We start from the raw sequence: 144,179 nt of genomic DNA, 5'->3' as shown, positions 1-144,179 counted from the left end.
AGCACTTCAGCCTGTATAAGAAGCAGCAGCCACACACCAAGCAAGAGCTGAGAAGGCAGTCAATCAGGAGAGGAAAAACTGGCTGGCTGGCCATGCACTGAGTCTCCTGGATGTTTGTGGGGAGACCAGAGGTTAAGCAAAGAGGACTTGCAGAGTGAAAGAGCCTCCCAAACCTGACTGGGAACCTTTTGCTGGCTATAGGATCTAATAGATCTGACATGTTTTCCCCCTCAAAAGGGGAAATGTTACACTGATAGAAAAAACATTCACATATGTCTCTTTAAATATACTTTCCCCCTCCCCACAGTCCCAGACAAGTGGTTTTGAATTCTTAGCTTATAAGGTAATTAAATTTGTGTTTGACTTCACCCAAAAATAGAGAAACTGGCCTAGACAGAGCAAATAACAAAGCAAGCTTTTACTTTGGGAGGATTGACCAGTGTTCTTTGGATCTTACCCTTTTTTCCTTAGCGTCTCCCCCTCCCACCCCCAACTTCTTTATATTGAGATGACTTCTCCCCATTAATCCCCAGGGTTGGCACTATAGTGCTTTAAACTATAACACAACTGGAGACTTTCCCAGAGCCCTGTGAATGCCAAGTACTAATCCAGCAGTTTGTGCCACCTCAGTGGCATGCAGTCAACTCACTGTCAAATTATTTAGATATTTTTGGACAACAAAAGGACCTGTCCTTTTCTCTTGGTATATTGAGGGAACAATTTTTTTCATGCTAAACACAACAATTGTGTTTGTGATACCTTAGTCCACTTGAAAGTACTGGATCTCAGAGAGATAAGGTAGGTGAGATAATATCTTTTATTGGACCAACTTCTGCTGGTGAGAGAGACAAGCTCTCGAGACTGACACAGCTACAACACCACTGCATACTGGATCTTAACAATTTGCAGAACGTTAACAAATTCACTTCACATCACAGTTTTACTGTGTTGTTTATTTTACTACTGTATTACTCATATATTTACCATGTTATATATATATATCACTGGGCCTAGCAAAGTTTACTTCTGGGCTTATCCTAGCAAAATACGGTTCTTGATTCCTATTGTTCTGTTCCTAAATTATTTCTTCAAAGAAATGTATTTTCTTAGTGCATCATTGGGAAACTCTGGATGCAGCCTTTGTTACGTGCATTTTACAGACAGGGTAACATTTTCAAAAGTGCCTTTGTGATGTAGGCACTAACTTTCCATGGGACTTTAAAAGTGTTTGTTTGAAAGTGTTACCCAAACTGTTCCGCTCTGTTGGATTCATCAGCATTGCCAGTGATTGTTGTGTTAACATTCCCTTTATTGTGAGGTAAAAATAGATCACTTTGGGTTTTCTTGCACTTTCCTCTGAAACATTAGCCACTGTTTGAAACAGGATACCAGACAAGATGGACCACAGGTCTGATCCAGTCTGACAATTCCTGTGTTCTCTCCTATTTTTTATATAGAGACATCTTGGCAAGCAGCAATGATGGAATGAAAAGGTGCATCTAAGTTTAGTGGCATTTGGGTAGATTATGCAATTTCTCAAAGGCACATGAGTGTGGAAGGGGGCTTTAGATATTAAGGGTCCCTTCCTAATGAATTCAGTGGCCACGCTCCTGACTTCAGTGGGAACAAGATCAGGCCCCATATTTGTTCAAGCACTGAGCACCACCCAAACGAGACAAAAGACTTGCCTCCTTAAAATGCTAAATACCATAACCCTTCTGATATTGCCTTTAAAGTATCCATCACACTGTCATATCAGAACTGCAGCACTAGGCTTAAGATATCAGTCGAGCACAAGCTGCTAAAAAGTGTAAAGAGGGCTACGAGGATTCTTCAAATAAGTGTATTGGACATATTCCTGCTTCTGAGTCAGGATTCAATTCCCTCAAGAGAGTACAGTGTGTATATCTACATACTCACCTTCCAATAAACACTCATTTTTCTGGCCATCCAGAAAACATCAACATTTTAAGGATTAAAGCCGTACTTCACATTTTGATCCCAAACACAGTGAACTCTACTCTCCAGTAAATCCATTATCAGCAGCATCAAAAGCAATCAGGAAAAAGAATGATATTCCTTTCCTTCTAAATTAAAACCACACCAAAAGAAAAGGAATCATATTGCTTTCCAGGTTTTGTTTGCCATGCTGGAGAAAGAAGTATTTATGAGACAGCTCTATAACCCACAAAGATCCCAGTTTGGAAAACCTGAAAAGGCGATTTATGAGATTTGGGAGTCTAATATCGTGAAGCAATGCAGGTGTGAAATCCATTAGTCGGGACAGCTTTTGTGAAATACTGAGCAACTGAGTATTTGTGATAGATTAAGTTTAGCAGCTTCTTGGGCTCAAAATATGGAATGTGTAAAAGTTATTGTGCATATTACAAAAGAAGACCTTGAGCTCAGAGCATCAGAATCCATGTCTGACATTACTTCTTGTTTTCCTGCATTACCTAACTACAAAAAAATGTTTTGAGAGCCTGGAGATTTCAGTCTAAAGTAGGTTGGATAGAAAGACATATACAAACAAAACAGGGAGAAGGGGTTGCAGAAAAAACACATTTAACCAAAAATATAAAGAATCCACAAGAATTCTTAAAGGGAGCAGATAGTTAAGAAACATCTTTTGTGGTTTTGCTATAGTCCTATGTTTAAGAAACTGATCAACAAAATGGATTATGAAGTCCTAAGTGCTCACATCGAGAAGGCCAAGGAGCTCTGGCATCTCCTCCAGGAAGCAGAAATAAAAGAAGTAAAAACAAACAGAAGGACTGGAGGATCTGTAAGCATCCACAGTCTGGCAGTTGAATTGGCAGCAGGTGAGTTTTCTTTGGAGGCTACTAATTTTGGAAATCAAAACCCCTGAAATTCCGTTTCCCTTTTAAATGGACAGTACAGAACCAGGGACTCTTGCTCCATCTTCCCCAGAGGCTCCCTTTCACCTCCTTGACACTTCATAGTCTAGCACACAGTCCAATGGGTGTCACTGCTTCTTTACTGGCATGTAATAACAGTCACAAAGAGCAGCAAAACATAAATCTGTGAAAAACTGACTCTCCTTGATGAGTTTATATCCTCCCAAATACATGCACAATATAACATGTTTTTTTGGGTGTTCCAAAAGTGTCAGATATAAATCATATCTGGCGGCTAACAGGAAAAAAATCAAGGTTATCATTCTACTACTGGCCTTTTTGATGGTTCTACTACTGGTCATTTATGCCATTGCTTCTCTGCTAAAAGAATAATCCCACTGTTTCAGTATTGCCAAAGGAATTTTCATTGCAGGAAACACACAAAATAAGGTCAAATGCTTTATCATTGTAGTTTTCCAGCATCTGTGTCAGGTCAGATTTGGGTGTGTTTAGCTAAATCCCTTGCATCTAGGTTGTAAATTCTCTGCATAATCAGCAGCTTCTCCATGACTTCAATCCCAGAGCCAGATTTATTTATTTAACAGCCTACTGGGAAGCTTCATGTTTAGCTAAAACAAAAACTCCTCACACTCTCCACAAAAGGAAATTTGTGTGGCTTGGTAAACAATTACAGTCTTTTTGTTTTAGATGATTAATATTTTCTGCTACATGTCCAGTTCAGCTTCCATCCTGCAGGCTTGTTTCTGTGTCCTACTGACTCATTGTACATTATGATAACCCAGCATTAACTCTTTATAAAACATTATCCAGATCATAGGGCCGTGATTCTCTTTCAGTGAAACATGGAATTTGGGTTATTGCTGATTATGCACTATATGTATCTTATCACTTTTAAAACAAAATTTTTATTTTTGGATAATCTAAGCACTATACCCACATGTACAAACACTCTTTCCTTAATCTGTGTATAATACAATTTTTTTAAACATTAGCTTTAATAAAAAATTTAAAATTGAATGCACGGTAGTGAAATGCTGTTGTCAATGTTGTTGTCTTTATTGTCTGAATAAAGGGAAGCAGAACTGTGCTGTGCCAAATGAGGGGGTCACCCTCAGCTGAAAGGACCTCCTTAAGCCAGGGGCTCGAATGCCAGCCCCCTGTGAAAATGGAGAGGGGTGGGGACAGGTGGCGCATCAAGGAGGTGTGGACTCTCCATAAGGGTCCCCCATCTGGTTTAACCAGTTCCTCTCCACTGTTCAAAGATAGAGCTAAATGGGCTCCATTAGGAGTCTTTTGTTATTTTAAGTGCTTAAAAGAGCTGACAATCACTTGTGGTGGGACAGCATCCCGGCCCAGTCTCAGAGCTGAAAAATCACTAAGATCTGGGTGGAGCCTCAAGAGACTGACCTGCAGAGGTCACAACAGAGAAGCAGATGGCAGAAGGTGACCAGTGGGTGGAACAGCACTGGTGAGGTGGTGAGCAGTGTGGAATGAGCAGCTGGAGGGCAGCCACCGGAGAGGAATGGCAGGTGGCAGGGTGGCCACCAGATAGGAAAGGCGGGTGGCAGGGAGGCCAGCCAGAGCAAGTGCTCAGATGGTGGAGCAAGCCAGGTGCCTTCTTCTCTGAGTGGAAGGTGAACTCACACAGATGCACCTCTGAACCCTAGGTCCTCACTGACCCAGGACAAGCACTGTGAGTGGGGTGTGAGGAGAGAGTAGAGAGGGGCACAGGAAGGGAACTTTTGGCTGTAGAACTCAAGAGCATGAGGCAGAAGACACATTCTGGGGTGGGTGTTCTGCTCACAGTTTTATGAGTATGAATCCTGCTTGTGGCATTGCCATAATTAATGTCAGGTGACTTCTCTCCTTTCATTAAAAGTTTTATTTTCTACACTCAGACTCAGTGCTTGCGAGTGGGGAAGTATTGCCTCTCAGAAGCACCCAGGGATGGTGTGTAATTTTCCCAGGTTACTGGGTGGGGGATCAAGCCAGTTCTGTGTTATACTGTTGAAAAGGAACCCCCCAGATATTGAACCCAGCCCTGGTTGCTACCGGCTCCACCTGGCAGAAGAGTTACATACATGCCTCTCCAACCACAGGCTCTAGGGAGATTTCTCAGGCCTGCAGGGCTGCCATCAGAGCCTCAGCACTTTTGGCAATACCACAGCTGTAGGTTCCACAGCTATGAAACTGCCAATGGAGAGAACAGTCCTATACTGGCAAGCCACAAAGAAGACAATTCTTGGGCCCTCTCATTATACAGATTCACTTAAAATAGAGGATAGACTCATAGATACTAAGGTCAGAAGGGACCATTATGATCATCTAGTCTGACCTCCTGCACAACGCAGGCCACAGAATTTCACCCACCCACTCCTGAGAAAAACCTCTCACCTATGTCTGAGCTATTGAAGTCCTCATATCGTGGTTTAAAGATTTCAAGGAGCAGAGAGTCCTCCAACAAGTGACCCGTGTCCCATGCTGCAGAGGAAGGCGAAAAACATGGATAGATCTCGCTCTGTCCCCAGGTTCCCATACTGGCATCCACCACCACAGTATCTGTGTGAGATCTGGCACCCATTGAAGTCAGTGGGTATTTTGCCATGGACTTCAGTAGGACCAGGATTTCTCCATCTAAGTACTTACCAAAATGGGTGAATGTGTGATGGTACTCTGAAAAGAAAACTTGTGCAACAAAGTAAAGCCACATTTGTAAAGTAATTCTGCATACTAACATATCTTTCTATAGCCCACAGTTTCAAGAGAACAATGAAAAATGCATTCCTGCATCTATGGAGAAAAGCCACTTTTCCAAGTTAACTATTTGCTAGTTGGTACCTAAAGGTGTCAGTCTACATTATGAACAAATATTCTTCTAAACTATTTTTCCCTAAAATCACATCATTTTTAAATTTCAGGAGGCAAAAAGTTTCAAAAAGTGGGAAAATCTTTATAATTATTATTTTCATTCATTTATCTTCAAAATATTGAAGGAAAAACTTGTTTTTAAAAATAAGTTGCTTTCAGGCTGACAAATGCATGTGACTAACACATAGAAATATATAACAGCCAGGTTAGAGGCTTCTGAATATTTTATCTAATGACATATTGCTAGCACATTTCTAATTAAACCATCACCATGGTATCTAGGCCTCACATGCTTATTACCACAGGGCACGCAAACTTTAAATATACTGATACAAATGAATCACAGTAAGAATTGTTGTTACTGTGTCAATCTCCTCTTCAAATAGTCTTCATCTGAAAACACATTATCTTTCTATGTTACCTACTTATATGGGCTAGTTATTGCAGGAGCTGGGCACAGAATTAAATAGTTCTTATTTTGTGAGTTTCAGACTAATCGATAGCTTTTTATTAACAAATATTGTGATAAATATTTTACTATTTATTTTGTACTCATTGGTTATATAGTGCCATTCTCAAGCACCAGAGTGCCATAAAAATCCATATGGGGCCACGTTAATTATCACCAGAGGGCAGCCACTCCTGGGATAGAGGACAGCAAATATTTAACAGTAGACAGCAATGCTACATAACAGTTTGGAGCAGAACGTGAAGAAGAATACCATTTCCAATAAAAATGTCATGGGAATGTAGGTAGACAGAATGGAATTACTTTTATTGGAATCTGGCTATGACATTGAGTCTAACACTTCTCCTTTGAAAAGTACATTCATGAATACCAGAAGTATAATTCCTCCGATTTTCTTTAATAGAAAAACCCTGTGTTTTAATTAAGGGTAGGCAAGTTAGCATCAACAAAGTAAGAACTGACAGAATGTTTTTCAATCTAAATGCAAGCCAATCCTACACCAGAGATTTTTTGAGATTCAGAAAAAGTTCGGTGAACAGTTAGTGTGTGAGGAAAACAATAAGAGAATCAGAAGAATTGAATGTTTTGTTTTCATGTTTGCATATCTTGCTGCTTTCACCCATGACCAAAACTAGAAGGTATCTGAGGTATTTGTGACCCAGGAAATACCAGAAAGCCTATTCTCTTGGGATTTTCACCCAGATTTTGAGAACAATGGTTTGGATAAACTTTGAAAAAAATCAAACCACTGAACATTGTGAGGTTTGTCCCTTACCTTTTGTAACAGATTGCATTAAAACTATTTTCATTGAATTATCATTGGCAATGTCCTGGAGCTCACTTCACTGAATCTCAGCATTACATTTCAGAATAGTCTTTAATCTCTGTGAGACCAGCTCTAATGCGCTGAGCCCCACCTACAATACACTGAACATTCTCAAACCCTCGGCTGTAATGGGAGTTGCAGGCACTCACACTCTTGCTATTAGTGAAGAGTAAACCACACATGTTTCAAAGGTTCAGTGTGGTTGAGATAAGCACTCAAATGTCCAAAGACTGATCTGGAAATCTAGCAGGAAAAGGTTTTCTCTTGTGATTTTACATCCCTCTGACTTCAATGTATAAGTCTTTCCACATAAAATCATTAGCAAAGTCCTTAGCATTGAAGTGAAAAACCTGGCAAGAGCATCCTTTATCATGATACTCTGGTGGATTTTTTGCACATTTGAGCTTCTGGTCTTTTGTAGAAACCAGGAGCAACTTTTACCAACTTTTGCAAATCTCTAAAAGTTGGGTTTGAGTTCTAAACAAAGGTTTGGTGGAGGCTGGGTGTTTTGTTGTGAATGTATTTGTCCATCCCTGTGGCATAATAATAGGAATGGAGCATTTAGGTTCTACCACAAAGCAAATAATAAATACTTGTAGTAAATGTGGTGCCTCAAGAATACGTGTTCCTGTTATCAATGCTCTAACAGATAATTCTACTTCAGGCTTCTGGTTGTGAAATGAAATTGAACATCCCTATTCTATCCTAGATGAGCAGTGGATGTGCTGCCTCAAGACACAGCGCACACCTAAACCAGGGCATTATATAACATAGACTGAAATCAACTTGGGGCAGGGACCCTGTCTCTCTCACAGCATCTAATACATCGGGGCCTCAAACCCGATGGGGTCCTCTGAGTCCCACTGTAACAGCTACCCTGTGCAGAACACTCGGCATCAAAACAAATCTATTACTGATAATGCACCTACCTTAAAAGCACAGGTAGCTGAACAAAGCACAGCAGTGGGGATTGGTAAGCCATTCTGAGACAGCACATTCATTTCCTTGATTAGAGCTATCTGGCAGATGGAGAGAATGGTGTTAGTTGGTTCTGTAAGGGGTTGTATCCAGCTCTTTTCGCCCCCAATAAGGCGGGGTGGGGGGGAGAAGTATTTAAGGTATGATCTGTGAGTGTTAGCAAGGAATAAGACTGGAGAGATTAACCTCAAATATATTATGTTAAATGTTGGGTTTTACTCTCGTAACAATGTCCCTTTAAATTCCATCTGAATGGAGTAATTTACAAGCACAACCCAGAGATTTAATGAAAGTAAGGATCTTTTTTATTCCAGGACATGTAAAGAAGCTTTACACATGCACACATATATACACACACACACACAACCCCTCTGAATATAACATTAAAAGAACTAAAGCTTTAATACAGTTGGATCAGCCAGGACCCCGGCTTTTATGTAAGGGAGGAAAAAGAACAAGAGTGAAAATAAAACCACTGGGTTCAACTCAGCCAAATCCTAAAAATAGACCTGCTTTCTTATGGAAAGAAATACAAAGTAAGAAAGTAAAAATACCCAGAAGATCTGAACTGTTTCTCAAAGTTGTCTGAATTTGGTGCCAAGCACACTGGGCAGCCTAGTATTTAAGAGGCCTCTCATGCCATTTTAGGATCTTTGCAGTTACTAGTGATTGAATACATCAGGCTGAGACGTAACTGTGGTATAAAACCTGATTGGTAATTGCAAGCTGTTCAGTCATTTTAACCTTTGCTTCATTGTTTACCTTTATGTGACTCAGTGTAGACTCCCACTGACTAACTTGTAAGGGGAAGATTCTGCCCTGTGTTCTTCAGGGTGCTAAGCTGGAGCCCCCAGAATTTGACCTCAGCGTTTTCTGAGGGCTCTCAGGGTGCATATGATAGAGCAGTAGCTTTAGCACCTCTGTCTGTAGTTGCCCTCACCCACAACCAACCTTCATCTAAATGTGATTCCCCAGCTGGATTCCCCAATGAGATCCTGGCCAGCTCTGCAGAGAGGTACAAGGTGGAAGGCAATTCCTCAGGCTTTGCAGGGGTTGGACTTACACTTGTAAAAAGTTTATTTTCCTATAATCTTTTGAGCCACTAGATAAAAAGCTCTCTCTCGCTGAAGTGTGCACAGATTAGAGAGAGAGAGAGAGTTTGCATGTGAATAAAAGGATTTTTTTTATTTCTAGGTCCAAAAACAATTTGGAGTGCTTCTTTTTATTGAAATGTCTTTCTCCCAGGGACACCAATTTATTATGGACAGATTCCAGTGTCCACAACTCTGACCCAAGCTTTTCCCCTCTTATGACAATCCATTCAGCAGCCACAAGATGCCTTTATATGTAATATATTTTTTCCCCTCACATCAACAGGGCTGGAGTCTCTGGTCAAACAACGTCATGAGTGAAGATTTTGTACATGCAAAACATGTCTGTCATATTGAAAGTAACAGAATGTTTCAAAGAATAAACAGGAAACCTGCTGAGACAAAACCCCCATAAGATAGCAAATAAAGTACAATCCATCCTTCACAAAGACTCTCTAGCTTGAGATCTACCGTTCTACCCCTGTTCACACTACAATACCTATTCTTGTTTTGATACCTGTCATAATTTCAGTTTCTCATCATCCCATTGAGACAGAATGGATTTGCATTTTCATAACTAATCCTCATAGGAACTATGTTAATGGGATAGTGGAAAGATAAAAATTGTATGTTTTTAAGTGTGTTATTATTAACCATTTAGATTTTTAAGATTAAAGGGTTTGAGAAATCTAACTTGCTCTTCCCTGTCTATGCTGTTTGTTTACCTTTTGAGCAGCTTCATTGTCCAGACTGAGTGAAACACAAGCAGAAAATGAAGGAGCAGAAATGGAAAAAAAAAATTAGATTTTTGCCCCCACCACAATGTTGTGGACTCATGAAAGAACTAGGCAGAAACATGGCCCCCTTACTAATTATTATATAATATTATTTTACATGGGGCACCTTTTTTACCCCAACCTATTCACACATTGTGCCAGTAAAATGCAGCCCCCTCTGGTGTGGAGTGTGGCAACCAACCAGAGCACGGCACTCTGCACAGTAGTAGGGGGAAGGGAAGTTTTGGCTATGGCCCCTATTCTTACAAAAACAGGGTTAAATGTTTAATGTCCATATAGAGACAGGACTTAGGTTTTTAATGAATCATCTGAGAGAGCCTGACACATAAAATTGCCTGGAACTCCACATAGTAACCTCAGAGGGATGAAGAGCTGAATCCACCTGACTAAACATTAAATTTGGGATTCAGAGGAGTCTAGCTATTTAAACCCTGCGCATTAGATTATGTAGTAGGTATAAAATATGTATTAAATTACTCACAAGAGCTAGATTAATTGCTCATCTCTTGGCACATATCCAGTGAAGTTGGAGCTATAGCAGTTTACATGTGATCTGAGGATCTGGCCCAGAGTTTTGTTTCCCAAACTAGTTCTTTTGTCCAGTCCTGAAGAATGAGCCATCTGATTACAGTCCATGCGGTTGTGGTCTGTGTAGAGCAAGGTGAATGGTGGGAGAGGGGGGCAAGGGAAATTTGTGAGGTGGCAAAGCAAGTAGCTTTTTTAACGTAAAATGAGTCTTTCAGTTGCCAGGGTGGTGAGCTTCTAGCTGGACTGATAAATGCCAAAGGAGGGAAAGAAAAGTAGTAACACGATAAAACTCTGAAGGATCCTTTCATTACCAAACATAGGGTGCTTTCGCTTCTGCTGCTTTTTATTTAGTGCTTTTGAAGGGCCACTTTCACTCTTCCTTCTTGCACCTCATTCTATTGAAAAAGAGAGCACTTAAATTAAAGGGCTAGATCTCGCCCTATTACGGAAAAAAATCCACAGGAGTGGGCCAGGTGAGAAAAGTAAATGCCACAAGGTTTCCATCATGGAGTTGGGAAGTACCCTCCTTCCCAAGCCACGTACTTCCTGTAAGAACATTAGTTACTCTGCTGTCCATCCTCTCATGACCAGCTACCATTGGCTGGATCCCTGTACAACAGTAGTGGGCAGCCTGCAGCTCATGGGCCACATGTGGCCCATCAGGGTAATCCACTGGCGGACTGCCAGACAGTTTGTTTACATTTCCACGGCCGCCCACAGCTTCCAGTGACCGTAGTTCGCCGTTCCTGGCCAATGGGAGCTGTGGGAAGCGGTGCGGGCTGCAGGGATGTGCTGGCCGCTGCTTCCCGCAGCTCCCATTGGCTGGGAACAGTGAATCGTGGCCACTGGAAGCTGCGGTCGGACGTAAAAATGTAAACAAACTGTCTGGTGGCCTGCCAGCGGATTACGCTGATGGGCCCCAGGTTGCCCACCACTGTACTAGAGACAGACAACATTTTTAAAAAATTCCACCGAAAAATGGCCTTTTATTTAAAAATATTCACAAAAAAACTTGTGGGTTTTTTTTTTAAATATTCACATTATTAACATTTTGTATCAGAATGATTGGAAACATTATTGAAACCACGGTTTTGATAACATTATAGACTAAAATGTCAATTAAAAACACATTAAAGAAAGTGAGGCCATTTCTAACATTATACAATGGAAAGAATTTTGAAATCATTTGCAACTTTTTTTCCAACCAGCCCTAGGTATTCGCTGTTCATAGTGTATATTTATCAAGTATATTTATTCAAAATGGCCTCAGTAATTAATGCTTTTTCCCTCAGTGGTCAGCCCCTTTAAATTTAACCATTTGTAGAAGTATTTTTAAAGCCTTCTTATGACTTGCCCAACTGAAGAATGCCGTGGAGCTGTGCCAGGCATGGTTCTGATGCTGAGCCTAGGAGACTGAGTAAAGGAGTATTTTTAATTACAGAACTACCCCATCCACTTGTGACTATTAAAGTGCAGTTGACCCCACCAGCTGCCTAATCCTTCCTTTTAATTTCTCCATGGTCTGTTAAACATCCCCACTTCCAAGTCTCTCTGCTGGAGAAAGGCTCTTGCAGTGTCTATCTTTCTAGCTGCCTGAAAAACCCTTTTGCTGGCAATAAGATTGTACAGAAATCCTTTCATATATTACAGTAGGTAGGCTTACTCATGACCTTGCAACAGTATGCTCCTACACTGGGTCAATTTCACTGACAAAGATTAAACTGCTACCTATGGTGTCCCGTGGCTGGATTTTCCGGCAGCCTTGTAGCTTCAAACGGAAGCTGGTATAAGTATTTGGTGTCCTGTAGCACTGTTCTTATGCAAGGACTCTCTTTTTCACAGACTCTGGACCATGGCAAGGAAAACATCTGCTTTTTATTTGAGTTGCTGTGAGAGTACTGTGTGCAGAGAAAACAGTGAGGCCCAAATGAGCTGAAAACCACTGCAATTCAAGCATGCTGTCTTCTGATCTGGTTACTATGACACAACAGGTCCCTCATTGATAGCCTCTGGATATAAAGGGGGTTTTGAAGCTATTTCCCTTTCTGCTGGATTAATTTGTACTAACACCTTAAAACTCACCCCAAATAACAATAGGGAAATTACAGTCTTTATGAACAACCTAGTACAACATGCAGTATATGTCCTCTGCATGGGAAGATAGCCCTATCTTGAACGGCGTAAAACTTATTTCTTTCTACACATCTGTGACTTAAAAAAAACCCCAACAGATAGTTATATTTATAGATTCCTTGGCCAATTCAATATGCCAGGGTTGAATTCCTTTGTGAAGTTCTTTGTCTGTGGCTCTTTCCTCTGCCAGTCTTCTCATTCTGTTTCCAAAGCTTGGTCTGTCTGGTTAGTCTAGTCTGTTCTTACTAAGAACTCAACCATATCACAACCAGAGACTCACACAGTAGGCCACACAAAGAGACAGACACAAAGAGACTCCATCCCCCCTTGGTTCTTTCAAGCTTCTTTTGCTACACCCCTCCTGCCTTCAAGACCACTCTAACTGCTCCAGTGCTACAGAACCTTTCTTGTTTCTAGGCTGGGACCTTTAGAAGGCAACTTCTTCTTCTATAGTCCTCTCTTTCTGTCTTAGCCAAGCCCCATTCCTCTTTCAGGCTCCTTTCTTGCTACCTGACAATGAGCTTGTCACATAAAAGTTCCCAGTGTAATTTCTGTTCAGCTTTGCTTCTTCCCCTCCTCCTTTTCCACACACAACTGCTTGGACTGATTGGTTGGCAGAGGAAGGAAACCATCACATAAATTCTCTTCCCTCAGATAGGTTTAAAGGGATAGTCCTTAAACATAATGTGAACAGGAAAATAAGCAGTTCTGTCAGAAATGTTGAACCCACAATGTCCAAATTCTCAAAATGAACTCCTAGGCACTAAAGCAATGCTCTGTGAAGTTTGAAAGCTTGTCTCCTTGGTACTTAGCAAATGGTTTTTATGTGTGCATTCTGCTTTTTTTTTCTGTCCAGGTTTTCATCTTGGAATTTAGATTAAATAAATTAGATTAATTCAATTACAGGTATTAGTTTAGTACTGTGTTGCTCATTCTATCACTCTCCAAACAAAAATGGTCATCGTATTTTCTGTAGATGTAAGCAAATAATCTGCAAAGACTAATTAAATAATATAGTCATGAAGAAGAATTGAACTCTCAAGACTATTACCTCTTATTCTGTACCATGTTTTGGAAGTTATACTATTTGTGCAAAACATTTTCTGAATACAGAACAAAAGGGATGTCATTTAATAGGTAGCGGATGCAGGCTATTGTGGATGTAGTGGATGCATAACTGATCAGACTTGAGGACATGGCTATTCTGAGACATGGTAATGAAGATGAGAATCTAGATATGATGGAAATTGTCTCTATATATTATAAATATTTCTAAGGTACTAATCACTGTCGTACCTAAGCACCAAGGGTATCCACAAGGGGCAGAATTTTGGGCTCAAAGGTTGTGCTTACGCTAGCAGTTTTTGAGAAACATCTCATTGTTGCACTAGTACCAGTAAGTGTAACACAGTATTGTATAGATTGACTTTGAGCAGACTTAGACAACATGGCGGCAAAAGTACCGGGGCTGGTTTACACTCGTGCTCCCATCATGGCTAGAACAGGTGGAGCTATGCTAATGCAACTGTGGGACAATTCCCCAAAGTTGACCATGGAGAGGAGACTAGCCCCACTGACTTCACTGGGCTACACTGAGTAACTGAGAGGAAAATCTGGTCCTAGATGAGTTAATCTGATACATCCGCAGAAGTGATCTGGAACTCCAACAACCTGACCTTTGAGAAGGAAGGAAAAAGCAAGAGAATTAAGGGCCATGTTTCTACTTATAAATGGTCAATAAAGGATTAATAGAGGCAATAAGTATGTTACAGACATGAGTAATATGTGCTATAGATGCTTATGAGCACATCAGTACCAGTGGTTATATATGGATATAAGCCATTGTTATAAGCAACCTGTTGATCTACTGGACTCTATAACAACCCATAATAATCAAGGCCTTACTTGAATGGCAGGATGATTCTAAAACAAATTGCAGCTGAGTTGTGTACAAGCCATGGAAAATTGTGGAAAAGTAATAATGGACCTTATTATGTGCGGTAATAAAGTCCATTACTTTTCAGCAATTTTCCACTATCGTCCACCCACCTGCACATCCACCAATGTGATATATGCCATCATGTGCCAGCAATGCCCCTCTGCCATTTACATTGGTCAAACTGGACAGTCTCTACGTAAAAGAATAAATGGACACAAATCAGATGTCAAGAATTATAACATTCATAAACCAGTCGGAGAACACTTCAATCTCTCTGGTCACGCAATCACAGACATGAAGGTCGCTATCTTAAAACAAAAAAACTTCAAATCCAGACTCCAGCGAGAAACTGCTGAATTGGAATTCATTTGCAAATTGGATACTATTAATTTAGGCTTAAATAGAGACTGGGAGTGGCTAAGTCATTATGCAAGGTAGCCTATTTCCCCTTGTTTTTTCCTACCCCGCCCCCCCGCCCAGACGTTCTGGTTTAACTTGGATTTAAACTTGGAGAGTGGTCAGTTTGGATGAGCTATTGCCAGCAGGAGAGTGAGTTTGTGTGTGTGTGTGTGTGTGTCCCTGGGGGAAAAAAAAAAGGGGGGGCGGGGGTGAGAAAGCCTGGATTTATGCTGGAAATGGCCCAACCTGATGATCACTTCAGATAAGCTATTATCAGCAGGACAGTGGGGTGGGAGGAGGTATTGTTTCATATTCTCTGTGTGTATATAAAGTCTGCTGCAGTTTCCACGGTATGCATCCGATGAAGTAAGCTGTAGCTCACGAAAGCTCATGCTCAAATAAATTGGTTAGTCTCTAAGGTGCCACAAGTACTCCTTTTCTTCAGGGCAGAGAGTCGGGGAAGCCTGGATCAGACCATAGGCCTGGGGCTGATAGTGGGGGCTACCTCTGTCAGCTGCCTGGAGCTGAAAGCAGCTCAGGACTGACAGTAGGCACTTCTGCTCTTAGCTCTGGGGTAGCCGCAGTTCCCACTTTCAGCCCCACGCACAGCGGGCTCCTTCTGTCAAAATTGCGGTGGAAGCCTAATATTGCAGAATCTTCAATTTCCACAATAACACAAGTTAAGCAGAGCCTCAATAATAACTGATTAGCTCTTTATTAAAAACATCTAGTAAGAATTTATTAACCTTTATAAAAAGGACCTTAATATAAGGATGAACTAATTCAATTTAAGACCAGGCACCACTGACCTTTCCATCTCTAGTTTATGAGACTCCACAAAGTCCTACTGCTCAGTGGTGGCACTCAGCAAGAGGGTCCCTGGTATCACTTTTGTTAATACTATACACATCTGTACATGTAATTCCCTTTCAGAACAAATTGGGACTGGATCTTACGTACATATGTGATGGGGAAAGTGGAAGGGCAAAAGGAGCATGTATCCTAAAGGTGACACACTGTGTCTAAGTGGGCTGTTTAAGGAGGGATTTCACCTCTCAGATCTCCTCTTCAGGTAGAGTTCAGGGTTGTATGTATAGCAAATAATCTGGCCCTTAATGATTGGATAAAATCATTAAAGACATTACCAGCCTTTAGTATCTAAATTCAGAAGAGTAAATTACAACGTTTAGCCCGTCTTCAACTCTAATAGGTTGCATGCTGTGGTCGAACCCTCCAACATCTGGGTTGTGAATATGATACTGCCAAAGTTTTAGTCTGCGGTTGCCAAATTGCTGAGTCCATGTGTGGCTCCACAGTTTGATCTCCATGGATCTCGACAGTCATTCCAGTTCAGAGAAATCACCAGACATATTTCAGCAGCATGAATCAGCAATTTGGAAGGGATCCTTTATATAAAACAATGAAACCTGACCATATATGGAATACAATCTTTAATGAAGTCAGTGAACTCCACTGAACATGACATTATTCTGGTGGTTACTACACAATATAGCTAAGTGGCAACATTTCTACTCTCAGTGACAACAGTGTAAATCCAAACTAAGTCCATTTTCTTCAATGAGCACAGAATTTGTTCCACTGTGACTTTAATGTACATATATATACCAGCTTTTCTGCCTGTTTTTTCTGGAATCATAAAGTGCTCCTTACGGTAGACTTTGGAATTCTCCACACAGCCAGGGAGAACACGTCATAATAAAAGAAAGACTTCACTGGGATTGCAGGAATGTAGCAGAATTTAGTCCCTTATGTTTGAAAAACAAAAATATGTAATTTGACAATGAATTTATAGATCTCAATAGTAAAAAACCAAAATATTGTATTTTTACATATACCCACACACTGTGTAGTTAACGCCGTAATGGACTTTCCCACTCCCCTAAAAATTTATTCAGCAATGTAACCCTTTTTTCTATTTGTGGCTATTCAGTTACCATATCATGATTCCCTTCAATTTATTAATTGTTAAAATTTGTTAGATTCTTTTCTCTATCACGCTGTGACACTCTTTACCCTAAAGCAACACCCCTATATTTACCATGATGATATAATTATGATATGTTTTGTACAAAGTATGCCTTGAAAGGTATCATTCTAAAAGTCTTGATCTATTGAACATTAATATCTCTTGGATGATATGTGCTGTCATTGTATCTGAAGTTCTGAATATTGACTATGTACCAGTATTTCAAATGTGTCTGCTCCTGGGGTGACACCCAGAAGGCAGTTTACATCCAATCTACCTAGCACATTGTGAATGAACCATTCAAGGTGATGGCCAATTAAGAAACACTATAGGCCATAGAAGAAGCTTATACACACCTGATGGGTTTTCCTATGGACATTTCAGCCAGTATATGAATAATAACTGCTATGGCTCATCAAAGCATGCAAGGGCATGTGACTAGATCATGTGATACTGGACTCCATCTTGTGCCAGTACTTTTCCACAAACTGGGCTAGGGACTTTGTTTTGAACAAAAACGTTTCCTTGACATAAAAGAAGCTATAAAAGGGGGAAGTGACATCATCACTTGGCCTCACTTCCCTCACAGCTCAACACCTGGAAACACCTTAGGTACAAAGTCTGAACTGGGGAGGTGATCCCAGGTAGGAAAGGAGGAATCCCAGCTTGTGTATGGAAGACTGGTGAACTGTTTGTGCCATCAGGGTGAGACACTGCTTGATTCAAATCCTGTCTAGTTTATAGAACTTAGATTGCAATTTTGTTTTATTTCTTAGGTAATCTACTTTGATTTATACACTTATTACTTATCATCACTTAAAATCTATCTTTCTGTAGTTAATAAATCTGGTTTCTATTTTTTTACCTCAAATGGTGTGTTGGTTGAAGTGCAAAGGGAAATCTGCTCAGGAACAAGGGCTGGTGCATTGTCCTCTTCACACTGAGGGAGGGGCAGACTGGGTAATAAACTTACGCTGGTCAGGCTTCTGACCAAGGCAAGATGGTACAGCTCTGGGGTCCTAGGCTGGGGAGCTGTGGGGAATGGTTTGAACCCCTCTATTTTTGGTTCATGAATGGCTGGCGAAAGCATTCATGTAACTCAGCTGGGTTTGTCCCTGTCTGTAAATGGCTGTGTAAGCGCAGAACCTGGAGGGGTCTGCAGCTTGTCACAGCATCACAATATGAGAGGGAGCCAAGGCTGGTAAGACAGAGGGTTCAGCGGTACCCCAGTTCCAGGTTGCACCCTGGGGAAGTACATAACACACACTCTATAGAGTAAAACATTGGAACATTGGAACTTCCAGCTGTGTTTCTTAGTTCTGATTGGTGAGATAGAAACAACATCATCTGACCTATTCCCTGGTTGGCTGAGCAGAGGGTGGGAGTACCAGAGAAGATATAATATTCTGCTTACAGGAAGAATGAGTCTGATACAGATCAATGGATGATAAAGAACAAACCAAGGCAGAATAATTGCTGTTGCAGTTCAAGTTGAGCAGTTCACACAGCACCACAAAATAATGTTTTAGGAAAAGCTTCCTTTTTAATATAGGATGAGAGATAAACAGTCCTGTTCCCCATTCCCTCCTCCACACTGGTGATTGAATGAAGTGGAGATAGTGAGCTAAAAATCAAGCACATCTAGGTCAATTAGCATGGAAAGTCAATTCACTGAAGCCTGATGGATGTCTCTGGGAATCACACACTTCACAGCAAGCATCTGGCTGCAGTGCCACACTCTCAGCAACTCAAAGCAATTAAGCCATTATGTGGATCTTTAAGCTAATGATCATGGGGATTTGGTTAATTGTCTGCTTGTCATGGGTCCTCCTTAGGGAGCATGTCAACTTTTTTATTTCTCCTATGGATTTTCTGTGCACTTAAGAACAATCCATTTTAGCTGTCATATTCAAAGCTTGAGAGTCTCATGGGAAAATTAATTTTCCTCTTTAAATATTTTAATATTAAATATTCTGCAGAAAAACTAAAATCTCCAGTGTAAAGAGTTAATTATGTTTATGCGGACCTAATTTTCAAAATCAAACTTAACCAATGTTCCCCCCAGACCAAAGCAGTTTAATATAATTAAGACTTAAATGTAGTTTCCATTTCAACATCCTACTATCTCCACCTTTTTCAAATAAATTCCTTTTGGTTTGATGTGGTTTCAGTGCTGTCTATAGCTATAGCTAGCTAGCTCTGTGACATATGCTGATTAATCGAACAGGCCATCAAATCACACACTTGGGCCCTGATCTTGCATTGTACGAGGTTGGGGGATGGACCGCTATACCTGCATGCTGCCCGGCAGAGTGAGCACCATTCAGTGGGACTCCGTGCATGTGCAGAAGTTTGCTTTGCACTTCTAGGGCCTCATTTTCCAAAGTGTTGAACACCCAGTGGCTCTCACTGACCTCATTAGGAGCTAGCAGTTGAGGGTTCAGTGCTTTGGAAAAGTCAGGCCACCTATTTAGGTGACTACATGTGGATTTAGGAGCCTCACTTCAGAATTCTATTTTTAAAACCATGCCCCTGTACCATAATTCATCTGTGAGGAAGGTGAATATTTTACAGCTAGCCAGACAAAAGCCTCATTGACACTTGCAGTGGCATTTAGGATACGTGTAGCTACACACCGCAGTGAAAGGCAGGCTGCGACCACACTTGTCACTGTGGTGTGTAGCTACATGTGGCTTTGGAAGGAGGAGGCAGCAGGGAAAGGCTCCGGCAGCATGACACTACACTGCTAAAAGCAGCAATGCCAACATGAGGGGCACTCCTTGGGTGTGTAAAGAGCCGTGTAGGCCACATATTCTAGGGGTTCAGGTGCGCAGGGCACTCTACACTCCTAAGCCATGCCTCACCATCTACACTGCTATTTATGCCTGTGCTAGCTGGGCTGAGGGAGTCAGGTGTGTTAAAGAACATGCTGAATTGCTGTTTGAAGTCAGTAAGGGAGCTACCATTAAGGGCAGGCACCTTCACCTGCCCACCTGGGTACAGCCACAGCAAAAGAGCTCATAGAAAGAGGGTAGGGGGCAGAGCCAAGGAAGAATTTTTAAGAAGGAAACTAAGATCAGGGAGCAGCGGTAACATTTTCTAAAGCACCTAAGTGTTTGAGGAGCCAAAGTCCCAGTAGGCCCCTAAGTCACTTTTGAAAATGGGACTTTGGCACCTTTGGGTGCATGGGCATAACATCATTGATTTCCACTGTCACACAGTTTATACTAGCTGAAGGATCTGACCCCAGAAGTTAAATTGTTTTGCAATCTGAATTAGTAACTTTAAAAGTGTGGTTTGCTTAAAAGAAAAACACTTACCTGATGAATGTCTCATGACCTTGGCAATCCCAGAGTACAGGCAGCAGCTTTCAGATAACAAGATTTCAGAGACATGATCCCAGGCATCTTTCCCACTGTAGTGAAATGGCCTGAAATTATTATTTTATACCTCAGCTAAGGAAGAGGTTACAAAGGCACAGTGCAACATACTGGTTAGGAGGACGGAGAAAGAAAGGAACTATTTTATTAACTTTCCTCCAGTGACCAGTGCAGGGGGAGGAGAGAGAGTGTTGTGTTATTGTTAGGATTCTAGTTTCACCACGTCTATGTGCATGTGGTGATAGGGGCTCAGGGCCAAATTGTTAAAGGCATTTAAGTGCCTAAAGATGCCGAGAGGTGCTTACGGTGATTTTGAAAATCCTGCTAGAATTAAGGCTAGAGGAGAAGCATCGATCCACCAGAACTTCCGTGTTCCTCCAAATACCTTCCTCCTTCCCCCCAGCTTTTCCTCCCAGCTCCTCATATTCCTTGCCTCAGAGTGGCAGGGAGAAGAATAGAATGATACTCTCCCTTAGCCCAAGGCCTGAGGTGGGCTTTCTTAACCCCAGCACAACCCCTTTCTGGAAGTGTGTGGGGAGGGCCCGGCAACTTATTCTCGCCTGCTTGTGCTCTATAGCACCTTCCTGCAATTTTACATGGGAAGGAGGAGCCAAAGCAGCTCATAATTCCACCAGGTCTATGTGTTGATCTCAGTAATTAGTGCCAGCTCCTTCCACCAGCTTTCATGCAGAGAGTGTTATATACTGGCTAATTCACTCAGGCCACATCTATACTATAAACTTTCATTAACACAAGTTATGCCATCATACAGATACTAAAGTGTGTACATCGTTTGTACACATGAATACTTGGCTGCTTGTATCTGCGCTGCAGGTACCCACCAGGAGTGCTCGTGTCAATGCAAAGTGTGGTGCACCACGGGGCTGTATCCCCATGTGCCACATGCCACCATTTGCTGCAATGCCTTTTGGTAAAGTTTCACTATGTGCTGGTGGGGGTAGAACTGAGTTACTCAGGGATCTCTGTGAGCTAGGGTGTCAAGTCCCCAACATGCAATTGTCTCCATCCCATAATGCCATCCATAGCCCATAATTTTCACACTTATGCTTTTAAATGCCACAACCGACATGGCACTTTTTGGTGTGTGCCATCTCTGACAGAAGCATGGAGCCTGTAGAGTTCTGCACTATTCTCATGAACTTTACAAATAAAGGATGCAAAATATTTCTGTACTTGCAGGCCCGCAGGAGGAACCGCAACAATGATGGAACATGACAATTTCTTTGATGACAGATTGCTGAAGGATATAGCAAAAAACAATTCAAGGTTTAGGTGGTGGCATTCATGGAGCAGTTGCAGACTGGATGCAAAAGGCCACATTCATGGATCTGTGTGCACAGCTCAGCCCAGCCCTCCTGCGTAGGGGCACCAGAATGAAAGCTTCACTGACAGTGGAGAAGTGTGTGTTGATTGCCCTCCGGGAGATCATAGAATCATAGAATCATAGAATATCAGGGTTGAAAGGGATCCAAGGAGGTCATCTAGTTCAACCCCCTGCTCAAAGCAGGACCGATCCCAAATTAAATCATCCCAGCCAGGGCTTTGTCAAGCCTGACCTTAAAAACTTCTAAGGAAGGAGATTCCAACACCAGATGGCTACCAGTCACTGGGAAATCACTTTGGAGTTGGACAAGCCACAGTGGGGGGCATTGTCACGCAAATATGTAGGGCCATTAAGCATCTCCTGCTATGCAGGCCTGTGACGTTTGGTAATGCAAGACATAGTGGATAGATTTGCAACAACGGAGTTCCTGAACTGCAGTGGAGTGATAGATTGCGCACACATTCCTATTTGGGCACCAGCCCACCTTGCCATTGGTACATCAACAGAAAGGGTACTTTTCTATGGTTATGCAAGCATTGATTGGTCACCAGGGATGCTTCATTGACATGAGTGTAGGCTGGTGAGGGAAGGTACATGACACTAACCTCTCTAAGAACACAGGACTATTCAGAAAGCTGCAAGCAGGGACATTTGTTCCTGATGGGCAGATTACCACTGGTGATATTGAAATGCCAGGAGTGATTCTGGACCCAGCCTATCCCTTGCTTCTCTGCCAGTCATACACTGTCCTCTTGACAGCACCAAGGAAAGATTCAACTACCGACTCAGCAGGTGTGGAATGACAGTTAAATGTGCTTTTGGTAGAATGAAGGGGCACTGGTATTTAGTCACTACACTAGATCTCAGTGAGAAAACGGTCCCAGTGGTTATCGCTGCCTGCTGGGTCTTGACTTCTGCATCACGTCTGTGAGGCAGAGTGGGAAAAGTTGCCACCAGAGTGGAGGTGGAGTGGCTGTTTGCTGAGTTTGAACAGCCAGACACAAGGGCCATTACAAGAGCCCAGTGTAGAGCTATGTGGTTGAGGGAGGCTTGGGAAGAGCACTTTAACAGGCCATCACTGTAGTGTTCTTGGCCTGGAGCTTTGGGTGTTGGTGGGAATTGTGTAGTGCTTGCTCTACATGTATAACTGGGACCGTGTATTTTACTGAAGCTAGGAATCATGCAGTGTTTACTATACATTCATAAATATGACCAGGTGTTTTCTTGAACCTATGAGTTCTGTGATGCTCTACACTGGATGCTGAGGACCATTAGGCATTCTGCAATATGTGTTGTGAATTAATAAAGGTGATTTTATTTTCAAAAAATAGAAATGTATTGAGTGACAAAAACAGTGCAAAAAAACAACAGACAACGCAACGCAATCTATAAAGGTAAATTAACATGATGGAACTTTAAAACTGGAGAGGCAGCAAACATTTCTATCCATTTCAGTGCACAAAGAGTCTGTGGTGGTTTCACATACACCAATTGTGATTCTCACAGGTCTGTGTGTGTGAAGCTGTGGTTTTCCTGGCTGTCCCTGGGCATGGAGTGGTGAGGGTATGGATGTGGCCTGTGAAGCCACATGGAATGTTGAGGGGTGTAGGGAGCTGCTGGTATGGAATTCTCCAAGGACTGCAAAGGATGGGGATGCTAAGATTTTTGGACCTGTAGGTCAAGCAGCATTTTTTGCAGCATTGGTATTTGCTGCCTGAAAAAGCCCACTATGTCCTGGTGCATCTCCCTCTCCTTTTCCTAGTCTTTTTCCCTCTCTGTTCTCTCCTTCTCCATTCTGTCTGCGATGTTGGCCCTCCAAGCCCTTTGTTTGCAATCCAACACATCATTGGCTTGCAGGATTTTGCTGAACACGTTCTCCCTCATCCTCTTCTTTCTCCTCATCAGGGTCAGGCATTCTGTTGGTGTGGAGGGGTTACCTCTCAAGTCTACAATGGCAGATAAAACAGACAGATGTATCATTGGGTTTACAATCACAACAGAAAGGGAAAGATAAATTTCAAAACTCCCTTCTCTTATTCCCATAACTTTCAGTAAGACATGTTTATTGAGACTCCAGCTTTAAAGCACTTCTTCACAGCCCGACTCTCCAGCCCCAAGCATGATAAGTATGGCCCAGCAGGAATGTTAGATGGGGAGGAATGCTGGTTGCGCAAGACAATAATATTTGGGTCCTTATTCCACGGATACAGCTTTAGGGCAATGGAACTGAATATAGGCAGTATTTTCCACATGTGGTGGTGATTTTAGCCGATATCTCACTCCTGAGGGTTAACAAAGACAGAGAAATCCCAGAGGCTACTGGCATCCTGAAACTGCTCAGGCCCTTATGCCACTAGCCTGTGTACTGCAATGGTGCCTGTGAGCTTGTTGTGGAGTAGCATGGGAAAGTGTCCTTCTGTGGAGGAAGAAATAAGGCAGCCATCCCTAGAAACCTTCAGGAATGGATTGGAGAATATCTCAATGAAAGTTTCATCGAGATCTCAGGAGGATACAAGGGATAGCCCTAGTACAGAAACAGCCTAACCCTAGAGGGGAATGAAAAGCAGATAACCCTACCTCTGTTTGTTGTATTGCTACCTCTTCTTGTACAAGTAAAACAATGAAATGTCAATACCTGTGTCCTGATACCTTGGGGATGGGCCAGGCACCATCTTTAAACATTGCAAGACAAAATACCTGCACACCATTACCTGAGATCCCTTCCCTTTCATTGGGCTTGTCCATACTCAACTGCTGAGACTGGCTAGAGTGTGGTGGTGTCTTGAACAGGTCCTGGCTTGTGGCATGGCTGGACCCTGTCAGCCGCATCTCCCCCCCCTCTTCCTCCTCCTCCTCTCTGTCACAGCAGGGGTCCTCTGTCTCAGGCTCCTCCAAGGAATCCAGAGTGGTCTGCAGGATGCTGCAGGATTTCTGCCAGCTATGGCATGCAGCTCATTCTAAGAGTAGTCTGAAGCTCAGCACCAGATCAATTGTTGGCCTCCCTGATCCTGTGGTATGTCTGCCACAGTTCCTTCTCTTTCCCATGGCACTGCTGCTGATCCCTATAGTGCCCTTTGCCCGCAATCTTTTTGTAAATGTCCACATTTCTACAGCTGGTCTGTAGCTCTGCCTGCACACCCTTTTCTCCCCACAGGCTCAGGAGATCCAATACCTCCTGTTTATCAAGGCAGGAGTCTGTCTAGTGCGTGGAGCCAGCATGGCTGGTTGGGCAGTTGCACATAACAAGAGAATGCTGCTAGGTGTGTTTGTCAAGGTGGGCAATCAGGAAAAGGCATTGCAAAAATATGTGAGAGGTTTTAAGGGGGTAAGGAGATGCTTCCAGTCTCTGTGGTGTATGGGCAGTGAAGTTCACAACTGTGACCAGAGCAGTCACTGTCACAGGGAATGGGGCATTGTGGGACAGCTGCTAGAGCACTGTTAGGGTTAATACATGTGCAGTTATCGACATGAGGACTGCATCGACTTCAGTAGGTCGACCATGATTCCACAGCTTTTTGGGAGATGGTTTTACAGCGTCACCATAACAGGGCACTTATGTCAGCAGAAGACAAATTTGAGTGTAGACACAGGCACAAATAGGTCGACACTAGGCAATTTATTTTGACCTAACATCATAGCGTAGATCAGGCTCAATGATGAAGGAAACAGACATATAGGAGAGAGTCACAGTTGAGCCCTGCTTCTTTTTGCCATTCTGCTGGTATAAAGGGGCCTTAAAGGGAATGCACTGGCTTGCACAGAGCTGTCAAAGTAGTTTTTTGCTCCTCCCAGTCCCCAGTGTAGCAGGTATGAGACGGTGGGCTGGGAGAGGAAATGTGCATAGCCAAAACTCAGTGCTCCAGCTCTTCTCTGCTTCCCATGTCCCAGGAGGCCTGGAAGCCCCCAGATGAGTCCAAAATATAGTGAGCACAAAGGTGACTTAAATGATAGATTTCATGATTGTAAGAAAAGGAAGGAATAAGAGTAGCAGAGTAAGAACAATGATTTTCAAAAAAGCAGATTTTAACAAACTCAGAGAACAGGTAAGTAAGGTCCCGTGGAAAAAAAACATCCTAAGGAGTTCAGGAAAGCTGGCAGTTTCTCAATGAGACAATATTAAAGGCACAACTACAAACTATCCCAATGCAAAAGAGAGATAGGAAGAATAGTAGGAAGCCAATATGCTCCTTCAGGAGTTCTTTAATGATCTGAAAAGTCAGAAAGGAACCCTACAAAAAGTGGAAACATGAACACATTGCTAAAGAAGAGTACAAAAGAATAGCACAAGCATGTAGGAACAAAATCAGAAAGGCTAAAGTACAAAATGAGTTACACCTAACAAGGGCAATAAAAGGCAATAAGAAGCAAGAGATAGATGAAAGAAAGTGCAGATCCTCTATTTAGGGGGAAGGAGAGCTAATAACTGATGACATAAGAAGACTGAGGTGTTTAATGCCTATTTTGCTTCACTCTTCACTAAAAAGATTAATGGTGACCAGATACTCAACACATTTAATATTAACAACAAGGGGGAAGGAACACAAGCCAAAATAGGGAAAGAACAGGTTAAAGAATATTGAGATATGTTAGATATATTCAAGTTGGCAGGGCTTTATGAAATTCATCCTAGAGTACTTGAGGAACTAGCTGAAAGCAATCTCAGAACCATTAGCAATTATCTTCAAGGTGTCATGGAAGAAAGGTGAGGTCCCAGAGTACTGGAGAAGGGCAAACATAGTACCTGTCTTTAAAGGGAAGCACAAATAGGACCCAGAGAATTATAGACCCGTCAGCCTAACTTTGATATCTGGAAAGATACTAGAACAAATTGTTAAATGATCAAATTTTTAAGCACCTAGAGCAGTGGTCTCCAAACTTTTTGGCTCACGCACCCTGACCTGCCGCAGGCGTGCCACCGACAAAAGAAGACTGGAAGACCTGCTGCAGGCGCGCCGCCGAAGGGGAACACCAGCCATGGACGTGCAGAGCTGCCGCCGAAGAAAAAAAATGGTGGAGTGCTGTCCAGTGGCGCTACTGTGGCCGCGGACCCCCTGGGATCATCTCGGTGCGCGCACCCCAGTTTGTAGACCACTGACCTAGAGGATAATAGGGGTTATAAGAAATAGCCAGCACAGATTTGTCGAAAACAAATAATGCCTGACCAACCTCATTTCCTTCTGTTACAGTTTTACTGGCCTAGTGAATGAGGGGAAAGAAGTCGATGTGACATATCTTGATTTTAGTAAGGCTTTTGACCCAGTCTGACCTGACAGTCTTGTAGACAAACTAGGGAAATGTGGTCTAGATGAAATTACTATAAGTTGGGTGCACAACTGGTTGAAAGACGGTACTCAGAGAGGGGTTATCAATGGTTTGCTGTTAAAATGGAGGGAGTAGTTAGTGGGGTCCCACAGGAGTCAGTCCTGGGTTCAGTACTATTCAATATTTTCATTAATTACCTGGATAACAGAGAGTATGCTTATAAAATTAGAGGATGACACCCCGCAGGGAGGGGTTGCTACCACTTTGGTGTGTATTAGCATGAGTGTTGTACACAAGGAACGGGCGGTAATTGTCCTGCTCTATTCGGCACTGGTGAGGCCTCAGCTGAAGTATGGTGTCCAATACTGGGTGCCACACTTTAGGAAAGATGTGAACAAATTGGAGAGAGAGAGATTCCAGAAGTGAGCAACAAAAATGATAAATGGTTTAGAAAAGTTGACCTGGGAGGATGTTTAAAAAATATCAGGAATATTTAGTCTTGAGAAAAGAGGACTGAGAAGGCACCTGGTAACAGTCTTCAAATATGTTAAGGGCTGTTCTAAAGAGGATGGTGATCAATTGTTCTCCATGTCAGTTGAAGGTAGGGCAGGAAATAATGGGCTGAATCTGCAGCAAGGTTAGATGTTAGGAAAATCTTTCTAACTACAAGGGAATAGGTTTCCATAGGAGGCCATGGAATCCCCATTATTGGAAGTTTTTAAGAACAGATTAGAAAAACACCTGTCAGGAATGGTGTAGGTCTACCTGGTCCTGCCTCAGCATAGGGGGCTGGATTTGATAATTCCTCAAGGTCCCTTCCTGCCCTACATTTCTATGATACTATAATTCTCTCCTAATCCTCTTATCCTTATGCTGAGGAGGGGAAGAGTGTAACAAAGAATCAAGGCCATGGTGTGAGCAGCTGCTTCTACACTGCTGATGGCAATTCCTTGGACCTCAGTGCTCAATGGTCCCAAATATGACGTCTACCTTTATACTCAGAGCCCAGAGCCCCATGCTAAAAAGGAGTTTACCTTAATCTGCCACTGGTGGCCAGAGTAGAACTAGGTCTGTTCTCTCTGGAGATTGTGGTGATCTTTATTTACATGCATTTGGACCAACCATCAACCTGCTTGAGAGACTCAGGTATTTCCATCCTCTGTTTAAAAGAGCTAGCACTGTACAATTTATAAGAGATAGGATAGGTCTCCTTCAGCTCTTTCATTGCTTGGGAAATGCCAGGATGGCATCAAATTAACAATGGCCAATAAAAGAGAGACAGGGGCTGGGTCAGGAGTGATGGGGAACTGGGTGACAGAACTCATTGGAATAGGGAGCCTTTCATAAGACTTTCTAAGATTATGTCTACACTGCAATTGGACACCCGTGGCTGGCCCATGCCAGCTGACTCAGGCTCATGAGCCTGAGGCTAAGGGGCTACTTAATTGTGGTGCAAACATTCAGGCTCAGGCTGGAGCCATGGCTCTAGGACTCTGCAAGGAGGAAGGGTCCTAGAGTCCGGGCTCCAGCCTGAACCTGAATGCCTACACTGCAATTAAACAGCTCTTTAGCCTGAGCCCTGCGAGCCAAGTCAGCTGGCAGAGGCCAGCCACAGGTGTCTAACTGCAGTGTAGACATACCCTAAGTTTACTGCTTCAAATTCATCCCCAGTCAGTAGTGACTAAAGCTTTTCTATTTGATCACACTTTTGGTGACCTTGGCATGGTAGCTTCAGTCCAGCTCCTAATCAAGAAGCGTCCACATCCCTGAACCATCACCACTGGGGTTTGTAACCTGGTTTGCAGGACTGGCAGAAACCAGTGATGGAAAGGGCCTGGAAACTGGATCACTGTCTAACTCCTAGAGGTGGCCTGTAAAGTCAAGAATATGATAGATTGCAGGGAGGGTTGATGGGGTAGGGCAGCCTGCACTGTACCTGTTCTGGGCCTAATTTGCCATTGCTCTGCATCTTATGGAATCACTCTAATTCAAACAGTGAGTGTAAAAATGTTGCTACCGAGTTAGAAAGGTAATATTTTACACTCATTTTGCACTGGTGTGAGTGACTCGGCACGGTGCGGGAAACCATGAATAAAGAGAGGCCTTCAACCAGAGCTGTCAATCCAGCACCTTTCACAGGCTGTAAATTCACTTACAAGGTTTTTTTAGTTCCTTTTTTTTTTTATTACCCCAGAAACAGCTCTAGTCGCCTCAGACTGAGTAGCAAACAAAACACTCTGTTTGTCTTGGCAGCAAACACACACATATAAAACCTCCTCCCCACACACAAAACAAGGAATTTGTCTGTCTCTTTTCAAGTGTATACCAGCAGGAATGTACATTGTAAAAAATGGAGCAAGACAACATTAACAGTAACATTTTCCATACATTTGGTTTTATTCTGCTCACAACAATTCCTTCTACTGTTAGCAGGGGTAAAAAAATTACAGTTGCAGGCAACACTGGAGTTAGCTGTGCAATCGCCAGTCGAGGCACCATGCAAATGAGACCACACCTTCCAAACATCCTCCTAACAGTAAGGAAAGAACTAGCTGTAAATAAAAATACCACCCCTTCCTTGAACCAGCCTCCTCTCATCGTGTAAAACAGGAGTTTCCATGTAAATAAGGCCGCTCCTTCTGAGGGCCTGCCCGCTCTCATTTGTGAAGACAGGCTCTTAAGTACGTTGGTCTGTCCTTTTTCCAAACTATCAAGCAGAACTAAGGGGTGTAAATAGCATTTACATTCTTTTTACTCAGGGAAAATCTAGTTCCTTCTTTTGGAAAACTAAGTCCTTAGGTTCCATCTGTGTATTAGATTCCATGAGTCAATCCAAGTCTTTCCTCAGTGTTCCTCTAAGGGAGATTGCTTTATGCACAAATTACTTTCCAATAGAATATGGAAATATGTTTTAATATGGAAAAGTTACCTTACACAGTCAAGCCTTCTCAGGCTTTTACAATTATATTATATTGGTCCCTTAGCTCCAACTTATGTTTTATGGACTCTGCTAACAATAGAAACAATGACGTTTTAAATACATCCTCATTTTCCACACACACATATTCCAAATAAAGTGCAAAGTTTATTTGGGGTATTCCACCTCCGTACAAATTCAGGATGCATTTCTAATAGGTAAAGAACTAAACTGCAGCCAGTAGTCAACATAAGCTTTTCCAGATGCCACAATGGTTTTCAAGGCCAACTGAACCGGCTCTAAATCAGCTCTGTTTGGGGACAATAAACAGCATAGATACCAGTAAAACATTATCATTGGACAGTACATGAATTATCTGGAAACACTTACGATTTCTAGGTTGAAAAGGGAATCAACTTGAAGGCATTATCAAAGCAAAAACACAGGTCTGAAGTATGCTCCTCACTTACAGTAACATTTGAGAAATGAAATATGTGGACTCCTGGTTCCCTAAACTAGATATATGGGACATAATGAAAGTGCTTGTAATGGCCTGCACCGTAGCCAAGAAGGTGGTTTTTATAAAACTGGGAAAGGGTGGATTGCATTCCCACAGAAATTATGGAAACACAGATGTTGTCTAAGCTTAAAAAAGTAAAATTGCCCATGTTTTTGATGTTTGCACCAAAGGAGGAACTACTTCTTGGACCATTTGATGGAAAAGTATTAAAGAAAACCATTAATGATAGTTATTGGGCTCCCACTAGCACTAGAAGAGTCCAGAGTTTGCCAGCATTTTCATTATAGATCTATTTTTCAGAAGAATATCTTTTGACTAGATGTATTAAGTTGGGGCTGAAATATGGAATGTATGCTTTCAATTTAGAACTGAAAGCCAACTTGGCCATTTACAAAATAATAGTCTGCAAAAAAACAATAGAATCTGTATTAGTTTTAGTCATTTTGTTATTGTTGTGTTACAGTGGTCATCAGTGATGAGCAACCTCAAGAGGTTTGAAATCAGTTCAGATAAGCATCCAAATTTTGTGTGCTCACTTAAACGATCCACAACAATCAAACCTGAAAAATTCAGCTGGAAATCATGAAACAGTTCAAAAATAATTCTCAAAGTCCCACAAATAAAACCCATTATCACAACACAAAGATTCACACTCAGTTCTGGCTCTTCTGCCAGACATGGAACTTTTCTTCTGTCCCAGTCTGCTCTTCCTGGAGCCAACATTCCCAGCACTTTCTATCTGGAGCTCAACTTTCTGGCTCAGGCTTCCTTCTCTTTTTGGCATCTCTCCTGTTCTGAAGTAGACGGCAGCGTATATACTGCCCTCCTTCAGAGAGCTCATCCTGATTGGCTGGGAGAGAGGTGACCCGTGTCCATTCTATACAAAAGGACCCTTAAAAGGACAGTGTCCTGGGTTTTTCCCATCCAACTACTAATTCTCTGGGATCCCTTTCTCTTTTCCAGATTCCACCATTTCCTGCACTTTTATTCATTCCAATATTTCTGGAACAAGGTCTTCTGGCTGTGTAAAGAGGTTAGCTGGGGCTCGTCTCTATCCAGGGCGGCGGGGAACCACACCGCCTCACTAGACTCGGGAAGCTATCTTGTGGGGAATTAGTTCGGTCGTGGAAGTCTTCCTCTGTGGCCTTCGTGAGGACAGAAATAAACACGGTAAGCCCAGGCCCTAGGTCAGGGTGGGGCAATGGTGAGTCGGGTGCTCAGGCCCTCAGGCAGGGGCTGAGCCTTAACAGTGTATAATCACAAGCCCAGGCCCTAAGTTTCAAAGGGCCTGGGAGAGGGGGAGACTGCCACCCACGAGTTGGGTGGCAGGGGGGATGCAGGCCCTCCCACTCCACTGCGTCCCAGCCCGGGGCCCTAGCAGAGGCAGAAGACACGCTGCTGTGTCAGTGGGGAACCTGGCCGCAACACACTGACTTGGGTTCTGGCAGTGCTGCAGCCAGATTAGGGTCAGCTGCCCCTGGGCTACTTCCAGACTCCCCCTCCTGAGGTACCTGGGTCGGTACATCACAGACAGCAGCAGCTCCACCAGGGCCATGCATGCTCTCTACCCCATAGCCTTCCTGACATTATTACAATCACTGACCTTTAAAACTTGAAAGCTATTGACCAGACTTTACAAAAGCTTACTAAGTCCAGCTACTTACTCCACACACTAAGTCACAAGTGTCACAACAGGAGTTGCTGGGTATAGTGTTCATTTGAAAATCTGGCCTTATGTTCCACCATTGTGGATGTTCCTCTTCTCAGCATTCCCCTCTCTACTACCACCACTACTCCTTAGTTCCCCAACTGTATAAATATAGACCTACATTAGACCAGAGTGAACTATGATTTTAAATTAAGTTTGGATGTTAGTATGTGTGATAGGCCAAAAGTATGTGACTAAAAAGAATGGGTGCATGAGAAAGAAAAGATGTTTGTGTTAAATTTGTAGTGATCTTGGAAATACCAGTGTAATCTTATTGAAGGTCTGGGCTGCAGTAATGGAAATAAAGTAAACATGGTTAACTGGGGACCAGGTGCAGTGTTTAGCCCTAAGACTTTGTGTGTGTGTGTGTGTGTGTCTCTCTCTCTCTTTGGCTAAAGTCCAATAACACCACTTGTTTTTTATGGCATATAAAAAGCAAGGTCTTCTAGGGGTTCGTTGTCAGAGCTTTTCCTCACCCCTCTGGAGTCACACCATGGAGGGAAGATGTATCCCAGGCCTGAACCTCTTGTAAGTATGTTGGCCAATGCTTATAACTATATTGTTACTAGGATAGAAAATATGAGGATGTATGTGCATACCCTGATATTTTGGATGTAATCAGTACCAAGTGGCCTTTGAACTAACAAAGGAATGCTTGTGTGGAAATTAAGTCATGGTAAACCTTAATAAATTTATTAGGGACATTATTTACTACACCAACCGTCTTCACCCATGTTCTCCTTTTCTCCCTTGCAGCCACCCCTCCAATAATTCTCTCCTCTCCCTCCCTTTACTGTTAGCTTCCTCCTACAATCTTCGACCCTATCCACCCATTCTCCTGCTCCATTTCGACTTCAGTTTCTCCCCTAAACTCAAAATAACTGACCTGTGATGTTAAAATTGTTATTGTTGAATTACCATATCCCCTATGAGCCCTAGTCACAGACCAAGACCACACTGTGCTAGGTGCTGTACAAACATAGAACAAAAAGACTGTCCCTATCTCAAACAGTTTACAGTGTAAGAATATGACAAGAAACAACAGCTGGATACGGACAGACCTGGGAGTACGTGGAAACAATGAGACAACACTGACGATAGGCAGAAGTCACAGCACACCAGCAGCCCAACCATTGTCAGGTTTGTTGTAGGAATCGAGGCAAAGGAGAGTGTTGAAGAGGGATTTGAAAGTGGATAATGAGGAACCTCATGTTTCAGTATATGACTAATACCTAGTAACCATGGCACCTTCTTGTTCACCCTGCCCCTCCTTCTCCTGCCATGCTGTGTCTTAGATCCCTTCATCTGTGCAGAACAACCTGCAGGATCAGAGCCTTTGACTGTAAGCTCTTCAGTTCAGGGACAGTATCTTACTATGTGCTTTTTGCAGCAACTTACACAACCCAATCCTGATCCTGAGGTTCTAGGCACTAGCCTAATATAGATAAATCACACACACCCTGAAAGTATGGCCTAGGATCACAATCCTTCCCTAGCTCAATAAATGGTGTAAAATACCTTATTTTAATTGTTTGACTATTTAGATATATTGGAAAGATTTAACAATGTCACTAATTCCTCCACTAACCCTCCCTCCCTCACCCCCCCCCCCCCCCATTTGTCTGTGAACAACATCTACATATTAGTGCCTGGAAAGTATCTCGGAAACAAAACAAAAAACAACCAGTTGGTGAAAGACCAATAAACACACCCTAAATCACGAAGGTTTGAACAAGGAACACTGATCCCTGCATGGCTGTTCCAGAAATGGAAAATGAGAGAGATTCTTAACATACAAATAGGGTGAGAAGACAGCGTTCCAACAACAGATTAAAAAAAATGTCTTTTCAGATCCAAATGGTTTTGAAAATGAAAACTGGGATAAAAAAAAAAAAGAATTAAAAAATGGAAAGCTGAAACATATTCCCATGATTTTTTTTTTTTATTGTTTCACTTTAAAAAAAATACTAAATACAAAACAGGTCCTGCTGTCACGCAGCACCCTGTGTATTTTCTGTGGCTTGCAGATAAGGTCCTTTTGACAAAGATGGGATTTAAGACAAGTACAAATAGCCAAAGCTTCATTTAAAAACATAAATGGAAAAGGTGGGGGGGGGGGGAAATCAATAATTTATAAACCACTAGGAAGATTCTAGGCAGATCAGGTGCCATGGGTTGCTCCCACTTCAACTTTTCTTGGTGGGAATCTGTCATGGTGATTCTGAAACAGCAGCTGATCTGAACTCTTATCCTGTCCATGCTTCACAGGCCTTCCCTTGTGGGATTCTATTGCCCTTTGTTCTCAATAGGCGGGAAAGCATGGGTAGTGTGATGTGTTTGATAGCAGCTCTCTTATCTCAAGATAATATTTTGCATTATACAGAGCACTTGTCCATCCAAAGGTTTCAAAGTGATTTCAAAGGCTGGGTAAGCATTAATATCCCCATTTCACAGATGGGATCACTGAGGCACAGAGGATCATATTCATCCGTACTCCCAAGCAGAGTCTGACACAGGGGCAGGGAGTGAACAAGAATGGTTCACCTGTGAGCTGCCCTATCTTGCACCTGGCTATCAACACCTTTTATGGGCTGTACTGGTAGCTGTGAGGAAATGACGTGTTAGAACCTTTAGCCACACTCCCACTTCCCTGGAAATGCCACTGCTATGTCCCCTGTGCTTGGGGCTCCTGAGGAGGCATGACATATAGCCAGCTCAGACTACTGGGAATGCTTCCTATGACGAGTAAGTTCCACAGGGCCAGTTAGGTCAGCTTTATATTGATATTTTGGAGATGGTGAATCAGGCCCAGGCAGGTTAATGCCAACTCTGCAAGATGTAAAGCCCCTCCTGAGAAATGCAGAGCACTCCCAGCCTCTCATTGTGAGATCCTGTAGGACTGGGTCCTAAGCTCTCTTTACCTCAGTAAACTCATCTGTAAACCTAAGGAAGAAAAAGTGCTACATATAATGCAAAGTATTATCTAGGGATGTGGAAGCTTCAGCAAAAAAATTTTAAAAAATGCATTACACTTTCAAATGTCACTCTCCTCCAGTTGATATGAAGAGCAATGGAATCCTGTAGGTGGAGTCTGGGAAACTTGTACTAAGTTGAGGTAACAGTCAATGGGAGCTGAAGGTAGGTAGCACCTCACAGTATTGGCCACTCAGTCATTTGCTCAAAGTCGCCAAATATGTTAGTGGCAGAGTCAGTAATAGATAATATTAGATAATCTAGATAGTCTAGATAATACTTAGTCCTGCCATGAGTGCAGGGGACTGGACTAGATGACCTCTCAAGGTCCCTTTTAGTCCTATGATTCTATTAATACAAGCCCAGATTTCTGGACTCCCAGCCCTTGTATCCAGGAATTGGATTTTTACACTACTTAACCCACCCAGGCTTCACAGAGTAAATCATTCATAATAATAAGCTTAGGGTTGCAAACACCCACAGTAATGGAAAGCAATAAAAATGTTTTTCCAAGTATGTTTTTACATAACAGCCTTTACTGGCTCAGAACAAATTATTAATCTAGGGGTATAACCTGTAAAAGAAATGTTAACTTGACAGACCATAATGGCTTCTATAGGCCTGCTTCTGTCAGTGAGAAAAATCATGTTTATATGATCCCTAAATTCAATTTTTAAAAAGATTATTGTGAGCGGGAGATGTTCAGATACACAAAGGGCATTTAGGCACCCAACTCCTTATTGGCTATCAGTGAGAGCTGGGCAATTAATGGCCCTTTGTGCCTTTGAAAATCTCCCCTCATAATTTTCAGTTCTGTTTTAAGATATCACTACTTTGTCCAACTGACAGACCACAAGAGTCTCCAAAGATTATTAATAAAAAAAAGAAGAAGAAGAATTGCTATTCCCATCCTGGTTCTCCTGCTTGGCAAGCACAGTTTCCTCAGTTACTGTACCTTCCTGTGACAGGAGGAACAGGTCTGCAGTGCTTCAAGGAGGTGGACCCAGAGCCCTGCTGCACCCCGCCCCAGTGGCGTCCTTTGGAAGTAGCTGCACAGGGCCAAAAAATTACCTGGAATTTCAGGAATTAATTGTCAGCCAGGGATCAGAGACAGCCCGGGGGGGCATCTCTTTAGGTTTAATACCTTGAAAGAAAGGGATGCTGCTCCGGAGACTAAAAAGGAGACTCATCAGAAACCAGGGTGACCGAACGCTGGGGAACATCTGCTATTTTTACCTGTCTGCGTGGTGAGAAAGGTGCAACTCTTTCCTTCCTTCCTTTCCTTAAATGCAGATGTATCTGTTATAACCACAAGGAACGGCAGGAGCAGCTTAGAGGAACCTCAGGAAGGTACTGGGGAGGGGGAAGCACAGTGTGTGGAGAGATACTGGCCCAGAAGGCTGGTTGTGGTGGCAGGGGTAAAAAATTAATAGAGAAGAGTTTGTAAAATTAATGGGGGTGGGACAGAAATCATATGGAGTGAACTGAATGTTTTGGCAGGGGTGAGAGGAAGAATATTCTGTCCAAAAATGTTGCATGGATCATTGATTAATTGAAATTTTGGCAGCACACCACTGGCTCAGAGACTGCTTCTGAGTCTTTAACTATGCCATCGCAATAGTGACGAGAAAAGGTGCTCAGGTTAACTACTCCCTGGTGGCAGGGTGTTTTTCTGTGAGGGATTTTCAGCCATGGAACAAATTCCTCCACTTGTTCTGGTAGAATCAGTGGACGTTCAGGGCATTTGTATTATTGCAGTGCCATATTTTAAGGTGCACCTATTTTCTCATACTTCTGGTAAGAAGCTGGGCTGAGGGTTATGAATTAGGCAAAGGGGAATTTATTGTCCTGTAATTTGCTTTTTGGGTTCAATCCGATTGATTAGTTATATCTAGATTTAGTTTATGTATTTCTGATTGTATAAACGCCTACACCCACTTTCTTCAGCTGCTCCTCACTTCCATAAAAACATTTCTTCAGGGCTGAAGTATCTTTGTGCTTAGTCTCAGCTCAAAATTGAATTTGTTTAGAATCTTTGAGCAAAATATATTCAGTTATTTCTGTAACTATGCAAGGGTGATAAATAAAACACTCTTTACCAAATGTTTTTACTGCAAAGTTTATACTCACAACTCAAAAATAACTAACTAGCTAAAATAGCTAAAAATAGACTGTTTAAAGTTGCCATTTTCATATATCAACAGTAAAAAATGTCTGTCCTTTTTTAGAGAAGTTTTGTTATCATCCCTGTTTAGGACCCTTTGTTACAGTCCAGAACCAAGAAATACTAAACCAATTATCTTGAAATTATGGCTGACAGTGAGACTTTAAAAAAACAACCACTTAAAGTCACAACATCATAAGTTGAATAATCATAACACAAAATTGATTCCACTATGTACACCTTTCCTTTTCTCATTAACAATTTTTGTCACAAGGAAGAGAAATCATTATTTGAGTGCCTCATTGTGCCTGGCCCTACTCTCATGTAAGTCAAATGGAAAAGGTCCCATTAGCTTCAGTGGTGTCAGTTCAGCACCATACTGTGCAAATATAGCAAGGAGTAACACTACTCTAACTTTTCAGAATTAATTTGCCTCTTCTTCTTCCTTGCTATTCCCATCCTGGTTCCCCCAACAGCTCCCAAGCATGAGTTCATTAATTCTGGGAGTGTTGGGTATGCTGTGAGTCTTGTTTAACTTGGCTATTTAAAGGGCTAACCTTGTTGTAACTTGGGCTCTTGGCAATACCATGCCTGTATATGACAGACCTTTTTGTTAACTTGGCTTTTTATTTGTGCATATTAAAATATTTTTAATAATTAAATAGTGAGAATTTAGGACTACATGTTATTCCTAGAGAAAAGCCGGGCTCCGAAATGAATTTTGAACAAAAAACACAGCTTTGACAGGATTTGCATCAACAGGCCTTCCAGGAAGAAAATCAGACACCTCATCCATTCATCAACGAGTTCAGACTCCAAACACAGTGCATATGTTTTTATTACTGGAATTTATCATAATAAAATGAATAACACATTTTAATATGTTACCAAAATTATGACTCGCCTCCATGAAAGAGGTATACGATAGACTCTCTGAAGAAATTGAGCCTGTGACTTTCAGAACCAGAAGCACATATCGCCACCACTTGAGCTAAAAGAGTATCTATTACATTATAGAAATAGTAGACTCTTCTCTTCTATGTGGACTAGCAGCAGTGGGGGCATAAACACATTTAGCCAGAATGTTACGTAGGCCTTATTTATCCCCATTTTACAGATGGAGAAAACTGAGATACAGAAGGCTAAATGATTTGCTCAAGGTTAAGCAATAAGTCAGTGATAGAACCAGAAATCCTGATTCCATTCTTGTGCTCTACTATACAATACTTTCTCAGAAGCAAAACCCAGAAATAGGATTACTGTGATTTTCTCCATCAAACAACCAACTAACTGCCCAACAATGAACACCTTTTTTATTGAAAAAAATAAAGTGATGAAACTTGAAATACTCATGAAAAGTTTATGAAATGAAACCCAAAACACAGAATTTGTTCACTTTGTAAGCATATTTATTCCTCAAACATTCAAAAGCCACACATTGTCCAGAATGGATAAAAACCTGCAATTTTGTAAGACACGACAACACAATAATCAGGTCTCGAGGCTCCTAACTAGTTAGAGCCATCGCTCTTTAATATCTGCCCTTACATACGGAGTTGTTGTAGCTATGTTAATCCCAGGATATGAGAGAGACAAGATGGGTGAGGTAACATCTTTTTTTGGGCCAACTTCTGTTGGTGAAAGAGACAAGCTTTAAGTTTCACAAACCTGAAGAAGAGTTCTGTGAAGCTCGAAAGATTGTCTCTTTCACCAACAGAACTTGGTCCAATAAAAGACGTTACCTCCTTGTTACCAACTTATTTGCCTTTTCAGCACCTGGCCAATTGTGAACTTCTGGATAAACTAAACTGAAATGTGCTTTAAAAAAGTACATGCATGATAATGAGCTAGCTGGACAGGAGCACAAGAATCTTGAAAACTCTGAATTAAACTATCTTGTCTTCCAAGTTTTTATTTCTGTTGTTTTCTACCACTTTGGTGCAACAGATTGTGACACAATCTCCTTTGCAAATAAAGATTTAGGGAAGAAATAGGATCTTCAATTTGAAATTCTATGAGAAAAGGGAAGAACAGAAGACAATATTCTAGTAGATGCATTTCATTCTCTTTCAGTTCTGAGTTCACTCAAAGATCTTTGTATTTGGTATCAATTGGGTTGGGTAGTGGAAAGATTACATAGCTGCTCTGAATTATTTTCTTATTTTGTCTTTGTGCTTCCAGTTGTAACTTGAATTAGCTCAAGCCAGACCTGCAGTGAGACTCTGAAATAGTGTCAAGTCCCTGTAAAAATGCCTTCATTTTTTTTGTAAATTTGCTGCCTCTCTAGATTTCCTTGTTGTGTAAAATGCTTGCTATGATTTGATCAAAGATATCCTTGCGCTCCATGAGAATTTCAATATACTGGCTAAATTCAAACATGGAAACACTATCTTCTGAAAAGTCTTTCAAGTGTCCTTTGGAAGCCAAACTCTCAATTCTCTTTTAAAGTCAACCATTAGGCTGATGGTGGTTGTGAAAGAGTTTTTAAATTTCTCAATGTGCTTTATGAATGTGTTGCTACTTTCTCAAAAACATTTGAATAGCGTGCTGCACACTCCTCCATCATAAGTGTAGACAGATTGTATCTGAAGAGTTCACTCATTTTTCCGAGTTTATTTTCGGTGTCCAAGTTAAGGGCAAGGACTTCCTTACCATAATTTTTTTGTATTCTTGACAGGCATCTTCAGCAACTTGGACACAATATTCTGTACTGGTGCTTGTAGCAGGCATTGTTGGTCATTTCTCATGTTAGACCAATCATCCTGCATTAATGTCAGAGTTATATCTAATTTCCTTCATATAACTCATTCTCTGGTGCATAATATTAAAGTGGAATGCATTACAGTTGGTGAAATACCAGATTGGAACACACTAGCATGGCCCTTTCCAAACTTATACTCCCCCCTGTGGCAGCTTGATGGCAAAAAAAGAAAAAAAAAGAAGAAAAAGGAAAAGAAATCCAAGGCACACTTAGTGAGTCACGTACAGCACCATCACTATTTACAAGGAAAGAATTAGACAAATGCCTGTATAGAGTCTCAGGAAGTGTAGGCCAGAGAAATGAGAAAATAGCTGTTCCCAAGAATTCCACACCTACATGACACCTTTTCCTTAAGAATGATCTTAACACAGAGGCAGTTAGTTTACAGAGGATTTTACAACTCACTTGAAATTTGTAAAAGCAGTTTGTGTCATTGTGTCCCTAGCTCAGAGGAATATTGTGAGAATTAATTAGTGTCTGTCTTGATCTGAAGAATTCAAGAACTATGTAAGTGCAAGGTAATAAAACAATAGAAGGCAATAAATGAAAATCCCAGAGCAACCACAATTTAATCCAAAATAATCACAAATATTAACTGCACCATTGAATTAACATGTTTTTTTTTTCTGTACTGTATTCAACATGCTCTTTCATCAGAGGGCACCTCTTCGCTAGAAATTGACCTCAAACAAAAGCCCAAGCAAACTTGAACTTCACAACTGAATCCACTTTCCATACAGGTTAAACCAAAATGCCAAATACAAACAACTCCAAATATTGTGAAAGTCTAGATTCTAACCTGTGAAGTTGGAATTTATATTTATATTTCTTATACAACTTTTTTTTAAAAAAGTAGCAATACTGGTCAAAACCACTTTGGTGTTATTGTTACATTATTTCTAAATATTCTATGTTTATTAATTAGAGGGCACCCATCACCATTGTGTCTGTAGTAACACTAGTGTAAACTGTAGTCTTCTGCACCATTACTGTAAAATACAGTTGGAGGGGAAACCCAATGGGTATCGAAGACAACTCTTTTTTCTGGTTGAGTTCCAGTAGGAAATCAAGATCTCTTAGAAATGTACCTCATGTTTCCCCTCCTCCCCCTGCATATTTCTCCCACACTCTACTTTCCTCGTCTGTATGTGACAAACTGTCTGAGAATGAATTCCCCACAGACACTGGTGAGATTATGGTTATAAGATGGTTTTGAGACCTGATCCTTTAGTTGTTAAATTTCCCATACATCCGCAGGTCAACAAGGAAGCCCCATCAACATAACCTTGGATGTCCTAAGCTACATCCTAGGTTCCCCATCTGCGTCACTTGCAGAGATCTATTTACATAGTGTGCATATCACAGAACACTAGCTGCAAAACTAGCCAACCATGCTGGCAGCTAAATCATCTGGAATCATTCTCCCAAAAATTAAACAATTCTAATAAGAAGCTAGTGTGTTGCAGTCACTATGTTCTTTTGTCAATTTATATAGTTTTCCTATCAATGTCTCTACATGCAAATACAATTTAAAGGCACATACAATAATCCAACTCCACCACCACCTCAGTAAAGCCTGAGTAAACACAACAGCCCTGTCATGTTACAACAAGGTCAACTCGCTCAGGCTGTGTCAGACCAAGGAGGGAAGTGAATTCCTGAGACAAGGACCCATCACTGAAGACACCCAGACACCAAATGTATAAATCAGGGAAATGCCAGCTCAAGCACCTCAGCTGTCAGGGAAGAGCACAAGGAGAGAAGGAATCTCAAAGAAAACCAGGACCCGGACCACAGAGGGCTTTCCCAACCAAGACATTCCTAGTTATAAAAGACTCATGAAAACAATTCATCTACACTACTGCTAAGGCCCACTACAAAGGCATTGAAAATAATGCAGTATCAATGAGTTTCATAAGGTTCTATGTGATGGTGGACAACCAATTTGGATGCCACTAATATACTAATAGAGCTGTCATTCACAAGGATCACCATAAGCAGTTGTTTTTTTAAACCCAAATGAACAAGAAATTTTAAGAAAATATACTCATATACATGTAATATATATTACACACACTGATCATAGACACTGCCATTTTCCTTGGCATCTCCCCACTTCACAACAACATAAATTAATATCTTCATAGACTGTTGCAGTTTTAATTCCATTTGTTAATTGCGAGATAATTTGGCCAGGCCCTAAGTATACCCTGAAGCTCTCAAATTTGGTCTCTGTGGATTACCAGAGGGAACAAACAGACTGCAAAACTGTGGGCTCTGCAGTGAAGAGACCAAGCCAGTTTCAGAGAGCTCAGTTTAAGTAATCAAACAGTAAGGGGGATTCAGACTGAAGTTACCAGGAAGAGTCAGGAACAAAAAAAGGTAGAGCATCCGATTACTTGGTACCAGAACATTTTAGGACTGTCTGAATGCAATCCCAGCCAATCTGCATTTTCTTTAAGATCTTCAGAGCAGGAAGTGTTGTGTCTTATACAGCCCTGAGCACAACATCAGTTCTTAATAGGTATCAATACTTTAAACTACACTCAGAAGCAAACAATACACCAACACGCAACACCCGAGCAGAGTCGCTCCTTTCCAAAAGCGGCAAGCTGCTGTATTTTTCACTAGCTGAAGCCTCTGTTTCTGAGAGTGTCTCAGACATAGCCCCAAGTAGCGCACATTGCTGTAATCTAGCCTTGGCTGCAAGATTACAAAGTTTAGTAATAGTGTGGATGCACTACTGCCCCTCTGCTAGACAAAATCAGAACTATTCAGCTGTGAGTCATAAACCCTAAACTACTAATCACAGGTGCTGACTTTCATTTTTCTGGATGGGTGCTCCATCCCCGATCTGCCCCAAGGCCCCGCCCCCACTCCACCCCTTCCCCCAAGGCCCCACCTTCACTCCGTCTCTTCCCACCCCGCTCTCCCCATGCCCCACCCTCGCTCCTCCACTTACCTCCCCTGCTCCGCGCCCCCAAGCATGCCCCGCCCTTGCTCTCTCTTCCCTCCCCTGCTCTGCTCCTCCCCTTCCTGAGTGTGCACCACCCTCACTCTGACTCTTCCCGCCCTTGCTCCACCCCCTCCCCCAGTGCCCCACCTCACTCCACCTTTTCCCCCCCACATTGCCCCCTCCCCCCAGCACCTCCTGCCTGCCACAGAAGAGCTGATCAGCAGGGGCCACTGAACAGCTGATCAGCAGGTGGCTGGTGGGTGCCTCAGCCCCAGAGCTCCCAGGGAGTCAGTGAGTATGCTAGTAATAGCTAGGGGAGACAGAGTAAACAAACAGAGGACTCCAGGACTTATTATTTGTTACTCTTCTGGCCACTCTGAACTGCATAGAGCAAGTAGGGCTAGAAGTTGAAGCTAGATAAATTCAGACTGGATATAAGGCATACTTTTGTAACAGTGCGGGTAATTAACTATTGGAACAATTTACTAAAGCTTGTGAAAGACTCTCCATCACTGACAATGTTTAAGTCAAGACTGGATATTTTTCCAAAAGATATGCTCTAGTTACAACAGGAACAAAAGGAATTATTCTGGAGGAGTTCTACGGCCTATGTTATAAATAGGCTTGGCAGAATTCTATTTTTATTTTTTTATAATTTTGATGGAAAATATAGATGTTTATTTTTAAGTATTATCTGCAATTTTTACCAATTTAAATTTCACAGTTACAGGAAATTATGGGGGATGGGGAGGAGGATCAGACACCAGGGCGGGTCAACAAATTATTTAACAAGAGAGACAAGGTAGGTGAGGTAGTATCTTTTATTGGACCAACTTCTGTTGGTAAAAAGAGACCAGCTTTCAAGCTTACACGGAGTTGTTCTTCTGTTTATACTCCAAAGCTTGTCTCTATCACCATTTGGTCCAATAAAAGATATCACTTCGTCCATGTTCTCTCTCTAATATCCTGGGACCACTATGGCTACAACAACACAGCAAAAAATATTTTTTTAACGACAGTAGACGTTTTCAAAAAGTTAAAAGCTTTATGACCAGGATTAAAACTGCAGCAGTCTACAAGGATCTACTAATATAAACTGTCAACATCACATGTCAAAATATACAAAGTAAATATCCTTAAATCAAATTCTAATAAGTTCTCAAGAAGCATTTTTCTTACTTTGCCTATCTGTAAATTTCTGCTATTAGTGATGGACATATGTTTCCCTGGGTTTGTGTGTGTATAGTGAAATTGATGTTTACTGATATTTACAAATAAAAATATCCTAATCCTTCCAAGTCTAGTTACACAAAATAGATCATCCCAATGGTCCCTTCTGAGCTGGCCTTGGAATCTATGACTCTATGGATGGAGTTCAAGTGTCCTTCCTCCAAAGGGATGGGCTTCTATCACTTGACCTAAAGGGACACCATATACTTTTATTTTGTCTCTATCATAAAGACAGAGAAAGAAAAAAAGGATCCAGAGTGATGAGGGTGCGGCACAATCGTTTTCAATCAACAAAATTGTTCAAACACTAGAAATAAGAATATTGTCCATATGAGACTTTCCCGCCTTTACATATGCTCATACATTCTATAGTTACAACAGAAGTTACTGCTGTATGTTAATTTGATACTCACAGATAGAGCTCCTGAAAACAGACATCCCTGTCTGACTGATGCAACAGAACTGTCGTTGTGCATCAAACTGTCAAACCATCAGTTCTTGCAACACTTTTTCTTCTTTTTCTTGTTCTTTTTCAATGACAGAGACCTGCTGGGTGACTCAATGACTTTCTGTCATTCTGTGGCTCAATACAAATGGGACACCCCAAAAAGTTTATTGATTGGGCAAAATTTTCTGGAAGTTTAGCCACTTTTCCCTAAGTGTCTAAGTAGGGACTGAGGAGTCCAGGTGTAGATACACATTCAAACATTTTGGCCTTTATTTTCAACATTCTGTCAGATGAGCATATTGCTCAAATATGTATGGGATGGCCCTAATTGCACCCCTGCAGCAAGGGTAAGAGAGAGAAATTCATAATGGCTTTGGCATGCAGAGCAGTAAAACGATCACAGTGGATTTCAGACCTCCCTTGGGATGTGACCAAGTCTCACTATTTTTATGAGAACATGCTAGGACTTCCAGTAATACCAGAATGGGTGATTCAGGACCAGGAAGAAGCATACAAGTACAGAGGCAGGAGAAATTCATGCATACCACGACATCCTTTATATTACAAATAGAAGACAACATTAAAGTTTAAAAATGAACTAAAAATAATATTGTACAAGAAATAAGTATTCCTAAGATCTTACATCAACAAGGGGACCATCCTACTCTCCTAACTCAGCAAAGTATCCTTGATTTGGCCCCAATAGAATGTACTGCAAACTTTAGAAAATCTGAGCAAATGCATTTTAAAACAAAATGGGATTGATTTGCTGATGTAGGAGATCAGGAGGGAGGGGCACCCTCCTGCTGTGCCACCAAGGGACATTAGCCTTCAGGAGAGGAGACATTAGCCTTCAGGAGAGGGCAGGCAATGTTTCCATCACCACTCTCCCAAGGGGTTCCTCCAGGAGAGGGCCTCAAAGGCTGCCTAGGGGAATGAACTGAATCCAGAGGCTTAACCAAAGGAACTGTATCAACTGAAGCTGATGCAGGCACACACATACCGGATATAGCATGTCCCATCTCCAGCCACCTCCACTCACTTTTTTGGACTGTTCAAGCCGTTGTCAAAGCAGGGTGAGGAGTGATTGTTTTGAGTCATTCCAATCCCACACTAGTTGGACTTACCACGGCTGGAAATCCTATACCCTCTAGCAAAACCTGGGAATAAACAGAGCCTGATAATTGAGAGTCAATTCCCTCTTCACTCACATGCCATGACCTGTGTTACGGGCTCTGTTTTTCCTGGCAAATACTGATGACACTGCTGACATCTACATTAGTGCAATGAACGCAGCTCCCTGCACTGTTAATGGTGCCATCAGATGGTTCAGGGGAAATCCAGATGCTCTGGACCTGGGTCTTGGCAGGTAAAATGCCTTTCAGTTCACTTTAAAGGTAATCTTGACTTAATGTAGACAGTTTTATATATGTTTGGAATACTCTCATGATTAATATTATTTTATTTCCAGTAATCAGTAATCTTTATTTCCAGTAATCAGTAAGTAATCTTTACCACTTTAAGACCACACATGTCCATGAAAAACTATGGTGACTTTTCAGAGAATTAAGCCAGAAGTTTAAAGCAACCCTTCTAGTGACATTTTCAAGTAACAAAATATCACATATTTAAGTGACAATATCTGTGATTAAGGAATAAGAATGAACTCAGGACTATGAATAGGGAGTTACATATTATGGCATAGCCTTACTCATGCTGCTGAACAGTACTTAATTCCACAAGTGGTCTCCGGGGTAACAATTTGAGGCCAAATTCTCTGCTGGTGATTTTGATTTCCAAAAGAAGCTCCACCAACATAGAATCTACCTCTGTGTCTTTAGTATTGAATTTGAACCAGCAATCTAGTAATAAACAGCTTTGTAGGTCAGAAGCCATCCCTCACACCACCCAGTCTCTCTTTGCCTGTATGCTTCTAAGAAGAGTTAATGACATTAACAAGTAAAATCTCATTGGCAGGATTAGCGGGTATAAATTGGTGAAGTTTCATTTAAGAAAATGTACACCAGCTGAGGATCTAGCCCACAGTTTTATAGTTATACAGATCGAATAAACTAGATGGAAAATATGGAAAAGCTGCTTGACAGTTCTTAGGAAAAAGAAGTGTTTTCTCTCCATTTTTCTCTGCCTTCGCAGATTCACTAGCTCATGAACCCCCCACCCCAAAAAGTTAGTGAATCTGTAGCAGTTATTGTACCTGAGCACTTTCTATACCTGTGGATATACTGAATGACTCATCACATGAATTCTACGAAAGCCAAACAGAAAGGCAGCAAATTCAAGACAGAGTACAGCTTTTTATTTTTACTTTATTTCCATTTCTGCGCTAGCACAGCAAATCTTGCTTGGAGTCTCTATTTTAAACAAATACATGTTGATGTAAGTTTAACTGGATCCCTTAGGATTTTAGGATAATATTTATTACAATTTAAGAAATATTCTGGAGAGCTTTTGGGGAGGGAAATTCAGGTACATCGTTAAACCTGAGGCAAACTAGAAATGTCTGTAGCCCACTACAAGACCATCATGATGAAAAATAGCTCAGGGTACACATGTCCATATACGGCCAGACTTCCTATAAGGAAGACGGGACTGTATGTGCATTGCGTATGGCTCCTGGATCAGATTCACATTCCTTGGGTATGTTTCTCTGGGAGCTTTTGATTTCCGCTTTGAGGGCTGGCTCAGACTTCCAATTGCTCTTATAAGAAAATATCTGAGACTGAAAGTTGAAAATGTGCAAGATTCCTTCTTTAAGTACACAAACACTCCAAGTCTAGCCACTTTCCTGTAGTTCTGCCAGGTTTTCAGTATGTCTGATACTTGATCAAGTGAACTTTTTGGGGAGAAGAAAAAAAAAAGAAGGAAAAACATAAGGGAAGGAATGTAGCATATCCACACCTGTACATTTTACAAGACTTAACCAAAGGAACTGTACCAACTGAAGCTGATGCAGGCACACACATACCGGGTATAGCTGTGTCAATAGGGCTGTGCTGCCAACATAGTGAATTCTTAATTTCACCAGAAAAAATATACTGGCTAAAAAGCATTTGCTGTATAATCACCTTATATAACTCAATATTAGTGCTTTTTAACCTTTTATGAATCAACCCTAAGATGTATTTCTTCAAACCATGACATGCTGCTCATCAATAAGAATAGGCTAGAGAAGACTTGATGAGTCATTTATAAACAGGGAAAGAAATAAAACAACATGAAGCCAAATTCTCCAGGGTTGGATTCTGGGCATATTTACACTGGTGAAACACCTTAGATTCCAGTGAGGTTACTCCCAATTTACAGCAGGGTACACGAGCACAGAATTAGTCCTGCAGACAAACTCTTACTGAAGACAATGATGGATGAGGACTGCTGTATTTGGCCCATTATGCGATTTGAGTTAAGAACAGACTTGGCCCTTCACTTTGGATTTCCTGGCTTTCTGGTGGTTTGTTACTTTTAAACATACTTTTTCTGTCAATGGACTTCTTAAGTTTTTGTTTAATAAAAAAATTATTTCTCTGAAAAAAATTCTTACACAGAAAGCTATGAAACATGTCTAGAGCCTCTCTCTGACGATCTCCTACCATATTTAGGCATTTTAAAAGGCAGTCTGTTTACCTGGTTACATTTGCATTTTGGTATGCATGTTATACATAGCTTGGTATGCATATTATTTACCCAGTACTGGGGTCATCACAGTCTTTAGGTAAATATGGATTTTGGAAAGCTTCAGAAGTTTGGAAATGTATTATTTACCATAACTGTTCCTCCAGATTTTTTTAAACAGCAAAGATATCATTTTTTTATGAAAAATTGGGATTTTTAGCAGAAGTGAGTCAAGAACCTTAACTTGAAGGCAAAGAGGAATGCCAAGAAGAACCTTAACTTGAAGGCAAAGAGAAGTGCAAGAAGATAAATACACTTTTGCAGTACAATATAGAATATTGGGTTTTTAAATGAGAGAGATTTTGAGGTACATTCTCCACTCCACACATACTCAGTCTCCCCAATGACATTAATGGAAGTTACAAACACACACACACACACAGAGGAGAGATTATGATTATCATCTTCACAGATCAGCTACCATATAACTGACCCAAATTTCATATGCAAATGTCTGAACAGGCCAATCAAATCTTGCATTTGGACATTCAGATCAGCACCTCAGTACTACAGCCCAGTCTAACTTCCATTAAAGTTGAATGAAAGATTACCATTAGTTTCCATAAAAGCTGGATAGGGTCTATAGAATGGCCATTAACATGCCTAAAGGTCAAATGTTGCCCTCAGAAAAGCAACAAGCCAGTGATGTATTTATCTGAGGACAGAATTTAGCACAGGTACCAATCTGAGCATCCAAAAGTAGGATTTCGGTTTCTCATAAAGGCCACATATTTGAAAATTAGGCCCAGAGTGTGAATTGTTGATAACATAAATAACTATTTGCAAGTGATATTATTTATAATGGAATTGGACTGATTCCATTTGTTAAAATTCAGTAGAAGAGATGAGATCACTTTCTGAATTTAGTTAATTTAGATAGGCTGTAAAACTGCGTAAATCCATGTTGTTGTATCACAAGTGTGAAAGCGTGGGAGGAGGGAGTGGTTATATGCAAACATCTTTTTAAAAATATCCATCATCTAGACTTCAATTTGACTAACAAAGTGCATTAACTCTGTCTGTCTCATTAAACACAAGCATACTTAAACAGGTCAAAAGTCAACATGCTGGCATTCATTGTGTTAAAGCTGGGGTCAATCAACATGACAGCACAGCGCAGACAAATGATGCAGAATTGGGAAGCCATCCTTCCTGCTGAAATAAATAAGAACAGACGTGGTCCAGGATTATTTAATAAGGACCAAGATACTTAGGAGCCACAGGTTTTGGTGACAAGCCAAACTGATTTTTAATCTTATGAGGCATAATCAGCAACAGGGAAGCAGAGATGCCCTAGGAATGTGTTACTCACAAATGACAGCTGCAAGCAGGCAGTGGGAAATAAGAGACACTTCTTCCACGCTTCAGCCGCACTTCATTGTGCCAAGTATTTCAGGGTAAATAGGCACTCTCTCTATTCATAGAGAACATCTATTGGGGAAGGAACACATTTCAAATATTCAGTATGATTCAGTAGCACACAGACTCAATTTATAACCAGTCCTCATGATATAATTATGACTTTTTTTGGTAGTAACAAAATGCCCAGAGTGTTCTGTGCTCCAAAACTGGTTGCCAAAATTGAAAAAGTGTGTATCTAGGGAAGGCTAGTCACCCACTCTCCAAATAAGTCAGCAGAGAGCAATCCACTTTTTAAAATTAGTAGTGTCTTGTATTTTCTAGCCAAGAAAAAAAAAAGAAAGAAAGAAAAAGAATTCCCATGGTTGTTCCTAGCAACCATCCCCACAACCTTTCTCCCTGCTTCCCCCCCCCCCCCCTTGAACTAGCTGCCTGTCACAGCATTAATCGCTTGTGTTGAATGGAACAACAGGTTCTTATCTACTATTGATGAGTATTTTTCTCTGGAATAATTTAATATCAAAGAATGTGCTTCCTTGAAAGACAGAATAATGGAACCTCCCCTCCAAATAAAAGGTTAATTTTTAATTATAGCAAATTAGTCTCAGCTATTATAGGCCAATAAACTTGATTAACAGTATCCATTAATTCCTTTCCCTCTAAATTACACCCTCTCCGATAATATTATAAGCAGCAGCAGCAACAGTATGAAAAAGTTTCTCCTTCCCTAATGAAGAATGCTGAGTTCATAACAGATTTTACATGCAGTTTCTTTTGAACGCCTGTGGGTTTTAAAACAGCTCCTTTCTTGTTACCAGGGCTGCTGGTGGTGGTTCAAATGTATCCTAGATATAGATATTTAAGACGTCTCAGCTGGTTCAGAATTCCCAGGAGTTTGTATCTTGTAGTGAAGTGCCTGTTAATATGATGTATGTAATTTGGAGGTAGGGTGGGCAAAGCAAAAGCCGTTTGAAACAGAGGTTTGTCATCTAAAACAATCATTTTAAACAGTATTTTACATCACGTCAAATCAGGAGTAGGAGGCTGGAAGGGGGGGAAATGCCATTTGGGGATGGAAATACAGCGCCTTTTTTGTGTGCTGAAGTGTGCCAGCTTTTGCAGACAGGCGGAATGCTGCGTGTCAAGGGGTCAGGATCAATCCGGTGCGAGCTGATGAGGCAGGAAGGTGGGGAGGAATGTCAGGAATGTCGCTGTTTGTGTAGGACTCCATTCAGCCGATTGGCGAGCCCGGGGCGCCTGGAGGGTATAAAAGCAGCCAGGCTCCCTGCTTCAGACCCATAGAACAACTCGCCTGCCAGAGAGACGGGCCTGTCGCGAGGCGCGGAGCCGAGGCGCTCGGACACAGCAGGCGGCCTTGGCCAGCGGGCAGGAAACCCAGCGCCACAGCGCGGCCCACTGGCTCGGACTCCCTCCGCCCGCAGGACAGAGCAGCTGAGGAGCCTTTGCGCCGCCTATTGCCGAGCTTGGCCGCACGGATGGGACCCAGCAGCTTCGCCGTGGCGCTGCTCGCCGCGCTCCTCTGCTGGGTAAGTGGCCCCCCGCCCAGGGCAGGACTGGAGGGAGGTTCAGGCGGGGGACGCGGGGAGCCGAAGCGCTGCCAGCCGGGGGCTCCCCTGACTCCCCCTCTCCCCCCGTCTCCTTCTCCCTGCAGGAGGTGTCCGGCCAGGACTGCAGCGGGCAGTGCCAATGCGGGGCGGGGCCGCCCCCCGCGTGCCCGGCCGGGGTGAGCCTGGTGCAGGACGGCTGCGGCTGCTGCAGGGTGTGCGCCAAGCAGCTGGGCGAGCTGTGCACCGAGCGGGACCCCTGCGACCACCACAAGGGGCTCTTCTGCGACTTCGGCTCGCCGGCCAACCGCAAGATCGGCGTGTGCACCGGTAAGTGGAGTCCGGGGGGCCCCGGCTTCTCCCCACGGGGGGGGGGGGCGGCACTGAGCGGGGAGGGGGCGCAGCACGGGCAAGCCGAGATCTGGGGTGCGAGAGTCCCCTCATGTTGCCCCGTTTAAGAGCCCAGTTCATGCCCATCCCCCCTCTGGCTGCCTTCCACAGGAGAGTGGGCCCTCTCTACAGGGCCCAGCTCCATTGCACTCGGGTGATCTTGTCGTCCAGCCTCCTTCCCCCCCCCCCCCCCCCCCCCCCAGCAGGAGCCATGGAGACTACTGGCTCCACCAGGTCCTGCTGCGTGCCCTCCCCACAGTGGCAGCGTGAGTCGCTGGGCTGCTGCCTATTCTGGAGTGCTTATGCCGGGCTGTCCCTCTCTCCCTGCCTGCAGCTCGGGACGGCGCCCCTTGTGTGTTCGGAGGGATGGTGTACAGGAGCGGGGAGTCCTTCCAGAGCAGCTGCAAGTACCAGTGCACTTGCCTGGACGGGGCAGTGGGGTGCGTGCCCCTGTGCAGCATGGATGTCCGGCTGCCCAGCCCAGACTGCCCTTCCCCCCAAAGAGTCAAGCTTCCCGGGAAGTGCTGCGAGGAATGGGTGTGCAATGAGCTCCGAGAACAGACGGCGGTTGGACCCGCTCTAGCTGGTGAGTTGAGATCTTAATGAATTTTGTTGGCCTCCCAGTGCAATAGATTGAAATACACAGTGCAGTGATGATGATCCTAATGGACCAGATTCAGCCCTGATGTGACTCCAGTGCCTTCAGTGGAATCACACCAAAGACAAATATGATGCCCTACCTCTATGCAGCATTAATACACTAAAAGGATAGCAGCTGCACTATTGCTGTCTGCCACAATCTCATCCTGTTGACCTGTGCTCCACAGCTTACAGACCGGAAGACACTTATGGACCAGATCAAGCAATGATGATGCGTGCCAACTGCCTGGTCCAGACCACGGAATGGAGTGCTTGCTCAAAGACCTGTGGAATGGGCATCTCCACCAGAGTCACCAATGACAATGCCTTCTGCAGACTGGAGAAGCAAAGCAGACTCTGCATGGTCAGACCTTGTGAGGCAGACCTGGAGGAAAACATCAAGGTAAATATCCCATCTAATATACACTTCTAAGGATGTTTCAGCATAGATCCAGTTTTACAGAAGATGTATAGCTCTAACTTAGCCACTTTCAGAACCAAGTAAATATTATACAAGGTCTCATCCCAGTAGTGAATATTTAAGAATTAAGTTATAAATAAATGCACCCATTTTAGCCATTCGATAAATATAATGCCATTTGAACACTATTTAAACTATCTTGTTTGCATGTGAAACCTTCATGACGATCAGAGTATTAACCTCTTTGCATACGACAGGATGAAATTAATGGACAGAAATATGAATGGGAATTGTACAATCTTTAAAAAAAGGCTTCTAAACTTCTTTCATTTGTTGCCCCACAGAAAGGCAAAAAGTGTATTCGCACCCCCAGAATCTCCAAGCCCATCAAGTTTGAGCTCTCCGGCTGTACCAGTGTGAAGACCTATCGAGCTAAATTCTGTGGGGTCTGCACTGATGGACGTTGCTGCACCCCCCACAGAACAGCCACTCTTCCTGTGGAGTTCAAATGCCCCGATGGTGAGGTCATGAAGAGGAGAATGATGTTCATCAAGACCTGTGCATGCCACTACAACTGCCCTGGAGACAATGACATCTTTGAGTCTCTGTACTACAGAAAGATGTATGGAGACATGGCATAAAGCAGGAGACACTAGGCTCTCAACTTGACCTGATTAGCATCTCATTTTGTAACCATGATTCGATAGCACAAAGTATTTAAATCTGTTTCCAAAAAGTTCAGACTGCTCCATGTGACTAAGACAAATTGTCTTCCAACCCCAAACATTGGTTTGAAGAAGAAAGTAAAATGGCTCATGGGACCACAGCAAAGCACAGCTTCAGAGGACACTGTTCATGGAGTGGTGTTTAGGGAGTACTAGGGGGCATATGCAGGAAGATCAATGTTCCCTTAGTATGGTAACGTGTGTTCCACCTAGTAGTGCAATTGAAGAAGAGACCCTTAGCATGTTTGCTGACACTGGTTGAGTGACAGCAATGGCTGGAATGTAAATTACCCAGCAAGGTGCTAAGTAAAATGTGTTCTGGTGGTCAGGACTGTAATGTTTCAGCTTTGACACTGATTCAAATGACTTGTTCAAGAAGAATCAGAATCATGTCTATTTGACTGGACAGCTTGTGGCAGTTAATTTGCCTGTAACAAGCTAGATTTTATTAATATTGTAAATACTGTGTGTGTATATATATGTACAGTTATCTAAATTAATTTAAAGTTTTGTGCCTTTGTTAATGCTTTGATACTTTAATGTTAGCTTTTTTGTCTGTTTTGAAAGAAATAGGTAGGACGTAAAGCTTGTCTGACAATGCATTCAAAGCATGAAATAGATCCTCTAATGGAAATTGTTCAGTTAGGGTGACCAGTGAATCAAACTCAAGACAGAGATTGTTTGCGAAAGATGAGGTGCCTGCATCCTTGGGAAGCATCCATTTGTGTAGTTAAAATATGGTTGCCTCGGCTTTAGTGAACAAATGGCTTTAAGTAAAATGAATGGCTTTTCTGTAGCTGATCAGTTTTTCCACCTGGGAGCATTTGTTTCTTTCTTTGACCGTGGCTGTTTGAACAGTTTGTTATTTGTTGAGAAGTGTGACCAAAAGTTACATGTTTGCACCTTTCTAGTTGAAAATAAAGTATTATATTTTTTTTATATAAATGACTTGGAATTTCATTTGCCCAACACTACCCCTACTCTCTTCCTACATATTCATCAAAACAAGGGTTTATTTTGTGATATATAAAAAAATCAATGTTTTGTTAGTGGGGGTTTTTGTGTGGTTTTTTTGTTTCCCAGAAATCAATACACTGAGACTTAAAACTTCATATCTATTCCAACACAAACTTGCCAGCTCATAATCATTGGTAGGTCAGTGAAAGATGGGAGGCCATTTAGTCTTTCAAACTTTAAATAGGGGTCCTGGAATGTGGAACCTAACACTGTTAAGGCACAGCTGGTTCATCAGTAACTAGGGCATGTATATAGCACTAAGTAGCTTTAGACTTCAGCTCTCTAGGTTTTTATGCCATGCTTGTCATAACGTTGCATAGCAGGTGCTGAGATACCATCTATGTAAGCTGTTCAGTGTTACTGGACTTTTTTAATAGTTAAGCACCTAGATTCCTTCTGAGCTAAATTATAGCAAATATTTTTAAAAGCATCATTAAATTGAAACTGTCTAATTTTTGGGGTCAAATCTAGAAGTCTTTACTCTGGTAAAACTTCTATTGAAGAACCAGGGGGATTTCTGTTTGTGAGGACTATAATGTGGCTTAATGGATAGAGCCCTGCACTGAGATTCAGGAGACCTTGATTCTATTCCTGGTCCTACCTCTGGTCTGCTGGGTGGCCTTGGGCAGGTTACTTCACTGTTGTGCCTCCATTTTCCCCATTGGTAAAATGGTGTTACTGATCTCCTTGGTAAAGCACTGTGAGATCAACTGATGAAGGGAGCCAGGTATTAAAAGGTGCATGATAATATCTTAAAACCCATCTTAGGTAAGCAAAACAGAGTAAGTCAAGAGTTGGGCCATCTGTACCCCAAATACTAGCTAGGAACTTCAACCCTGTATTAATTCCTTCATCAAAGTAACATACATTTATACTCTTGTCTATTAAGAGTAGGAACTTTAAAACCAACTTCAGCTTTTGAAGTATTTTCTTGTGTTTCAGATATCCAGGTATTCTCCAATAAGAATCACTTTCAGGAAGCCAAGTTTAGTCCAGCATTTCCCTGGGAAAATTAGACAAGACTGTCAGCTGAAAAAAAGTTTGAGCCTGCATCATGCTGAGCACCTTCAAATGCCCACTGATTTCAGTTGGAACTTGGGTCAACGGACACTGCACCAAGTCTGCATTAATGACAGTCTAACTGGGGTTATCTAAAGCCTGTTGAAGTCAATGAGCCTCTTTCCAGTGAGTCAGTAGACACTGGATAGGGCCCCTGAAGCATTTCTGCTTCCTCCCCAAAATGTGAGGAATTCAGCTGGCTTGAGGAAGTTGTTTTCTGTGCCCATCTGAAATATTTTAGGTATCCTCTGCCTCTAATAGTTCCTCTTGTTCTCCAGTATTTTCCTTGCAAGTTATGAATATGGTGTAGCAGCTCTCTGTTCACTCTGGAAACACTCTATATTCACATAACCAGAAGGACTGTTTAGGCAACCACTACCTTAGCTCCACCCCACCTCCCCCAATAATAGCAGAGCTGTCATTTCTACCCGAAAAAACAAAAACATACCTGGACTTCAGCCACAGTTATCACTGTAAATGCTCTGTGAATTAGACACTTGAAAAGATAATCACTGTCTAACAGGCAGGGTGATGGAAGTAGTGACCACAGAGGTTTGGTGTTTGACATTGTTAGTGTTCCTAATAAAGTTCATATTAGGTAAAAATTGATATAAAATACTGTACGTGGATGAAAATTCCCTATGTTGTTTCATTTCTAATGAACACTTAATATTGTCACTCGAGGTCATAACTGCCAAAAGTGATGCTGCTTATAAGTTGCTTGACAAGTTGTGGCGGCTCTTTGAAGTATTATGTAAAAAGTCAACAACTTCATGTGTAACTGTAATACACTAAGATCTTCATTTCTCTCACCCCAAGACCAGTCATGACTGCCATTTTGTAACATAGATGGGTGCAGCCACATTAGTAGAGAAACCCAGTATCCTGAATACGTTGTTGCAGGGCCTTATGGGAATGTAATTATGTATTGTATGGTTGTAGCACTTCCTTCCAAAGACACACACATTTTCTGGTATCAAGAAGTCCATGTTTAAAAGATATGGAATCATAAGAGTACACATAGGTAAAAATGTAGGCCTCTCAACCTTAATATTGTTCCCTGCTTTCTGCCCTCGTGCTTATGATTTAGAGATCAGTAAAATCAGAAAGTGACCATAACAGGAATCATGTTCTAGGAATGGGGCAGTAAAAAGGAAATAATTTAAAAAAAATCAGTTTCCATCTAGTTTGCTTCTTCAGAAAGCTCTACCACATGGATTTGCTGTGACAGCATTTTTAAAAAACTTGTTTACTGTATTTAAGTATATTCATTCAAATGAATGTTCTGCTACATTAATACTATAGTAATTAGAATGCCACCACATATCTGACACTGATTTAATGAACACTACTCAGTTAGCCATTAGAAGAAGCAATCTACCTGGCTGCAGACCAGAGTGTCAACTGACTTGTCAAAAAGCATGAGCTCCTTTCCCCATTTCAGTATTTTGTACCATGGGCAACCACGATGCATTTGCATGGTTTGCAGCTCAGCATTCTAACACAATACAGATGCGAACTGCAGACATGGATTACATCCCCATCATATGAGGCAAGCATTGTTCTCCAGATGGAATTTTGTCAGATTCCTCATAACTAACAAACATAAAAAAGACGTCCATTAAGAAACTCTTTAAGAATGAGCCACTTTTAATGATCTGTAACCACATAGGAACAAATAAGCTTTTTGAACAGAATCCAGTTGTTTGAATCACAAAGAAAGGGAGTCAATTCAGAAAACTGGTTTTTGGACACGCAGCTAGAAATAGCAAACAGCAGTTAGATCATTTGCATTCCTTCTTGTAGTGTAACATCTTTACCAAACACTGTGCTGAAAGAAAGCACCCTAGCTGTGTTATGCTAAATATTAAGGTCACAAAACAAGTAAAAGAACAGGAATATTCCATCCCACCATGTAACTTGATCCCATCTTCCTGACTTTGTACCCTATCCCTGAATCCCCAGCTTCTTTAGAAACAAAGCTAAAATGTGGTTTTAACTCATTCATAAGGTACTATACTTTACTTCCATATGGAGGCATATAATTACCCCCCAAAAAATGTCCAGCAAGTTAGGATGAAATACCAATGCAAGGCTTTGCCCCAAAACCAAGGAGAATCTGAGAAAAATAGCTCAGTTAACTTTTTCTGATCCCATTTTCCACTTTTTCCCCTCCTTCTAATTCACATATGCCCATAGATGGAAGTACCAAAACCTACCGCATTCTTACAGTATTTTCAGTCTGACCGGAACCAGGAAATACCAGAAATTTCTTGAGAGAACCTGGTCCCAAAGTGTGCTAAAGCTCTTGACACATTCAACGCTTTAACAGAATTCAGGAACATGATTAATGTTACATCTGCACTAAAAGAATGAAACTGTATTTTTCCTGTATCAGAAGATAACTCTTGGCAATTGGATTTCGATACAGCTGTAACTGTATTGTGGATTGCCCATTAGGTGAGCAGAAGCAGATTGTAGGAATTTAGGAGCGAAATTATAGGATCTGGCCTTTCAGATGCTAATTACACTTTGGCCATGTCTACAATACGAAGTCAAACCATTCCCAAATCGAAACATAGTTGGAGTATGCTCACACTCATCATGCTGACTTGTGTTCTGCATTGTTGCAGTTTTGTCCCTCATCAACACTGGTGTGTTCTAAGCCATTTCAGTCACAGTGCCCTCTGGGTACGTCCTCCATAGTTCCCAGAATATATGCCAGAGGCAGTGAATTCTGGAAGATTTTGAATAGCTTCAGGTGCACTGCAAGACAGAAGGAAGAGGAATATTTAACTGTTTGTGCTATCTCCATTAGCACTGAAATGGTATTTAGATTTGCCAAAAGCAAGTCTAATCTGGTATGGTATATATGCTACTAGAAACACTTGTGTGTAGGGATGCAAGGCATTTTATAATCATTCTAGAAGAACCAAAAGATTCATAGCACTGTGCATTTCTCTGGTGTAGACAAGATTTTAGATTTAGATGTGCCTGCATTTATCACTCAGGCAAAACTGGCTGGGTCAGAGAGAGAAAGGCACTCCAGACATTTGCTTGTCTTTTAAAGTTAATCCTATGAAAGGTAAAGAAAGATTTTTACTAGTTTTCAGCACCTAACGCAAACTTTTTCCTTTTCAGAAAAAAAGTGTAACTGATTTATACAACAGGGGCCAGATCCTTAGATGGATTAGACTACCATAGTTCCAATGAAGTCAGTTGAGCTTCATCAGTTCACACCAGCTGGCCCAAGGTCCTGTTTTTATTTGACTATAACAGAGATATTCTTCTCCGCATCATCTAATATTGTACTTCCACAGCAGGAAAAGACAGAGACTGGCATCTAGTGGACAAGCAGGGTAATAAGTTATTGAGATGAACACAAGAATTTGGAGATTTAGCTGAATTACATAGGAAAACACATTGTGAATGGCTAAAATTATAACCTACTAGGCAACTGAGAAGTTGTTGTGGCTGATAAGCAAAAGGTAGTTGTATAGAATTCAGAAAATAAGCCTCTGAAATATTAATATGCTACTCAAGCTTTAACCCTAGAGATATGTGATATCCAGAAAGATGTTAGACATATTATTAAAGAATGATACTGTAATATGCTACAGTGCTAGATATCCCTTTATTTCTCAAGTTACAATGTGAAAAATCCTGAAGTCTTTACTCAATCCTTCATTAGACAAGGCACCCAATGGCTTCAAGTTTAACCGAGTAAGGACTTCAGGATTTGGCCCAATATAATGTACTAGAAGATGTACTAGGATAAAGTCATTTGTTCTCCCCAAACCAAACCCTGTGTTTATTTTTCATTTAGGAACATAGGAATTGCCAGCCTTGACCAGCCCGGTGGTCCATCTAGTCCAAAATCCTGTCTGACAGTGGCCAGTACCAGCTGTTTCAGACAGAGACAGGGTTTTAGTTATGGAATAAGTTATAACTTTGATTCATGCCTTGAAGCAAAAGTAGTTCAGATGCCTTTCAGAACTCTTACAGTTTGTTTTGGGTTTTTCTGTTTAAATCCCTTATATTACAACTACGGCTGTTTCTGATATCTATATAAATGGCCAGTCTTTTTTTGAACCCTGATAGACTCTATGCTCAATGATTTATTAGTTAGTTTAGTGTTGGTGACGGGTTCCAGACTGACCACCACAGAGATGGAAGTCCTTTGCTTATTAACAGAGAACAGGTAGGTCACAGCCATGCATGGAGCAAGCTTCCTCACTCTGCTCACCAGAGTGCCTTGCTGAGCAAGAGAGGCTAGGAGTGAGAGGGTGTTCAATCTACATGACAGTTCATTTCTTGGCCTTTCTTCCAAATGTGTTACCAGGTACTGCTGAGTGGAGTGGTGTAGTTTTTTTTTTTTACTGAAGAGCCATAGCATTTTAAGCCAGCATTAAACACCCTGAGAACTTTGGGACAGATTGTGCATGGCCTTACCTGCAGGGCAGAGGAGGACAGAAAGGAGGGCAAATAAGATCATGAACAGCCTCCCCCAACCCACCACATTAAAGTCAGATAGAATTGCAGCCCCTTTTTTTGAGAGAACACATGGACTGTTCTGTCTCTGCTCTCCTAGGTCTCCATCCACAGCATCCCAATGAGGGTAAGATAGGACAGTGGAAGAGGCAGCCTCATAGGTCTACCCCTCTGACAGTCATCCTCATAGTGTGGAGGTAGGAGCTGCACCCCAGAATAGGGTACAGCTAAGGCTTCTCTGGCACAATTCAGTTCCATGCCTCCCTTTATGATGCTCTGCACATACGCAGCACAACCAAAGCCTTTCTTGCTTTATTTTCATCTCACTAAACATTCTACTCTTGAATTTTCCCCAAAAGCTATTTCAGCCGTGTAGTTCCTTGTTTTCAGTGGCAAAGTACCATTGTTTTGACTTCTCTCCCAAATGTATATTCTCCTGGGTACCATATATGTGAGAAGACACAGTGCAATGGAAATGTGAGCCATTTACAGGGGGGAAAGTAGCACCTGCCCTTTGTTCATTTGCACACATTCTTCTAAGGCTAGATTTGTACCAAGGTGAAATAGCTATCTGCACCTATATTTGTGACATCTGATATGCCAAGAGCTAATGGAGGCAGTGTTGCAGCTGTGCTGGTCACTGAATATTACAGAGACAAGGTTGGTGAGGTAATATCTTTTGTTGGACCAACTTCAGTTGGTGAGAGACAAGCTTTCAGGCTTAAACAGACCTGAAGAGCTCTGTGTAGCTCAAAAGCTTGTCTCTCTCCCTAACTGAATTTGGTCCAATAAAAGCTATTACCTCACTCACTGTTTGTTCTCCACAAAGTTTTTTAAAATATACCTTAAATTCATCAGAACCCATTATACAGATTCTGGAATTTGTGTTTTGTTCACCGGAGGCAGCCAAAGTCTGACCTGTGGGACTAGCACAACTGCATATTACTACAAGAGGATCCAGCTCCGCCCAAGAGAATGAAGAATTACATGCTGGAACCTGAAGTGTCACTTGGCTGCCCTTCCCTGTTAAAGATGAGGGCAAGTGCAATCTGCTCTGTTTTATTTGATGTGAGTATTTAGGTAGCTTACTGCAGCCCTTGGTGGGTCAATATTTGAGCACTTCTGATATACAATGTTGTTCTATATCCTGGGTAATAGAAGTACACTATACTCTAACCTAGTTTTTACTTATTTTCATATTAGCACCTTGATTCAAGGTTAAAGCAATAACTCCCCAAATCCTTAAACTAACACATACTACGTACCTATCACGTGCTATATATCTCTTTTCAGTGACCTCTCATTCAAATCTTTTCCTATGATTCAAGAGGTTACAGTTCAGCAGTTTTTCAAATACTACAACAGCGGCTTGTCTTCTTAGATTACACACAAAGAAAAGGAGGACTTGTGGCACCTTAGAGACTACAAGCTTATGCTCAAATAAATTTGTTAGTCTCTAAGGTGCCACAAGTCCTCCTGTTCTTTTTGCGGATACAGATTAACAGGGCTGCTACACTGAAACCTTAGATTACACTGACACCTTGTGGTCACTATGGCATATTTGCAAAAGGGCTGAACCATGTTTAGTGCAATGGTTGCACTAAGGTAGCTGAAAACAGCTCAAGACTATTTCTGTTGTCTTCAGTTACACTTGAGCTATTGTGTTCCAAAACACATTTCTAAGTTGCTGTTTCTTGGGTTTTTTAAAAGACATCTAAGTGTAATACGTTGCTTATTCTTCAAGGTGAAACCACTGGTGGAAAATTGTGGACTGAAATATATGAGAATTACACGAATGGCATAAATTAAATGTATAGTTATTAGAAAACACTTTCTAATGGAGTTATCACATACTATTTATTATGAGTGCTAGCTGCATTGGTTATGATAAACCAGAATGCATTGTTTTGTGACATGTACTTTATATTTCACTGCTGTATCTATTTTAGAGCTGCAGAAAATACAGAACCTGCAAATTTCAAAAAATTGTCCACTTAAGGAATCTTCAGAAACCAATTGTTGGTCATTAATAGAGGTTGTTACATCAGATCCCCTATTTTCTAGACTTCTCTGGTGTTCCAAGCTCCCTACAGCGTAAATAGCAGCAGTTGCACCTCTTAGGCCCTCCCCTATGTCCCATATCTTTGAATGCACACACACACCTTTTCTTCTTTGGCAATAGCTCGCAGCAATTTTCCCCCCGTGAATATGCATAAAACTCATCTTAAATAAAGTAGTGTTTATTTACCAAAGAAAATAAAGAGACAACCAGAGTAAAGAGAATTTAAAGAGAGGCAGCCTGGCTGTGTCTGCAAATTTTGCGAGAGTTTAGCTCACCAGACTTTAGGGTTGCCAAGCCTCCAGGATTGTCCTGGAGTCTCCAGGAATTAAAGATTAATCTTCAATTAGATTATGTAATGTGAGGAAATCTCCAGGAATTTTTCCAACCAAAGTTGGCAACATTAAGGCTAAGAAAGGTCTGAAATAAAAGCTTTAAACAGTACCTTCAACATCTCTGCAAACAGTTCTTCCCCCAACTTTCTGCAAGAGAGAAGATACACGTTTGGACACTGTCCCCTCCATGGGTCTGATACCTCAGCATCTGGCATTGCAACAGTGTCCTCGATTAATGTAAGTCACACCTCTTTCTTATTGGCTAGTTTACAACTTCAAATGAACTTCTGAGTAAGCCACTTACTGGCAAATTTATTTCTCTCTGGGTTTTCTCTAGATACATAGATCACAATTCATGTCTCCTTTGTATAGCCCTTACTTTTTTTATGTATGTATGTATGTATTTATTGCCTTCTAAAACCAGAGATACTCCTGACCCTGGGCACCAGTTCCAAAATCCTCTCTAACTTTGGGAAAATTAAGATACCAACTTCTTGCTTGGGTCCATCTCTCTGAAATGAGTATGAACTTATGCATCTGTAATGGGCAAAGACTGGTGCTGAGAAAATACATAACCATTATGTTCCTGCACCTCAGTTTACTTCTGAGGCAGCACAGGCCAGAGTTCTATCTTTGCAGGGTTTGGGGTTGTTTTTTTTAAGGATTCCTCAAGGATACAGTATGCAAAACCCTGAATACAGGTGTTAGTAAGCTGCTAGTCATATTCATACAATTTCTTATTGAACAAACATTTAATTCTTACATGAACAGTATTTGGCATATTTTTGAATAACTTCTTTAAAAAACTACAAGATGGTAGACCTGTGTGTTCTCTATAGTCTCCTCCACTTTGTTGCTGTTGCAATTTTTAGTACACACAGACCTCCACAGATGATTTCTCAGTCTCTGTGGTGAGATCCTGAGGAGAATATCAGCCTCAGCTCCCCTCCAAACACATTAGAATTGCCTGAGCAAAACAGTCTGAACATCCTGACAGCCAGCAGCAACTCCAGGACCTGAGCGAATAGTTGACTGTCTCACTAGCGAGACTGGTGACAGGCTACAGATTCCCTAAATCAGGGGTGGCCAACCTGTGGCTCCAGAGCCACATGCAGCTCTTCAGAAGTTAATATGCGGCTCCTTGTATAGGCACCGACTCCAGGGCTGGAGCTACAGGTGCCAACTTTCCAATGTGCCGGGGGGTGCTCACTGCTGAACCCCTGGCTCTGCCACAGGCCCTGCCCACACTCCACACTCTCCCCTGACCTGCAGTGGCCTTGGTCCTCTCCCTCCCCACCACCAGAGTCTCCTGCATGCCATAAAACAGGTGATTGGGAGGTGTGAGAAGCGCTGATTGGCGGGGCTGCCAGTGGGCAGGAGGTCCTGGGAGCTGGGGAGGAGCTAATGAGGGGCTGCTGACATATTACTGTGGCTCTTTGGCTATGTACATTGGTAAATTCTGGCTCCTTCTCAGGCTCAGGTAGTCCAAGCGCTGTGGCATAACCTTCACAGAACACATCTCTTGATCTTGCCATCAATCAGCTGCTGAGTCCACAGGTCTGTCTCCCACTTCCATATTTGTAACCATGTCCCCCTGAGCTCAGATTGTCTCAGCTGTCAGAGAGTGAAGGTATTGAGTCTGCAAGTCTGCTTGCTTTTAATAGAACCTTTCAGTGAAGAAGACTCCAACAGCCAGTGAGAATGTATACGCAAAAAGAAAAGGAGTACTTGTGGCACCTTAGAGACTAGCATAAGCTTTCGTGAGCTACAGCACACAAGTACTCCTTTTCTTTTTGCGAATACAGACTAACACGGCTGTTACTCTGAAACCTGAGCATGTATAGTAATAATTACTACACCCCTCCCCTAGATGTCTCTCAATCCTTCTAACTAAGGATATGTCTACACTTATCATGGATCCACATTGCGGCAATCGATCTACCAGGATCGTTTTAATGGGTCTAGCGAAAACCCGCTAAATCGACCGCAGATCACTCTCCCGTCAAATCCGGTACTCTACTGGAACGAGAAGCATAAGGTAAGTCAACAGGAGAGTTTCTCCTGTTGATCCAGCATGGTGTAGACACCACAATAAGTGGACCTAAGCGACATCAACTCTAGTTACGTTATTTACGTAGCTGGATTTGCATAACTTAGGTCAACTTACCCCATAGTGTAGACCTGCCCTCAATTACCTACCCTGGTCTTTGCAGGTGTGCACTGTACAGAGATGCAAGAGTTAACTAAAATTCCTATCTCCGCCCCACTGCTTCTCTCCCTTTCTTGCATATGGGTTACACCCCAATCCAACACCCCTCTACCACCTTGAACTTTTATTTAGATCCCCATCCAGACTTCTTGACAGAGGCTCATCCTATTCAAAACATGCCTGTCTGCCTGCAATATTATCTCAGCTTCCTTAGTAGCCAGAAGTGTTAACAGTCAAAATTATTAATTCTTTAAATTTAAAGCCAACGATTCTGGCTAGAATTTGTCTCCTGTTATGATATGTGAGGAGTTCACACCTCTTACAGTCATTGTGGCTGAAAACTAAGGACATCTGTGCTCCAGTTTACATTGCCTAAACTTTGACACTAAGGACACATCTGCACTAGCATAGCATCAGGGCTGGGAGACTAGGTTACAGAACAGTTATGATCCAATGATTAAAAATATTCCTTTGTCGAGTGTTCTTAAATCATATATCCCTGATCTGTTCAAGCCTATAACATAAATTAGGGACACACTTAGATCCTCTATACTACAACACAGAATTGCTAATAAATGGATTGTAATGCTGTTCCTTGGATATGCCTAGTACCATGGAGTATGTAATGTTATATACAGTGTTACTTTTAAAAAAAAAAAAATGAGGCTCCTCTGTCTCTCAAAGCACATCTCTCATCTGAAAAAGGCTTAGAACATAAGTACATAAGAACGGCCATAATGGGTCAGACCAAAGGTCCATCCAGCCCAGTATCCTGTCTTCCAACAGTGGCCAATGCCAGGTGCCCCAGAAGGAATGAACAGAACAGGTAACCATCAAGTGATCCATCCCCTGTCGCCCATTCCCAGCTTCTGGCAAATAGAGGCTAGAGACACCATCCCTGCCCACCCTGGCTAATAGCCATCAATGGACCTACCCTCTGTGAATTTATCTAGTTCTTTTTTGAACCCTATTATAGTCTGGGCCTTCACAACATCCTCTGACAAAGAGTTCCACAGACTTTGTGACTTTGTGTTGTGTGAAGAAATACTTCCTTTTATTTGTTTTAAACCTGCTGCCTATACATTTCATTTGGTGACCCTAGTTCTTGTGTTATGAGAAGGAGTAAATAACACCATACCAACATAACCTCTTCCAGTCTTTTCCTTTTCTGTTTCCAGTTGCTATATGCTTCTAGAGAGGTCGCTGGCCCTTCTGGTCAAAAGCAATGATGGTACCTTTCAATTAAATCCTGGCCAGACTGAAGTCAGTGGCAAAAAATACTGTTTGTTTGGGGAGGAGAGGGCAGGATTTTACCTATTAAATGACACATCAGTGCTCAAAGATGACTGCTACCATGCACTTGCACAGTGCCTTAATCAGCATCATTCTCTCTGTTGCCTGGGGTACAGTATCTCTGGCAGTGAGAAAAATTTGAGAGATGGCACAAGAATGGCACAAGAATTTACATGGAGCACAAAAGAAATGGTGAAACCAGAGGTGAGAAATTTCTGGGGTATTTTCACAAGAACCAAGCCAGAGATTTTTCAATTATGGGAGCAGAGGAAAAAACCCTACACTTTTCTTATTTCAAGTCATACATGTCAGAGTTCAAATTGGGCAAGTGGATTGTAGTTAAAATGAGAAGGATGTCAAAGTGGAACAAAGTTTATTTAATTGTAAGTAGTATAATTTTAGAGTTACGTATCTCTTTCAGAGGGAATACTACAGGAGAGCTATTGAGTTATGAGGTGCCAGCACAGATATACAAAACTCACATTTATAAAGGTCAGAGTAATTCACTAGGAGCCTCTAAATACGGAAAGAAAAAACAGGAGAGTGAAAAAGGAGGAGAAACTGAAGGGAAAGGAGAAAAGAACAAAAGGAGGCTCACTATATTTAAAACCTTGTTTTGAATTACCAAGCTATAAATGGAGCTATAAATATGATTCAGACAAAGTTGGCCCTCAGGAAGAGCTCCCGAAGCTTGGTGTCCTGTTTCCTACTCTGGGAAGTTGCAGAAGGAGCAGATTGGATGTGGGGCTGGAGGAAAGAATTTTTGTGGGGTTTAGGAGATCCATAATTAATTGATGGGTTGGGGGGTGAGTAGCTGTTTGGCCAATAGTTTTGCTCAAAAGAAGGGGGGATGGAAAAAGTCAAAACATTTTGTTTTGATATTTTCAAAACAATGTGTTTCAGTTTTTTGTTTCAAAAATGACATTTGGAAATTTAGCTAGATTTAGCTAAAAATGAAAAGGGTAAAATAACCACTCACAGTGAAACAAAGTTGTTTTGTTTCTAGTCAAATTAAATGTTTCATTTGACCCGATCTTGTTTGTTTTTTGGCTTAGCCACTGAACCAAAAAAAATCCATTATTCGCCCAGTTCTAGTTACATGATAAGCGAAGCTCCACTACAAATGCTTAGTGGAGTCTGCATGCATTTAAGGTAGAGCTTAAGCCCTGAAATGATAACATGCTGTTTGATGGTAGTGGATGAGTACATAGATATGTAGATTCAAAAAGGAGATTTAAAAAAATCTTGGGGTTACCAGTACTGTGTAAGCACACCATGAATGCCCTCTGTTTCAAGAAGGCACTTTTCTTATTCTGTTAATTTTAAACTGTTTATATTTTACATCACAAGCTAAATCTAGGAACCATTTTACTCACCTGGGTATCTTTGCCTTTAGAGCGTCCTACATAGAAGGAAAAACAGCAGCAAACTGAGCTTTATATATCTGGAGAAGGACGCTGTGATCCTTGAACTTTGACCCAGGCATTAAACCATGACGGGAAACGTAGTGCATTATTTTAGCAGTCTGGTGAGGTCCCTAGGGATTCCCCCTTAGGTCCGAGGAATCCTCAGGAAGCCAGTTATGCTAGGTTCTGCTAAAATGATCACCAGTGAAAAAGTCAATGGCATTTTAAACTGTCATCTTTAGGTTTCAGGGTTAATGGCCCACTAAGATAAAAGGGCTAATGTTTCTGGCTATTTGCAGTCTACGGACAATATTGCTGTGTTGTTTACATTCAGATCACATTGGGAAGGTTCTCTTCACAATCAGAAGGACTGGAAACTCTTTTTTAAAAGAAAGCTACGATTCTGGAGCACAGTTCTGTAGCTCCTGTGGGCCGACTTCACAGTCACAAAAGGGGGTTACATTTATTGTAATTTGTGCCCTGTTGAGGGAGAAATTTACAGACAAACTGTAGGGAATTTTCTTTTAAAACTTTGTCATCCAAATTTTGTTGTAATGAAATGTTAGATCCATGTTGATCTTGACAATCCATTACATTTATTCATTTGAATTTTAAAGAATTTTAATACAATTTGTATTTTTCCATACTACTGACAGTGACATTCCCAGATGAAAAGTATATCTCTGTTACTCAGGATTATCAAGTCTGTTAGCCAACATATTTCAGTCTGGTTGCTAAAGCACTTGCCATTGACATTCAAAAGTAGGATGCTCACATTCTGTTGGGAGCTGTTTAGTTTTAAAGTTTTATCATATATTTTTTCCTCAGGGTCCAATGTGATACATATTATTAAAACAACCACATTAGAAAAGTTAGCCACTAAAGTTGCCATATTAAACTGTCAAATAAAACAATTCCCTGTACTGATCATTTGTATTCCCTCATTAGCTCATAGCTCCTGTATGAAGTTGAGGGGTTTGAGGCTAAACAGCCCTTGGGTAATATGACCATTTTAGGAAGCAACCTCTTGCTAATGTCTGCTTTGTATTACAGGTGAGACTTTCAAAGCCACCTGAAGGGGCTGGGTTGACAAATCCATTGAAGCTTGGTGTCCAAATCCACTAGGCATCTTTGAAAATCTCACCCAATGTGTTTATTTAGATGATTTTTTCCTTTATAATTCAATTTTTTTTTTTACTACCTGTGAAAAATTCTATTTAGAAAGGGACTTTCCCAGTCCTTGATCCATATCCCCTCATCTGCCCCTGAAGGGGAATTCTGGGATGTCATGGAGAGAGTTAAGGGGTCTGATAGGTAGTTCACATTTTCACATTGCTCCTCCACAGAAATTTGGTGCATGACTTGAAAGAGTGGGTAGGGGACAGTGATCCACTCCCAGGAGAAGACCCTTGATTTACCCCATGCCCCAAAGCTAAATCTCTTGTACAGGAAAGAGAAGGAAGATGGTGTGTCTAAAGAATTGCATCTGACAGCAACCAGACTTAATTTGCTAATACTAAGCGACTTAAAAACAAGCAGACTTTCAGGTCTTCTCATACTTTGTAAAGAAGCAATTTTTCCCCTCTTACAGGCTATCTTTAAAAAATTCAGTTTGTGGTAGTATGGTATTAAGGCAATAGTCATGTTTTATTTAACACTTTGAGTAGCAAGAGAAGAACTGAAACTGGTTTTATTTTGAGTTTATTGGCAAAGTCTTCATGGAGGCTTTTTCGTACCCCAGCATCCTTTGCAGCAACAAAACTAATTTTATTAGTCTCGTGTAGACAAATGGAAGTTTTGATGATGCTCACTATAGTTATTCTTGTCCTGTCATAATTCCAAGAACCCATAAAATGTTCTGCTATTTAAGTGCAAAACCTGAGATGATAAAACTAGAAAGTTGCTGAGGAAAATTTAGGTTAGGGAGTACTAGAGGAGCACTGACTGTTGCATCAAATTCCTATTTCAGAATTCAGCAGCTGTAGGAAACTTCTCAGTGCAAAAAACCCTGTATTTATGCAGTTACGTTTGCATAGTTCAAGTAAATACTAATTTGGCAAGTTGCACACATTGTCTCATTTCCATTTTCCTGGTTACAGGAATGGAGGCCCACCCCTGCTGTAAAATATTTCACACAAAAACCTAAATTAAAAGAATATTGTTAAAAGTTGCCAAGTCAAGCAATCAAATTCTCAAGGTTAATTCAGCCCCCTTGTGTGTCTGCAGTACGATGCACGCTTTCATTACATGATCACATACAACTATTTTCCGCAGAACCATTCAGAGCACAGAATGGACAGTGCTCATTTAATGAAGACAGCTGTTCAAGATTTTGTTTTCTCCTGGTTCAATGCATGGTCCTATGTTTTATCCAGTGTACTTCTAAACCCTGCTCTGAAGACAGAATTATTCATTTCCCCATGTGTTTTTCTACAGCACTCATTACTACAATATTCAAGTGCTTCATGGTCATTAAGGAATTTATTTTCACACCTCCCTTGGAAGTTTAGGGGTGTTATTTTCCCCATTTTATAGCTGGAGCACTGAGGTAGAGCAGGGGCCAGGTCCATGCCACTTCCCCCAACTCCCATTGGCCAGGAATGGTGAACCGCGGCCACTGGGAGCTGCAGGCAGCCGTGCAAATGTAAACAAATGGTCTGGTGGCCCGCCGATGGCCTGCCCTATCGGGCCACAGGTTGCCCACCACTGCTCTGTGTGGACCTGCACTGGAAAGGGATGACACATGTTTCACCTGATGTCACACATTTGCTGATGTCAGAGGCATGGTGAGATTCAGAAATCCTAGGTTCCATTCCAGGCTCTAAAGGAGTGTGTCCTCTAGTGCAGTGGTTCTCAACCAGGAGTCCAGGGTCTCTTGCAAGGCCACGAGCAGGTTTCAGGGGGGCCACTGAGAATGGCTAGCATTCTACTCTCCAGGGCCCAGGGCAGAAAGCCAAACCCCACTGCATGGGACTGCAGCCCAGAGCCCTGAGCCCCACCACCCAGGATCGAAGCCAAAGCCTGAGTAACTTAGCTTTGCAGTGCCCCCTGTGGGGTGGGGCCCCAGTTACCCTGCTTGCTATCCCCTAACGGCAGCCCTGGCTTTTACATGCAGAAAAACAGTTGTGGCAGAGGTGGGCCATGGAGCTTTTATTGCAGGTTGGGGTGGGAGAGGGCCTCAGAAAGAAAAAGGTTGAGAACCCCTGTCTAGTGGACGGATTCTCCTATCCATTTCTCCCTCCCCCCAAACTTGACCCCCATTTGCCACTCCAACCTGTCCCAGTCCTGTCTCTTCCCCAGCCTACCTACTTGCCCTAATCCCAGTTTCCATTCCCCAGACTTCTCATCCTAGTCCTTGTCTCTTTCCCCAGCCAGTTCTAGACTCTCCCAAGAGGCTTGCTGAGTCCCAGTCCCCTACCCACTCCCAGTTTCTTTCCCCTCCTACACCTAGTCCCAATCTCTCCCACTCCACACAGCTCCTTGTCTGATCTCAGTATTCCTCCCACACATTTCTCCCACCCTCCACTCTGGTTCAGGTTCCTTGCCCAACGAGTTCCAATCTCCTCTCCTTCCTCAGCTTCCCAGCCCAGCTTCCTCTCCCATCTCCTCTCCCAGAGCTGCAGGAAAGCTGACAGGTGTGGAGTTGCCCACGGTTCAGAGACAGCCCTTAGGGGAAGATCTATTAATAGGGATTTGCTATGTTCTAGTAAAGAGGAGAGGACAGAAGTTGATAAACTACAGATAGAAGCTGAAGAGAAACAGGCTTGTTTATACTCTGGTTATATGTTTATGGAGAAATTCTTGGTCATAAAATTGTCCATACTAGGATATAAGGTATATTTTATCCTAGTGTGGCTATGCCCCATAAAGGCTAGATACCACTTTTTTAAATGGACTCAGACTCTGCTGTAATCTGACCCTGTCAAGGAGTAGATCCATATATTGGAGTTTCTATTTGACTGCCCAGGGTATCTGGCATAAAAAAAGGAAACAAACTGCAACAGCCTATGCTTTTTATTTGTCGAAGTTGATGTTACACTAAATAATACTATCATGGTCATGATGCAATGTTGCTGCAACACACTTGCACTTCACACAGTGAAACTACTTTAAGAGAATGTTATGCTTGTGACAGAAGAGATCAAGAAAATACACACAGTGAAAGGAGAAACAGTTTAGGGGCCTGATCCAGTTCTACTGAAGTCACTGGAAAAGCTTTCATTGACTTCAATGGGCTTTGGCTCAAGCCCCCCTACATTTCTAAGCTAAACATAGCTATGCCATGCTGAAAAGGGGTTCAGGAAAAAAAAAAAAAATCAGCCTTGCATGTTAGTGTGGGGGAAGATCATCTTTCATTATTAATGAAAATGAAAGCAATCGTCTTCTGAGCAATGGTATTTCCCCCCGCAAAAACGTCAGTTCTTCAAAAGGACAAATTCATTCCACCAAATCGAAAAACCACCTTGAACCTTTAAGAAAGCAAAATGTATTAATCAAATCTAAGTTCATCTGGAGTGAGATAATTCTCCAAAATTGTCCTAAGATATTATTTAATTTCTTATTATGCATGTACACATAGTCACAGAACACATGTGTAACATGCACATTTCTCTTTAGTTTCCTGGTCCACTACAGGATAATAACCTACTACTGCAACCAGTTATAAAAGATATTGTTTTAGCTAGAGGCCTGTGCCATGGTGCTGAAAGTCTTATGCTCTTCCCCTACTGATGACCCATTTGGGGGTGGATGCCATTACCCATGCAATATAGCTTTATGCGGCATATTGCATGATATTTTAATAGCACAATGCTCAAAATCTAATTCACTAGAAGTGAATGTCTAATTCACTCACTATTTCACTGCCTCCACCCCCCAAGAAGCCAGAATTAAAAGGAACCATTGTGTATGTTCCATTAATCAGGATTTTAATGGCTTTCCAGGACGTTTACATACTTGCCAATTATCTCTATTTTTGATCAAAATATTGATAATTATCCCTCCCTTATAAACTTCCTCCACTCCAATGTAATTAAAAAGGTTTAGAAGGTTCCATTCATTTTCTCCTCAGTGTTTCTGTATATAAAGTTCAAATGCCAGCAGATCAGCTTTAATAACAGACACAATTCTACCGCATTCAAGTGGGAGTAAGACCAACAGAAGCTGTCTTCCTGTGTTATACTTAGTCCATCAAATATCCCTGAGATACAAATGTGGCAGATTCTTTCCAATTCTCAGTATGGTAAAATGCTCTCAGTAAGTGTTCCAGCTCATTTAAAGACTTTTTTCCTGTAGATAAAATAGTGTATTTACAAAATTATTTGTGAAATAGACAAATTTCACTCCATGGGAAAAGTTGGTAAATATGTTTTTAACTGTAAAATATCAGATACTGGCTGTTTTCTGTCTTGGTAGAAGCTGAGTCCAGTGAGAAGTTCTACATCTCTGACCCGGGCTGTATGAAACCTCATTCGCTCTTCAACCCACAAAAAGTCATGTTTGTGTCTCTGTTGGGGTAGAGAAACGAGAGAAAAATTAGGGATATTCTGAAGAATTCTGTTTCAAGGTTTACACATACAATATGCTAGTGGAAAGCTGTTTTGTAGAAGTTAAGGCAACAAATTTTCACAAAACATAACCAAGAAGTTGAAGAGATCAGTGGATATTAAGCATTTACAAATATAACTAAACATAGCACCTGATCTTGTTTTCACAATTTCATAGATTCCAAGGCCAGAAGGGACCATTGTGATCATCTGGTCTGACCTCCTGAATAACTAAGGCCATAGGACTTCCCCAAAATAATTCCTAGAGCAGATCTTTTAGAAGAACATCCAATCTTGATTTAAAAATTGTCAATCATAGAGAATCCACTAGTTAAAAATGTATGCCTTATTTCCAGTCTGTATTTGTCTAGCTTCAACTTTCAGCCATTGGATCATGTTATACCTTTCTCAGCCAGACTGAAGAGCCCGTTATCAAATATTAAAAATAAAAGTTAAAGTTGGCTGTCTTATATAAAAGGCAATATTAATTTAGCAAAGTGATCCTGTAAACTCAAAATGCAACTGATTTTAACCTATTTAGTTATAAAAATGTGGAATCCAGTGGCAGGGGAGGTAATCATGTCAACAGCAATGGATTTGTGTGTCAACTATTGTGATTTGGTGTTGATACTATAGCAGTCTCTGTTTAAGTGTCATGATGATTCTCTCACTTTATTGTGTTTCAAACCCACCAGCTCTAACCCAACCACTCTTTACAGTTCAAAAGAGCAAAGCACACAACATAGCTACTTTCACACGTAAATGGATATACCACACTTCTATGTAAATTAAATTGTTTAATCTCACTCTAGGACACCATGATAAAATACTTCAAAAGACTTTATAGCCATTAACTAATTCCCCACTGCTCTGTCTGCAGTGCGAGCCAGGCCTGGCTTCAGATATATACATGGAGCTGAACAAAGGTTACTTACTGCACAGCTTTCACTGTTGTCTGGCCTGTGAGGTACAATGAAAGATAAGGCATCTAAAGCCCCTTCACACTGCAAGGGGGTCTGGGAAATATTTTTACAACTTGTCAGCACAATGAAGTAGTGAGTTGGAACCAGAACTTCTGGGTCACGGGTTAATCTGAAATGCAAAGAGGTGGCGTTTTAGATCTACTTCCTCTAAAACTATCAAATTAAAGTAGCGCAAAGGACACATGGCACAATGACACCTGGTGTACTTTAGCAAACGGTTTTATTAACCTCCTTGGCCCAAGAGAAACCTTCAGAAGCTTAGCACTAGAATATGCCATTAGAATACTTTGAGCTTTGAGGAGCATTCTAGATTGCTGTCACACAAGCAGAGTTTGGCTGGCTTGATGGTCTGAAGAGTAGGTCTAGTGATGGTCTCAAAAAGGGAAAACCATGATTCATCATAAAAATAGGCGAGAATCTAAAGTAGATTACTGGCAGAGTTCAGAGCTCTGGCTCACTTAAAGGAACGCCCAGCTCATCTGTTGTTTTGAACCAATCTTGCCAACTATAAGAAAATAGCAAATCTTTACAGAGAAGTCTATCAATAGAACTTAGCCCGTTACTCTGAATCAGGAAGGAATCAGACTACCAAGGACAATGGGCTCCTTCCATTGCTCCTGTTTCCTCCAGTACTGGAAGCAGCCTCATGGAGTTTTAGGTATAACCCCATTCTTACAGCTGCCACAGTTCCCAGGTGGACCTAACGTACAGGGTTTGTGATTCCATACTTCTGGGGTGTTTTTTTCTTTTTACCTTCTCTTTTGTTGGGCTCCAAACACATCACTTTAAAGCTACGTGACTGGCTACACATTAGCTGATGTATCCTGCCAGGAGCCCCTCTTGGGAGATCATTTTTTTTGGCAACAAGTGTCATAGTTATTATGAAATGATTAAAAAAAGGAAAGAAAAAAATCAGCATTAGAAAGGAGAAAATTCCCACCTCTTCACTTTTTCTGGAGTATCGTACAGCCCATTGGAGTCATAATCGAACACAGGGCCACTGACTACATTGACACCATTTCTTGCCAGAGTGTATTTTGGCAGCAGGACATCATAGAAATAGTTCCATAACACTGGAATACAATATGGTAGTGGAAAATGTTATGTCGGGGGAGAATTTTTGAAAATAATTGCACCGTGTATTTATCAGTATACAGACAGCTATGATGAAGATAGAAGAAAGATGTTTATTGTTAGTCTCCAAGGTTCTCCTCATGCCTCTGAGAGACTGATGTCCCAGTTAAGAGTGAGCCACCTTATGTTCCCCATGTGAAATATAACTGTATTAGGCTGATGCAGACCGGCTTAGCAGGGGGAGTAGTTCTGTATCTAGTTTCTCAGATACCAACTCAATCCCTGTGTCCTACATGCACTCATGCATGTCTAGCTTGCACATCCCTTCTCTGCTAGATGTGAGATTGTTGCCCTTATTACTACAGCAGACCAGATACCAGATAAGAAACTCAGCTACAAGACCATCTTTGAGCCTAGAAAGCACTCCTAAACTGGGAACTGGTGTTGATTATTTAACTGCATCTGCGTCCATTAAAGAAACTCGGCCCAAAATACACGCAGGTGAAATTCAGACAGGAGGAAAAATAAGCAACAAAACATTGTAAAATGTCAAATTAAGAAATGAGTTCTGGGCCTTTGTTTACATAGGACCAGAGACTGGGAACCCCAAAATCGTTGTGGTGAGCAGTTATTCACATGAGCAATTCCACTGACTTTCGTGAAACTATTCCAATGAGTAACTCCTTGTCTATGTAAGCAAGGAGTTCAGTCTGGCCCAATTGTTACCAATTATCTTGGCTGGGACTTAATTTACAGAGGCAGCTGAGCCAGGGAACTTTTGCAATGATTTGAAAACAAGCAAATCAGCAATGTTTTTGCATGTAAATAGATGCACATAATTACCTTTAAACTCATGATACATTGGCACAATGTTGCTGTTAAATAGTGCTTCATAGGAACTCTTTGTGTCTTTTCTTAGATCTAAAAGAAATGAATGATGATTCATTACTTTGTAGGGTCACTTGGAAAGCCATGAGATGCCAGCTACATGGAGGTTAAATAGATCAACTTAAAAACGTTACAGTGGGTCTGACCTGTTTCAAAAGAGTAAATGCACTTGGGGCCTGACTCTGCTCTCACTGAAGTCAATGGGGAGGTCTGTTCATTCTTTTAAATGGGTGTTAGATCAGGTGCATAGAGAATAAAGCAATCTAGGCAGCAGCTCCAGTAAGTGCAGTTGTCAAATATAAAGTGGACACATTCCTGAAAATATTAAAATCTGTGCACACTTTTAGATTTCACTGGTCACCTCTGGATCACTGCATGAGTTTTAGGGACTGCTACCAACTCATTCTGCCTGCAGAATAGATGAAAAAAAGTAGAAGGGCCCAGCGCTATCTAACCCTAGAAGGTTCTGCCCTAACACCCAAAACTTAGTGTGAATGCTCAAATAATCAAAAAGAAATAATACCAAATAATACCAATAATAACTGATTCTCCACTGCCCAGCACCTTGTGTAGCCATTTACATCTGTGCAAAGTAGGGGTAAAATGCTACTGGAGCAGAATAGCAGTGTTTCACATTCACTTTGCACAGGTATAAATAGCTACACAAAGTGTTAGAGAATCAGGCCCAAAATATTTAAGTGCAAACAATTAATTATTTTACTGAAGACCTGATGTGGGATAATACTGTATTTTAGCTATAAAATGAGTTCCATCCTAGTTGATTGAAGGAAGTTTCCCACTGAACGTTATACCCCAGTATTTGACATGAGCATTCTTGTCCACAAAACATATGGGTTTTTTGAAATAGTAACAACCACTTAGGAAGAAAGGTTGAAATTTGAGGTACTTATATTTTCCCAGTTCACAAGACTTGATTCAGAGTTCATAAACTCTTTCCCCCCTTCCTGTGTGAGGTGCCATGTTAGAAACTTGACTACCTCGCAAACCTCCAGAGGGATGGTGGAAATAATTCCATGCTGTTGTTTAAAGGGATGAAGAATGTTCTGACGCAAGGTTTTTCCATCTAGTGAACCAATACACTGTAACTAAGAGGGCAGGCCTAGCCAGTTACACTTTTCACAGCTGGTGAAATCCTGGCCTCACTAAAGTCAATGGCAAAATTCCATTGACTTCAGTGGAGCCATGATTTCACCCAGTATTGGTCTAGCTGTAAAATTTTTGCAAGTGATTTTCCTCCTTTGCTTTATTCAAGACACCCTGAATTGTCTTTGGTGACAGAAGGAGTAAGAACATCTTGGGCATCCTGCCAACCACCAAAGTAAAGTTTGGAGATTCCTATGTCTTGCATGTTAGCATAAATTGCAGATTGAAATGGACTACACTGCAAATGGTTTAGGAGTAGCAACCTGATGCCTTCAGTTAATTCCCTGGATCGTTTTATTACAAAGGGTGCCCCCTTCCACTATTGCATGAACAAAAGAAAGGGATGACAGAACTCAGACAAGTTGTGTGAAGAAGACAGTGAATTTACTTGGAGGGAAAAGGAATCCGTAGTTCAGCTGATGGTGACTTTTGTAAAATGAACAAGTCTTGCTAGAACTAGAAGGGATACGAATGTCCACATGTAAACAGCTGGACACGTTTTCCACAGAGGCAGTCCAGTTATCCTATTGAACACAAACAGAATAATAATTTGCTGTACAAACAGCTGAGTCACCATTATGGTTCACTACAAAACCCTAAAAAATTATCTGCAATTGCTCTTAGTTGTGTGAGGAGACTAAGTTTCAGAAGATTAAATGTTCTTGCATGCTTATTTTGATGTGGCAAAAATTGCTTCATGAGTATCTTACAAATAAAACAACCGAACTTAGGCATTCCATGTGCTATGGGAAGAAATTCCTTTATCAAAAAGAAAACCTAGATGTGGAAGTTAGAGGTGCCTGAGAGCCTTCGGGAGGTGTTGTGGTGGTGAAGTGATTTAGCAGTCCTGGATTTTATTTTTTGTGAAGTATTTGTTTGCCTGTAGCTTATTCTTACGTATAGTTTTGTATGATGCATTATTTAAAAAACAACCAAACAAAAAACACATTTATTGAAAATCCTGCAATTTCGCCAAGTAATCAGACTGAATAACATTCTCTGCTGATTCTAAAGTGTTTTTAATCTAAGGCCACTCTAAGAATACTTTATTTCATAGGAATATTTATTTTCTATACCATCATGTGTGTTTCACTCTATTTTACTTTAAAGATACTTGCCCTGGAATCATGTGAATATTTATTATAATTTCAGTGATGAGTATTTAGAAGGTGACATCGGGGATCAGTGTATTTGGCAACAAGTTATTGTTAGCCTCTTCCAATATTTAAGAATTGGATTTGGTTCTTGTCATCAGTTACTGTCAGTATCTCAAGTCAAACATAGGTTATTGGGCTCAATATAGAGGTAACGGGGTGAAATTTAATGGCCTGTTTTATAGTGGAGGTCAGACTAGGTGATCTAATGGCCCCTTCTAGCCTTTTAGTCTATGAATATGAATCTATCCATTTACCAGGTGGCATACAGGAAAGAAGGTGGGTATTTTTGATTTTTAAATATTCTCAGAAACAAAAATGGACAATTCTGAAAAGCCTGGGCTAGTTGCAACCACAAGATTCCCAAGTAGACCTCCCCTGTTCTGCATGGAAAACATGTTCATGTATGAATAGTGAACACTGGTTGTCAGCCTTCACTTCACCTCCATTTCTCCCTTCCTCAGACTACATAGATGGGCTTCCTGCCTTGAGAAAGGGAAGGCACAGGTCAAGGACCTGCCTGGTTTCTCATCATACACTAGCCACACAAGAAACTACATAGGATGCCCTTTAGAAAAGGGCCCCCTCGTACTATGAAACCATTCTTAACGTGGGGGTTCCAGATGCAGCCACTACCATGGAGGCTATGGACCCAGACTGCAAAGGAGTGTGCCTATCCAGAGACTCAAAGCCAGAGTGGATTCACAGGGCCTCTCCACCAATGGCTTTTGCCTACTGGAGATTGCCACAGCTCCTGGGGATCTGCTGGTTTCTGGAGGCAGAACTGGAGCTCACTTCAGGGAAGGAAGAGGAGCCACAATCCATCCATTGTATGTTTTCCTCCCTACATTCCCTCTCCTGTGGGTGTTTTCATGGGACAGATGCTATGGGCAGCTATTATGTGAATTTTGGGGCAACAAATATTCAAAAGCAGAGCTGCTTCCAGCCCTGAAATTCTAGTTTACAAAAAACAAAAAAACAAACAAAAAAAAACAACCTCTGACCAAAAAGGGTAACAGTAGGAAGAACAAAGCATTACAGAAGCCAGCAAATACTTACGTATTTGCTAACAGTGTAGGCACTCCACAAAGTCATATTGAGATCCTGGCTGTATCCATTCACATACTGGTGATGGTAAAGGAGGTAATATGTGCTTCTCTTCTGTAGAACCCTGGGCCTCCCATAAGGCAAACTGTATTTCTCAATCTTCTTTACTAGAGCAGAAACAGGGTTTATTACAAGTTCTATACACTTTGCATATTTGTTGAGATTTTCTGCAGTGCACCCTCGTATTTCTTGTGATGGCAAGAATTTGCCACAATTTCCAACTACGACACAGAAAATTATGATTAAGACAAGAGTAAGAGAAAGGTACTAGCCTGCAGAGCACCTCCATGATCATGCAACAGATTGGTAAATAACTAGTATCAGATATTTAAATATATAGTAGAATTAAACTCAAAGAGGAAGTAATGCATTTTGCCAGTACAGAGTAATCATTTAAAATTAGAGATGGTTCTAAATTTCCCAAAAATCTGGGTGGGTGTTTCAGTTCAAGTGTTTCTTCTGGAACCCACCACTCTTAGTGCTTAGGGAGAGACCATGACTAGTTGATAGGTTTGGGACAGGCTTCAGTTTTACTGAAGCAATGCAACTAAATAGTAAGTCATATAATTGACTTTGATTTCAATGTATTTCTTTGAAGTCCTTTAATTAATCAATGACTTAGTGAAATGTTGGTTAGTCCTTCATGAGGGTGTGTACTTAGTTCCACAATGAATTACTGTCATAGCCAGAGACTGTGCCTTACACCCTTTTTCTACCAACTGACCCGAGAAAGCAGGAAAAAAAAAATGCCATTACAATATAATTACACTATTGGAATGAAACTACACGACAGTGTAATTACAGTCACTCTAATAAAAAGTGTGCCTAATTTCTCCATACAATGCAGAATAATTCAGGACAGGGAACATTTCAATGTTTTTGCACCTCTGTAATTGTGTGTGGCTCCTTTCCCTGTGTGGCTATGAACTATTCTTTTCTTTAGAATCCAGAAGGGATTTATCTATTTGCTTTCCCCCCCAAAAGTATTACAGGATAGTCACTGGTTTTTCTTTTTAAATCTGTAGTGACTCCTTTCACTTGTGCCGTAGAATCCCAGAGTTATGAACACCTCGGGATTGGAGGTTATTTGCAACTCTGAAATGTTCGTAACTCAGAACAAAACATTATGGTTGTTCTTTTAAAAGTTTACAACTGAACATTGACTTAATACAGCCTTGAACCTTTAGTATGCAGAAGAAAAATGCTGCTTTTAATAATCTTAATTTAAATGAAACAAGCACAGAAAAGGTTTCCTTACCTTGTTAATTATTTTTTTAAACTTTCCCTTTATTTTTTTAGTAGTTTACATTTAACATAATACTATACTGTATTTGCCTTCTTTTTGGTCTCTGCTCTGTGTACTTCTGATTCCAAATGAGAGGTTGACCTGTCAGTTTGTAATTCTGGTGTTCGTAACTCTGAAGTTCTACTGTATTTGGTAAGTGTAGTCACTATAAATTTTAATATCAAGATCTGAATTACTGGAGTATTGTTATCTAAACTGTTAAATGTGCAGAACGGTCCTGCTTCCACTGAAGACAATGACATTAACATCAGTGGGTGCAGGACCAGGCTCTTAGACTTACATCTTTACAAAAGTGAGTTAATTGGAATTCTGGGCCTGATCCTACAGTCTTTACTTAGGCCCTGATTCAGCAAGGTACTTAAGTATGTGCTTAACTTTAAGCAAGTCAGTAGTCCCACTAACTTCAATGGGACTACCCACTCAGTATCTTGCTGAATTGGGAACTCAAGCAAAATTCCCAGGATCAGGCCTAAAAAGTTATAAGTGGATCTCATTTTATTGATCATCTGCATTGAGTGCTACAAAGTACAGAAAGCAAGAATTTTAAGAGGTTCTGGGGTATGTTTTTAAAGTATCTGCCGTTATTGTTGAGTAGACTAATGAAAAACTCTTATCCCACTGCCTACACCACATCAGTCTACACATACCTGCCAAAAGCATCAGGTTATTCATGAGTGGACAAAAAATGTCTAATCCTGCCTTCAATGGGGACATAACCTTACAGATATTAATGGGAGTTCCTCATGGGTACAGAATTTATTTTCATGAGAGATGGTGATGTCACCTCTGTCTTGTATACAAACACAGAAGAAGGTCCATACCAACTTATTGATCTTTCTGACATTCTAATCAACCTGAATCCATTTTTTATATTATTAATGCCAGCAGATACAGTTCACATGACCATTAGTTAGATTTTAGTTATGATGACTTAGTCACTGGCTATTGGTCAAGGGCTCATTTAAGAGGAAAAGAACAGCTTCAGTGTGGTCATAACAGAATACATTCTATTACAAATCACAGTGATGCAGATATACTGTTAACCATGTAAATAAACCTATTTTATTCTTATGACTAATACTCTAGACTGTCTAAAGTAAAGATCTTCTATGTTTCATCATATATGCAGGCTTCAAGCCATTAACATTTGCGGGGTTTTCCTAGCTAATTTTTCCTCGTTAAATTCTTATGTATCCGATGTTGTAAAATTCAAAAGCTACTATAGGAGAATTCAAGTATATCTAGATAATCAAGAAATAGATGGCATATATGCCGTATCAGTTCTGTATTTAACAGAGCAACCATGAGGTAATGGGCCCAAACACAGACTACATTTCTATAAAAATATACTGCATAGTAATAGAATTTTAAAGAATGGCAGTTTACAAGACAGAGGGATCTATTTGTAAAGATGAATAGTTCAGGTGAATACCAGTAAAAGATGAGATTCTTTGTTCAGCCCATGTACTTGAGTAGGACTCAGGATACATCTAGGTATTGGTCAAACTGTTTTTAAAGTAAAACCTTTTTAATTTATTTGAAACAAAACAAAAACACCATTTGCTCCTATAAAATAAAATGCTTACCTTCTGATGTAGTGTGATTTAACTGTTGCTGAAAATCTCTTATGGGCAAGCCCTATAAAACAAAACACAGGGATGCTACTATTTGTTATATAGAGCACATTTCCCTGCCAACAGTTCTCAACAATAAAATACAAAACGCTTTGTTAACAAATTCAAGCCCTCTGTTCCACAAGCCTTCCACACAGGCACTCCCAGTGAAGTCAACTGGAGGGCTGCCCATCGACAGCGTGCATGATCAAGGTTTAAAATTAAGAAAATAAAGTCTTCAATTTTATGTACAACTATAGTCCACGGGAGGAAAATTCCCATATGATAAAGTCAAGAAGGCAAGAGTTCAATGCTTCTCTGTCAAACCTTGCCTTCCAATGGCAGCATTTGGTCCTACGCGAAAAGATAGATCAGGCCCTCTATACCTATTGCTCATTAAAATCAACAGAAATCTTTCCTTTGATGTCAATGGGCACTCTATCAGGCCTATAGATGGCAAAATTATGAATGTCGTGATCACACTCAGGAGTATGCAGTTTCAGACACAATTACAAAACAAATTATTTTGTCTCAGCAGTTTTATCCATCTGAATTACTTACTGCCAAATCACATGAGCAACCAATGTCCAATGAAGAGGTGGTTTTCAGGAGTGGATAAACAGAAGGATGACTTTCTTCCTCTGGATGTCTTGGAACATAAACAGGATTCTTTAAAAGGTGGTTTAGGCTTCCATGAGTTCCATTGTTGTAGGCTGGTGTTATACCAAGCAAATCTACAAACAGTTCAAACTGAACATTAAGGGGGATTGAAAAAAATACATGGCAGTTTGGCTGTGACTATACTCATGTGGGTGCCATGACTGCAGCATTGCCTGTTTCTGTTTTAGTATTCCTTACAGTCAAACTAAGTCAGGTGGCAGATTAATGTAGCTGCTTTCACAGCCAGCTACCACTTGTGACTGTCACTTGTAGTGAAGGAGGGAGACACCATTTCTCATCCACCTGCCTCCTGATAGTGGAGAGGGAAGGGACAACACCCCCCTATGCAAAAAAACAAACACACACTTGTACCTTGTGGGAGTTGAACTTGTAGCTTCCAAATCTGAAATAGTGGCTAGAACTCTAATAATTGGTGCACAAAGTTGAGCACACAGTTTTGGGGGAACTCCTGATCAATTGTTATCTTCTGAAAGTTGAGATGCTGGCATGGGTACCTGTTGAAGGCACTAGGGCCTACAGCTGAACTGGCTCCTCTGAGCTGCCAATACAGATCTCCACTCTTGCTTCTCCCCATAAGAAGTGATAGCTCAAGGGAGAAGCTTGCCTGTGGAGATTAACTGGTGACTAATCTACTATATTCTTCATCAATGACAGTAGCAACAGTCCCAGAAGGATGCAACAATGTATGTACAAATAAGAGAAAAAGGGGCACTGCTTCCTGCTGATGGCCCTGATCCACTAAAACATTTAGGCACTAGAGCTTTCCCACTGACTTCAGTATGCCTATTCACAGGCTTATGTGTTTTTGTGGATCAAGGCCTTTGGTAATAGAATCTCCCTTGAGGAGGACCTAGTGCAAGGGTGAATTCCAGTGAAAAAAGGGGAAGGAGGAGTTTCCAGGGGAGGCTTTAGAGCAGACAAGCCAAATCCGTGTGTGTGTGGGGGGGGGGGGGGAGAAATGAAGAAATTGGGCTTGTTTTTGGCTTAATTGGCTTGTGAGTTGCTTGTTGGCTAGATTTTGGCTTGTAGCTTGTTGCTTTTTTTTTTTTTGGGGGGGGGGGGGGATCAACTCCTGGCAAGGAGGGGCAAAGGGGGCAGAGAGTTGGGGGTGCACAGCAGGCCCACCCCAGTCCCAGACTGCATGCCAAGGGGATCTAGTCACAGAGTGATGCGGTTCTTAGGGATTGGCCTGTTTTGGCCTTATTTTGAAATGGGATTAGCTTGATTTTTGGCTTATTGTGAAAGTTGGGGTGCTTATTTACTGCATGAAAGTTGACAACTGTGCTTCAGAGGGTGGAAAAACAGGTGGAGACCCCCGGGGACACAGAGGGAACTAGCAGGTGGAGAGAGAGATGTGGAGGATTATAGACAGACAATGGAAGACAGTGGTGAGCTAAGAAAACCAAGAACAGAGAAAAGTAAAAGGGAAGAAGAGACAACATAATATGAGGGGAGAGCAAAGGAGCCAACGAGGCATTCAGTTTTCAGAAAGAGATCTTAGGTTGCTGTTGCTGTTGCAATAAATGGTAACGTTACAGGAAATAAAGTAACAAGGGTCCTGAATAAATTGTATGAGGATGTGCTGTCAGTGAGCACACAGGCACGCAAGGAAAGCAGGAAACACATAAATCAAGTAATCTAGACAGGCTACTTTTTGGCAGGGGCAGGACAGATTAGTTTAATTCTTTTATGTCAAAAGTCAAATTGTTCCAATCAGAGAGATCATATTAATCTTTTACTCTAGGGGTGTGATTTTTCTCAGGAATAAACATGGCTTCAAATTTATGAAATGCATTAGGCTCTAAGAGAGAAGCTTCATCAGAGATTTAAACACGTGTTTATTAAGATTTTTATTTTTATGCCCAAAAGGTTTTCACAGGCTTATGAGGTTAAAAAAAAAAAAAAAAAAGATTGCTTATTCTTACCACATATCAAATTATAGATTTCAATATTTTCAAATGGGTCAACTTGAGTCTTGAACTTGAATCCGGGTCCAAAGCCAATAAAGAGAGCCTACAGTTTAAACAAAACTCCAATTTACTTTTGTCTTTAAGGAATATTACAGTAAAAAAGTACACATATTATTACATTAAAATGTAAATGGATAAAAGTGGTTTCAGTTTATCACCACATCTTTGACGATAAACATATACATATACACTGAACTAGCTGCAGATTTCTTTTTTTTTTTAAAGATAGATATATATTTTCACATGACAACACAGGGCTAATCATGGAAGAAATCTGAAGAGGTAGAAGAAGCATTTCCAGAAGATGGGAGAGGTGGACAAGTCTGAGCAAATCTGAGTTTGATTCACAGCTGGCTTTAAAAGTTATCTTCAGCAAATGTAAACCTTGTGATGTATGAAAGTCCCTGCTCTCTTCCTTCCTTTTGAGCAAATTATTTCAGCTTCCATATGCTTACTTAAATAAAATCACTTAAAAGGAACTTAGTATAACGGTTGTCCCAACATGACTGGCATACGTCATCTGAACAGCTTATTTGCAAGCCTTTAGTCTGAGGCACTCATTGGTTTTCCCTTTCTGGATGAAAACTGCACACCCAGTAGATCACACCCATCTTTCCAGAAGCGATATAATACTGTTTCCCTTCTATATCACCTTCCTTGGCAAGATCTAAAAGCTCTTTGCAAACAATGATCACAATCTCAGTTTCAGTCACTTTCTCAAGGTCACACAAGCTTGGCGGCAGAGCTGAGAAAAGACCCCAGGTGTAGCTTTCAGTCCCTTTGAATTAACCATAAAACAATCCTTCCTCTTGGGGGAAGGGAGGGTTGGAAAGGCTAACTGGCTAGATTACGTGAATAATACAAATATGGGGTAAAGTCAATTACATGTGTTTAACTATGACTTTTAAGACTGTTTGATCTCAACAATACATAATTGTTGAAGGCATGTACAGGTTTCTGTAGTAAGAGTCAAATTTCCATTGTATTTACTAACTCCAGCTCTATAGAAGGAGCACAGAAATGAACAGAAATATTCATACATTCCAAGGCAGAAGGGACAATTGTGATCATCTAGTCTGACCTCCTGTATAACACTGGCCATAGAACTTCCTCAAGTAATTCCTAGAGCATAGCTTTTAGAAAAATAGCCAATCTTAATTTAAAAATTGTCTGTGATGGAGAATTCATCACAAACCCTGACACAATGTTCCAGTGGTTAATTACTTTCACCATTACATATTTATACCTTGTTTTCCATCTGAATTTGTCTAGCTTCCAGTTACAAATAAATATTTTAATTATTAAATATTTCTTTCCCATACTTATAAACTAATGAAGTCACCCATTAACCTTCTCTTCTCTTCACTATAGGACATGTTTTCTAATCCTCTAATCATTCTCTGAACCCTCTCCAATTTATCATCAACATCCTTCTTGAACTGTAGGCACCAGAACTGGACACAGTACCTCAGCAGTGGTCACATCAGTGCCAAACACTGATGTAAAATAACCTCTCTATTTCTATTCAAGAGACCTGGTTATACATTCAAGAATTGCATTAGCTCTTTTGGCCACAACATCAGGAGCTCATGTTCAACTGATTATCTGCTACGATCCCCAAATCTTTTTCAGAGTCACTGCTCCCAGAATCGAGCCCCTATCATCTGAGAATGGTCTACATTCTTTGTACCTAGCTGTATTAAAATGTATATTGTTTGCTTGTGCCAAGTTTACACCAAGTAAACCAGATTGCTCTATATTAGTGACCTGTCCTCTTCATTATTTACCGTTCCCCTAATATGTGTGTCATCTGCAAACTTTATCCTTGATTAATTTTATTCTCAGCATCTTGATTTTGTGCTGAGTGCTCATATCTTTCATCGTTTTACCCTCCCCTTTTGTTATAAGTTTAATGCCTTCCTGACTACTCTAAGCTACCAGCTGACCTTGATGAGTCTTCAGCAACTTGGCCTTCCAGCCAAGACACAAAGTTCAAATAATACCCCAGATGGGGTTCAAAGAGTCCAATAACTATATAGCATATTTGCCCTTGCTAGAGTCATCAGTCCTAGCTCTGGGCCCTTTATTTGGGCTCCCAAATAAGACCTGTCCCCTTCTTGGGGTTTATAACACTTCACCTATGGCTAGTAGGGGAATTCTGGGTTCCAACCCAGGGACCCTATAAACTGCAACCACATACTGTACTATTTACTCTAATCCATAGTTGCTACTTCCCCGGGCCTCTTCCTACCAGGCCCTTTATCTCCATCCTTATCTCAGGGCCAACATCCACAGGTTCTCTAGCTCCATCCCCCTTCTTCACTCCTCTCATCCCAGCCAGGAACTGACCCGCTAAGGCCCTATAGATCCTTTTCTCTCAGTCTGCTGGGCTGAGATTGGCTATGGCTTCCAAGATGGCTGCTCCATTGAGGCCTCTCTAAGCAGGCAAAAACCACCCATCTTTGCTTCTCTTTTTCTCCCACCTCACTGCTTCCTGGGGCAGGGTATAGCATGGCCTGCAGCAGGGGGCCCTGGTATACCCCGTCACAGGATGTGTCCTGGATTAAACAAACATATGCATGAAAATCATCCTTTGCAACCTGTGAATAAGGTGAATTAAGCTATCATAAGCATTACCATCTTCTGAATCTTACCTGCATGCTCATGAAGCGATTGTCTGAGCCATGGAATCCACCACTGCAATATTTGACTTCAGATGGTTTCCTATTTAAAAGAAGTCACAGGGTATGTAACCAATAATACTTACTTTACAAAATGTATTTATGTAAAAATATATTCAGTAGCTTTGTTTGTCTGCATATAAAAGGGGACATTAACTAAAGTGAAATCTATACCCCAGGGGCCTTTAAATTTTGAAGAATAGAGGCTGCCATCTCCAGTTATAATCTCTGCAAGTCATGGGCAGCACCAGCCTCTTCCCAGTGGGTGGGCTGAGGTGGGCTACACAGAAGATGGGGGGTGGCTGTGCCCTCCCTTGCCATGAGGCCCCACCCCCTCCTTAGTCTTGCCCCCTGCTCCTCCTCAGTTAAGTGCCAGCCCTGCCTCTTCCCCCGAGGCCCTGACCCCGTCAGAGGCTGGAAGCCAGAGCCGGGCAGCGTGGGGTGGCTGCTGCACTGGCTGGTGCCATGGTGTGGGCAGCCACGGAGCTCCCCCCTCTACTCCTGCTGCTGCTCAGGACCCTGGGGCTGCAGCTGCTCCTCAGCTCCCCACCACGCTTCGATGCTCGCAGCCTATGTGGGGGGACCTGCCTCTGGGGCCGGCAGAGTCTTCTGGGAGCAGTGACTGCAAGGGGTTGTGCCCAGGAGCGTGGCTGTAGCAGGTCAGTCCAGGCCACTGTGGGGAGCCCCAGATCCTCCACCTGTCCTGGGAAGCATTCCCTGGTGGGCGGGGACACATGCCAGCGGCTGTTCTCAGGCATCCTAGCACTCTGCCCGGGCTTACTTCTGTGCGGCTGCTGGCGGCTGCGCTGCCTTCAGAAGTGGGTGGCCAGAAAGTGGCAACTGCTGCTGGCCAGGTGCCCAGCTCTGAAGGCAGTTTTTGCTGCCAGCAGCAACAGAGAAGTAAGTGTCATGGGTAAGTGTTGGTTTCATGATTTGATTCTGATTGTGTTCATGCAATAATTTGATCGGTTGTTTATCTCAATCTATATTCTTGTTGATTTATTGATTCCAATGTATACTATTGTTAATTCCTTGATTAATTCCTGTGATCTCCATTGTAACCTCAGTTCAATTATTTTACTGTTTAGTGTTTTAGGGAATTTAGTAAAATTAGTTAGCTTTACATTTCCTTGTTTATTTTAAAAAAGTCGTAAAACATACACCAGACAGGTTCTCTCATCAAATGTCAACTTGCTATATATGGACCACTGTCCCACTCCTAAATTAAACCCTTATTACCACTACACAATATACACTACTATTCTGGCAATGATAAATGTATAGGTCAGAAGAAACAATGCAATTTCTGACAGTGAAATAAGAAAAACAAGACATAATGGGGGATGGCTCAGGAAATTTCACCTCTCGGTCCCCAGCAAAGTTTCTGCCTGGGCTGCTAGAAGTACAACAGGATCATTCAATAGCTTGTGAGAAGTGAGTTGATTCACTGCAGTTCACAGGTGGACACTGATTCAGCAAAGCACTTATACGCTTAACTTTAAGCACATGCTTTGGGAATTAAGCAGGTACTTAAGTGCTTTCCAGAAATAGGGTCTTAATTGACCAGTGCCACATCACAAAACCCACCAACACCTCAGGCATATTTAGCAAGGAGAAATTCATATAGACTAAGGTGATCCCACAAAGTCAGGGACAAGGGCAGTGTACGAAAAAGCTTACTTTGTGCTACAACTATTCCTTGGATAAACGGAGACCTCAGTCTCCAATGGCTGTCAATCTAGAACCATTCACTTGTTCTTTTGCTTTGGAGGAGAAAAATTAAAACAAGTCAAGAAACTCTTTACTGTACAATCAAGTACTGATGAATGGTAACTTACCGAGCGAGTTGCCACTGGGGGTCTAAATAAAAATGAACTTGTTCAATTCGGTCGTTGCTGACGTAGTGAAAACGCTTGGGTAAGAACTCTTTCATAAATGCTTTGAAATGCTGATCTGGGTCTATGCACTGAAATTTTTAAATTAAGATATACATTTAATAATGTGTGAAAAAACTAGTCATGACCATCATGCATAAATTCTTATGAACATCAGAAACTAAGTGCTTAATAGTGCTTTAACGACAAAGGGTCTTGTTCAACTCCTGTTAAAGTCAATGGGAGTCTTTCCATCACCCTCAAAGACCTATTGGATGGTGCATAAATATCAGTTACTTACATTTGAGAATCGGTCAATCTGTATTTTAACGCTTATATTTAAGGGATGCAGTCAACTAATTTTTTTTAATTATCTAATTTTTTGCTCCTTTTTCTGATGAGCTTCTGACCACATTGGACTTGAGAACATTGGCCGTATTAAGACCTTTATTAATTGAGGTCTCTCTTAGGTAAGAGACATCACATGAACAGGATGTCAAAGTCTAGTGTTGTTGCATTGTCCAGTTTGAGAATGCTGCAACACTCTATTATGGAAAATCATACACATACAAAGGTTTTAATATATTGGTCACCCATGGATATTTAATATTCTCACCCACCAACATCCCCTTTTCCTTTATGTAATCCCCACTTGGAGTTTGCCAGCTCCTGGAACACCAGACTGAGCCACTTAGGGGGTCCTATCCTACAAACTACAACAATAATAGCTACCAGAGCCCGCTGACACCATTTCCGACCATGCTTGGAGTCAGAGGTGGGAACAGAAGGGGCTAGAAAATCCTGATGAGGCCAATAAGGAGGTTTCTGCATGGGGTGATCTGGACAGTGAGTATCATGCAATGTCAGCTGAGAGAGGAGTTAAAAATAGAAAAGTCTAATGACCGACAAACAAAACTTAAGTCATGTATCAGCCAAAAGTGAGTCACAGAGGTCACAATCATAGAAATGTAGAGCTGGAAGGGAATTCAAAGGGTCATAAACTTCGCCCCCCTCCACTGAGGCAGACCCAAGTAAACCTAGATCATCCCTGACAGATGTTTCTCCAACCTGTTCTTAAAAGCCTCCAGGGTTTCACAACCTCCCTTGGAAGCTTATTCCAGTCCCTAACTATCCTTATATTTAGAAACCTTTCCCTAATATCTACCCAAAAATCACCTTTTGCTGCAGATTAAGCCCATTACTTCTTGTCCTACCTTCAGTGGACATGGAGAACAATGGATCAGCATCCTCTTTAGAGGGGCCCTTAACATATTTGAAGACTGTTACCAGGTCCCCCTTCAGTTTTCTTTTCTCAAGACTAGACATGCCCAGTTTTTTTAACCTTCCTCATAGGTCAGGTTTTTGAAACCTTTTTATCATGTTTGTTGCTCTCCTCTGGAATATCTTCAATTTGTCCACATCTTTCCTGAAGTGTGGCACCAAGAATTAGACACAGTACCCCAGCTGAGGCCTCACCATTGCTGAGTAGAGCAGGATCATTACATCCCATGTCTTACATACACCATTACTGTTAATGCATCTCAGAATCATATTTTCCTTTTTCCTCAACCGCATAACATTGTTGACTATTATAACCCCCAAATCCTTTTCAGCAGTACTACCACCTAGCCAGTTATTCCCTATTTTGTAGTTGTGCATTTGATTTTTTCTTCAAGTGTAATACTTCGCACTTGTCTTTAATGAATTTAATCTTGTTGATTTCAATTCTCTAATTTGTCAAGGTCATTCTGAAGTCTAATCCTACCCTCCAATTTGCTTGTGACCCTTCCCAGCTTGGTGTCATCCACTAATTTTATAAGAATACTCTCCACTCCATTTTCCAAGTCATTAGTGAAAATATTGATTATTGAGTAGTACTGGACTTAAGACTGACCTCTGTGGCATCCCACTAGATATGCCCTCCCACTTTCATAGCAAACCACTGCTTCTCTTTGAGTACAGTTTTTCAACCAGTTGTGCACACACCTTATTGTAATTTAATCTAGACCACATTTCCCTAGTTTGCTTATGAGAATGTCTGGTGGGACTGTATCAAAAGCCTTACTGAAATCAAGACACATCATGGCTACTCTTTTCTCCCTACCCATTAGACCCCCATCAAAGAAGGAAATTAGGTAGGTTTGGCATGAGTTGTTCTTGACAAATCCCGCTGGCTATTTCTTATAACCCTTATTACTATAACCCTTGTCCACTTTTCTCCCTGTTGTTTCTCTACCTGTCATTGTGTCATATCTAGACTTGGGTAGTAACCTGTTTGGGGCAGCATCCTTCTCTTTTTATATGTTATGTAAGGAACCTAGCATACTGCTGCTGTAAAATAATAAATGTCAAAATGAATCAAGAAGCATGAGCGACATTAAAGAATACACTTACTGTAAGTTGTCTGGTAACATGCTGGTAATCAACTGGAAGAGTCAGATGTAAAAATTAGTCACCTAAAGTTTAAACAAAAAGATGCAAAATAAAAGGCGTCCAACTATGGAATGCTGATTCAATACCATATAAAGCAGTCATCTAGGTTAAAAATAAATTTCTAAATGTAATCAACTTGTTTTTCCTGCATGAAAACCAAGCAGCCAATAGTAAAAACAAAATCAGTAAGAAAATCTTCAAGCTATACTTTTTAACTAGCCTTTTTAGGAGAGGTTTCCCTTCACATTTTCTTCTCTCCAGTCACTTTGGTTATTTACTTGTAATGTTCAGATATTTATAGTTTAAATGGTGTTGACAGAAATGGATGTTGCCAACTAGAATCTGACATTCCAGATTTTATTGCAATGTGCACATAAGAAGCAGTAACTGTTGTGCTAGTCTAATAACTTGGAGCTTTCTTGATATAACTTAATCTTCGTACAGTGTTTATAAACATGTTTCTAATAAACTTCCAAGGAAAAATCCCACCAAAATAAACAAAATAAATTTAATCCAGCAACCTTCCTTCATAGAGCTTAAGGCCAGAAGGGACTAAGTTACCTAGTTTGACTTCCTGTATATCACAGGTCATTAAATTTCTCCTAGTTACCCCTGCATTGAATCCAATAACCTGTGTTTGGCTAAACCATATAGAGATTAAGGGCCCCAGCTACACATGTAAGTGAACCATGTTTTTAAATGCCTTTAAGAACAGAAGATTTATGCTTTTAGGTCATAACAGTTTCCCCAACCCTTATGGTTCATTTCTCTGTAAATTTGTACCGAATCTGAGGAATATCAGTATATTCTGTACATATTAATCCTCACTTAATTTTAAAAAGTTTAGAAATAGATAATCAAGTAACACAAATTAGCAACTACATACAAGAGAAATACTCATCTGGAACGTTTTGGGGTCTTAAGCGAGCTGCAGGGCCAGGAATTATTGTGATATCTTGAACATTCTCCATATATGTGCTCAGATATGCTGTTTTACTACAGCTAGCTGTTTCCATGCCTGCAAAAGGGAAAAAATGTTATTTTTAAAAGAGGTAGTACAAATCTGCAGTACTCCTGATAACAGTATGTATAGCTGTTTTGTACAAAGGGGAAATGTAGCTCCTCTGGTTAAATTATCACCAACCACAATATAATCTGAACAGCAGAAAGGAACTGTAAACTCATACTGTACATAAACATCTACCCTTTCAGCAGCCCAGTAACACTCCCTCATGACAGTTCTCACAAGAAAACAGACATAGATTTTCACTACTGAAGGAGAAAAATAAAGGATACTGTGGGAGCTGGACTGGTAGAGTGGATAATGTTTCACTTCTGGGCTGTGGTCAGAAATCTTTAGTTTTATACACACAGCCCTGCAGTAAATGACAGGTCAAAGGAAGCTAGTAGAAATAACAGGTCATGGCTGTGGCTTTCAGCTTCATTTGTGCAGTGTGTATACGCACACCACAGTGACTACTAAAGAAAAACAAACACAGGATGTTAATAATAAATAAAAACTAATTACAGTCTTAAAATTGAATCTATTGCTTTGAAGTCACTTAAGGTGGAATGGGGGGGAAGAGAGAGCTGGGTGCAGCATGTGAAAAGAAAAGAACTATCATTCCCCCCACCAACACTACAAATTAACAATAAAAGGACTGATTCTCAGGTACAATGCAGACCCTTTACACCGATCTGGCACTGTAAAATGTAATTTACATTAAGGCCCACTTACACCACCAGAGAGTTGTAGAGGGGCTGTGGTGTAAATAAGGATCAGCTCCAGAATATTCTTCTATACAAAAGCTGACATCTGACTTTAAGCATGTCTACTATGGAAACAAAATGCCACCACCTGCTTCAATGGGTGAAGGAACTTGAGGAGGCCAGTGGTGAAAATGGACAGTTCCAGCAGGGAGAGAGGGAAACACTTGCTGAAGGACACCAAGTAGCTTCTCCTCATATTTGTCTCTTGCAGCCATTGGCCAGCTGGGAAGGTAGAGGTGCTGACTGGCCAGCATTCCCTAGCTTGCAGGATTTAACCTGGAGTGGGGACCATGTGGACCCTCTTTTGGCTCCATTCCATCAGCCCCAGCCTACTCTCCTTAAACTAGGAATGGGAACCCAGACTTACAGAGTCTGTGGGTCCAACTTATTGACCATTTAGGGGTCAGGAAGGAATTTTCTCTCCCATGGGCCAGTTGGCAGAGGACCAGGGAATTTTTCACCTTCCTAGAGGCACCTTCAAACCACAGCGGGTTAGGTAGCAATGTGATTAATACATAACTGAGGTACTTTGGTTGAGTTGTTAATTCATCACAATTTGTGGCAGGTTTCCAGTGCAGTTAAGAGGATAAAATGAATGGTTCCCAGAGGTAAAAATAAATAAATTTAAAAAATGGCATTTTGGTGATGGGCCTTGGGCTCATGGGAATCAAGTGAGACCTTGCGGCCTCTGTGGGCCAAGGTCAGACTTAGTGGCCTTCACACCTTTGGTCAGTGCCCTTCTGCATCCTCTATTCCTCTTGCAGCGGGGCTTGGGGGAGGGGGAGTGCTAAGACTGATTCCTGGGGGGTAGGCTGAGGAGAGCCTACCCCACACTGAGTTTCTATTGGTAATGAGCCCTGTAACCCCAAACTGGAACCAATTAAATATCTGGTATAGAAGAGTGTGGGCAGGTACTGTCCCTTCCCTGTGCTAAAGGTTAATAAAAGTTGCAGCCTGCCACTTAATTCCATGCATGTGTCCTCATTTTGCCACTGTTTACATATCAATTTACCATGATCAGATAGAAGAATAATGTTTAGGCATTTGTGCAAGTTCATTTGTTTGAGACCATCCATCAGCATCCCAACTATGTTGTCCACTCTCTGTAGTGCAAGAATGACCTGCAGAATAGAAATGTGGTGATGTAAAATAGATGTTAAGCATTTAGAAACTAATTCATATATCTGTATTTGGTGAATGTAAAATGTAAGACACAGTATGGACCATATTCAAATAAAAGACCTCTTCCTGCAGACTCTATTCACATAAGTATTCCCAGAGGTTTCAGTTGAACTATTCATGTGAATAAGAATTGCATGGTCAGACCCAAGTTTTCACTTCAGGTTAAGTATGAGCTATTTGTTTAAAAGGAGAAATTCTTACAAAAAGATAGTCCAATCAGTTTCATTTTCACATAAATTATATACTTCTGTCATTTGGGTCATTTTAACTGGGAACATAGGGATGGACTAGTGACTTGGGGTCTTAACCATTGGTTGAAAATTTAATTTTAAACCAAAAGAAATGCCATCCTATAGCTCAATTCTTCACCCTTTTTCATGTTTAGTACTTATTGACAGTGGACTCTGTGGGACTACTTGCAAGAATAATTTAGATGCATAAGTAATCAATACAAGCAATTAATATTTATAATAAGCTAGTTACATTTGATGGGACTACTTGCATAAGTAATTCTACTCAGTGTAAGGGTTGCAGAATCATGCTCTTACAGAGCTAGTCAGATGTCTTTACAGTGGTTTTTATTCTTCAAAGGGTTTCTGACATACGTAACCTACATTTTATTTACTAACCAAAGATAAGAATAACTGAGTTTTATATTACCTGGGAAGGGGAGGGGGGAGACAGAGACACCACTGTCAAGCTCTCATTGGCAGTTAATCAACTAAAGAACTACATTGATCTTTCAGTATTATCACAGAAACAGTGTTCAGTTTGTGAAAGCGCTCCACAAGAGAAATTGAAAGCTTCTTGCTGTTGATGGCTCCAGTGAAATTTGGAAAAGTCAGTTATAGATGCCAAAACTTTTCCTGAGTTCAAGATAGTAGCATTCTCTAATATTCCCAAATCACTGAATAGTTTTTCCTCCTTCCACCTCTTCTTGTTTTTGTAAGTGCATTTACTGAAGGATGTAACACTGACCCGTGGTGGAAAATGAAGGCTTCTCTTTATTTACAGCATAGACAGTGGTAGTATCTGCTTCCCCTATGCCAGTGGTTCTCAACCAGAGGTCCAGGGCCCATTGCAGGCTGTGAGCATGCTTCAGAGGGTCTGCCAAGCAGGGCCAGCATTAAACTTGCTGGGGCCCAGGGCAGAAAGTCGAAGCCCCACTGCATGAAGCTGAAGCCCAAGGCCCTGAGCTCCACCACCCAGGGCGGAAGCCAAAGCTTGAGCAATGTAGCTTTGTGGGGGGACCCTGTGGCATGGTCCCACAGGCAGTTGCCCTGCTTGGTACCCCCTAGTGCCAACTTTGGCTTTTATATGCAGAAAAACAGTTGTTGTGGCACAGGTGGAGCCATGGACTTTTTACAGCATGTTGGGGGCGGGGCCTCAGAAAGAAATAGGTTGAGAACCCCTGCCCTATGCCGAAGTCTGACATGGAAGGAGATACGATTCATATCCACCTAACTGTGGTCTGAGACAGCCAGCAACCATGCCAGTTACAACGTGAATAGCCATCCACAGAAGTGGACTGGGATTAGAGCTGGTTAAAAGGTTTCATTCACCCCACCTTTTCCGACCCACCCTTAAGTGAAAAGTTTTTTTCCCCCCTCAACTGATAATGTTCATGAAAACAATTTTTTCTTTCCAAATATTTCTAGTATTTTGTATCAAAAGGGAGAACTAGTGTATGATGAGTGGGGGGAAGGGGAGAGGGAGACAAAATATATACCATTTACAACCTCATCCGCATTTGCTATTTTAAATTATAATTAAAGTTAGTACCTAATTTGTTAGCATTGAAAACAGCACATTTATTAAATGCCCTTTTACTAGGTATGTTAGGTCATGTTCACCCTCCCACAAAGTCGTTGTTCTAATAAATACACTGCAGATGAGTGCTCCAGTTTATGGCTGTTAAATTAACATGCTTTACAAAGCTTCATCACTAACTCAGTACATAGTTTGAAAAGAAAACAAAACAAAAAAAACACCTACTTACTCCACTGCTGACTGGTCCAAAGTTATGGCCTGAGAAATCTGGTTCTTCTAAATACAGAGTGTAAAAGTGTGGTCTATATCAAACAGCACCAAAAATGTAATATTTTATATACACATTGAAAAATAGTCTGGAAAAAATTATAATTCAACAATGGATATCAAGTAATAGAAACAACTGTGCATCCCTTAGTGAGGAAACATTTTAAAAGAAGAGAAAGGTATAGACAATTTGCTTAGAAACAGGCTTGAAACAACTAATTTGTTGATCATAAATGATCTGGGAAAAGGTGGTAAAATTGGCCAACAATACAAAATTACTCAAGATAGTTAAGTCCAAAGTAGACTGCCGAGAGTTACAGAGGGATCTCAAAACTGGGTGACTGGGCAACAAAATGGCAGATGAAATTCAATGTTGATAAATGCAAATTAATGCACATGGGAAAACATAATCCCAATTATTTATACAAAAATGATGGGATCTACATTTGCTGTTACCACAAAGATCTTGGAGTCATTGTAGACAGATCTCTGAAAACATCCGCACTGTGCAGTGGCAGGCCAAACAGTTAACAGAATGTTCGGAACCATTAGGCAAGGGATAGATAGTAAGACAGAAAATATCACAATGCCACTACATAAATTCATGGTATGCCCATGCTTCAAACACTGTGTGCAGTTCTAGTCACCCCCTTTCAAAAAGGATATGTTAGAAATGGGAAAAGTTCCAAGAAGGGCACCAAAAATGATTAAGGGTATGCATCAGCTTCCATATGAGGAGAAATTAAAAACACTGGGACTCTTCAGCTTGGAAAAGAGATGACTAAGGGGGGATATGACAGAGGTCTATAAAATCATGACTGATGTGGAGAAAGTGAATAAGGAAGTGTTATTTACCCCCTCACACAACACAATGTAATTAATAAGCAACAGGTTTAAAGCAAACAAAAAGGAGCTATTTCTTCACACAATGCACAGTCAACCTATGGAAATCATAGCCAGGGATGTTGTGAAGACAAAAAGTATAACTGGGTTCAGAAAAGAATTAGATCATTAGAATTAGATAGATCCATCAATGGCTATTAGCCAAAATAGTCCAGGATGCAATCCCATAAACCAGGGACTTTCAGATTCTGGGACTGGACGAGAGGGGATGGATCACTTAATAATTGCCCTGTTATGTTCATTTCCTCAGAAGCATCTGGCATTGGCCACTGTCAGAAAACACGATACTGGGCTAGATGAACCATTGGTCTGACCTAGTATGGCCACTCTTATGAAGTTATTGAAATAATGCACACAGGGTATTAAATATCAACAACATTTACATTGCAATGTGTTTATTAATCATTATTATTTCATTATTCTAACACTGTAAACAGAAGCTTTACATTTGAAATTTAATACCTACCTTTCATCTTTAGGTAACTGCAGCCAATGAAGAATAGCTATCACCCTTTCTTCAAATGGGATTGAACTGTATCAGAACAATACAATAGCAACTGTATTTCAAAGAACTGAAAATTATGTTCACATGAGTTACGAAACCTGTCTTCATTTCAAGATCATTGAAATCACTTGGCAACAATAAGGTTGGATATCCATTAAATATATGACAGGTTTCAGAGTAGCAGCCATGTTAGTCTGTATCCGCAAAAAGAACAGGAGTACTTGTGGCACCTTAGAGACTAACAAATTAGTCTCTAAGGTGCCACAAGTACTCCTGTTCATTAAATATAGCTAGATCAATATTTTGGAGTACTACAATGATGGGAAATTTTACAAATAAAAGGCTAAGAGCCTGATCTAAAGCCCACTGAAGTCAACAGGAGTCTCTAGCTTCCATGGGCTTTGGATAAGGCCCTAAATCTTGCTTGCCTTCCTCATACAAGCAGTCCAACTGATTTCACCAGGCATGCTCACATAAGGTGAGAAGGATTTGTTCCATATACTGTATTTTTAACACCATTCTGGTGTTTATAATGTGAGCCCAGTTGCCAAGTTTCTAATGACCACACATGGATAAAATCTGGGATCAAAACTCTGAAGTAGACTGGCAATCATAGATTAGTATACACCCACTAAAAACAGCCTATATGTTACTGAGACAGCACCACTTGTTGCTGATGACTGCAGTAGCTTGAACGACACAATGCAAATGACCCTGTTCAACTAATTGGAGAAAAGTGTAGAATGTCCCACAAGCAACCAACAGTCAGAATCTACGTGACAAGAAAAATAGGACCTGAGAAGAAGATTGAGGAACTCAGGGAAGATTTTTATATTATTAATGATGATCCTCAGATGCACATATTTTTTCCACTGCTGAGAAATGTTTATTCATAGGTAGGAACAACAGTTGACCATAAAGGCTACTGCCTTACTGTGAAATACCTTGAAAACTTGCAATAAGATCAATTTGACAGTGAAATGTTTCATTACATAGAGTTTTTCAACTACATTGACAATATCATGTAAAGATTTTCCCACTTCATGTAAGGGAAGAGCTCAGATTGAGTGATCAGTGTTAGAATGTAGGTATTTGTGAAATATTTGCACCAAGTGTAAATATAAGACAACAACGCATCACCAGATTCAGATGGCAAATCTTTTGCATACCTCTCCTAAGCATGTTATAACATAATAGGTTCTTCAGTCAGTTATACATCATGCATAATGGAAAATGCAGGCTCTGGCTAGTGGGATTCTGCTTTTTCACAATGTGCAGGTGTGATGTTATGATTGTATAGAATATCTCATTTGAAAGGTGACAGGGCCAGAAAGAGTTAATTAACTCACAGACTGACCTGACCCATGGCCGAACTTTAGAGACTGGTTAGGAAGATATGTAAATGAATAGAGTTTTGAAATGCAAGCCTGTATTGTTAGGGATAGAAGAGTAGATGTTTGCTCAGGTCTTGTGATGTAAGCAAACCAGTCTTGTCTATGGCTATAGCTTTGATTTGAAGATCAAAAAAGGAATATTAACATATACTTGAGTGAAATAGTATTATTGTCTATGTCTCTTTGAAGGTTGATATAACCTGTATCTGAACTGTTTAATGGATACATTATCCTGTGTAATTGCCATGATGTTTGGAAGAAGGAAAGTTAAGCCTATTGTTTTCTCACGCCAAAAGGCTGCAGGAAATGTATGAAAACCTTGGGACACGATCTTTCTTCATCTCAGATCTGCTTTGGGTTTCAAGAGGGGGAAACCTTAAGCCATAAGGATTGAGATCCCCAGTCACTGACTGGAGTCACCTTGAATATGGACATTGGACTATAACCTATGGACGATTTCTAAAGGACTTTTGGCAACTACAAGCTCATCTCTGCTATGTATCTGAACCTCAAGAATTGAATTCAAGTCTGTATGTATGTTGACCTTTTAACCAACTCTTTTCTTTTTTCATAAATTTTAGTTTAGTTAATTGACTGTAAGAGTGTATTTTGGGTAAGATCCGAGTTATAGAATATCAGGGTTGGAAGGGACCTCAGGAGGTCATCTAGTCCCACTCCCTGCTCAAAGCAGGACCAATCCCCAATTTTTTCCCCAGATCCCTAAATGGCCCCCTCAAGAATTGAGCTCACAACCCTGGGTTAGCAGGCCAATGCTCAAACCACTGAGCTATCCCTCCCCTCCTCCCCCCATCATTTGACCTGGGTCTGGGGCTTGGGATCAGGAGAACCTTTTCTTTTATATGATGAAATAAGATTTTCAGAATTTATCATCATGTGTTTGACATGTGTGACTGGATGGAGGCCTGAGGCTGGGTACTTGAAGGGAACTGCATTATTTGGACTTCTGAGTAACCAGTGAGGTACTATAGAAGTTGTTTTGTGCTGGCTTGGTAAATCTAAGTATTGGAATATCCACCAGCATTTGGTGTTTGTTTGCTCCGTTCTGTTTGCAGTTAACTCTGATTGAGTGACCTCAGCTGGCTCGCACAGGCAGCACCGTCACAGCAGGACTATATTAGTAAGCAAGAAGATATTTATCTTCTGTCATCTATCATTTTGTGAAAGCTGATCCAAACCAGGAAAGGAAGCAGAACAAAGCCTACATATCATTTTCTCTCTCTCACACACACCCTTATTCAAGGGTAGTCAATGGGCAGACCACGAGCCAAATCCGGACCATCAGATGCTTTTGAACAGACTGCAAAATCTTTTTATTTACTTATTATCATTATGGTTATTATTTTTGTATTATTTTCTCTGGAGTCTAGACCATGATTAGACCGTGACCAAGACATTTGGACCTTGACAAAAAATAACTGACTACCTCTCCCCTAATTTATTGCTCTACCAAAGGAAAACACACACATACCACATGATGTTTACATACCGATTGTATGTTTTATATAAGTCTGGAAAAGTTCCATTAATTCTCACATCTGATCCAGGCCAGAAGAATGTACCAGCTTTTAGACCTTGATGCATAGCTGTCAGCCAGATCTGTGGGATGAGGACAAGTATAATTACTTAAGGCATGGCTACACTTGCAGATATAGAGCGCAGTCAGTTAAACCACCCTCGGAAAGCTCAGTAGGGAAAGCGCTACAGTGTGTCCACACTGTCAGATTCAAGTGCACTGGCGTGGCCACATTAGCAACTCTTCCAACGGCCACAGAGAGCAATGCATTGTGGTAACTATCCCAGCATGCAAGTGGCTGCAACATGCTTTTCAGATGGGGTGGGGTGGGGGTGGAGTGGAGTGTGACAGGGAATGTGTTGTGTGTATGTAGGGGGAGAGAGAGTGGGTTTGTGGGGGCTGAGAGCATGTCAGCATGCTGTCTTTTAAGTTCAGACAGCAGCAGACCTCCATCCCCCTGCCCCTCTCTCTCTCCCTCACACACACACACACACAGCAAGCAACATTCTACACTAATGGTTGCTTTGTCCCAGAGCAGATAAGCAGCTGGCTGTCAGAAACGGAGCTTTGAAAGGGCATGTCTGCATTCCTGCAGCCAATTCCAAAACAATGACAAGAGTGGCCACTTGACTTAAGGGGATTATGGGATGTTTCCAGAGGCCGATCAGAGTGCAGCAATGCAACATCTCGTTCACACTGACGCTCGGGTGTTCGTTTCAGCCGAGGCGCAGCAAGCGTTATGCTTCTTGTGGAGGTGGATTACCAGGAGCACTCCAGCTGCAGAGTCCAGGTGCTCTAAGTGCCTTGCCAGTGTGGTTGGGTCGTGAGTTAGGGCGCTCGGGGCTGCTTTAATGCGCTTGAACTCACAAGTGTAGCCATGCCCTTAGTGTTTGTCATAAAGTCCCAGCTCCTGGAGTCCTGTTATTTCATGAGAATTTCCACTTTCATTTTAAAAAACAAGTTCTAGCATTCATGTTTGGGAGAAAAGCTTAAAAAGGTGACTTGAGAATAGCCTAAAGGTTCAAAACCCAAAAGGCAAATAAGAACCAAAAACGTATTTTTTGAAAAACCTCATGATTTTTAGCCAAGATCATGATTTTTTGAGGCCTAACATGATTTTTGAATGGTCAGGTTGGCAATATTATGGCAAGTTGGGGGAAAAGAGGAAGCTGAAACTAAGTTGGGAGAGGATAAGTGGGAGACCTAGTGAAGGGAAGATGAGTAGCATAGGCTGGAGGAGAGGAAGAAATGGCAAGAGACAGAGGATGGAGAGTGAGAGACCTAAAAGCCAGAGAAATGGAAAAAAGAAAGGCAAAAAACACACACAAACTTTTAGTTTTACTTCTTTCTAAGGCATTATTTCCCAGGCAGAAAAGAGAGGAGGCGGAAGGGTGGGAATCTTTGGGTCACTGCAGCTGGAGTATGGAGAGAGAGTTAGAGGACTTTGAGCTCTGGGTATCCAAGGAGTTGGGACTGTACCAAGATGCCTTCCCCAATTAGCATCTGCAGGGACCTTGGACTAGAACCATTCTACAGAATTATACTTTTTGGAGTGGGGCTGGAGAGGAGGCTGAAAATGAATAAAGAAAATGTTCCAAACGGGGGTAATATAAATAAGATCATTAACAAATCCTGCCACCTAATTTTTTCATTATTGCAGTTTACATGTAAGCTATTTCAAAATCCATTTTACAGCTGCAACAATGTAATCATGTAGTTATGCTGAGTGACAGCTTCTTGGCTGCCTTGGAAATGCTCTCTGTAACATTGTTTCTCAGTATCACCATTTTCCTGAGAAATAATTAAACATAACCACTCTCTCGTGTGACTCATAGCAGTATATTAGTTATTAATACTTACAGGCTGTCCTTGGTACCACTGTGGATTAAACTTCTCTGCATTTTTAAGTGAGAAGGAAGCATTTCTATGGGGGTCGTATATCTTGTTATCAATTATACCATGGGATTCTGGATACAGCCCCTACAATGAAGATTGTGCCATTGTATAAAAAAGAAAATCCTTTTTATATAAATCCTTATGTACATGTCACAACAGTGTCACATTTCACTGCTACAAAGATCAAATACAGATTGATGCTTCTCAAAAGTAACGCAGCATTTTTCAGACTTTGTGTAAGTGGATGCAAGTCTATTGACTTACAAAGTCTGAATTTGGCTTGACCTCTTCAGGCTGAGTTTACAGCCTACTTGCTATAGTTTTCGCTTATGCTCTTTTAGAGACATTTAGGCAAAACAGAGCCTAAATGGATGGAATAACTTTAGCCTTTCTGACATCTTAAGGATAGCACAGCTGCTTTGTCACAGAACGGGATGGCCTTCATGAAGCAGTTGGGCGGATCCCCACCTGTGACTAGATGCCTCCGTAAGATAACGAACCAACAAGTAGCTCACTGGTGGGGAGCGGCAAGAGTAGGGAGGCTCCTGAGGAGACCATGTGACAGGGAAAGGAGCCAGAAGGGTGCTTACTACTCCAGCTAGGTGAAAGGCCAGGCTGGGGATACCTGCTGTGTGCCTGGTTTACCTATTTTGATTGATGTTGAACTGTGTTTGTGATTGAATAAACATATGCCTCAGAGAAAGGAATGGAATAGGTGATAGTGGGGAGCTTTATTTACACTATCTGGAGAGTTAGTCCCCCAACTTTCATAAGAGTTGGAGAACTGAGGCAGAGGAGGGTCTGATGCCAGGTTAGGGAAAATCCCATTACATGGTGGCAGAGCAAAACTCTCTCTACCAGGCCAACTCTTCAAATTTGGGAGTGTGTGTCTTGAGGGGAGGGGGGCATTAAACAACTTTTTAAAAAAAATAAGTAGAGATCCAGAGACTGTGCACATAACAGCATCCACTGCCACGCCACCCAAAGAGACAACACCACTGATGAGTCAGGAGCAGAAGGCAGTGAGGCTGTGATTCCATCAGTCTTAATTTGAGTTCTAAACTCTTTGACCATCAAGCTCAAACTGATATACCCTAGAAGACAGTAAGACACAATCCAGTTTTGGAAGCTTTTTTTTTTTAAATTGGTTTATTTTCTCCTGTATATATTCAAGATGGGAGAAACCTTAGAGATCAGTTTGTGACACCTTCCACCCTTGGGCTGCCTCTAAGCCAGATTTGAATCTCAGCCAGCCTTAGATCTCCTCACACCTTCAAAACTCATGAGATATTCAGATTGCTGGTTCCATTTCAGACCTCATCTATATCTACATAATGCCACACTTTCTGTTCCATGGGCAGGGCATAAGGCACATATCTTCCCAAAGAAAAGGAATGAGAAGAACCTAGCTTGCTTCTACTCCACTGGCCAAAACTGTGATTCAGCAAATTATGCCAGATTCATACCAATGCACAAAGTGAGGAAGGATACCAATTTATAATGCCACAGGAATTCCTACACCTGGTATTGGATAGTTTTTATGAATTATCTGGATCAAGTTCATCTAACCAGGCATAAGTAGTCTTTATATAGTGATTGTCACACATTAAGCCAGATCTTAGCATGAAAAGAAAAGAAGAATAGTGTGGAATCTACATTTTCATGGCCCTGTGGGAAATCTTAAGTATTGTTCTTGCTGGATTTAATAATCCACAAATCCCGTTTCCCCTGGAATTGATTAAATTCAGAACAATGTATCTTCTAGAGAGAAAAACACAGAAGTTCTTACTGTGACAATGGTGTAGTGATTGGGGAACGTTTTTGTTGGATACACTGGTCTCATGTTGGGAGTGTATGTTCCACATTTTTCTAGGGAGGAAAAATGTAAAATTACAAAAATGAAAAAAATTTCACAAGACTCAACTATGTATACATTCAGTTTCAAAAATCACACCCCTGTAGAGTTGCACTCTACAACATTCTAGAATTCATACTTATGTCGGAAATGAATATGTCACAATTGACTTAATAGCTAGTGGTAGAAACACATTCTAGATACCCCTTATGGGGCCAATCTTTGACTACTGAAGTCAGCGGTCACAGAATCAGGCCTTTTAAACAATACCTGGTGCAGATGTATATAGGAATGATCAAAGAAGTCACGCTGTTCCAGTTAGAACACAGACCTGGCAGCTAGTGAGAGTGCTGTGCAGGGTGAGCTCTAGTAATGATTTCAGTCTGGGAGTTCCCAGAAGCAAAGTAGCTTTTGACTGAGGGCTATAAATGCTGTCTTGCCCCAGTTCTCTGAACCATCATTGTTATACCAATAAAATAAAAACCAGCAGGATCTTATTAAAGGGAAAAAGGCAAAATACCACATTTATTGTGAATACAGAAAGAATCATAGTAAGCAGTTAGTTACAGCTGTAACATTCCATTCAATCTCATATTTATTCACACATTCATTCATACACACACACAGAGGTTCTGCAAGATTGTTATCATAGTTACCAGCCTTAGAGTTGCTCATGCCAAGCCACTGGCCAGGCGGCCTGGACATGAGGAGGGAGCAGGTCCTTGTCAGATGCTCATCTGACGCTCCTGGAAGTTGGTTTGCAGAATCAGACTCCAAAGTTCTCACCTTTTAGAGTCTATTTTTGTAGGAATTTCTTCCTAGGCTAGTCTATGGGAATTGCTTCATCATGCTGTTGCTGAATCAATCAGCAGATAGCACATTCCTGAGGGCTCCGTGCTGCTAGATGTTATCTTGTTCTTTGGTTCTCCCATTCTTGAGGCTGTTGGGTGGATTCCAGTCTGCCCTCCGGGGGTCCTCTGGTTATTTCCACTTGACGCCTTCTTCAGCCAATGGACACTGGATTCTTAGGCTGGCACCTCCCTGATCATTCAGTTATTATCCACACCAAGCATCCATCCACATACATCCTCTATCTCTATTTTAATCACAATTGTTAATACAACAAAAGGGCAGGGAGTCTCTGGGTGCTGTTTCTGTTGTTAGAGTATTGCTTTGAGTCTCTCTCTCTCTGTGAATTGCTTTGAGAACAGACTCTGTCTTAGAATGTACTAACACAATTAGCAGCTTGCAAGTTTCACACAGAGGGAGAGAAACAGTACCAAAAACCAAAAGACCTCTTAATTAGTAATACCCTGGAATTTAAACTATGGGGAATCAAACTCATTTGTGATTTTAATACAGAACTTCTTTAATATGATCCAACATCATCTGACAAATTGCTATTTACTTTGCTTTCAGTTTATATACACATCCCATAAAAAGGAGTGTTCATCATCATGTTCTCTAGGCATAAGCTCAAACTTATGTTCTTGCCATAGAATTGCAGGTCTCTTAAAAAAAAAAAATCATCGTCATTGCCAATACATATTAGAATGAAAAATCATTCATGTTAGGCCAAAATTGTCAAATTTGGCTTCCTAAAGCAAGGTGCCTAAATCTATACACAAGCACCTAAATAGGTGTTCTCTTCTTCTGAAAATTAGGACAATAATCCTCACTAAAGTACAAAAAAAAAAATCACACACAGACCAAAAGTTTTGTGTAAAAGGATATAGATAAGCGTAAAGTTAATGAGTCATCAGATTGATGTTCTGCTCCGTAATCTATGCATGCACTTTGGATCATTCTCTCCCATATATTCAGTATAGTATAGATCAGGAGTGAAAGTAAGTCTAGGGACTTACCGGTACGGGCTGGGCTGGGGCCGGGGCCAGCTCTGGCCCCCGGAAGTGGTGGAGCCTTGGGTGGAAGGGGTGGGGCTGGGGGAGGTCAAAGCCAGCCCCGGCCCACCCTGTACTGGCAAGTGCCTCCTTCCCCCTCCCCGAGGTAACAGTGGCAGCTGGGGGCTCTGGCAGCGGTTTAAAGGGCCCTGTGTGGGTAGCAGCAGCCGGAGCCCTGGGCCCTTTATATCGTCCCCGGAGCCCCGCTGCTGCTTCCCCAGGGCTCCAGCAGCAGGACTCTGGGGATGGGGCTCCGGCCGCCACTACTGCTCCGGGCCCTTTAAATTGTCCCTGGAGCCTGCCTCAGTTTGGCTTCTTAAATCCTAACTGTTAAGTGGAATGAACGGGAAGTTTATATCCATGGGCCCTGGTCTTGCAAATACATATGCATGAGTAGTTCCAATAGTACTACTGACCTGCATAGTTACTCCTGTGTGTAACTATTTGCCAGGTCAGAGGCTATGTGGTACTATTAATTTACTCAGTGTGCTATGAAAATAAGTTAGCAACACATTGATTTACAATATTAAATGACAATAACTTACATACAGCACCTACCATTCCAGAATGTTTCATTACAAACTACAGGCCAAAATCAAAGACCACTTAAATCAGCAGGATTCTTTCCATTGACATCAATGGCTTTCATCAGGTTTCAAACCTTTGACAAAATCATGGGGAGGAGGCGGCGGCGTCATTGTGCTGTAACAGCAGTAGCTGAAGACTCTCTGCCAGAATTCCTCCAAGGGCCCACGGTTGTGTACACTACATCAGGAGCTCCAAACTTTGAAAGGGTCCATCATGTATTTCCTCTCTCATGCTGGCCCAGCTCTGCTGGTCAGTGCAGAGGTGAGGTCTGTGTACCCCAACTTCACTTTGGGTAAGATAGGGCTATTGCTGGCTCCAGGCTAGCACAGGGCTTGCACCCCCTATCCATACTGTGGCGGTCCCCTGCACAAGGCACGAAGGAGAGGCTAAGGCTCCTTGCGTCATATCCTATCCTCCTTGTACTCCCATGCATTGACAGCCAAAACTGAGCTATATTCCACATACTCGCATGTACATATCATAAATCATTTAACCTGCAAATGAAATGCAGGCACCAATAAGGTAAAAGGTGTCAAACGCTGAACAATATCCCCACCATTTTACATAATAGGATGTGACTTCAGCTGGTCACAACATTTCTAACACAAGGAAATTTCATCAAAGCCAAATCGTTATCAGTTTCAAGTTTTCATTGGTAAGGCTTTTTAGGTCCAGGGCTCTCTGGTTCAAAGTGACCAGAGAGAGACTAACTCTTGCACTCTCTAGCTTGATGACATGGCACTGGCCTGGGATGTGGGAGATCCAACTTCAAGCCTGCTCTATCTGGGATGAAAAGCACTGCTCCGAGTCAGGCAGAGCAGGTTCAAACCTGGGTCACCCACATCTCAGGCCAGTGCCCATGTCACCTGACTAGAGAATGTGAAAATTAGTCTCTCTCATCAGGAGTGCCTTAAAAAAAGCTCAGCTTTCAATCAAAAAACGGACTTTTTGACATAATTCTATTTCATTAAAGTGTTTGAAAAATTTTGATTTGGTTCAGTACAAAATGAAAACAAAATTTCAAAACCTTGAAAGTTGCTGTGATATGGAATTGTCATCCTCCGGTCAGCTTTAGTTGTGATGAATATCATAGAACTGGAAGGCACCTTGAGAGGTTATCTAGTCCAGTCCCCTGCACTCATGACAGGACTAATTATCTAGACCATTCCTGACAGGTGTTTCTCTAACCTGCTCTTAAAAAAAAAAATCTGCAAATGATGCAGATTCCACAACCTCCCTAGGCAATTTATTCCAGCGCTTAACCACCCTGACAGTTAGGAAGTTTTTCCTAACGTCCAAACTAAACCTCCCTTTCTGCAATTTAAGCCCATTGCTTTTTGTCCTATCCTCAGAAGTTAAGAAACTATTTTTCTTCCTCCTCCTTGTAACAACCTTTTACATATTTGAAAACTCTCCTCTCAGTCTTCTCTTTTCCAGACTAAACAAACCCTATTTTTTCCAATCTTCCCTCATAGGTCATGTTTTCTAGACCTTTGATCATTTTTGTTGCTCTTCTCTGGACTCTCTCCAATTTGTCCACATCCTTTCTGAAATGTGATGCCCAGAACTGGACACAATACTCCAGTTGAGGCCTAATCAGCATGGAGTAGAGCAGAAGAATTACTTCTCGTGTCTTGCTTACAACACTCCTGCTAATACATCTCAGAATGATGTTCGCCTTTTTTGCAACAGCGTTACATTGTTGACTCATATTTAGCTTGTGATCCACTATGATCCCCAGATCCCTTTCCGCAGTACTCCTTCCTAGGCAGTCATTTCCCATTTAGTATGTGTGCAACTGATTGTTCCTTCCTAAGTGGAGTACTTTGCATTTGTCCTTATTGAATTTCATCCTATTTACTTCAGACCATTTCTCCAGTTTGTCCAGATCATTTTGAATTTTAATCCTATCCTCCAAAGCACTTGCAACCCCTCCTAGCTTGATATTGTCTGCAAACATTATAAGTGTACTCTGTATGCCATTATCTAAATCATTGATGAAGATATTGAACAGAACTGGACCCAGAACTGATCCCTGTGGGACCCCACTCATTATAGCCTTCCAGCCTGACTGTGAACCACTGATAACTATGCTCCGGGAATGGTTTTCCAACCAGTTTTGCACCCACCTTCTAGTAGTTCCATCTAGGTTCAATTTCCCTTGTTTATTTATGAAAAAGTCATGCGGGACAGTATCAAAAGCTTTACTAAAATCAAGATATATCACATCTATCGCTTCCTCCCCCCCCCCATCCACAAGGCTTGTTACCCTGTCAAAGAAAGGTATCAGGTTGGTTTGACACGATTTGTTTTTGACAAATCCATGTTGATGGTTACTTATCACATTATTATCTTCTAGACATTTGCAAACTGATTGCTTAATTATTTGCTCCATTATCTTTCCGGGTACTGAAGTTAAGCTGACTGGTCTGTAATTCTCTGGGTTGTTCTTATTTCCCTTTTTATAGATGGGCACTATATTTACCCTTTTCCAGTCTTCTGGAATCTCTTCCATCTTCCAGGACTTCTCAAAGACAATTGTTAATGGCTCAGATATCTCCTCAGTCAGCTTCTTGAGTATTTTAGGATGCATTTAATCAGGCCCTTGTGACTTGAAGACACCTAATTTGTCCAAGTAATTTTTAACTTGTTCTTTTCCTATTTTAGCCTCTTCTGATCCTACCTCATTTTCACTGGCATTCACAACGTTAGACGTCCAACCACCACCAACCTTCTTGGTGAAAACCAAAACAAAGAAGTCATGAAGCACCTTCCACATTTTCTGTTATTATTTGTCCCCCTTCATTGAGTAATGGGCCTACCCTGTCTTTGGTCTTCCTCTTGCTTCTAACGTATTTGTACAATGTTTTCTTGTTACCCTTTATGTCTCTAGCTAGTTTGATCTCATTTCATGCCTTGGCCTTTCTAATTTTGTCTGTACATACTTGTGTTATTTGTTTATATTCATCCTTTGTAATTTGACATAGTAGTTTCAAAAAAGAGTCCTACAAAAAATGGATTTTTAGATCACTGAAGATCTAACTCCTGCTTAAGACAGGGTGTTTCTTGCCATACTTCCTATCTTTCCTACGCAGTGGGATAGTTTGCTCTTGTGCCCTTAATAATGTCTCTTTGAAAAACTGTCAACTGTCTTCTTGTTTTTCCCCTTAGACTTGCTTCCCATGGGACCTTATCTACAACTCCCTGAGTTTGCTAAAGTCTGCCTTCTTGAAATCCATTGTCTTTATTTTGATGTTCTCCCTCCTACCATTCCTTAGAATCATGAACTCTATCATTTCATGATCACTTTCACCCAAGCTGCTTTCCACTTGCAAATTCTCTCCCAGTTCCTCCTTATTTGTCAAAATCAAATCTAGAACAGCCTCTCCCCCTGGTAGCTGTCTCCACCTTCTGAAATAAAAAACTGTCTCCAAAACATTCCAAGAATTTATTGGATAATCTGTGCCCTGCTGTGTTATTTTCCCAAAAAGAAGTCTGGGTAGCTGAAGTCCCCCATCACCACCAACTCCTGTGCTTTGGATGATTTTGTTAGCTGGTTAAAAAAAGCCTCATCCACCTCTTCTTCCTGGTTAGGTGGCCTGTAATAGACTCCTAGCATGACATCACCCTTGCTTTTTACCCCTTTTATCATTACCCAGAGACTTTCAACAAGTCTGTCTCCTATTTCCATCTCAATCCAAGTGTACACATTTTTAACATATAAAGAGAGAATGTTTTCATTGTTATTTTTAGATAAACAGAATGTAGTCCCTCCAGATTGTAATTTGGACAGCACAGCAAGCCTGACATTGCTACTCAGGCAAGAAGTACCATGGGATTTTTACAAGTGGCCAAGAGTTTGGTTGTATGCCTTATGTTTAAACTATCTTTATAGTTATAAGGGATAAAAACTTTGGGCTTTTTTTAAAAAAGAAAACAACAAAGTTCATATTCTGTAACACACCCCAAAACCTGTGGGAAAATGCACTAAGACTACAGCCGGTTCTGGTCACTCATTCATTTAACAAAATGAAACTCCTCCCTCAAATGTTATCACTTTCCTACTCCATGCATCAGGTCTTACATTTTAGTACTCATTTCTCATATTTTCTCCACCTCAATTTCCTTTTCAAAATACTGAAATGCTTTCTACTCCTCTTTCCATTATTTTGTCACCTCCCCACCTAAATACAAGTCACTCTGCAGGCTGAATCATACTTTAGAATTGGTATGGAGTCAAAACATCACATTAAACTAGTTTATTTTTCACAACAATGTAAATTCATTGCAAAATTAGCACTGCTTAACCACAGAAAGGGCTGCTCAACCATTTTCGATCTCTCACTGAGAGCCCAAAGAATACTTGGCCAGCTCCTGGTGAAGTGTTTAAAAGAGTTCTCCTTGTACTCTTAAAACAATGGACAGCTTAGATTTTTCTAATTAAGCGTCATGTTATTGTCTAGACAGAGAATCTACTCACGTAATTTGCTAACAACAGGAAGAAGTTCACCCCATGTGTGTAAATACTCTGCTCTGAAGCCATCCAAAGAAAACAACAAAACTGGGGGTTTCGTAAACCTGAGCAATTAGAAATGAGAGTTAAAAAAAAAAACATGGAATTTAATATCTGTACAGTGTTTTTTCAGTGTAAAGAGCTACACAGATGCTCATTAATGTTCACAATTAGAGCTGGACAGAAATTTTTCAAAGTTTGTTTGCTGAAAAATGCAGTTTCAGTCAACCAGAAACTATTCATGAATTTGACCTGATAGTTTCTGCTGGAGAATAGTTTTTCAAGGTCAGCAAAGTTTGCCTTTCAGCCCTTTTATAAGGTTTAGCCCAATGCGTAACATACTTGCCTGGGCCATGAGAGATGGGGGTTTGAAGCCCCACTCTGGGACAGAGACTTGAACTCAGAACTTCCCTCTTCCAGACCAGTACTCTAACAGCCAGGCTACAGGTCGTTCTGCAGTTAATTGATCATTCTCACTCCTGTTGGAGCTGGTCAACTTTGTATAAATGCTTAAAAGTCAATTGAGCCAAATAGCAAGAATAACTCGACAGCCTGGTGATTAAGGCACTCACCTTGGAGGTAAGAGATGTGGATTCAAAGTCCTCCACTGAATCAGCCAGAGAAATGATTGGAATCTACATATCTTGCCCCCTTGAGCTAGCCTAACCTGAAACTTAAGGATGTCTGACACATTCTTTCTCCACCACCACTGGAAAAGACAAGGATTTTTCTTTTCAAAAGAAAATAAATTTATCCCTTTGCATAAATTGTGTAGATCCTGATCCTGCAGAGACTTCAGTGCAAGCATGTGACATTCCCATTGAAGTCTGTGGGATTACTCAGGTGAATAAAGTTAAGCACAATTAAGCTTAAGTACTTATAGGATCACAGCCTTATTCTACTTTGGATCATCAGAACCCACCCAATGCAACCCAAAACAAAGAATTAAGAGTGATTTAAAAGCACAATATATGCAAGTATGACAAGGAAACACCAATTGTTGTTTCTTAAGTAAGGCTACATTAGGAAACACTTTGACATACACTCAAAATACAAAAAAGTCCAGTTGTAGAGACCCGAGAGCAATTCTATTAGCTCATTTAAGTATTTCATATGTAATAACCCAACTGATCCACATAATGGAAACAAATTAGGAAGAGATGGGCAAAAAATATTTTTAAAATTATTTCATTTGGAGTTAAGTAGGGACTGTGAAGACATCTGCACAGTGGTCCCAAACACCCATGCATGTGGCATATCCATAGTAAATATAACACAGCGATTTTGGTTTCAGAAGCCAGTGCTCACAGCCCAGACTGAATCCCAAACAAGACTTGAATGGCAAAATTCCCCAAACCTCAAGTAAATAATATGCTGTTGGCTAGTGTAACTATCCTTATGTTTCAAAGCCAGTTTTTCTAAATTGCTAGATGAGGCTTGGTCCTCCAAGGTAAAAACCAAACCAAAAAAAAAAAAAAAAAAAAAATTCTGAGAGCTGGAACTGATTTAATCTACAAAGTAGAATAACTATAGGAGCTACACAAATCTTGGCAGTTCCATAGGTGACATTTTATACACATTTTTAAGGAACTAATTTGCATACTGTAGATAATTTGCATATGATCACAAAATTCCGTGTATGGTCAATACACCTTCCACCTAGCAGTGGTGGTATGTAGGCCATGGAGCTGCCCAAAACCTAATGCTTATCAGGACGTCATCTGGGGTTGCTGGATTAGGTGGGTGGATTCTAGGGTGCTGGGGTTGGTGGGTACTGGAGCATGTATAGGGTAGTTGGGAAGTTGCCTGAGTACTGCTCAGGGGGCCCTGGGGTAGGTGTGTAGTAGGAGTTGAATGTTGTGCTGACTGGGAGGGCAGCTGTGTCTGGCTGGGGTCAGTACTGAGCCCCCTTACCTTCTGGCCCTGCCAGTGGGATACTAGCTGCTGCTGCAACCCCTTAATTTCCTCTCATTGCTGCTGGACTCTTCCATGCTCAACTCCCACTGGGGAAGCAGCCACAGGAGAGTCCTATGGGTCACGTGGCTTCCTGTCCCCATGCTTCACAGTGGCCTCTAGCAACCAAAAGGGCCCACTGCTGCTCCAGTTTACAGGTCAGCTAGAGGTAAGATTTGGGCTGAGCTGCAGGTAGGGATGACAAGGCATGCAAGAGGCATGACACTTCATAGCCCTGAATAATACTTCAATTGACTTCCACGCCTCTCTAGCTGGTTGCACAGAGCACAATTATTTTTAGTTCATAAGTCTGGAATATCTACCATTTATACCACAGCAAAAATTTGTTACCTTAAAAGACCCAATGCTGCATGATTCTGAGATGGAAGAAGTGAGCACCCAGCACCTTGCAGGATTGGACATTTATGTGAGATTGTTGTAAAATGGTGCTTGTATATTGAACCTTTTACCAGGATAAGAACACCTATATTTGTAATATTACTGATACACTATAAAGAATAATGGAATATAATTACTATTCAGAGACTGCTGAGGTGAGGAGTGGTTTATTTGATTGTAAACAGAGAACATTACCCTTAAAAATATTGTTCTAAATGCAAACTTCCAAATAAAGAGAGACTATCCTTACCCTGCTGGGCACTGGGGTTCATTTATGTCCTCACATTTTTCTTCAACCCAACTTTTCGCTCCTAAAATAGGTATAGTCACATTAAGAAATATTGTACAGTTCTCATATTAAATTAAATAAAACTGATCTGCTAAATGTCCATCACAATTTCTCAAAACAAAAAACAAAACAAAAACAAAACAAAAAAGGGCATAAAACTTTTCTTTCAGTTTTCACACCGTTAGGAAGCAAGGCCAGGAGTTCTCAGGTAGCATCATTACTTGTAGTAATCTTCGTAGTGAGAACTTGGCAGCCATTAGCAAAAAGTTGGCCAGAAATCAAGCAACAATGGTAACAAGGTCTAAAGATTTGAAAAAGTGAGAAAACTAGGGCATGCTCTAGACACAAGTTTTGTACTGTTATCATTATTCCTGCTTCGTAACTTTTCTATTGTTCCTTTCAAACAAGCAGGGTGAGGTTGGAAAGGTAAAATGGGAATTTACCTTGGCAAACTATATAATAATTGACACAACAATCTTTGTTTTCCACACAATCGTCTGAACAGGAGCAACGATTCTCTGGCCGCCTCTTCTCTCCGCACCGGAACTTATTGCAGGTCCATATATGAGCTACAATCAAAAATCAAATGCAAAAAGTACAATTTTTAGTTTTTGTCTACATGCAGATTTATATGAGTAGTTTCTGTAGCTAGAAATTATTATTTTTTTTTATGTTGACAGGAAGCCGCCCCATTGACCAACCCTCCTCCTTTTTGATCCGGGCTTGGGACCGGAACCATCCAACATGAACAATCTGGTTTAGACAAGGGAGATTGTGCACAGATGCTAATTTCACTCTGAGACGTATTATTGAGAACACAATTGAATTCCCAAGGCAGTCTTGCCATCAATTTTGTGGACTCTCAAAAGGCATTTGATAGTGTAAACAGAAACTGTGGAAATTGTAGAACAATGTGGAATTCCAAAAAAATTAATTAACATTATGAAGGCATTCTATGCCAACTCAAAATGCTGCATTAAAATGGATTGAGTAAGCCATTCAGGATCAAGACAGGTGTAAGGCAGGGGTGCATCCTGTCTCCTTTTTTGTTTATGCTAAGTCATCGACTATGGATTAAAACAATGCAACAGTGACACATATTGCCTAAAATGGAACAAATCAAGACTATTTGATCTAGACTTAATAATAGTAACCACTGTAGCTTCATCAATGAAAGCAATAATGGAATCACTAGCATAGACAGATCAATGGCATTTTAACTACAATGTTCTTAAAGCAGGTTTAAGCAACACGGTGTTTAAACCGGCAGTAGCTGCTGATGACCTGTCTTCACTAGCACTCCTGCCGGTGGCGCTAACTTATAAGGTAGATATACTGTTTCCCTTTGTCTCCCCAATGTTTTCACCCTTACCTGGCTGTATACATGCTTCCTGGAAATCTAAGCAGCAATTTCCAAGTTTGACGCAATCTCTATCACAACGGCAGTTTCCAAATGTCCTTTCAAAGCAACGGCCTTTGCAAGTTTTGACTGAAATATTGGACAGTGTTATTACTTTCAGTAATCTCAGTATTAGGAATTTAGCAGTTGTTAGCAAAAAGTATGGCAGAACTCAAACAACAGTGGTAATAAGATCTAAATATCTGCAAAGGACAGAAAACTAGCACCCGCTCTAGACACAGACTTTGTATCATTATAATTATTCCAGCTAGAGGTATGATTAAAGACTAAAAGTATTATGATTAACATTCCTTCATGTCTTTTCCATTGTTTCTTTCAAACGAGCAGTGTGTAGCTATTAGGATGCTGTTGGGGAATACGAGGTGGGAATTTAGAGGTCAATGGCTAAACATTGATACTGAATTGGTCAATATGCCTAGAACATCAATAAGATCATTGTAGGGAATGATACAGCTATATTGTACCACTGTTTAGACAGATGTGTTTATTCTAGTTTTCTAATATTCTGTGGTTGCCTAAAGTTAGATATCATGGTGACTGGCATATTAAATATATATTAGGCAGCTGGTTTATTTCCTGATAAATAAAATCACATGTACTAGCCCCCATCTACAAGGTCTGACGTAAGTATTTCACAGTTACTAAAAGAGAAAAACAAATAGAGGATGGAAGTCAACTACTGAATCAAGAGTCCACCTCATCTCCTGCTGCTGATCAGTTAATCGGTCACGAAAAAATCCTGGTTCTCTCTGCAAAGCCTGAGTAAAATGGTAGAATACCAAATGGATTCCAGTGGGGATTTAACAGTAATTGGAGTATCAGGGTAAATACCATCACGGGATTATTGGCTGAGCTTGAAAAGGCCTTACATTCAACTCAACAGCATTTCTGTGTTCTGAGTCTGGTCAGAATCTGTCACAATACACTCCTGTTTGGATTTCTTTGATGGAGGATTTACTCATTTCACTAGTCAAATTGTTTCCTCATTTGTTCCAGTTCCTAGAATACAACCTCCCAGTCTCCTGTCTGGGCAAACCTTATAATGGTGCGGGGGTGGGGGGGGGAGGGAGAGGGAGGGAGAAGAGAGAGAAGAGGCGGAAGACACCAATGAATTAGAAGAGTTCCCACAGGCAGCACAGGCATCCTCGGATGAATGTGCTGGCAATCGAAACTACTTCAGGTAAGGCACACAACTGTCTTTCCCTGCAACATAAGGATGATACTCTGATAACTTCATGATCAATTTTAAAAAGGAATTGCTCAGACTATTTATATTGGAGAATTGCATTAATTACCATCTCTTGAACAGCTAGGCTTCAGTCCAAATATACATCCTAGGATTATGGTTAGCACACAGGCAGACAGTACCTGTAATATGGGAAAGAAAATAAAAACTGAGTTAAATGTCACTGTAGGATCATTTTGAAACCCCTCTTTTAGGTAATGAAAATCTAGTTATCCAGTCTATATGAAGCCATGCAAGCTTGCAGAAGCTGATAAATTTACAGATTAGGAGACCAATCCCATAGCCAATCACACAAGTAGTCTTTACTTGTGCAAGTAATCCTGTTGATTTCAATGAGACCATTCACATAAATCAAGATTGTAGGACTGGGCCTTTACTTCTTTCACATTCCTTACAAAAATATTAGCACCAGATACTGTCCTATGTCAATTGCTTACAACGCTTTTCCTTCCCCAAAATGAAAAAGTTGATTTTCAATGCTTCTGTGACTGGTGCCTAGAATGGCCTACACTGAGAATGCCACGCTCAGGGCAGACTGCAAGAAACAGGGCAGAAACACACCAAAAACCGGTGATTTATTCTATAATTAGATTCACCAAGCCAGTAACAAAAGAGGTTCTGTAGAACCACACACCAGTAAAAAGTGGCCGCCAGTACCAGCCCGTACAGCTGACTTTAAAGCACTGCTGCAGCAGCACTGCGACCTTGCTGCCCCTTTCACACACACACCCCGGGCCACCACCCCAGGGCCAGCGATTTAAAAGGGCCTGGAGCTGCAGCATCGGCGGGAGCCCTGAGCCCTTTAAATTGCCGCTGGAGCCCCGGGCGGCATGAGCCAGACAGCACGGATGGGCTGGCTGGGGCAGGCTGACCCCCTACCCTACCCCTTCCACCTGAGGCCCCCCCTGTTCTGGTGGGGCCAGAGCTGGCCCCCGTACCGGTAAGAGTTCAATTTTTCTTTCACCCCTGTTGTCAGCCAATCCTTAGTAACTAACTGAAGATGTATTAATAAAAGAAAAAAGTTACTGAATGGTTAAAGAATCATATACGTTACAAGAGATTGCTAAATCCTCAGATCAGAATTGTAGCATTGATGGTGAATATTCTGGTTTGCACAACAGTATCTCTGGAATCATTTCAACAGGTCAGAATCCAAAGGCAGCTTATATGTAGTCTGTTAGAGTCATTCCATGGATTTTGCAGGGTATTCCAAGTAACTTCTTGGCGAACCTTAGTCCCACATCTCAAGCTTTACCTCTTTAAAGATCAGCATACTAGAGATGCAGAATCAGGCCAGAGGTTTCTCTTTTGTAGCTGAAACAGGCGGTCAAGTGTTTTGAGCACAGCATGTGACCACAGCTCCTTTTTTGTCAGCACACACTGACCCATCCTTTGAAGTTAACATTCCAGTTCCTATGCATACACAGGTAATCTAGTTACACTGATTTATTGATGGGAACTGCCTGCCATTCATTATAACAGGGATAGATAAGCTGAAGACACTATAGGTAATATTATGAGTTTCCTGCAGTGCCTCACATCTTTGATCTTCAGATTAACTGGACATAGTCACATGCATAAAATAAAGGCAATTAAGATAGGAAAGGGATTTAGAAGAAATTAAATTAGCTTGTCGATGCTAAAAGGAAGTAGGTAACCTCAGAAAAATACACTTAATATCTACTCTGATTCTTATCCATACAAGTAAACAAGTTAGAGCAGGGGTCACAACCTTTGCCACCCAGCCACTCAGGGTAAAGCCACTGGTGGGCCGGGCCAGTTTATCTGGAGCCTCTGCAGGCATGGAGCCCTGCAGCTCCCACTGGCCATGGTTCACTTTTCCCGGCCAATGGGACCTGTGGGAAGCAGTGGCTAGCATGTCCCTCATCCCGCACCGCTTTGAGGTGGCAAGAGCAGGTGGAAAACAGAAGGGGAAAAAAAGTTTTAGGAAACAAAGTTTCAGATTTCAGGTAAATATTTCCTGGAAAGACTAGCCTTTATCTACTTGATGAAACTTTGCTCTGGGGGAGGGGAGGAGTCGTCAAGGAAACGAGTTGCAGAATTAGTCCTTTGACTGTAATGTTATGGATTAATTATGTATTATGCTGTGGTGAAAATATTTTCAATACTTTACGAGCTCATGGCTCAGTTAACTATGAGCTCTTTAAAGAAAAAAAGATATTTATAGTTAGCTACAGATATTCGAGTTCACAAAACAGGTAACAGACAGTATGAAGGCAACCCCTTGAATTTGTAGCATAAGAACGGCCATACTGTGTCAGACCAAAGGTCCATCTAGCCCAGTATCCTGTCTTCCAACAGTGGTCAATGCCAGGTGCTTCAGAGGGAATGAACAGAACAAGTAATCAAGTGGTCCATCCTGTTGCCCATTCCCAGCTTCTGGTAAACAGACGCAAGGGACACCATTGCTCCCGTCCTGGCTAATAGTCATTGATGGACCTATCCTTCATGAACTTATCTAGTTCTTTTTTGAACCCTGTTGTAGTCTGCACCTTCACAACATCCTCTGACAAAGTTCCACAGGCTGACTGTGCATTTTGTGAAGAAATACTTCCTTTTGTTTGTTTTAAACATGCTACCTATTAATTTCAGTTGGTGATCCTTAGTGTTTGTGTTCTAGTAAATAACACTTCTTTATTTTCTCCACAGCAGTCATGATTTTATAGACCTCTATCATATCCCCCCTTAGTCGTCTCTTTTCCAAGCTAAAAAGTCCCAGTCTTATTAATCTCTCCTCATATAGAAGCTGTACCATACCCCTAATCATTTTTGTTGCCGTTTTCTGTACCTTTTCCAATTCCAATATATCTTTTTTTGAGATGGGGCAACGAGATCTGCATGCACTATTCAAGATGTGGGTGTACCATGGATTTAAATAGAGGCAATATGATATTTTCTGTCTTATCATTCCCTTTCCTAATGATTCCCAACAGTCTGTTAACTTTTTTGACTGCCACTGCACAGTGAGTAGATGTTTTAAGAGAACTATCCACAATGACTCCAAGATCTCTTTCTTGAGTGGTAACAGCTAATTTAGACCCCATCATTTTATATGTATAGTTGGGATTGTGTTTTCCAATGTGCATTACTTTGCATTTAGCAGCCCTGAATTTCATCTGCCATTTTGTTGCCCAGTCCCCCAGTTTTTTGAGATGCCTTTGTAGCTCTTCACAGTCTGCTTTGGACTTAACTATCTTAAGTAGTTTTGTATCATCTGCAAATTTTGCCACCTCACTGTTTACCCCTTTTTCCAAATCATTTATGGATATATTGAACAGTACTGGTCCCAGTATAGACCCTTGGGGGGACACCCTATTTACCTCTCTCCATTCTGAAAACTGATCATATATTCCTACCCTTTGTTTCCTATCTTTTAACGAGTTACTGATCCATGAGAGGACTTTCCCTTTTATCTCCTGACAGCTTACTTTGCTTAAAGAGCCTTTAGTGAGGGACCTTGCAAAGGATTTCTGAAAATCTAAGTACACTATATCCACTGGATCCCCTTGGCCCACATACTTGTTGACCCCCCTCAAAGAATTCTAGGTTAATGGGGAGGCATGATTTCCCTTTACAAAAATTCAGAGATCACTCTGGATTTATGATCTCCAATCTATTAAGAAACATTAAAAAAGAATACGTGGATGTGGTACAGTACACGTCAGAATTACACAGCCCCTGACTAACAACACTTAACAGATAATAACAGTTCATATTCAAATAAAAGAAACATTTAGAAACAATCCATTTAACTGTGGCATCAAAGCCATACAACAAAACAAATGTAAATGCAGTACCACCAGCTCTAAAGTGGTAATATTACAATGCGTAAAAAAACAACCTGAAGATGTTTAGATAAAACCTGGATGAGACATAAATACCACAACACCATCCATAAATCATTGGTGTTATTTTGGCAGCTAACCACCCCATCTTGTACCTCCAAATAATAGGACTATAACTCATCTTAACAAGCAGTACCCACAATATGATCCTGGTCACCAGAGTAAATGAATCCTTCACTGTGGTCAGGAAGTCTGGTTTGAGCATTGGCCTGCTAAACCCAGGGTTGTAAGTTCAATCCTTGAGGGGGTCATTTAGGGATCTGGGGCAAAAATTGGGGATTGGCCCTGCTTTGAGCAGCGGGTTGGACTAGATGACCTCCTAAGGTCCCTTCCAACCCTGATATTCTATATACAAGAGGTCAGACTAGATGATTTAATGGTTCAAATAGTAATATTACTGTTGAGTTGCACTGATTCATGTTCTGGGGTCCTCATGAATGCCAGCTTCACAGCACCACAAACAAATTACAAAAATAGTCTTCTGTTTAAGACAAGCCAGAAACTCACAGTAAATACACAGCATGGAAAAAAAACTTGGGACAGATCCTCAGCTGGTGAACTATGCTGATTTATACTAACTGAGGATCTGCATACTTGCATTCACCCATTATCTTGGATATTCATTTACTGGGCTTTTTTAATTAGTCTCATAATCTTTTTAAGTTACACCATTATAAGAAAAGCACTTTTTCATTCCTGCGATGTTGTATAGCAATCGTTTCTATTGCAGAATCTGAAGGCTATCGTATTTTATTTCTGTAGCTTAAAAGTAAGGTTTGCTGAAGAGGGATGGATGTCTCAGTAGCTTGGTAAAGGGACATTTCACCCACAAACTGCCAACCAACTCCAACACAGCAAAAGAAAATTGTTATCGCCTAACATTTAGTAATTTATGTGGATCTGAATTAAGGGTCTGACCCAGCACCTACTGAAGTCAACAGGTGCCTTTCCCTTCAGTGGGGTTTGGATCAGGCCCTCATTTCCACAACATTTACAATTGCTACTCAGTATACTACTTATGGCCAAGTTTTAGTCCCCACTGCATGGCCTAAGGAAAAGGTTTCATAACACCCACAAAACTGCTATCATTAGGGCAATCTCAGCAGAGAGGCCAAGGACCCGATAGGCAAGGCCCCTGAACAGCCATCTTACTCATCAAGATGCTGCCTCCAGACAAGAGTTGAGGCTCACTGCCAGGACACTATGGCTCCCTGTGCCTGGTCTCTGGATAAACAGCGTATAGAAGTTGTCAAATTAGCACCTTTCATGAGAAGTAAACATGCCAAAAATATAAAGAAAATTTTAAAAAGAAAAAAAAAAGCTGGGGGTGCTTGGTTGTTGGGGAGAAGCATCATATGAATCTAGTCCAAAAGCAGAAGGTAAATAAAGTTAAAAAAAATCAGAGCTTGGCATCAGTAGAAGTGCCCCTTGACCTTGTCATGTCCTGTAATTTCCAGATATAATTTAGCTGAAATGCCAGAGAGAGTTGCTATGACAAACAGTATTTGAGAAAGTTTTCAAAACAAAACGACAGAAAAATATGCTGTTTTTCTTAAAAAGACATTTGTGTGTGTTTATTTTGGAACAAAACAAGACAATATTTCCTCTAAGGATGAATCTCTGTCATCTCACTGCTTCCTCTATGTGGGAGGACACAGGAAAAGCCTGAGCCTATAAACATGATGGGTGTTGTCAACAGATGATTAGAGAGATGCAAAAGCTGTAATCCAGAAGACATTTGGAAAGATCCTTATTTTGAGTTTGACTGATGGCATAGTGACACCACGGTTAGGCAGCAGGTTTGCATAGGTCACTCACTAAGGACCTGATCCTGTGGAATTGAAGTCAATGGGCGTTTCACCATTGACTCCAAAGAAGTAGGAACAGAGACTAAGATAGGGATAATGTAAATATTGCCGCTATGACACCCTGGAATTCCAAGGAGCTAAGCCATACTGAACCAGAGAACCACTATCATGGGCTAAGCTGTGGGTGCTCATGCCTAATGATGAAAGCCAGAGTCAGGAACCAGGAGTCAGAGCTGAGGGTCAGAGCCAAAGTCAGGAAACAAGCAGGGCTAGAGTGGACTGGGGCAGGGCAGGAGTATGGCTAGGAACAAGGCAGGCACAGAGGTGATTGCAGCTACAGGCATAAATGTTGAGCAGCCACCAGCCTGGGCTGCTGGGCTTAAGAGCAGACCTGGTGATGCCTCTCAGGGAGTCTGGTTGATCAGGATGTTTGGCTGTAGGTCAGCTAGCTGGTCTCAGGTTCAGCTGCAAGTCCCAATTCCAGACAGTGTCCTACTGGGTGATTTACAGAGAAGTTTCTCACCACTGCTTGCCCCCTGCCATGCTTCCTTTGCTTCCCTGTTCATTCAGAATCTCACTCTCTTGCCCTGTCCTAGCGCTACCCCTCCATCCTTCCTCCTCTCTCTCCACTTTTCTTGTCTACCCCTTCTTTTGCACTGACAGCTCTCTAGTATTCCCCATTCCGATTTCAATCCCAAGAAATCTGATAAAATCATAGTTAATTAGAATCATTTTGAAATAAATGTCTCCTTCCCTCCCCTTCCAATTCCCCACTCTCCCTCTATTGTCCTTCCTTACTTCCTGTACCTAACATGCACCTAGCGGTCCTTCTCTCTCTCTACCCTAGTCTTTCCTCTTTCACAGTGTTTTTGTCTCCAGCAAAACTCAACCTCTCCCCAGTTCAACCCCAAGCCTTCTTAAATAAATTTTGGAAAAAATGCCAACCAAGACACCTGCGTAGTTAACAAAGCCCTAAAGCCTCATGGTTTTATTTATTTAATCCTTGTTTTCCATGGTTTACTGTCTCCAGATGTCATGCCATCTCTATGTATGGGCTAGTCCTCAGGGTCTCACTCTTTCTCCTATGCCAGCTCTACACCACCTAGAGAATTCCCCAACACCTGTGAAATCTTGAGAAAGGAAGATCTACTAGTAGCACAATCAGGTGGAACTTAATATTGTAAGATCTTTGGGGGAACGTAGCATGTCTTATTTGTCAGTAAAATGTAAATACAAACATAGCACAATAGAAATCGTGAATAAGAAACAAATAAGAATAAGAAATAAGTCATGTCAAAGAGGAAAACCTGTTCTGCAACCTGCCATAGAAGAGAGGTAGTCTTTAATGATCATGTTGTATAGAGGAAGCTGGGGAGTTACCTGTTTAACACAGAGCAAAGTCTGTCTGTCTTCCATTCAATCTCTTTTTGGAAGTTACAGTGATGTATGGCTCAATAGTTTTATATCGCAAACAGGAAGATACTTGATAGTTCTGTATTCTCCTTTGGCAACATCTGTATCATACCAATCAAATTTCTTGAACTGAAGTTAAGTGAAAAGGCACATGGCCACAGAGATGTGTAGGGAGGGGCAGTCCCATATTGTGTCAGAGCTGGGTAGTTCACTGAACACCCAGTCTTTAGATAAACTGTGGATTGGAACCCCAAAGTGGGTCATGACCCCGTTTGAATGGGGTTGCCAGGGCTGTTAAACTTGCTGGGGCCCAGGGCTGAAGCCAAAGCCCAAGCCCCACCACCCAGGGCTGAAGCCCTCAAGCTTCAGCGCTTCCCAAGGCGCAGGGGAGGAGGGGCTCAGGCTTTGGTCCCCTTTCCTGGGGTCTTGTAATAATTTCTGTTGTCAGAAGGGGGTCGCAGTACAATGAAGTTTGAGAAACCCTGGATTAATGTATCAAACAGATGTAAATGTAATATTTTATACTTATTTCAGGTTTCTAAGTATTTTTCTTATGCATCTTCAGACATATTCCCTGACTTCACACTCTTGGCCCATATTAAATGTCTACTTGTAATCTATCATCTCGGGAACGGAGAGAGTGTGAGGTTGGAGGTCAAGTGTTAAAGTCAACACATTGATTCTGTCTGACCACAAGACAGCGCTTGCAAATCTGAGGTGTGGGAGCTGCACATCTGGCGATCTTAGTTACCCTAAAGCAATGCATTTGAGGTATCTGGATTATCCTTACAGCTATATGCAAAAATATCAGGCGCAAGCTGAAGTTTGCATGTCTGCAACCTCCTTTGAACTGAAAAGGGAGGGTTATTTTTAACAGATGTACATAGTTGTTAGTTCTGCTTCAAAAAGAAACATGGAGAAGGACTAGTTGTGGCATCTAAACTAAACACTCCCCAAACTATTATTAGCATCTGTCACGGTTCCTTCCCCACTCTGAACTCTAGCGTACAGATGTGGGGACCTGCATGAAAACCTCCTAAGCTTACTTTTACCAGCTTAGGTTAAAACTTCCCCAAGGTACAAACTATTTTACCCTTTGCCCTTGGCCACCACCAAACGTTTATCTGGGTTTATTGGGAAAACGTTGTTTGGAAACATCTTTCCCCCAAAAATCCTCCCAACCCTTGCACCCCACTTCCTGGGGAAGGTTTGGTAAAAATCCTCACCAATTTGCATAGGTGGTGACCACAGACCCAAACCCTTGGATCTTAGAACAATGAAAAAAGCATTCAGTTCTTGAAAAGAAACATTTTAATAGAAGAAATAGTAAAAAGAATCACCTCTGTAAAATCAGGATGGTAAATACCTTACAGGGTAATTAGATTCAAAACATAGAGAATCCCTCTAGGCAAAACCTTAAGTTACAAAAAGACACACAGACAGGAATATTCATTCTATTCAGCGCAACTTAATTTCTCAGCCATTTAAAGAAATCATAATCTAACGCATCTCTAGCTAGATTACTTACTAAGTTCTAAGACTCCATTCCTGTTCTGTCCCCAGCAAAAGCATCACACAGACAGACCCTTTGTTTTTTTCCTCCCCCCAGCTTTTGAAAGTATCTTGTCTCCTCATTGGTCATTTTGGTCAGGTGCCAGCAAGGTTATCCTAGCTTCTTAACCCTTTACAAGTGAGAGGATTTTTCCTCTGGCCAGGAGGGATTTTAAAGGGGTTTATCCTTTCCTTATATTTATGACAGCATCTAAACTGAACATTCCAAGACTATTATTGCACACTATTTCCACCTAAGATTATTCAAGGGGAAAGAACCCTTAAAAGTAGCTGAAGTCATTGTCAGCCATTATGAACAGCCTTTAGGGAGTTTACCAAGGAGTGATAACTTTTCATATGATAGTTTTCACAGTAACAGCTGTGTTAGTCTGTATTCACAAAAAGAAAAGGAGGACTTGTGGCACCTTAGAGACTAACCAATTTATTTGAGCATAAGCTTTCGTGAGCTACAGCTCACTGCATCGGATGCATACTGTGGAAAATTTCGTGAGCTGTAGCTGGAGCACAAGTCCTCCTTTTCTTTTTTCATATGATACAAAAGCTTATGCTCAAATAAATTGGTTAGTCTCTAAGGTGCCACAAGTCCTCCTTTTCTTTTTTCATATGATGGGGCATTTCTTTACATTTACCTGTGGGAGACACTGACATACAAAGCTTTCTAAATACTTAAACACAAATACATCACAGACTGTTTTGGCAGCCAGAGAGATGATAAACTGATTTCAGCAGAAAAAGAAACAAAAAAGGTAAAATGAAGGATTAAATACTTAGAATTTAAAATGTTTGCCACATAGATCATAATATCCTGCAGTACCATTACAGCTGCTGGGTTTTTTTCCCCCATTCACTTCTTGCCAATATAAAATATAGACTGTTAGCAAATGGAGAGGAAATTCAGAAAAGTAAAGGATTTACTTCCTGTCTAATTTTTAAAAGGAAAGGAAGCAAATGGTGCTGGTGTTTAATCATGAGGGAAGTTCTGTTGAAACGTCAACGAAAACAGAGCTGAAAAGTGATCTTTGTGATCAATAGACCTTTTCAAAGACTATTCTTAATCCCAGCAGGGCTGCCAACTTTCTAACCACACAAAACCGAGCACCCTAACCCTGCCCCTTTCTCCAAGGCCCTGCCCTGCTCCTTCCCCCTGGCTCTGCCCCCAACTTACTCCATTCCCCCTCCCTCAGTGGCTCGCTCTCCCCCACCTTCTCACTTTCACTGGGCTAGGGCACGGGGTTCGGGTGTGGGAGGGGGTGAGGTCTCTAACTGGGGGTGTGGGCTCTGGAATGGGGCCAGAAATGAGGAGTTTATGGTACATTATAAACTTTTTTATTTCATGCTCTTTAAGGACTGCCTGTCTTCCTTCTGGACTATTCTTGAATCCTCGTGTTGGAGCAAAAAAAAATATAGCTGTTACTCTGTGGTACTATCATTTTAGATGCAGTTGTGATAAAAAAAAATGCTGAAATAGGCAGATCTTCCTTTTACAATTTCACCTTTAAAGTAGTACTGAGTGTCAGGGAATGCAATGAGTAATACTAAATGAGCAGTATGATAATAATAATTATTAAATAACTGAATTGACTTATTTCGTTTAGGAGACTCCATACAGGAGTCAACATACAGGATTCTGAAGACTATCCACCTTCAAGATCACCATCATTTTCTATAGTTTCAGAATTATCTGCCAATGACAGTGTTTCAGTCATATCACATGTCACCTAGCCAAAGTATATGTAGCAAAAAGAAAAAAAAAAATCATCCAGAAACAACCATAGATAAGTTTGTGATAAGAACCAGCAGATTACTAAAAGACGCCCGCACCGCTTCCCGCAGCTCCCATTGGCCAGCAACGGCAAACCATGGCCACTGGGAGCTGCGAGTGGCAGTACCGGCAGATGCTTAGGTAAACAAAGCATCTCACGGCCTGCCAGGGATTTACCCTGAACAAGCCACTAACCAAGTTTGGGAAACCCTGGTCTAGAGGGTAAAATTGTTAACTGAGTCTCAATGGGTGGAGCAATGTCCACAATGATCCTGTTGCATGCGCTTGTGTGACAACAGAAGATGGGAATGTCTTCCTTACAGAAACAATTTATACATCAAGAAATGCACACACAGCAGAATACTTACAAGAAGTAGCAGTAAAAGCTATAATAAACTATGAAAAAAATTCAAATGTCTAGTATGCAGCTTGGTCACAGACAATGCTGCAAATGTATCCAAGATGAGAAGAAATTAATTTAGAAGAGAGTGAAGAGAGTCCCAAGCTAATAACATACGGTTGCAGTGCTCAAACAATGCAGCCAAAGACTTCAGTGTTCCAGAAATAAAGGCTAATGTTGTTGAAATTGCAAAATACTTCCATAACAACCACTTTGCAGAAGCTGCTCTGAAAAAAGTGGGAGGAACCAAGCTAACTCTCCCACAAGACATGCGATGGAACTCAATAGTGGACTGTTTTGAGCACTATATCAAGAACTGGCCTAATCTGATGACAGTTTGTGAACAAAATTGTGAAAAAATAGATTGCACTGTCACAGCCAAAGTTCTCAACACAGGGCTTAAGAGAAATGTTGAACACATGAGGAGTACCCTGAAGCCTATTTCTGTAGCCGTGAACAAAATGCAGTGAAATAACTGTTTTATTGCTGACACTGTTGAAATCTGGAAGGAACCGAGTGAGATCTTAAAAAGAAAAATATGCAGTGACAGAGTTAAATTACAAGCATTAAAAAAAAACCAAATGGGACGAGCACTATCTCCAGCTTATTTTCTCGCAAATATTCTCAATACTCGGTACCAGAGTCAAACCTTAACTGCTGAAGAAGAGGAGTTGGCTATGACATGGACATCAAGCAGTCATCCCTCCATAATGCCAATTACAATAAACTTCAGAGCTAAGGGTGAACCATTCAAGAAATTTATGTTTGCGGATGATGTTTTAAAGAAAGTCCCACCAGTGAACTGATGGAAGTCACTTAATTACTTGGACTCAGAGACTGTTGAAGTGATAATCTCATTTTTAACAGCAGGAGCTTCTTCTGCCAGTGTAGAAAGAATATTTTCTTCCTTTTGGACTAATTCATTCCAAATTAAGAAATTGTTTGGGACCTGAAAAAGCAGGAAAGCTTGTTTTTCTTTTCCAGATTATGAACAAACACGAAAATGAAGGTGAAGATGACAGTTAGCTGCAGAAGCCAATATTTTAAGTTTCTCATGTTGACCTGGCTGACAGTAGATTTAATTTTTTTAGTATTTCATTTAACTATTTAACAGTTTTAACAAAAACAAACCTGATTCTAAAAAACTTGAATGTTTAAATTCAAAAATTCATATGCTTGTTTTGTTAAAATATTATGTTTGCTGTTGAAGAAAGAAATCCAGAATACATAACGTTGTTGTTTTAGTTAAATAAAACAATTTAAATGTCTGTCTGGTGATGTTCTCCTCCTAATGCAGCATGGCAAGAAAATCCTCCAAATATTAATGATTAACTTGTTGAATTGGAGCTATTTATGAAGTCACTGGGAGGCAAACTGTCTGCTTCATTTACCTTTGGTAAATGAAATAACCAAATAATCATTCATTTTCTGATATAGCTGTAAAACTAATCTGAAAAGTTTTCAAAATAAATCACTTTAAAAAATGTATAGTGTGTACCTTCTAAAAACGAAACCTACATCTATCTCTGAGTTGTGATGTATTAAGGTTATAACAACCAACAAGAATGCACTTTTATGTAGAAATCCATGATTAAAACGAGTTTTCCTGACTTGTGATTTAAATCAAATCCACCCTGAATCTGTCCCAACTTGTTTTTAGCTCAGATACTCAGCTTCTTTCCCCAGACCTGAATAAGAGCTCTGTGTATCTCAAAAGCTTGAACTTTCCACCAACAGAAGCTGGTCCAAGAAAAATTTTACCTCACCTATTTTGCCTCTCTCAAAGAGTTTATAGTCAGGCCAATGACCCAGATGGTAAAACAGTGCTCTATGGCAAAACAGTCTTCTCTACATTAGCCATTTTTTCCTAAAATTTCCCACCATTTCTAACACCAGTGCAGCTCCACTGTCAGTAAGAATTAAAAGAGTTTTAATATGGACAACACACAGGAGATTTTATCACTGTCATCTAGACAAATGGTGCATGAGAACACACTTCCACTTCTGGATTGTTCAACAACAACTAACTGTGACTATTATTTCAAGTATTCGCTACACATAGTTAGCTTTTCATACTGTGTGACTGGTCATCTAAAAATATTGCTTATGCTTCTTAAATGGATGACTCAAATCCACCAGCAGTTTCTAAGATTGCTACATGAATTTCCAGCATAAAATTATCTACAGTAACTCCTCACTTAACATCACCCAGGTTAACGTTGTTACATTGCTGATCAATTAGGGAACATGCTCATTTAAAAGTTGCATAATGCTCCCTTATAATGCCATTTGGCAGCCGCCTGCTTTGTCCACTGCTTGCAGAAAGAGCAGCCCGTTGGAGCTAGCTGGTGTGGGTTTGGAACCAGGGTGGGCCGGCAGCCCCCCTATCAGCGCCTCACTCCCTTAAGTTCCCTGTGAGGCAGCCACCCAGCAGGCTATCAATTGCCAGGCAGTTCAGGTGTCCTTCCCCTCACTGCCATGTGCTGCTCCTATCCTCTGCCTTGGAGCTGCTCCTGGGAGCCTCCTGCTTGCTGGGAGGGTACGGGGGGGTGGGGAGGGAAGAATGGTACTAATGTCAGGGTGTCCCCCTCCCCTCCTTTAACCGATCTCCACAGAGTGGGGGGCCGGGGAGGAGGAAGACAGGAAAGGGCTCAGGACCGAGGGAGTTTGCTGGCAGCAGCTGCTATCTCAACTTGCTGATCTACTTAAAAAGGCAATGTACTTAGAGTGAGGTCAGCGTACTTAAAGGGGCAATGCACATCTCTCACACACATAGGTTGTGTGTGTGTCTCTCTCTGTCTCTCTCTGCCATGCTGTCTCCCCTCCCCCCATTTGTGCTGCCTTGTAGAGTGTGAGGCTACATTAACAACGTGTTAACCCTTGAGGGCTCAGCTGAATGCTAGTTCATCATCTAGCAGCAAGGCATTCCCTGGGAAATATCCCACCCCCTTCATTCACCACCTCAACCAAGCTTCACAATCATCATTGCTATGTAAAGTATTAAATTGTTTGTTTAAAACGTATACTGTGTACATATAAAACATAGTCTTTTGTCTGGTGAAAAAAAAGTTTCCCTGGAACCTAACCCCTGCCTATTTATGTTAATTCTTGTGGGGAAATTGGATTTGCTGAACATTGTTTCACTTAAAGTAGCATTTTTCAGGACGGTAACTACAATATTAAGCGAGGGGTTATTGTAAATATGTATTTGCATTAATATTTGTGACATTTTGTCTGGCAGCTCATCTGAATGTTCACAGAGAGACTGAAAATGCCATTGAATTTTGCATTCTTTATTTGAACTAATGTTCACAAAAGTTACTTTGTAAGATTCACCTAGCCTATTTGGAACCATAATAATAATGCGTATGTAGTGCTTTATATGTTCAAAATGTTAAACACACTAACTTAGAACTAGCCTCATGTCCTAATTCATTATATCTAGCTAGGAAAGCCTCTGTACAAATATGGAGAGAAGTCCTAGCCCCACTGAAGTTAATGCTAATACTCCCATTTAATTCACCCATATTGTTTATTTGGAGCACATACTGATGGCTAGTAGCCAGTCAACAGTAAAGTTTTGAAAAACCTGGAAGAATTTTGAGTCTGCTCCCACAACTATATTGTCATTCTCTGTAATTTTTACCTAATTCAGCAGATATCCAGCTTCCATGGTAAAAGAAACTGGAACAATTCACCCCTTGTGTGTTTCCACGGATGTCAGTAGAGTTACTCCAAGGAAGAATTGGACTCAGCAATAAATCAGAAGTAAGCCTTGCATGAACTAGATATTTATCTCTTTCAGACCTCATCTATATTAGAGAAGTTGCAGCAGTGTATCTAATTATAACCCCTAATGCAGGTATAGCAAAAACAAAATAGTTATAGGGACCCCATTACTCTGGTTATCTGAGAGCCTCACAACACCCCTTTGAGGTAGAAAATGTCTATTGCCCCCATTTTACAGATAAGGAACTGAGACACAGTGGATAGGTCTATACCGAGTAAAAAAAAAACAGTGGCACCAAGTCTCAGAGTCCAGGTCAGCTGTCAGTGTAAACGTTCAGGCTTGGGCTGGAGCCTGGTGTCTGATACCCTCCTTCCTCACAGGGTGTCAGAGTCTGGGCTCCAGCCCAAGCCTGAATGTCTACACTGCAATTTTAAAGCCCTATGAGCCTGGGTCAGCTGACCTGGGCCAGCCATCGCTGTGCCATGAATCTTTTATTGCAGTGAAGACATAATTTTCCCAGAGTCATACATGAAGGCTGTGGCAGAGCAAGAAACTGAACCCAGACTAATACCCTATCCAATGAACCAGTGAACCTTCTGAATATAAACAAAGCCTCAGCTCCAAGCAGTATTCCTTCAAATAAAGTTTCAACTTTGCATCAGCACTTGCCCTCTATCATCAGATATGCGGGATAGCTATTTCATTTGAGCAAGTAAAAACTGAAAAACAGAGCGCTACAAAAGGGTCATAACTTAGAGGAACAATTTGCTTTCCTAGATTTTCCCTGCTCTGGAGGAGAAAGATTATTCCTTTTTAACTTCTTGTGTCTCCAACACCCAACTCCAATATCCACCACACAAACACACACACCTTCTTATCCAAAGGTATAGAAATTGTACACCACACACATGATTTCTATAAGCTTAATGAGGAGCTAAAACAAATTCTATAGGCTGTGTTACATTCAAAGCCATTACCAGAAAAACAAAATCAAAAGTGACTGTGTTCTTAAAACTCCTAAAAGTTAAGATTTTCTCATTTTTATGAAATAGAGTGGGTAACACTGTATGTAGACATGTTGGGGGAATATAATAATAAAAAAAAGGAATCGGAGGACCCATTCAATTTGAAACTAGTACTTTTTATTTAACAATTAAAATGAACACCTTTAAAACTCAAACATGAAATTGATGAAGCAGGAAAGTTGTAATGTTGCAAAAACAAAGACAAAAAAAATATTATATAATGTCCTTGTTCCCCCATATTGCTATTCACCTTACTTGCAAAATAAAAGAATACTTCAGGAAGACCAGCAATATTTTTTAAACCGAGATCCCCCAATAAGAGCACATAGAATTTCAAAATTCAGCATATCATGGAGTTTAAAATTGCTATTTCAGACTACCCATTAAACCTCTATTTGGTATCCCAGCATTAGTTACTCTGATCTTTTGTTTTGCCTACTTATTACTTTTCAGGGGCATCCTTTAGAAATTTTGTGGCGATCAACCACATTACTATTATTAATTATTATTATTATGTATTGTATTGAGGTAGCAGCTGAAAGCCCCACCGGAAAGCAAGGGTCCATTGTGCTAAGCACTGTACAAACCCATAGTATGAGCGTCTTTGTCCCAAAGAACTTATAGTCAAAAAAAAAAAAAAAAAAAAAAGACACGACAGACAAAGGACAGGAGTGGAAGCAGATTCTCAGAGGGGAAGTGACTTGCCTAAGATTCACAGACTTTAAAGTCAGAAGGGATCATTGTGACCTCCTGTACACTGCAGGCCACAGAATTTCATCCACTCCTGTAATAGACACCTAATCTCTGGCTGAGTTACTGAAGTCTTCAAATCATGGTTTAAAGACTTCAAGTTAGAATTCACTATTTACATTAGTTTAAATTTGCAAGTGACCCGTGACTCTTGCTGTAGAAGAAGGTGAAAAATCCCCAGGGTTTCAGCCAATCTGACCTGGGGGAAAATTCCTTCTCGACACCAAATATGGCAATCAGTTAGACTCTAAGCATGTGGGCAAGACCCATCACGTATATACCTGGGAAAGAATTCTCTGTAGTAACTCAGAGCTCTCCCCATCTAGTATCCAGTCTCCAGCAATTGGGAATTTTTGCTCTTGGCAGTCGCTGATGGGCCACATGCCATCATAGGCAGTCCTATCGTACCATCACCTCCATAAACTTATTACGCTCAGTCTTAAAGCCCTTTAGGTTTTTTGCCCACACTGCTCCCCTTGGAAGTCTGTTCCAGAACTTCACTCCTCTGAGGGTTAGAAACCTTCATCTAATTTCGTGCCTCCAGCTTTCACCCTGCCCACACCACACGATCCATTGTCTACAGCCAAGCTCTGCGATACAACCGCATTTGCTCCAACCCCTCAGACAGAGACAAACACCTACAAGATCTCTATCAAGCATTCTTACAACTACAATACCCACCTGCAGAAGTGAAGAAACAGATTATCAGAGCCAGAAGAGTTCCCAGAAGTCACCTACTACAGGACAGGCCTAACAAAGAAAATAACGGAACGCCACTAGATGTCACCTTCAGCCCCCAACTAAAACCCCTCCAACGCGCATTATCAAGGATCTACAACCTATCCTGAAGGATGACCCAACACTCTCACAAATCTTGGGAGACAGGCCAGTCCTTGCCTACAGACAGCCCCCCAACCTGAAGCGAATACTCACCAGCAACCACATACCACACAACAGAACCACTAACCCAGAAACCTATCCTTGCAACAAAGCCCGTTGCCAACTGTGCCCACATATCTATTCAGGGGACACCATCACAGGGCCTAATCAAATCAGCCACACTATCAGAGGCTCGTTCACCTGCACATCTACCAATGTGTTATATGCCATCATGTGCCAGCAATGCCCCTCTGCCATGTACATGGTCAAACTGTCAAAAGAATAAATGGACACAAGTCAAATGTCAAGAATTATAACATTCATAAACCAGTCGGAGAACACTTCAATCTCTCTGGTCACGCGATTCCAGACATGAAAGTTGCGACATTATCAGAAAAACTTCCAATCCAGACTCCAGCGGGAGACTGCTGAATTGGAATTCATTTGCAAATTGGATACAATTAACTTAGGCTTGAATAGAGACTGGGAGTGGCTAAGTCATTATGCAAGGTAACCTCCCCCCCCCCCCCCAGATGTTCTTGTTAAACCCTGGATTTGTGCTGGAAATGGCCCACCTTGATTATCATACACATTGTAAGGAGAGCGATCACTTTACATAAGCTATTACCAGCAGGAGACTGGGGTGGGGGGAGAGAAAACCTTTTGTAGTGATAATCACCCATTTTTTCATGGTTTGTGTATATAAAAACGTCTTCTGTACTTTCCACAGTATGCATCCGATGAAGTGAGCTGTAGCTCACGAAAGCTTATGCTCAAATAAATTGGTTAGTCTCTAAGGTGCCACAAGTACTCCTTTTCTTCCTGTGGTGAGAAGCATCTAAGTTTGTAAGGACATTGAAAGTGTTAAGATCAGCTTAGAATGCATTTTGCTTTTATTTCATTTGACCAAATCTGACTTGTTATGCTTTGACTTAGAATCTAAGTGATTATATCTTTATAGTTAATAAATTTGTTTATTCTACCTGAAGCAATGCGTTTGGTTTGAAGCATGTCAGAGGATCCCCTTGGGAGAACAAGCCTGATACATATCAATTTCTTTGTTAAATTGATGAACTCATATATGCTTGCAGCATCCACTGGGCATAACTGGACACTGCAAGACGGAGGTTCCTAGAGTTGTGTCTGGGACCGGAGATACCAGCTAGTATCATGCGGTTGCAAGTAGCTGGGAGCTTACACACCAGAGGCTGTGTGTGAACAGCCCAGGAGTGGGGGGTTCTCACAGCAGAGCAGGGTACAGCTGGCTCCCAGAGTCAAGGATTGGAGTGACCTAGCAGATCACTGGTCCAGATAACACCAGAGGGGAACATCACATCCTCGCAATCGTGTTTTTTCTTACTTCTAAATTTTTAAGTACCAAGACACATTCTGTGGGTTGGTTTTAGGTGCAGGACTGGAAAATCCATAGTTTGGACTTCGGTTTCTGTGTGATCATCCTCAGACAGGCAAGGTCAGCGTTGCTTCCCCACAGAACTAGAACTCAGTCCAAAAATCTACCTAATCTCAGGTGCTCTGTGGGAGGCCAGGGACATTTCTTTGGAGCCCCTGTGCCTCTGCACTGCTTCCTGGCCTAAACAGTCCCAGTAACTTCCCATGTACACCTCCATTGGTTGTGACTCCCAGTGCATCCCCAATTGCAGTGGGGGAAAAGAAAATAATCAACCTGACAGCATAATCTTAATACTGGGTTATATATGTTTTTTCATGGGTTTCTAAAGGAAGACCTAGCAATCCCCAACTCCTTCCCTTCCCCATAGGGCTCTCATGGAGGGTCTTCTGTGTGATATTTAATTTGATTTAAATAATAATAAAAAGATGCCTATACAAGATTCTAAGCAACCTAACACATTTGGTATTCCAACAAAACCCCAACAGCAATACACACACACCCTACCCCTCCTTTCCACCCTTCATCGTCCTGGGAAGCACACCCTTGGCCCTCTCCAAATTCCCCAGCAAACAGCTGTGTTTTGCAGCATGCCCGGAAGGTCACCAGATTTGAGCTACTTTGGACCATGGGGGGAGGGAGCAAGTTCCTGAGTACCAGGTCCTTCACAGACAGCATGCTGCCACCTACTCTGTTTTAATGAGAGAGATCCAACTTTATCATCTATGCTGACTGGAGCTGTGGCAGTATGGTATTGGAAGAGAGGCAACCCTTTAGGCTGGCAGGTTTTAGGACAAGGAGATCAACAGGCAGCTAGTAAAGATCTTGGAGAGTTGACGCCATGTACTCCCAGCAAGACGCCCTTAGTAAGCAAGCCACCAGAGTCTGTACTAGCTTCAATTGCCAAATGGTTTTAAGATGCAGCCCCACGTAAAGCAATATTTTATTGCAAGAGTTTAATTCTGAGGTAACAATGGCAAGGTCGGCACCCTAAAAGAAAGCCTGCAGCTGCCTACCCAGACAAAGGCAGCAAAAAGCTGGCTGGGTTACTGCTGCAGTATGATCATCCAATAGTTGCGAGTGGTCTAGAGTCCACTAAGTTTCCAACCCTGCACACTAGTGGTAGATGAACTCCCTCAAAGAGGCTGTTATTATTTCTGCCATCTTTTCAATCGGTTTCCCTCAAAGCACCATTATCACTTAATTCTTGTCAGGATTGAGCCTCAGCCAGCTCACGCTCATCCATGCACCGATCTCTGGTGGACACTGATTGAGGCACATCATCTGAGTTGGTGGAGACTGAGACATACAGTTGGGTGCCATCAGCAAACTGAAGACACAAACCTCATGTCTTCTTATTAACCTTTATGACAAAGTTCCTCCTCTGCCTTGGTGGGTCCTGCACTTATTGGTGGATTTGCTCGCCTCGGAGCTTCATAGCAACCCACAGTTTGGCCACTTTTGCTAGTGGCTCAAGCCTGCCATTCACTCAGCTAACCTCATCACTGGCCAGCATGGGAAAAAGGAAGAAGAACAATCCCCGCAGTCTCTGCTGATCCACCGTGAGGGTCAGGGAACAGCCCGGACATCTTCCCCTCTGGTGGAACCCACAGTCCAGGTCAACTCTTCCTGTGTCTGATCAGGAGTTGGGAGGAACCCGGGCCCGCCCTCTACTCCGGGTTCCAGCCCAGGGCCCTGTGGAATGCAGCTGTCTAGAGAGCCTCCTGGAACAGCTGTGTGACAGCTACAACTCCCTGGGCTACTTTCCCATGGCCTCCTCCCAGCACCTTTTTTATCCTCACCATAGGACCTTCCTCCTGGTGTCTGATAATGCTTGTACACCTCAGTCCTCCAACAGTCTGTGTTCTCACTCTCAGCTCCTAGTGCCTCTTGCTCCCAGCTCCTCACACACGCACCACAAACTGAAGTGAGATCCTTTTTAAACTCAGGTGCCCTGATTAGCTAGCCTGCCCTAATTGATTCTAGCAGCTTCTTAATTAGCTCCAGGTGTCCTAATTAGCCTGCCTGCCTTTGTTCCAGCAAGTTCCTTCTTGTTCTGGAACTGCCCGTTACCTTACCCAGGGAAAATGGACCTGCTTAATCTGGGACTAATATATCTGCCTTCTAACTCTCTCCTGTAGCCATCTGGCCTGACCCTGTCACACCTTATTAATGGCCCCATATACATGTTGTACAGGATTCAGGAGGAAGGGCAGCAGAATGGTACCCTGTAGCACACCACACTTGAGAGTTTTTTGGGAAGAGGAGCAATTGCCCACAATTACCTATGGAGAGCTCTCTGAAAGAAAACAATGAAGCCACTGAAGAGAAGCCCCTATCAGGGTATGCAGGCAAGTCAACAACAACTCATGATCAATGGTATCAAATGCAGGTGACAGATCAATAACTAGCGTGGAGACTTGATTCCTACCAATGGGTGGGAAGGGGAACAATGCCACAGAAGTGTGTCTCTCCCCATCTTTTCCCCTTCCACCCTGATCCGAGTCCTCTGAGTCCATTAGTGGAGAGAATGATCTGGCTACCAGTCAACAACTTTTTCACTCTTTGGACCAGATCTTCAACTAAAGAAAACTGACATACATCCATGGAAGTCAATAGAATATATCAATTCACACCAGCCAAGGATCTGGCCCTCTGTTTATGCTAAAGACCATTTCTGACTCAGGTTCATATGGATGGTCCACGTGAGATAGTTTTCATCCAAAGCACAGAACTCCCCACATTTATACTCAATGAACCAAATACAGTCCCAGTGCAAGGAGGTGTAACTCCACACCACTTTTTGTTCTGCCCACAAACCTCCATCAGCCACTATATGTTCCTGTGCGGAGTGCCTTTGCTAAGTACTGTTCTGCAGCTTATAAGGGCTTGTGAAACCACCACCCTAACCCCACCCCCACAGGTAGAGCCCCCATACTCTGTTCCCCTTCACACAGAAGCTATGAAGTTCTTCTGTAATTTGGGTCTTGCACCCTTGTGACTGAGGGCAAGCCACATGATGCCCTATATATGCACAACTTCCATTGACATCTGTGGGACTAACCTGTAGCTAGAGAGAGGAGAATGTAAATGAGCCCTGTTGCTTTCTGAAGAAGCGAAAACCTTAATGCAAGTGCTCTCTGATCATCAGCCCTGAATCAAATGCATTGTTCAGTATTTATAAAAATCCTAGCACAGCTGGGTATGAAACCATTGCACATATTGTTACATCTACAACTAGAAATATTCTCTCTAGAAGCACTGGAGAGATACCATCTCTCCATTATAGCCATGTTTAAGGGAGAGACTTTCATTTCTAACCCCACTTTTAAAGGCCCTTTGGCTACAAATACTCATACTTTTTCTCAGTCTACCATCACCCCAATTTTCTGGAAAGTTTTGTAAATTCTGTGTGACCATTCTGCGTTATCGGAGTGTCAGCAACAACAGCAAAAGTGAAGGGCAAGTCATATTTTTAAAGAGATTTAAAAAAACCCACCTTTATTTGTGCTTGGATTACTCAAAAATTGCTTCATTTAAAATTTCAGACTCTCTGTGTATGTAATCCTCAGTGAGGGATGAATACTGTGACAAGTCTGAGGGAGAACACTGGTTGAGCAAATAGGGCTCTGATTTAGCAGAGCACTTAAGCATACCCGTTACCTTCAAGCATGTTTAGGTCCATCCTTGTTCAGCAAAGCTCTTAAGCATAGAACTGGGAGGGAAAGTTTTCCCATTCCATGAAAAATTTTGAGATATCAAAAATGTTCCCTTCAGCATTAGGACAGAACAGAAACATTATGAAATGTTTCTATGAAAAAAACAAAAATAGATAATACAATAGCCAGTATCACACAAGTTAGACACCTGATTGACAACAGGGTCTTTGTCTTGGTCTCCCATATCCTAGGTGAATGTCATAACCACTGGAGTACACAGTCAGTGTCTCGTTCTCTGGGACTATTTAATTATTAATGCAAAGTGGAATAGATTGAACAGGAGTCAGGACAGAGTGAGAGGACACCCACACCCCTCAACATATGTGACAGGCTGGTGGTTAGGATGTGCACGTTGGATGTGGGAGAGCTAGGTTCAAGTCCCTGCTTCAAATCAGGTGCCTTGAAAAAGTGAGCCAAGTTTTCACCATCAGCCCTTTCCAGCAAGCACCAAGCAATTTTGGGGCTATGCTGACCCTATATAGCAGGGGTGGGCAAACTACGGCCCGGAGGCCAAAGCCGGCTCTCCAGATGTTTTAATCGGGTCCTCTAGCTCCCACCAGGGAGTGGAGTCGGGGGCTTGCCCCACGCTGCGTGGCTCCTAGAAGCAGCAGCATGTCCCCCCTCCAGCTCCTACGCATAGGGGTAGTCAGTGGGCTCTGCATGCTACCCCTGCACCAAGCGCCGCCCCCACAGTTCCCATTGCTGGGACATGCTGCTGCTGTTTCTGGGAGCTACTTGAGGTAAGCGCCCCCCCAAAAGCCTGCACCCTGACCCCTTGCCCCACCCCTGATCCCCCTCCCACCCGCCAAACCCCTCAGTCCCAGCCCAGAGCACCCTCCTGCACCTCCAACCCCTCATCCTCAGCTCCACCCCAGAGCCCGCACCCCCAGCAGGAGCCCTCACTCTGCACCCCAACCCCATGCCCCAGCCCGGAGCCCCCTCCCGCACCCAGAACTCCTCATTTATGGCCCCACCCCACAGCCCACACCCCAGGCAGAGCCTTCACCCCCTCCCATACCCCAAACCCCAATTTCGTGAGCATTCATGGCCCGCCATATAATTTCCATACTCAGATGTGGCCCTTGGGTGCCCACCCCTGTTCTATAGCTAAGTATAACATATAGAGTATGGCTGTAACCACCTTCCAACACCACACCTCCTTCCCCCCACCATCACACACACACACACACAGAAGGCTTTTCACCAGTGGGGCTGCCGGTCAGTTCTACAGCAGAAAAACCTGCCAAAAACTCTGGGGTGAATTTAGCATGTAATATAATTACACTACCTACAACAAGACTAAAAGAGACTCACAAGTGATTATGTACAGTTCACACTTACAGCTAACAGCTAAAGATTTTTAAAGGCAATTGTGAGGTGGTGCACAGTTCATTTGAAAGTGTAAGCAGTGTTTGTGTGTTAGCCCTAATTATCAAACAGGTTGCAAGTTCACATATATATTTGAAAAGGTACCTCAAAGCTGTAGGCTTTACTATACTGTACTTAAAAAGTACTGCTTATGCACACACAAGCAAAAGCAATATTTTGTATTTCTATAGTGTCTTCTTCCCAAGAATGCCAAAGCTCTTTATATACATTAATCATTTTAGGCTCATAAATCCCTGTGAGACATGAACATTATTATCTTCATTGTACAGATGGCAACAATGAGAACAGAGGAGATGCAGCTGTACTAGGAAACTGACCCATTACTAACAACCACTGTCAGCAATGGGTCTCCCTGAAACAGGACTGAAAATGGTTTCAAGGGACACCATAAACTTCTAATTGACATAACTTTAAAAATTAATGTAAAGTAGTTTCTGGTACTGCACCTGTCCTTCTGGTCCACTACAAATTTTTCAGTCACATTTTTGTCTATTTTCTTCTCCGAGGTTGCAGTGCCAAATACCCGCAACAGGGAATAAACCACCACTGATTTCAAAGAGAGGAAGCAGTGAAGATGAGTGCTATTCAATGCAGAAAGCAAACTAGATGGTGAAAAAGAGAATCCCCGCTCCCCTAGTCTCTTTCAGATAGGATGTTACTTATAAACGTAGAAGAGAAAATACTTTCTGACAGAACTGTGGAACACTCTCTCTGAGCTGCTAATGGAGGCAGGATGAAAGCGCGTTCAGCCCTACCACCCAGAGAACCCTTCAAGAGTCGGTACTGCTAAAAACTGTTCTATGCCTCCCTAACAATTAAACCATTTACAGAACAGGATGACCCACCGCAGACAACCATGGTAAAAAATGGAGTACTAGTGGCACCTTAGAGACTAACCAATTTATTTGCGCATGAGCTTTCGTGAGCTACAGCTTATGCTCAAATAAATTGGCTAGTCTCTAAGGTGCCACAAGTACTCCTTTTCTTTTTGCGAACACAGACTAACAGGACTGCTACTCTGAAACCTGCCATGGTAAAAAAATGGGTCAATTTCCTGGTTGGACCCGGAGAGCTGTGACTGGCTCGCCTACAGCCAGGCAATGAGCAGAGTAATGAGTGGAACGCCCGTGCACGGCTCACTCCCCTGTTCTCCGACTGCAAGGATCTCAACGTGTCGCAGAAGGTATTTTTTTAAATGCCCTGTTGAAGCACATGGCAAAGCCCTTCGCACAGGATGTTTTTAAATCCAGAGTTAAATTAATGCAAGATAAAGTGAGGCACTTGGCATTTCTGCCTGGGTATATCTCACATACCCACACTGGCTACATCAGCCATGCACATTAAAGCGCCACCCCGTTAGGCTTTATTTAATGTTATGGTACAATTGCTAGTTCCTCACACTCCCTCTTGAGGGGAAAAAAAAGTGCAGAGCCAAAGACAGAGGAGCGGAGGTTGCTCCGCAGCAGGCTTTTTCATTCCTCTGCAGCATTTCAGCACTCACCCGGGTGCCTTTGGAACCAATCAAGGGGGCTGCCCGGCTCCTTACGGCCAGCGGAGCAGGGCAGCCCCAGGGAGCTGGGGACCACTGTTCCCGCTAAGCTGTGCGCCTGTGTGCGGGCACACAGATCCCAAACCCCGCGCACAGGGCGGAACACCGCGCGCACAAAAACCTGCGCACAAGCACAACAATTTGCACAGAAGAATTTTTTTTTTGCCCACGCGGCCTGTCCAAATTTTGCACAGAAGACATTTTTTGCGCACACAGGGCCTGTCACAAATTAGAGGGAACACTGCTGGGGACTAAGGTCCTACCGGTGGCTATTCATGGCCCCCTCTGCAGAGCAGCTGGACCCGGCCCTAGAGGCACCTGCCCTGAGCCCCTAGCACCTCGCTCGCCTCTTACCAGGGAGAGCACTGTATAGGTGTTGGGGTTCTTGCTTTTGCCTCTAGGCGCTGCTTTCTCCGGCTCCTGGGCGAGCTCCATGGCTGGGATCATGGGCGCCGCCGCCTGCTCCGCTCCGTGGCTGAGGCTGCGCTGCCCGGGCAGGCTCCCCGTGACGTTCCCGTCTCCCTCCATCGTCCCCGCGCCTCTAGCCTGCGGCGCTGTCTCCGGCCGCCGCTATTAATAGGGTGACAGAGCAGCCCCGGGCCGGGCCGGCCCCGCCTCCCTCCTGGCCAGGCGCACGCCTGGCGCCTTCCCCCGCGGCTCAGGGCTGGAGCGGGAGCGCGGGGCGAAGCCAGTGCAGCTTCCTGGCTCGCGGCTGTCCTGCATTGTGGGTGGTGGTATTAGGCGGCGTTTCCCTGCGCGCCTCTTTACGCGGCCCCGCTTTCTGCTCGCCTTTCTCCGCGCCCTTCTGGCCCCCAGCCCCCGTCCCAAATGGCTAAACGCGTCGCGCCTGCTGGGGGTGAGATAACGTGGCTCCCAATTTGAGGCGGGAGGAAGAGGAAGGGGGCTGGGGGGGGCTGGCAGGGAGAGCCACGCTGCTTTCCTGTGCGCCTAGAAAAGCGTTTCCCTCTGGCGTGCCCAGGCTTCCCCCGCAGCCCCTGCCCCCCAGCTCTGGGCACAGTGAAGCAGAGACATGAGGAGGGGGGGGCTTCAGTCAAGCTGAAGAGGATGGGAACTGCTCCTCCTGCCTTTACTGGTAAAGGGACCCCTGCCACAGTGTTAACTCTTTACTCCCTGGGTTCAGTCCCAGCAGGAGGCCAGGAAGGTTTTCAGTGCCAGTCTTGTCTCGTGGTCTGGCTTTGGAAGCTGGCCTTGCTTTGCTCTCAGCTGCAGCACCACCCTCCACGGGAGCTCCTCTACTGGGATATTTTCTAACAACAGTTCCCTACAGTGCCAACAAAGGGAGCGTACTAGCTCGAGATACTGCTTTAGTGCAGAGGTTTTCAAGCTGCAGGGTGTACACTCCAAGGGGAGCCTGGAATAACATGGGGGGGGGCGAGCAGCAACACTGGCGGCTTATGCCAGCTCCGCATGGCAGGGCCTGTGCTAGCCACCAGGGGGGGTAGGGAAGGAGTGCCACTACCACCCCCAACTCACCTCAGTGGGCAACCTAGAGCTGGAACTAGGGGTGCAGAAGCACCCCCTGGCTTGAAGTGGTTTCCATCATGTACAGGGTTTACAGTTTTGTTCAATGGCTTTCAGCACCCCCACCGTACAAATTGTTCCAACACCACTGAGTCAGTGTCAACATCTGCCGTGGCCATGCTAATTTCCGCTCCCGGACATCTGCATGCCCAGTACTGGCTCTGCCCCCAGAGACCTTTGCATGCACCTTCCCCCACCCTGAAAACCCAGAGATCGTTGACAGGTAGTCAACGTAGAAGCAGCGTCCTGCAAACTTTGGGTGTGCCATTTGTGAGTATCTGTGTATATGAAA

The 144,179-nt window shown here is 41.7% G+C and overlaps 2 protein-coding genes across 5 annotated transcripts; one reads left to right on the top strand and one right to left on the bottom strand.

Moving 5' to 3' along the window:
• The first annotated feature begins 50,827 nt into the window (after positions 1–50,827).
• On the top strand, positions 50,828–54,275 carry CCN2 (cellular communication network factor 2). The gene is made up of 5 exons (XM_077813054.1): positions 50,828–51,154; positions 51,280–51,502; positions 51,897–52,148; positions 52,390–52,604; positions 52,967–54,275. Exons 1-5 carry the CDS (start codon positions 51,104–51,106, stop codon positions 53,261–53,263), a joined length of 1,038 nt encoding a protein of 345 aa, XP_077669180.1. The 5' UTR covers positions 50,828–51,103; the 3' UTR covers positions 53,264–54,275.
• Positions 54,276–72,127: 17,852 nt separating this feature from the next.
• On the bottom strand, positions 72,128–143,137 carry ENPP1 (ectonucleotide pyrophosphatase/phosphodiesterase 1). Of its 4 annotated transcripts, XM_077813051.1 has the most exons (25): positions 142,700–143,080; positions 117,125–117,197; positions 115,782–115,898; positions 114,853–114,978; positions 114,371–114,431; positions 111,736–111,833; positions 104,701–104,780; positions 102,876–102,995; positions 100,989–101,098; positions 98,049–98,114; positions 96,642–96,714; positions 94,473–94,581; positions 92,577–92,708; positions 91,652–91,683; positions 89,222–89,349; positions 87,357–87,426; positions 84,658–84,745; positions 82,613–82,785; positions 82,025–82,076; positions 79,085–79,239; positions 77,260–77,395; positions 75,663–75,740; positions 74,686–74,818; positions 73,698–73,854; positions 72,128–72,723 (listed from the first exon to the last, which is right to left on the bottom strand). In XM_077813051.1, the coding sequence occupies exons 1-25, from the start codon at positions 142,871–142,873 to the stop codon at positions 72,556–72,558; spliced, it is 2,709 nt and encodes a 902-aa protein (XP_077669177.1). In that variant the 5' UTR covers positions 142,874–143,080; the 3' UTR covers positions 72,128–72,555. The 4 variants fall into 4 exon arrangements, 2 of the variants coding, with proteins under 2 accessions (XP_077669177.1, XP_077669179.1); XM_077813053.1 differs by lacking the exons at positions 72,128–72,723; positions 74,686–74,818 and having other exon boundaries at positions 73,717–73,854; positions 142,700–143,129; XR_013345635.1 differs by lacking the exons at positions 72,128–72,723; positions 74,686–74,818; positions 77,260–77,395 and having other exon boundaries at positions 73,813–73,854; positions 142,700–143,137.
• Between the last annotated feature and the right edge of the window lie 1,042 nt (positions 143,138–144,179).

The sequence above is a fragment of the Eretmochelys imbricata genome, chromosome 3, assembly GCF_965152235.1.
Source record: "Eretmochelys imbricata isolate rEreImb1 chromosome 3, rEreImb1.hap1, whole genome shotgun sequence".
Taxonomy (NCBI): domain Eukaryota; kingdom Metazoa; phylum Chordata; order Testudines; family Cheloniidae; genus Eretmochelys; species Eretmochelys imbricata.
Note: the sequence above shows the minus strand (reverse complement) of the source record. Positions and strands in the feature narration are given on the sequence as shown.

Bases quoted from the DNA above. Each gene is read 5' to 3' on its own strand.
- CCN2 (XM_077813054.1), top strand. From the start codon at position 51,104: ATGGGACCCAGCAGCTTCGCCGTGGCGCTGCTCGCCGCGCTCCTCTGC. The intron at 52,149-52,389 runs GTGAGTTGAGAT...TGTGCTCCACAG, and splicing joins GGTTGGACCCGCTCTAGCTG to CTTACAGACCGGAAGACACT. The intron at 52,605-52,966 runs GTAAATATCCCA...GTTGCCCCACAG, and splicing joins ACCTGGAGGAAAACATCAAG to AAAGGCAAAAAGTGTATTCG.
- ENPP1 (XM_077813051.1), bottom strand. From the start codon at position 142,873: ATGGAGGGAGACGGGAACGTCACGGGGAGCCTGCCCGGGCAGCGCAGC. The intron at 89,350-91,651 runs GTAAGTGTATTC...TAAAAATTTCAG, and splicing joins ATGTTACCAGACAACTTACA to TGCATAGACCCAGATCAGCA. The intron at 82,786-84,657 runs GTAAGAATAAGC...AACTGTTTGTAG, and splicing joins AATCTATAATTTGATATGTG to ATTTGCTTGGTATAACACCA.